Consider the following 144,179-nt stretch of genomic DNA (forward strand, 5'->3'; position numbering starts at 1 on the left):
AATGCAAAACTTAATGATGTGTTTACTTAAAAAGGCCTTTTCTCTGTATGTTTGCTGACAAAAATTACAAGATTACAAAAACGTAAGAAAACTTAGATAAAGAATAACTAAAGATTAAAAGAATAAGATAAGGTGATTAAGGTAAGAATGTGTGAGGTGAAGAAAAGAAAAGATGGACAGAGCAAAACCTGAAACAACGCAAAGCCGAGTCAAGCAAAGCCGGTGCAGCTGTTTTTTCTGCCTCGGGAGGGCATGTTAGTGAGCCAATCAGATTCATCACAGCTACTTTGAGGATCTAATTTCCAGCTTTTTACCGCAAAACTTTTCATCATCATCATTCATTCAGTATTTAATCCTGATTATAAAATTCATACTATAACCTATTAATACAGAACACAGGATGTATCATTCTGGCATTAATATGACATCAGCTTCATTCATTAAAACCTGAAAAGGATTAATATGATCAAGCATGATCACATTGTTATTCTACTTATTCCATGATAGATAATTGATTATCACCATAATGTAAGCATAACATCAATGTAACACTTTCTCACATTAAGTAAACATTCTCATACCAACATTTGTGTTTATGAAAGAAGAAAGTATAATGACAGTTCTTCAAATACCCATTTATCGGTGATCGCTGTAAAAACTGTTACAATGGAGGTTTCTTTAGATAATTGATACTGATATAAGTAATTGGTTTTGTTTAAACCATACTATTTACTAAGATGTTCTTGTTTAAGTTATTAACACTAATTTTCTCACTTTCATGCTCTGTGTGGTTTCAGGAGACACAGAGGGGAAGTCAGGAATGTGCAGTGTCTTTTAATTTATGACGGTCAATGTGATGGTAGAAAGGGGGGAGTGAAGTCTCTGATAAGTTATGACATACAAAGTAGACACCAAAATCTGTCTTTCATTACTTTTATATAGTTCTTGTCACTTTGGGTTGCTCCATGAAATGTTAATGGATCTTTGTTTGTCCAAGAGAGAGACCATATCAGTCTCTATATCAAACCTGGTCCAATTTACTCATCTCAGGGTCAAAGGTGACTGACCAGATGATGTTCTGAGCCGTACTGATGCTGTGTCCGCTACAGTATATTCATTTATTATTTATTTACTCATGAATTCGTCCACTATTTTTTTTAAATGATTTTATTTATCTATATATATATCCATCGGTTTAAGTTTTTTGCAGGGAATATACTGATTACAATAATACAAATAAAATGATTTAGTTATTTTTATTGAATTGGTGCACAGTATTGCATTTTTCATTTAATCGTGAATGTACACTGAAAAATTTGCATTCACTTGTTTTTATTTTTATGTTGCAGAAGAACTACTCTACAGGAAAAAAGGTGACCAAGTTGTTCTCACACCAGACTCTGTGGAGAATCCCATCACCAACATAAGGTGGAAACATGGTGATAATATTGCCATGGAGTGGAGAGGAGACGAGATTATCTCCTACCGACAATTCAAAGGTACAAATTTAATCTAAATCAAGATGTTTGATAGCCAGAGATCAAAGATTGTATACATTAGTTTCTGATACAGAGATTTTGATTTAAATTAGAGGTCAAAATATTTTAAGCCGTAAATTAATATTTCAAGGGATTCTTTACAGTATTTAAAGTAAACGATTGTATTATAATACAGGGATTTTAATTGTGTTTTCTGAATGATTTGAGTCGGCCATCTTGGACAGCTACTTATGGCAACACCACTTGGACAAACTACTGTTATAGGTTGGATAGATGTATTTCATAACATGTTTCATATATATATATATGTGTACCAAATTTTTCTTCATGTATTTCCATCTGGGAAGAGGGGCTCAATTTTCTTAACTTTCTAAGGGGTGCATTGGCAACATTTGGCCAGCAATTCCTGCTTTATGGCGAAACATTGAAAATTTGCCACAGCACAGCAACCAGGTATAAAGGCGGAAAAAGATTTTGATAACTTTTCATCTCCAATGTCTTAAGATGATTCGTAGTGAATTTGAAGTCGGTCAGATTAATCCCTAGGAGGAGTTTCTTAGAGTGCGATGCGTGGAAATTGGCTCCTGTTGGAGTTAGGGCATGGGTCCAAGAGGCTTTTTTGTGCGTACCAAATTTGTGTTTTATCTATGACAATCTCGAGTAAGGGGCTCAATTTTTTTTTTTTTTTCTAAGGAGCACTATTGAGCCATTTTGCCACTGCCATTTCTGCGATCTCTAAAACATAAAAAATGTTGCCAGGCAGTGGCGGCTGCTGAAAAATATTCTAGGTGGGGCTGTGCTTTATGAACTTTATGCACAGCTCCACTACTTCCTGTACTCAATACAGCTCCTTTATTTCCTGTCTTACATTATTGGACAAACTGATTAATCCAGGTGTGTTTGACCATTGTTGTTGTCACTAGTGAGGTCAGACACACCTGGATTAATCAGTTTGTCCAATAATGTAAGATAGGAAAATAAAGGAGCTGTATTGAGTACAGGAAGTAGTGGAGCTGTGCATACAGCCTATTAACTCAGTTTCAATAACCATCCCAAAACAATTGAACATAAACGGCTGGATACCAGTGCTCTGTGAAATAGTAATTATTTAATGCCAATATTAATAACTTGAGGCATTCTTATACAAAACATAAATAGCATATTTCACAAACACAAGTTTAGAACCAAATTGGCAACAAATAACTTTTTACATTTTTACACACAAAGCTGTTGACTGTTACAGCAGTTCCCCCTTGTGGCAGAAACATCACATCACAGCAGCAATGTCACCAGAAATCCCACTCTCTCACCCGCGGCCGCAAACTTGCCTTGGAGCGATAAAGATACCTTAAGGCATCAGAATCGACGACGCTGATTGGATAAATTCCTGTTGCTATGTGCGAATCTCTTGTCAGTAATTGGCTGGCTGCTGCACTGACTGGGTAATTTTTCTGTCGCACCAGCCACTCAGCAGGGAGCTTTTTTCTCCAAAAATTATGATTTATATTTTATATATGATATGTTGTTGCGAATTTAAACACACAATTTACTTAAAATAAGTGATTATTTTTCATTTTCATTTTTTTAATTTTTAAAATAAAAATCTAAAACACTAGGGAGGGCAGCTCCCTATCGCCTATTGTATGTGCAAATATTTATTAGGTTGATGGAAAAGTAATTCACTTGATTTTTTAGTGGGAAAACAAAACTAGCTTTTTATTTGAAAATCAGCATTTCTACAAACATTTTTTGTGTTTAAAGTGCATATTTCTCCAGCTGCCCACTCTTAAATTACCAACACTGGACATAAGTGTCTCTAGCTGACAACATATACTGTATAATGACTAAAAATCCTCATTTAGAAGATAAACTTTTTTACAGATCGTGGTTCGCTGAACATTTCAACTGGAATGATGACGATCACAGGACTGACTCCAGACCTCAGCGGCATCTACACACCAGAGATCAACGGCAAAGTCACCAACAAGACTAAACTCCAGGTTATCTGTAAGTGGAGGAAATGTGTCTGAAGTTTGGTTTAAATGATTAAAACAGCCTTAAATTGAAAGAAAGTGGTTTTTTTTGTTCCGTTTTCTATCAGCTCCTGTCCCTAAACCCAACATCTCCAGATCATGTGATCCTGAGATGACCTCCTGTGTCTTCACCTGTAGTGGCAACATCACAGATGCTGCACCAGTCACCTACAGGTGGACAGCAAGTGAAAAGAGGTGGAATTCAACCAACCAGCACAAAATAACAAAGGTATCACATGATAATGATGTTAGTGAGTCTCATCACTAACACATAAATCCTGTTGCAACAATAAAGCAGAATCTAGTCTTTAAATTGATTCACATATGCAGACATCAGTTGGTGACCAGCTGAGACAGAATCCAGACTGAGCTGTTTAGTTTATTTACACAGTTTAGCTTTACAGTAACTATATCTGCTAATAAATGTATTGTACATTGATCCTGGTAAATAAACAATTAGTAATTCAATAAACTGAACAACAAATGAACAAACAAACCTGCACAAAATAAAAAATAAGATGATGGAAATTCAATTTCTTTATGAATTGATTATTATTAATTATTCATGTATTTATTTTAAAATTAGATTTAATTTCTTACAATTTCTGTGACACTTTTGGTCCTTTACGCACCAGATGTGGCAGTTAGCTGCCATTAACAACTCAGTCTCACATCAAAGTGTGTAATAGTTATGGTGGTCCTCAGTACAAAATGTTTAAGTTTCACAATAACAGCTGTAAAATATTTTTTTTGTATCTTGGTAGCAATTTTATGACTGCAAAAATAAACAAAATGGCTGGAATGCAATATGTTAAGATAATAGGCACTGTATGGTTTTTTATAACATTTCTATTGTGGGAACTATGCATTTTAAGAAAATTTGCCAAATTTTTCATGCGTACAACCCACATACTCAGCTCTGCTGCTCATCCCACAAACGCATGTTCCTTACAAATGTGGCTCCATTTAAAAAGGAAATAAACCGTCTTTCCAACCGAATAAGATTTATTGCCAAAAAGGATTGTTACAACAAAGAAATAATCTACCAAACACAAATTTCCTTACTTTTTGTGCTATGTTTATATTGAAAAGCTGATGACTGACTAAGTAGCCACAGTACTGTTGTTAATCTGGACATACTTTAAATAAACAAAGGCTCCATGAAAGTGAACTCCTCAAAAAAATCTGTATGTTTGGTTTATGAGCTTTCAGCTAATATGGTTTTTCTCCTTTCTAGGAGAATAAGGAGGAGTGGTTCAGCTGTACACTTGAAAACAAAGTCAGCTCCAACAGCAGTGAAAAAGTCTTCAACCCCTTAATTAAAAGTGAGTTATTAAACCAACAAATATCTGCTGTAACACATTTAATGTAGTAATGCATCTTAATGTTTTTCCTAAACATGACAATGTCCTCAATGTCCTCATAGGAGTTACACAACATGTTCTAACAGACATTAAATGACTACATGATGAACTTTGAGTTCATTATTTTTCTGTATTGGGGCTCCTCAGAGTGTATTATCAAAGATCAGCTAAAGACATTAGAATACAATACAGTGTCCTTATAAACTATTTGATGTTTTAATTATTTATTCATTCTTTTTTTTGTAGGTGATCAGACATGGAGGCTCGCCAAAATAGCAGGAAGTACATCGGTGCTGGTTGTGTTCATCTTGATCATCATCATCATCTGTTTAATATGCAAAAAAAGAAAAAGTAAGAAGTTACGAAATATTGTATTTATTTTGATGCACTAAATGTTCTGTATGTTGGTGGTCTGATATACAGTATGTCACCAAGGAGGAAACGCAAACCAAACACAGAGATCACAAACAGGGCTGAAGAATTAGTCTTTAAGGTTTGGGTGCAGGCAAAGTAAAACTGAGCAAAAAATACAAAATTAACAAACTGAACAAAACAGGCAAAAGTTAAACAGGACCAGAATCAAACAGCGACAGAACAGAAAACCAAGACTCAAATACACAGGGGGCAGGGAATACAGGAAGTAAAAATAACAAAAAAAACCCACACAAGGAAAAAATCTTATAAAATAAAACAAGAACTAACACACAACAGAAACTAAAGACAGGATGTGACAATATAAATCAAATCTCTAACTTGAAATAACATGTTTTATATGTTTTCCAGCTGTGGTGTTTTAATAATTCTGTAAATTTGACTGATAATCTAGTCGTGCTTCAAACATAATCAGGTTCTTTCAGGAGTGCAACTCTGTCAACAAAAAAAATCCTGATGATGTATATTTATGGTAAGAGACACAAAGTTTCTATCCTCATGCAAACATCTACAACCAGAACACATATCAAAATATTTTTTTATGCAGATTTCATGAATCTCAAAGAAAATGTGAACCATCAAAATGTCCTGTCATGATGATTCAGCACAAATATTCACAACAGTGTGTTTGAGATCATGACGTTCATAGTTGACTAACACACAGTCTGTTTACTGGAAAATAAAATAAAATAATAAAACAAGACACGATTAATGGAGAATGCCAGTGAATTAACACACAATTACTCATCTTTAATACAGGACCTGATGTCAGGACAGAGCAAGATAGTACATTTTCACTTTGGTCACCTATTTGTCTTTAATAATTTTAGTATTGGAGTATTTAACATGAACATATTGGTAATGTTCTGTTTTCATGCACACATCTAGCACTTAAAAGCAATTCATATATAAACTTTTAAAAGTAAAAACCAGTGTCTCAGATGCATTCAATGTACTTTTTAGAAGATATAAAAAATGAACTGGTCATCATTTTAATCAGTTATTTTTTCAAACTTTCTTGACTAAACAAAACAACCAAATAAAAGAGCATTTACAAATGTTAGAAATTATAAAACAAAACATGATTAATGAAGAATTCCAGTAAGTTAACACACAATTATTCATCTTTAATACAGGAGATGGTGTCGATGGGACAGAGCAAGGTAAGACACATTTTCACATTAATCACTTATTTGTGTTTAATTATTAATCTAAACTTTTACAAGCAAAAATCTGAGTTTCAAATGCCTTCAGTGTACTTTTCAAACAATTTGCTGAATTTGTTGTTAAAGATTTTTTTTACTGGTCATATAATTTGGTCAACATTATTTACAAATGTCTGTCTGGTTTTATGGAGCTACTTTCTCCACAGCTTTGACCATTTCATTTGTGTGTCCACATGCAGTTTTACTGTATGTTATTATAATATCAGTGAACTAGAGAGAAACAACAACACACAACAATACTAGATAGATAAATAAAAGAACAAAATTTGAGCTGATTAAGCACAAATACAAGTGTGTTTGAGATCATGATGTTGTTCATGGGACAGATCAAGGTAAGATAGTACATTTTCATATTAATCAACTATTTGTCTAATTAGCATGACAATATTTTAAATGTTACATTTTCATGTATTCATCCAGTACTTTAAAAATTCAATGTGCTTAAAAAAAGTAAATAGCTGGATTTGTAGCTTCAAAGAATTTTTTTTACTGGTCATCAGTTTAACCAGTTATAGCAGTTATATAACTTTTTTACATACCAGGTTAATTATAGAGATGTTAAAACTACACTCATGTTGAAAAATAATCTTTAGTTTAACCAAATTATATGTACAACTTCATTTAACATGAACATTATTTACAAATGTCTGTCTGGTTTTATGGAGCTACTTATTCCTCAGCTTTGACCTGCAGTACATTACATGTGTGTGTGTCCACATGCAGTTTTACTGTATGTGATTATAATATCAGTGAACTAGAACTTTCACTGTGTGACAGATTGATATTTTATTAATAAATCAGAGCAGAGGAATGACACTCATTTTTACACATACATACCAGTTCCACAGGGACAATATAAAAATGTAGATCACGTCACTAATAATACCAGTAAGTAAATTAAGTTTGACAATTTTTCTAGAAGAGTATTTTTGTTGTCCTTTTTATAAGATTGATTGTATAAAATAAATGATTAACACAAATACACACGACACAGGACAAGACAAGAGGGATAAGCAACAAAACAAGACAACAACAAAACACTTGATTACAATTTTTGTATTTTCTTACTGTAATATGCACGTGTGCCTTTTTTGTGCTTTTTCAGTTTCACATATCACAAAGGAGGCTTAAGGTTTTGCACATCAACTGAAAAAAAGTAGTTCTTGATTTAGTAAAGTGATGTTTCCCTTGTATCTTCACACAGTCATCAATCATACTGTTGTTAGTTTAACAGATAAAAATAAAACAGATTTATTTGCAACAAAGACATATCTGACCTACATATTATAGTAGCAGTTGAAAAACATGTCATATGGATTTACTGTGATAACTGCATTATGGTTGTGACTGTTGTTCATTCATTTGAAGTAATGCTTCCGGCTCTCCAGTGGAGCTGGTGAGTGAAATATTATCATATATAAGTATAGCCAAAACCCTGAGAGAGAAAAACTGATTTCTTTGTTGTTGTTTTTTTAAACTACAAGTTTCATCGATCGGAACCTTGCAGACTCTAATTTTATAAAACATGTGATCATCATATAAAATATTTGTTATAAATATTTGAAATTAGCAGCAATTTGATTTACCTTTGATAGTTTAAATATATTATTCTGCTGACATGTTTGTAATTTTACTGCAGATTTTGACTTTTATTTACTGGACTAATGGAGAACTTTTAAAGTGTGATATTACCACCACTACTAAAAAAGACTGAATGTTACAATGTTGACTCCAGTGGCGGCTGGTGACAAAAATGTTTGGGGGGGCGCAGTTTGATGGTTGGTGGTCCTAGGGTTAGTGTCAAATAAGCCGTAGCACCACTTCATACCGCAGCAAAAAAATAAAAATAAGAAAGAAAAACGAATCTAAAAACAACACAACACACTATAATGTCCCCTGGTTTGTCCCAGTATAGTATCTCTGACCCACAGAGAGAGGAATAAAAAATTATAACCAGATATGATAAAATGCACATTTCACTCACATCACTTAAAGATACCAGCAGTTAAAGCAGAGTTACCAATAAGGTAATATGCTTAAAAAGAGACACCACCTATATTTTAGTTATTGTGTCTTCAGTTCTGATTTCACAGTAATCTGTTAGTTGTTGCAATACCTAAACATGACAATAGATGGCGCATTAAGCACTATACACTGCTGTGATTAGGCATAATTTATTTAACTTTAATAATGAAATGTACCCAAATCAACTGTAATAGTCAAAATTACTTCCATCACTTCTTATCCTGCATTTATGCATTTTAGTTTTTTACACTTCATAGTTATGTCTTTTATAAAGTATTTTTTAACACTTTACAATATTAATAACAGCAATGCAGCTACTACCTGATCTTTTATATGTCCTGTTGGAGCTGCTGGATGCAGCCACTGACTGAATCTATGTTCCTCTTCTGGAGCTTGGCATAGCGGAGGTCCACATGTGGCCAGATGTGGTGAAACAGCTGCAGAAAGAGCTCAGCAATGCTAAGTCTGCTAAAAACAACTTAGCTCCATGCTATTGTCTCGATGGCTGCAGCTTTCTGTTTGATTTTTTTCAGAGAGATGTTTTAGGTCTCGTTCCCCTGTCGTTGTCCACAACGCTTCGGTGCTGACACTTTGAAACAGCAAACAGATAAAGCAATAAAAGGAATAACTCACACTGCATCCAGCTAGCCAGCTCCGTTTATCATAACAGCAGCAGGAGAAACTCTCAGCTCCTCCATCACCTGCTGCTGCTTTATCCTCTTTCTCTCTTCTAGTTAAAGTCTTGTGAAATTATGTTTTTGTAGAGAAATTACAAAATAATCTTCTTTAATTTCCGCGGCTCCACTTTAACGTCATCTCCTGAACCTACCGTCAGCAGGAGTTTGGGTGACAGCAGCTGACGGGAGGGCGTGAATGACAGCCGGAACTGTCCAATCACAGTAGATTAAAAAACATGAAACAACAACAATTCGCTGCCAATAAAAGTGGGCGTGTCCGGGGCGCACTGAGCTGCGCCCCGTGGGAAACGTGACGCAGGCCAATGAGAGAGCAGATTCAGGTCACATGCTTGTCAAAAGTTTGAGGGCTTGCATTGACTTCCATTAGTCCGGCGCCCCACGTACAGGAAGTACATATAGAAATTAATAAAATACCATTTGGAATCGATTTATAATGAATGATGATAGGTGCTTAGAGGCTAACAGGACCATCTTGCAAACAAATACTATTTATTTCATAATTATTTAGCATTTTCTAATTCATTTATGTTTAATATGTTTAAGTAGATTTTGGCCAGATATTTGATGGGGGCGGCGCCCCAGCGCCCCGCATTGACCGGCCGCCACTGGTTGACTCTCTATTTAACTGTTTTGTTGGGTTTCCACCAACTTCTGAGAAAAATATTCAGAACTTTGGCTACTAAATGTTCCACTTTATTTATTGAGTCATCATTAACTTTGTCTGCTGTTAAAGTATGTTCTGGCCGGGTAGATCGCGTACAGAAGGTTTATCTGAGCTTTTTTATTTAAAAAAACAACAACACATTTATCATATTATACACAATCATTTGATATATTGTTCATATAAAAATATAGATTAGAGCAGCTTTAATGCTCATTAAAATAAAAAATAATATTAAATGTTTTAACATGCTCAGTTTGCTCAAGCAGCACCAACTTTACAGAGCAATCACTTGGGCACAGTGATGATGATTAGGGGTTACACTTCTTACCACAAGGTGTTGGTCATGTGACCTGAAGACATGTATTTGTATTTCTGTAACCTGCCAGAAGTTTAAAAAGGTGAGGGGGGAAAGTTTGGAGTCAATCAAACTGACACAGCTTCTTCTTTTTCTTGTAGTGAACAACAGAGGTCTCAAACCACAATGGCAGTATCAGAGATGGAATGGAGAATGGTGTGATTTCAAAAAAATGGTAAGTTAGCTTCAGAGTGGAGTTTATATTTCATTGAGAAACTTTATTTTTGTTTCTGAATAATAAATACATTTCAACAATATTATGATTTGAATGGCCTTTTTTCCACAGAAGGGCCCTCTAAATAAATACTCAATAACCAACGATGAGATTGAGAAGCGGTACCAGGAAAAACCCCACAGCAAAATGTCCTTCACAGTGAAAGAACGCCGATACGAGCTGGACTTTGATGGTTGAGTTATGTTTTAAATATTGTGATTTAAAAAAATGGCAGTTTAAGTTTAATTTCTTTAAAATTGTCCTGAAATATCTGTGAAATTTGGAACTAACTGAATGTAAAATAGAGACCGCTTTTAGAGTTTAGTTAGTTGTGGTGAGTAACTGTTCATGCTCAGTTCTTTCTTGAAAGAACTGCTCCATTAAAACTAAACTAAATATTCATGAATGATTCATTTATTACTGGAAATGTTATTGTTCCAAGATGTTGAATTGTATGCTAACCTGTAGAGAAATGTCCTTTTCTTTGCATCTTCATTTGTTTTGTTTTTTTGCCAAGAGTTAGATAAGAAGATTGATATACTACTCTCATATTAGTCAGGTAAATATGTTCAGCAAGTGGCCAGTTATCTTATCTTAGCTTAGCATAACGACTGGAAGCAGGAAAAAGCATAATACAACCACCCCTAACACCACAACTTGATGTTTTTACACTTTGAAAGACTTTTTATGTACAGATTAAACAAATGAGATATAACAGTTTAATTAGTGAGCTTTAGAGGTTCAAGTAGACAGATGTTATCTTCAGACAGAGTCAGGCTAGCTTATGCTAAGCTAAGCTAACTGTCTGCTGACTGTAGCTTCATATTTAGGATACAGACGAGAGTGATATCAAGCTTCTCATTTATCTTTCTCAAGGAAAGTGAAAAAGAACATTTCCTAAAATGTTGAATTATTCCTTTAAATTAAATCACTCAGTTTGAATGGTTACAACAAACACTTTCTCTACTCCAGTTATTATTAGAGTAAATTTATCCAGTTCTTTCCATGCTCCTCCTGGGAAATTTATAGACAGAGAAAATACAAAGAACAAATAATAAATAATCTTAGCTTTAATATACTGTAATTTCCTTAAAGACTCAATGAAACAACACATGGAAAATTCAGTTTTTTTCTTTTCTTGTTGTTTTCCACAGAGATGATCCTAACCAACCGGGAGACTGGCAATAAACGCAACATTAGATTTGTGTTGCTGCCCCCTCCACGCTTCCGTAAAGCAGTCTCCACATTTCAACGGAACAACACCTCTGAAAGTAAGTTTTAATGCACATCATGTCACTGAGGTCATGCTCACAGGCAACCCAGTCTCACATCAAAATGTATCGTAGCTACGTTGGTCCACAGCCCAAAACGTAGTTCAATCAGGAGAGACAAGTGAATAGAAAGATATTTATTGTAAATATGTAATGAACTAAATCTTAGTAATGACAAAGTCTTTGGCGCTTGAACTCCATGAGGAATCATCTCTGAACGGCTGCATATATATATATGTAGATCCCCCATGAAGTCCAGACACTGGTGGTGGTGATTGCTAATGAGACTGAAGAGAAGATGGCAGATCGGAATACACTGCAGATCCTGTAGAGAATGACGGAGATGGGGAGGTGGTGGGGCGCAGGAACAGCTGTATGACAGGACTGAAGCAAAGGGAGAGAGGTATATTTAAACGGACCGCTACAGGATGATAGGCTAAGGCTGAAGTGTGGCGTTTTGCTATTGGTTGCTGAGATTGGCAGGTGACTGGCAACAATTGAGATAACGCCCTAGACATAGAAATCTAGGTAATAGATGAGCATGCTTGAAGGAAGCAGAAGTTACCAGTTATGCCTGTATGTTTTAGAGTCTTCTGACTGAACTGAAGATATGTACATCTTTATATAGAATTTATATAATACATATTTGTCTCCTAAGAGAACATAACAGCAGTGCAGGAAACACAGACTAAATCCATGTGAGGTGTATCAAAAGGAACTGCATGCGTGGCTTGGTGTGGAGCTGTCCATGCTCTTCTGAAGTTTGATTCCTCTTTCTGGTTTTGTCTGTTGTTTTCCAATGCTGAGCTGCCATTTGTCGTTGACATTAAATCTCAGAATGTTGTCTGAAATTAGTTATACATAACCAGGGGCCACATGTTGGTTACGGGCAAATGTCTGAGAGGGTTAATTGGAAAGTATGAGTACCTGTAGCTCCAAAGATCTCTTCAGTCTCATTTGTTGACTGTCCTCACGGCACTCAGCTGAAAAGTAAATATTTCAAATGTGGCTTTTATGCAGTTGACTAAATGATAATACATGAGTGTGGTTACGTCAGATAGTTGTTTGAAATTAGATCCACATAACCAAGGACATATTAGGCCATGTGTCAATAAGATGGTATATGTAAATGAGAATTGTTATTGAGTTGCTGTGGGAAGAATTAGTTTGATAGGTAATTATTTTGTTAGCATGGTAATGCTAGCAGGTAGGTAAGAAAGTGAAGCAGCAATATGTTTATGTTTATTTGTACATTAATTGAAATATATGCATATATAGGCATGAAAGGGTTAATCATCAAGGTATGAGTACCTGTAGCCTCAGGCGGCTCCAATGACCTCTGCTGTCTCAGTCTGTGGCAGTTGTCCTCACAGCGCACTGCTGAAAAGTCAAGACAGTTTTTTAAAATGAGATAATGCATGATGACTCACCACTGGTTAACAAAGTCAATATATATTGATAATGGGATTTCTGAAAAATGTTTATATAGGCTATGGCACACAGACTATAGTGATATAGTGGACACAATGCCTGAAAAGGTTAGGCTTTACATGCATAATCACATTGTATGATCTAGTTGCTAATGAAAACAGTCATATGTTAAAAACTAAAATATAAGTAATACTTTCTAGATCTTGGAAAGGATGGGTGATGATAGAGGAAAATGTGAATACTCATTACCTCAGAAAAATTGAATAGTTTATGCAAGTATTGTCTGAAAGTATATATTTTCCCTTGTTTTAACCGGTGTTCAGCTTTCTGCTGAAGAAGTTGTTTATAAACCTAAACTTCACCTTAACCTCAGTGGAGACTTCCCGTCCCACCCTAATCTAATAGACAGTTGAAAAGGAAATGTGTTGATTGTCGATATATATACTTTATAGATATAGTAATTGTTTACTTTGCAGCTGGGCTGTTTAGTGGTAACCATCATGAATGCAGCCTCTCGTAAAAAATGAAGATCAACAATTATTGTACTATCAGCATCATCCAACTACCAAAAAAATACTACCGCCAGAAGTGTGTGTGAGTGTGTTTGTTTATGTTTGTGTGTATGTGAGTGTGTGTGTGTGTCAATTTGATTTGATTTAATAAATCAAAGTTTTTGTTAGGCAAGTTATTATCTAACTCTGGAGCAAAAAGGATCTTAACCCTGAGACCAAGAGGAACATAATGCGTGAATTCATGTCACGGAAGGATCTACATTTTCCTCCTACTGAGGTTCTTATTTCTAACCACAGATTTACTCTCATCATCACTGCTGACTGACTGATCAGTGCCAAACACCAGACTGTCACGTGACTTCCCTTTTAACTTGTGGTGCAGCTACACAAAGTGACATCATTTGCTGCCAGAAAGCGTCATGCACATGTTGAAGTGTGGCAGCTCAGAGACGACTAAAGATACAAACTGCATTTGGAAATATGATTTGCTCTCTTAATCTGTACTCCTCTATGAGAGTTTTAAAATGTGTGAGTGAGAGAGACTTTATGTATAAATTCCTGCTAAACTGTTTGTTCTCAATGTTTAAAACATGCACCAAAAATTATAAACATTAATTGGTCTCACAGATAACGTTCCAATAACCCAGAAGGAGTAGGACCCTCATTGTTTTACTCTCAGTTTATTATCACTAGAAAAATGCGCGCATTGGGTGCTGCAGCATGTTTACTTGCCAGAAGACACACGCTCATAGATTAAAGCAGTGAGAAGAACGTATATTTGTATATGAAGGTCACAGTAAGTGAACCTGCTTGCAGGTTCCTAATCAGCATGACTGGAGCGCCTAATTTCAGTTTCATTTTATGGTCAGGCATCCCAGAGGGGGTCAATGAGTTTAGAAACTCAACAGGCAGTGCATCTTTGTGATTGTCCTCAAAGACTTAATCAGCTGAAAAGTAAACTATCTCTTCTCCAGGGAACACAGACAAACACATGTCATTGATGGCTCTGATATCCTTGTTCAGAGGAGTGTATAGAGTGCCTTTAAGAAGGTTGTCTTTGTTACCACATCTATTCTGGAGGTTAGGGAAGGTCTCAGAAATGAGAGTGTTGAGATCTTGCACTGTGGCGGAAACTGTAGCTGAACTCCAGAGAAGTCAGGTAAGAAACCACTAACTGCTTCAAAACACAATCCACACAGTAGCTAATGCTAATACTTGGCTGTTTAGTGGTAACCAACATGAATGCATCCTCTTGTAAAAAAGGAATATCAACAATAATTGTACTTCCAGCATTATCCAACAACCAAAATAAATGTTTTCAGGTGTCATCCTCTCACATTTATCTGCACAAAGGCATTTTGGTGTAAAACAGGCAACTGGTAGTAAGGCGCTACTACCGCCAGAAGTGTGAGTGTGTGGGTGTGAGTGTGTGTGAGTGAGGGAGTGAGGATCTTAACACTGAGACAAAGAGGAACATAATGCTGAATTCATGTCGCAAAAGGATATTTACATGGTTGGAAACTGTAGCATTAGCTACTGTGTGGATTGTGTTTTGAAGCAGTTAGTGGTTTCTTACCTGACTTCTCTGGAGTTTCGCCACATTGCGTTAATGTCATGCAGCGTTTGGCGGCATCGCAAGTATTTTCCAGTGACTTGCTCTTGTTAGGCATGTTGAAAATGTTGGTGACCGTGGATAAATGTCATTGTGGTCTTTTCCTCCCGTCGTTCACGCCCCTACGTACGGCGTCTCTACACCTTTACGTTATAGGCTGAAACAATAGTCCCAGTAGCTCCGGAGTCCCAAATAAAAAGTATAACTGCAGACTATCTATTTAACATTGAAATAGAAATTGAAGTTGACATGAAATGAAATGCGAAGAAAATGCCATATGCAATGACTGGTTCCCTAAACCTTGGAGGGGATGGAGGGGGTTGGAGAAAGGTGAACTCACAGACTCACAGACGCACAGACGTACAGACGGACGGACAGACCAACATCCCGCTCTCCAATTATAGTAGTAGGATAAGGGCTCAAATAAGCAATGCATCACTCACTCCCAAAAAAATTTTAAATGTTATTTTTTTCTCTTTGCTTCATATTTCCTCTTTTAGACAATCAACTTGCCAAAGTGAGGGCTAAGTTTGTGGTGGGGGTGAACAGTACAGTTATTAAGCAGCTCCTGGATGATCTTATACATGATGGCATCGTGAATGAGGGAGAGAAAGGCTCAATACTTGAGGAGAACAGTACCAGGGCAGACAGAGCACGCTCCCTCATTGACACAGTGAGGAGGAAAGGAGGTGAAGCCAGCAGGAAGTTCATTGCTCATCTTCATGTCAGAGACCCTATACTTTACAAAGACCTGGGTCTGTCTTCTGGTCAACCTGGTCAGTCAGGTGAGTTGACATATTTCACAGGTGTAGTTCACAAGTAGAAGAACTTCATTCTGAACAGTGATGTTGTGTTTTACATTCACAGCTGCAGAGCCCCTGATGGAGGAGGAACGGTCAACCACATTCATCCCAACAATGGCTGCATTCTGGAGGGAGAAACAGAAGGATAAAAGTGTTAGTCATTCATTAAAGCTTTATCAAATATGTCACATGGTTTTAATTAATAGATTTACCTTCAGCAATTTACAGGAAATATGAGGGAAATGTATTTTTGATACACGAACACACATTAAGTACATTTCTTGTGCATTTTTCAACACATTTTTCCTGTAAATGATCACAATACATTCATTTCATTTAAGTTTCCATTTTTCAGGTTTACACTGTGACCAAGGATTCAATCAGGAGTCGTGTGGCCTTACTAATCACTAACATAGAGTTTACTGATGAGGAAATGAACAGAAAAGGAGCAGAGAAAGACGAGCAGAACATGGAGAAACTGCTCACAGCACTGGGATACGAGGTGGTGAAATACAGGAACCTCACTGGAAAGGTACTTTGGATTTTTTTTTTTTTTAAATAAATCACATTTTCTCAAGTTAATATAAATGTAAAATGTTACCTTTGTGTTGTCTGGTTGATTGAGCGATACAGTAACTGACATCTGACTTGTTTGTGTTCGCACAGAAGATTAAAAAAGCTGTAATTAAGTTCTCCGAGCATCCAAAACTGAAAGAGACGGACAGTGTGTTTGTGGTTATCATGTCTCACGGGGAACGGGGAGCTGTTCTCGGTGTCGACTATAAAAAGGATCAACCAGTCAAAGAACAGGACAAGTTCCCCATTGATAACATTTACACACACTTGGACGCAGAGCATTGTCCAGAGCTGCTGAACAAACCCAAGATCATCATCATCCAGGCCGAAAGAGGAGGTGACTCTCATCCGTTCTCACAGATGTAACAAACATCAACATAGTTCTTGTAGGACCTACTGTATATTTAATAGATTTATTTTTTGTATAATAATATAGCATTGTATAAGTCTGTTAATATCTTTGTATTTTTATGGTGACATTAGCAGAATTAAGTGACGAGGCCCCTGTGATCTGTATTTAAAGTATGTCACATGTATTGCAGAGAAAGGAGGAGCTGTGCTTGTTAGTGATTATCCAAACGCAGCTGTGGTCAGTGACCAATCACTGTCTGCTGGTGAAGAAGACATTGAGGATTATTGTTTGCGACGTGCACACATAGAAAAAGACTTCATATGTTTTCTTTCTTGCACCCCTGGTGAGTCTGAAATACGATCAGATCTTATTTTAAAGCTCAGGAACATAAACATAATAATTTACATTGATATGATTCATTGATTGATGCAATAAAAACAGTTTCTCCTACAGATACTCTCTCATACAGACATCGAGAGGATGGGTCTCTTCTTATCCAGTATATTGTTGAGGTACTGAACACCTTCGCACATCAGGATCACATTGAGGAACTTTTCAGAAGAGTAAGTTTGAGTCTGGGTGTAAAGTTTTCATGTATAATAGAATACAATTTATATAATGGAAAGTAACACCAGCTGTCAGGCAACAAGACCAGAAAGCAATCAGTAGTTATTGTTTAATTTGCTTTGCTTCATGTCACACTGTTTCAACCTCACAGGTCATGCAACGCTTTGATGAGGCTTTCCCCTCTCTGTCCGAAGGGCAGATGCCAACCAAGGACAGATGCACTCTCCATAAGAACTTCTACCTCTTTCCTGACCTTTGAGACAGGATCCAGAGTTGTAACAGATTTTGTTGCCATGTTTCATTCACTCAAATGTAGTCCTTCATTCAAATATTCTAGTAATGCTTTCTGAGGTGCCACTTTGTGATTAGATAAAATATGTATTCTATATTTTTATATATCGAACATTGTTTAAGACTTTGAGCACAAAGGTGTTTTAACCATTTTTTACTTTTCATCATTTAAATGAGTGTTGGTTTAGACATTTATCAAACAGGGACCATAATGGAAATCCATTCCAGCATATAGCATATTTAAGGTATAACTGTTGTCATTCCTCTTCTCAGATCTTTTAATTATGTAACAAATGTGACATGAATGTGACATTTTGACTATGAATGAACTTTTGTTCTTGTTTGTTATCCATTACTACTTAAGTTTTATAACCACAAATTAAAACTTCATTAGACCAACATTTATGAGAGGTTTTGAGAATGTTTGGTGATGCGATGTGCCTTTTGAAAGTTTCATCTACATCCTCTAATGACACTCAACTAAACTTCTGTTACTAGGATAATTTAAATGTTATGTGGTTTTATTAAACCTTCAGAAACATAAGTGTTGCTTTAACTGTATTTTAAATTGAGAAGGTCAGATGGTTTGAGAAAGTTGACTCAATGATGTCTGGATGTCAAGGTATCATGAGAAGTGTTACTAATGTATATTTTATATGATGTTTATTTTATATGCGATTGCTTTTGAATCTTGTTAATTGAATTGTTTGTATTATCCTGTATTGTTTTTTTAATATCTTCCAGCCCAAGGTATTTTATTTTTGACGTTTACACCACTAAAGATTTGAGTGTAGTCAGATTAAACTTTATTCTCCATTCAGGCTGAAGTGTTGCATAAAAGCAGACAGGAAGACTCATGCTTGGTCACAACACATCAATGTTTAATTGTAGTTTGACTGAACCAACATAAACTTCGACCTGCTGAACAACAAACGTTATCAACATTAAAGCATAAACTGGCTTTGTGATCAAGGATTGATGTTGAAAAATGTTAAAATTGAGTTACACGATATGAGCCTTTACAAACATTTTATTTTATATGTTTATTTTTATTTATCATTCGAATGCCTTATTATTCTTGTTACTTATTGTGTTTTATCGAGTATCCTTAAGATGATTTCTTTGAGCTCAGTAAACTGAGGTCACTGCTTGGAGAAGAGTTAAGGTTATTCAAGCCTTAAGTTTCCTCCAGACATTAAAGCTCATGTGTACAAGGTGTATAGATGAAGGATTGTACAGCGTAAATTAAATGTGTAGTAATTGTATTCAGACTTGGGCAATAAAGACATTTAAACTTGAGTATATGTGTAATATCCCTCACAATCCCCCTTTTAATCATTCTTAATCAGTCTTAAAATGTAACACTCAAAGAATAAGGGAATTAAGCTGTGTCAAGTTCATCATGGTTATATTGAAACTGGCACAGTCTTCACTGCTTAGAAAATCAAAACCAGTCAGACTAAATGTACACAGAACATAAACTCTTTAATGACTGTATAATTTCAGAAAGAGTAGCAAAAAGTCAGTATTTATAGCATTGCAAGTATTTTAAATGTGAGAGAAAAGGGAATTCAAAATAAAGTTATGAATGGCAAAACATGCAGTGGCACTATTAGGAAACCTTTTAAAGTTAAAATGTATTTCAGATACTTAATCATTTATCATCTTATCTTTTCAACACTTGATGGGATATAATACCTTGATGTGACAGTAGGTGCTATGTATAATCTATAATACCAGAATATGAACGTGATTATTAGGCTTGGATGCTCTAAGAGAAGACGGAACAAAGAAGTCTTGAAAGAAGACCACAAGCTGTGAACTATATGTATGATATTGTAAAAATATCATACATATACATTTAAAATAACATATACATGTAAAATAAAGTCTCATTCATGCAGCACAAACAGGAAAAAATAAATAAACTAAGAGTCATAAAACATATTTTACACCCACATGTATTCACTCTTGTAAAGATATTTTCCTCTGTTGTCTTTTCCTTTGGCGCCATCTGGTGGACACACTCCCTACTTGCACTTTCTGTCTGACAGTACACAGTGCTGCAGTGTAATAAACATATTTTATTCTCATGTCCTGCCCTTAGTGAGCATGGACCTCTCAACAATGCATCACATTTTCTGTTAAAGAGCAGAACAGGTGATGATTAACGAGAGAAATGGAGGCTGAAAAGTGACAAATACTCAGATAAAAGACTTTAAATGTGCTGAAATGTCTCCTTGAATTCACATTTATTCCAGTTATGGTTTGAATTCATGATGATAGCAGCATCAAAATACATGTTCAGGTATTTTCACTGTAAAATAACATGTTTGTTTGAGGTTAAAGTTAAATCTTGTTAATATGTTGCTTTTTGTTTGATGTGTTTTTCTACTTTACATAAGGTTAAAAATGAGAATAATGATCATAAACTCACAATAATTCAGCTGTAAAGATCAAAATATTTAATTCTCTTGAAGGAGTTTTAAAACAAAGTATGTTTGTCACAGTTTGGTCTTCACCTGCTGACTAGAGTTCAGGTTAATCATTATAAAATACAACTTGGTGCCATATAACCAGCAGGGATTGTTACAATTCCTCTTTTGACACCAGGATCAAATTTATACTGTTTTTAAAGTGCTCATATTCTATATATATTTATATCAAATGTGATGATATACTTCCACCTGTGGCAATGATCACTTACAGTATGCAACTCTTAAGTGAGCTAGATAAAGTAATAGATGCGTGTTCGTTTCAGTTGTGCAGATCCCACTAGGTCAGAGGTGCACAGCTTCAACAGTTGATCAAGTCAGAGTCAAGCAGCAGCATGAGACAGGAAATCATCTGATGTTGCATTACAAATAAAATAAACACATTTTTACTGCAGTGTGTGCTTAAATTGATATATACTTAAATGAAAAATAATTTACAACCCTTTAATATCCTGAAATACCACACAAACACTATTTGTATGTTTATGTAATTAAAATTAAACATTACTTCCTCAACATCTCTGAAGTATCAAACATGATGTGTTGATTTCCAATTATTGACGATATTGACTGATTAACATTTAGCCTAATTACTGTTTTAGTGTGTGTGTGATGCAGGTGATTATGTGTCAAATATTCATCTGAAAAGTAACAAAATGTGATGTCAAATAAATGTAGTGGAGTAGAAAGTACAACATTACTGGCTGAAATGTATTGGAGTGGAAGTATAAAGTAAAATCACATGGAAATATTCAAGTCAAGTACAAGTACCTCAAAACTGCACTGAAGTAAAATATTTGAGTAAATGTGCTTAGTCACCTTCCACCACTGCAATGTTCAATATTAATATAATTATAATACATTTGATTTGTAAAGCTCTTTACATTTGAAGCAAAGAAAACACATACACACTGAGCTACATGTCATTGCTGCTGTAATGCCTCTCTGTATGTGAAGATTTCTGACTCGTGTGTATATGCATATATGTGTATGTGTATATATATAATTGCTATATTGGTATATTAATGTGTGTGTGTATATATTGATGTATATTTAATTCACAGGGACCTTATTTTGCTCTTTCATGTATCTACATGGCTGAATGACAAGTAAAATCCTTGAATCCTTGGAAGTGCTACAAGGTAAAAGCATCTATATAAAAGACAGATTAAAAAAAACTAAGTTCTGCTAAAAGTCCTTTTTAAAACTCTTTTATTGTGAAAGTCTTAACAGCTGGTAGTGCCGTAGATTCAGTTTTCCTGTCTTTTATTTTGACAGTCTGATCAGCAGGAAGCGTTGTAGATCCAGAGCAGCTTGACTCTCATTACTTCAGATGGACTCTGGTTGACTCAGGCTGCTGTTGGTAAACTCGCTTCTTGCACAATAAAGATGTCTTCAGGAAAAGAAGAAAACACTTTGACCTTGTTTGTTAACGGGAAAAAGGTCAGTTGAGGTTTTTACTTCATGCAGTTCAAAAAAAAGTTAAAGTAGTGTCAAATAACGTTCTGGTGTTACGCAGAAAACGGTCACCCGTCAAATTCAGTGACAGGAAGAAGAAGCTTTCAGCCTGTCAGAGGAAAACAACTAAAGATATATTTATGATTACATCCAGGGTAGAAAATTAGCACCAGCCACCACTCAAATGCACCAAAGTGTCTGGTAATAATAAATAATGATTTACTATTGAGAAGCTGCTGAAACATTTAACATTAATATGTCAGTGCCTGGTAGATGTTTACATTTTAAAAAGTTAATTTCCCACCTTTTTATCTCGTTTAAATATGATGATCACAGCTGAAAACCCTTAATAGGTGTCCAAACTGTCAAAAACTTTCCCTTTTTTAACCTTAATTCTACTAAAACAACCTTTAAATAGTTGTAGTTTAGGTAGTTTGTCATTCAGAGGGTATTTTGCCAATGTATGTAGCAGTTTTGGCATTATATGTATTATAAAAGAGTAACAAAACACCTGATTAAACCAATGTGTGGGGAAAAACCATCAGTAGACTATCCTACAGATAGATGATCTGCTACAGTATGAAGGGAATTACTTTTATATTATTGTCATTTATCAGATTCACATTTGCTCACTGTAAGAAATGACCAGGCTTGTATTTCTTAACCATTTGTGCTATGAAAATTATGAAAATGAATACTATAAAAGACTGTATCATCACCTCAAAGTGTATTTTACTGCAAAACCCTCAGCACGACCGTTTTTCTTTCTGTCTTTTTAGGTAACAGAGACTCATGCGGACCCTGAAACGATGCTGCTGTCCTTCCTCAGAGAGAAGCGTATCCTTTAAATCTGCTACAAACCAGTTTAGGATCAGTTTGCATGATTTCATCTTTTATACACCACAAATTATCATGTGAGCTTCACATACAGGTTGCTTTTTTTATCAGTTTGAGGAAATGAGGCTGGTTTCTCTTTCCTTGACTGCTCCGACCTCAGTGAGGTTAACTGGGACCAAATATGGCTGCGGTGGAGGAGGCTGCGGAGCGTGCACCGTCATGGTGTCACACTACCAACCCGCCACCAAAACCATCACGTATCCTTCATGATAGACCACATCACCTGGCACTTCAATGCAATAGCTATTATTTGATTTTAAACTAAATGTGTAACCAATAAGTAATGATGTGGGTAATAACTCTGAATCAATGTGATGATTTGGCTGATTTTTAATGACTGGATTTGCAAAGAAATGACGTTCCTGTCTGGTTATTTTATCCATTAACAGTTTCACATTTGAGTCAACATGAAATAATATACATTTCACTACTATATATATATATTGAGATAGAGATACAGAATTACATTTACAGTGAGAAAAGATTGAATCCATATCATTCACAATCAGCTGCAACAAACAGTACAGTTTTATTCATATTGAGTGAGTTTAACATCCTGTTTATCAAACTGTATTAAATTTGAGTGGAAGACCAAAACCCTGACAAGCAAAACACCCCAAATAAGATCAGTGTTTGTTAGAATTAGATGCAACATTGACCTGAAAATCAATTTAACCAGCAGTGGCGGTTAGTTAAATTCCAAAATACATTTTATTTACTAAATTAGATTATGAGAAAACAACAAGAGGAGGTCTGAATGAGCGTTTGTTATCTGTGGTTTGGACGTTTCCCCTCCTGGCACTAAACCACATAACATCTGTTTCACACACACACACACACACACACACACACACACACACACACACACACACACACACATCAGAAAAATAATTTAATGCCTCACGACACAAAAGAGGTCATTTTATAAAATCTTTTTAAAATAGTCTGATCATAAGTTGTTTTTCTTTGTGGTTTTATCAAATGACATTTGGACACCTGGAGCAGTAACAGTGAGAGTTTAACTGGCAGATGTAATCAATATAATAAAAAATAATCAATATAATAAAACCCCCGTCCTGTGTGAGGAGTCTATGTGGCTGACACAAAAGTAGCCCCAACCAGACACATATATTGTTTATTTTTCCTCAGCTGACCACACACTGCTTAACCTTATTCTGTCTTAACTTAATATAACTGACATAATGAAATGATATGAAACAGTATATTATTGATGGTTATTATCAAAGTCAAACTCAGCACTTATACTAACACAGCTGATTGAGGTACACCGACATGTTTTCTGTTGTTTTACCTTCACTGCTCCATCAGTCATTACTCAGCCAACGCCTGCCTGCTGCCGCTCTGCCAGCTTCACGGAGCCGCCGTCACCACCGTGGAGGGCATCGGCAGCACCAAGACCAGGATCCACCCAGTACAGGTCAGTTTAGGGCTGGACTGCCTCGCTCATTCGTCAGCATCTTGGCGTTAATAGTTGTGGGATAATGTGTTTGTTTGCAGGAGCGAATAGCGAAGGCTCACGGCTCGCAGTGCGGCTTCTGCACTCCAGGGATGGTGATGTCCATGTACGCTCTGCTGAGGAACAAGCCTCATCCTGCCATGGACGACATCACCCAGGCGCTGGCTGGTAACACACATTCATATTTATGTCCTGATGTTTGTCATAATTCAGTGGAAAGTGACGTTTATATAGTTATAAAACAGCCAAGAAGCTGTGGCAGGTGTTTGAATATCTGGAAAAACAACAGCATCCATCAGCCGATTTTTTCAAAGGCCGCAACTAACAATTACTTTCATTATAGATACATTTCTCTATTAGTTGATGAAATGTTTAGTGTATGATATGTAAAATATTGGTGAAATAATGGCAACAGTGATGTGAGTTAGTATAAAATGTGAAGATATTCAATGAACTGCTGTATAGGACGAAGAAAAACAGCAAATGTTCACATTTGAGAAGCTGAAACCATCAAAGTTTTGACATTTTTGCTTGAAAAATTGCTGAAACTATGAATGTTCAAAAATAGCTGCTGAGTAATCGACTGATTGTTGCTGTTCTCATCGTCTGCTGTTGTTTTCCAGGTAATCTGTGTCGCTGCACTGGTTATCGACCTATTGTTGACGGCTGCAGGACTTTTTGTCAGGTACATGCAAAGCTCGACTCTACATAATGCAAAAAAATCAGCACTCAGACTGATGATGATGTCACCACTTTATCTATCAGTAGGGCTGGTTATTGTTTACATAGGGACACACACACATGCAGCATAAAGCTTGTAACTGTAATGAATCCTTTTAATATGCAGATAATATTAAAAAGCCGTAACGTGGTGAGAAAATGTGATAAGTGTAACGTTACCGACAGGAAGCCAACTGCTGCCAAGCAAACGGAGACGGAAACTGTTGCCTCAATGAGAAGGAAAGTGGAGATGAACCTGATCATGTGAGTTCAGCTGCTTTTAAGATATTTTCTGCCTCTTTTAATGTCGTTTTTTTTGTTATTTTTTTTTCTATTTCTGTGCTTTTTTTCATCCTTTATCTTAGTTGTTTATCTCTTTATTTTTCTATTATTGATCTTTTATCACTGGTAATTTTCATTTTTACTTTTAACTTCCTTTTAGTTAGTTTTGATCCTTCTGTTAACATTTTTTTTCTTATTTTCTTCTGTTTTCTTTTCTTATTTATTTGTAGAGCACATTTCTAAGGCACTCAAAGACATTTACACAGAAGACTATATACAAAGTGAACTAAAAGTACATTTTTAGTCTTTTTGCTTCTTTTCTTTGCCTCTCCTTGTCGTCTTACTTGTAACTAATACCACTCGCACCCTCCTCCAACTGTCTGGGGTCAAGCGAGGAGAAATCTCAACTTCATTCCTGTAACCAGGCCATGATAAATGCTAAATAAATATCGCTGCTTGTTTCTGCTCCAGGGAAAGCCGCAGCTGTTCGACAAGAGCCAGTTTCTGCCGTTGGACCCGACACAGGAGCTGATCTTCCCTCCAGAACTGATTGTAAGTCGTTGCACAGGACAAGAAGTTAATTTATTTGGTGGTAGAGGTTAAAAAGTTGGTGGCAGTATGTTTTATACCCATATGCTGTATGTATGAAAATGAATTTGAATGCATTTTAACATAGATAGAAAACAGTATAAACTCCAACTACTATTTAAAAGAACAGCTCTTACATTTTAATAGTAATTGCAATGTGAAGAAAATTTCACTTTTCTCCCCCAGCTGATGGCGGAGAAGGCGAGCCCACAGACTCTCTCCTTCCGTGGGGAAAGGATGACCTGGGTGTCCCCTGTCTCGCTGGAGGAGCTGGTCCAGCTGAAGACAAGCAACCCTAAAGCTCCGCTGGTCCTGGGCAACACTAACATAGGTAAGTAGGTGAAAAAATAGATATAAAGATGTAGAAACAACAAATTTACACAACTTTTCTAGAGATATTACCTTAATGGAGCTGGAACAATAAGTCGATCTACACAAAATTAAACTGTAACCATTTTTAACAGTCGTCGAGAAACGTGGTTATAACATTTGTTGGTTGCAGCTTTTCAATTGTGAAGATTTAAAGGTTTTCTGTGTCATACATGATGGTCAACTGATCATATATTCAGATTTTGGATTGTTGATCAGACAAAAAGAAATATAGTAGTTTTTCACTCTTTCCTGACAATTTATATATAAAACAGTGATGAAAATAGCCCTACTGCATAATAACAAATGCATGATAAAAGCTTATAGCCTATTCTCAACTTTAGTGGCTGAACATAAATGACTAAAGTACCTCATTATTACTGTTATAAATATATAGATGATAATTTATTGTCACAGATTCAGCTTCAGGAGAAAAGATCCGGTTAAACTAAACTCTGGTGTCTCTGCTTTGTGTCAAAGGTCCTGATATTAAGTTCAAAGGCGTCATGCATCCTCTGATAATATCTCCAACCAGAGTGACGGAGCTGTTCGAGGTCGCTCAGATGCCAGAAGGTGGGTAACCTCCACCTTTAACAGCAGTACCAGGGAGATTTCTTCCTTTTGTTATCTCCATTTTGATGTGATCTTGTTGGATAGATGGTAATTCTGCCTGCCTGATTTCAGTTTTTTGACAAATTGGGATTTTTAGAACTTGATGAAAGTTTTAAGGTCATGTGATGTGGTTAACATGCTTGTTTCTCTGCAGGTGTTTCTGTGGGAGCGGGATGCAGTCTCTCTGAGGTTCTGTCTCTTTTGGAGAAGCTGGTCCACCAGTTTCCGGAGGAGAAGACCGAGCTGTTCAGAGCCCTGATCCAGCAGCTGGAAAACCTGGGAAGCCAGCAGATCCGCAATGTCGCCGTGAGTAGACTTCATTCTGACGTCACTGATGGAAATTCAATGTACATAGGAAATTTGAAATGCAGATCTTTCCTTTTCTACCTGCTTCCATATATTCTTTCTTCATTTATGTCTTTCTCTTCTTCTGTAGTTTAAAAATGAAGTACAATGAAGACTTCACATCATTGTTTTAGGGTAAAATGAAGAATCGCTGTACCACTAGCAGCTGGCTATGAAAAACATGCACATTTATACCAATATAATAAAGTAAATTTACACTTTTTATCTCATATGTTTTGTATGTTAGTCTCTTGGAGGCCACATCATGAGTGTTTACCCAAACTCAGATCTGAACCCTCTTCTGGCTGCCGGAAACTGCAAAGTCATTGTTATTTCAAGCGGTGAGTCTCCAGCAGTGATTTGTTTTAGAGATTTAGTTGAGAGATGAGAAACCTGAGGTAGCTGTGCTGATAAGACCAAAATATAAGAAATGTTTAATCAAGTCGAGTTTGTTTTTGGATCCATCAGGAGGAAGACGAGATGTTCCTCTGAACCAAGACTTCTTTGTGAGCTTTGGAAAAACCATCCTGAAACCAGATGAGATCGTCGTGTCTGTTTTTATTCCTTTTTCCAGAAAGGTACAAACCTGTTGTTCATTACAAAGTCCTGCACTTGTTCTTTTGTCAGTGTGTTGTTTCTAATCGTCACAAATTCAAGCTTTCAAGTTTTACATATTTAATAAGATTTAAAATATTATTAGTACAGTAGATTTTTAAGTGAGAAAACCCAGAAATGAATGCAGCCAAAACAAGTATAACCAGCAGTTCTTTTTCTTTTATTACAAACATAGCAAAAAGGTTAAACATAGAGTTAGCATGTGAGTCAGTTCCTCGTTCATCCTGCAGGGGGAGTTTGTCCGAGCTTTCCGTCAGGCTCCGAGGAAGGAGAGCGCCTTCGCCACGGTGACGACGGGGATGAGGGTGTTTTTCTCAGCGGGATCCAGACTTGTGGAGGACGTCAGTATTTACTACGGAGGACTGGGAGCGACCACCGTCAGCGCTGCCAAAACCTGCACAGCCATCGTCACCCGGTCCGAGTCATGATTAGTGTTACGATCATTTAATCTGTGTTCTCTTCTTTATTCTCCTCATTTTCTTCCTTGTTTCTGGCTCCTTCCTTTCTTTCTCATTTGTTTCCTCTATTTCTGTTTTTCTTCCTCATGTATGATTTTTGTCTTGACTTCCTGTTTCTCTCCACTTTCCTTTCGTTCGTGCTTTTTTGTCTGCTTCCCTTTTTACCACTCTTTAAGTTGCCTTTGTCCTTTTTTACATTACTTCTGTTTCCTTTTGCATCTTCATTTTTAACCCAGGTGAAAAATTGTAAGAACCTTGTATAATCTGAAACCCCTCTCTGCTTTACTCCCATGTTTCCCCCTTTAGACCGTGGGATGATGAGACCCTCAGTCGGGCCTATGACGTCCTCCTGGATGAGCTGGTCCTCCCTCCGTCCGCTCCTGGAGGAAAAGTGGAGTTTCGTCGCTCCCTGGCTCTCAGCTTCCTCTTCAAATTCAACCTGGAGGTCCTGCAGAAGCTCAGAGAACTGGTACGGCTGTGCATTTTATCATCAACATTTAATTTCTCAAATATTTAAAATGTTGTTTGTTTAGCCACGAGGAACTTTTTATTTTTGTCTTCAGAATGTGATCACAGATGAACTTCCAGAGAAGATTCAGCCTTTACCGAGAGAGATCCGACCCAGCCTGCAGGAGTTCCAGGTCAGGAAATATCACTCAGGTTGTGAGTGAGTCCAGAAATAAGTCAAATCAAATATTTAAAGCTTTTAACTTGTGGGCACAGAAATGAATTTCACAACCTAATAAAATCTTTAACTTTACAAAAAGTAAAGTTTTGAAGAGGAAAAACATTTAGCTACCCAGCCTTCAACAGCTATTTATTCATTTTAACAATAACTCTTCTTCTTCAGCATGTATCTGAGGGCCAGAATGAGCAGGACCCAGTGGGCCGTCCCATCATGCACCGCTCCGCCATCAGCCAGGCCACAGGTGAGGCCGTATACTGCGATGACCTGCCCAAAACAGACGGGGAGCTTTTCCTAACTCTGGTCACCAGCTCTCGAGCACATGCTACGATCATGTAAGTGTGTCGACCTCTGAGCCACTTTCTCATTTAAATCCACAGTTCGTGTTTTAATTTGTGCGTTTTGACAAACAGACGTGTGGATGTGAGCGAGGCTCTGCAGCTTCCTGGTGTTGTTGACGTCATCACGGCCAAAGATATTCCTGGAAAGAAAGTCCGAGCAATGTTTGGTTACGATGAGGAGCTGCTCGCCCAGACAGAGGTGGGCTCTGTGTGTGTGTGTGTGTGTGTATGTGTGTGTGTGTGTGTGTGTGTGTGTTTGCATTTATACTGTATTCTTGGTGGACCCCATGTATATAAATCCTTAAATTAACTGCTCTTATTGGCAAAAACGATGATAAATAATAAGTAATAAGTATATTTTTGCGAATAAAAGACTTCTTTAACACAGTTCCCACTGCTAATAAAACTGCCTGAAAGGTGAAATTTGGAAGGTGTATTGCAAACAGGGAAAGGCATCAGATTCTGCAGTGGTCATAAAATATCCAGAAAAGGAACATTACGTCTCTCATTGCTAACATGATTATAAAGGATCTGCTCAGGGTTGTTTAGGACAAATAGAAAAAAATAAATCTCCATCTTAGCTCATTTTCAGCTGCTGTTAACATCATATGTAGTATCTGCAGTGTTTTTATCTTACGTAATGTTTGTCCACAGGTGTCGTGCATCGGTCAGATGATATGTGCTGTAGTCGCCGACACGAGGGCGCACGCCAAGCGAGGCGCCGCAGCCGTGAAGATCACCTACGAAGACCTGCCAGAGCCAGTTTTCACCATAGAGGTCTGCGGAGTTCAGCTCGCTCGGTGCTGTCATTAACGAACAAGTGAAATGTGGTTGACAGTTTTTATCTCCATTACAGGAGGCCATCGAGAAGTCGTCTTTCTTTGAGCCTCTGAGGACGATAAAGAAAGGAAACGTGACGGACGCCTTCAAAACTGTCGATCGGGTTTACGAAGGTGAAAATCTGTTTGTGTCAGAGGAAGAAAATGCATTCTTGTGTTTTGTTTGTGACAGTTTAGGTGACAGTTCGTCAGGTGTAATTTTTAAAGGTGATAGAGTCATATTTATTTTTTGTCCATATTTTGTCTAAATAGTGGTGACATCATTCAGATCAACATTTTCCATCATGATGAATCACCAAACTGTTACTCATCCAATATAAAACAGAGCCAACCTCTTTATTGATCCATCTCACTGTATTTATAATGGTTTTCCTCAGGAGAGATACGTTTGGGAGGCCAGGAGCATTTCTACATGGAGACGCAGAGCATGCTGGTTGTTCCTGTCGGCGAGGAGACAGAGTTCAACGTTTACGTCTCCACTCAGTGGCCGACATTAGCTCAGGTGCACAGAGACGCCTGCAAACCAGCTGTCATGTTTCTTCACAATTCATCCACTGTTTGATTTTCACGTGTGTCTTTTATTTTTTCTGGCTGTAGGACGCAGTTGCGGAGACGTTGGGCATCCCATCCAACAGAGTCACATGTCACGTGAAAAGGATCGGTGGAGCTTTTGGAGGGAAAGTCACCAAAACCTCCATACTGGCTTCTATCACCTCTGTAGCTGCGTGGAAGTGAGTCACAACCAACACAGCGTAATAATAATTAAGGGTCTGCTAAAAAAACAAACAGTAAATGACAAGAAAAATGAGGCTTTAGAAGAATTTCAATGTTGTTTTTTTAGTCATTTACTTTTATTGTTTATTATTTATTTATTCAGGACTAACCGGGCGGTCCGCTGCATCCTGGAGCGAGGTGACGACATGCTGATTACAGGAGCGCGTCACCCTGTTCTGGGAAAATACAAGGTACAGTCACAAGGTTATCAAAGGGATAAAAGGGGGAAAAACATATTCCACAATTTTATTTTTTTACCTTCGCTTTTTGTTTTGCTTTTTTCTTGTGAAATACTGCGTACTTAAACCTCTGAGGGCCCCTTAAATGTTCTTTAAATGAAACAGCTGAAGTAGCATCCCATCATATTATGACAAAGAGTCAATCAACCTCATTCAGCTGTGATACATATCATTAATAAAGGTGCTGTTCATAATGATCAAACTTGGCAGGCTTAAATCAGTTACTACTGTTGTCAAGACGTCATCTATAAAGGAGGCATGGCGCTCCTGATCTCTGATAAACATTATAAGTAACAAAAGGAAATTACAGGTTGATTATCTTGTTTTCTTTGCATTTGTCAGCAAAGATGTGAAAAAGCTGCCTGATAATTGTTAGCTGTTTGTTCCAGGTCGGTTTCATGAATGACGGCAGGATCGTGGCTGCCGATATGCAGTACTACGCCAACGCTGGCAACACTGTAGATGAATCAGTCCTGGTGGGTAAAACCTGTCGTGTTCAGTATTTAGTAGTAGAAAGTGTGGTGCTCTTTCTTTCTTCTGACTCGTTCTTACACTATCTATTGTTGGTGTGAATGTGGTGTAATCGTCAAATTCCTCTTTCTTGCAGGTAGTAGAGAAAATCCTGCTTCACATGGACAACGCCTACAACATCCCCAACCTGCGAGGCCGTGCTGCCGCCTGCAGGACCAACCTGCCCTCCAACACCGCCTTCAGGGGCTTCGGTGTTCCCCAGACCGGCATGGTCGTCGAGAACATGGTCAATGATGTTGCCATGGTGCTGGAGCGCCCGGCAGACCAGGTCACACGCCATATGCTTGATCTTTATTCTTGTAGACACCTTGTGAAATCGTGTCTAATAATAAAACAATAAACAGGAAGACATTGGTCAATATCACATTTTTCATCCCGTTAATTTTTAAATTCGTCGACAGATTCGGGAGATCAACATGTACAAAGGGCCGTCGGTCACCCACTACAAGTTTGAGTTCAGCCCGGAGAACATGCACCGCTGCTGGGAGGAATGCAAAGCCAAGTCCGACTACGATGCCCGACGGACAGCCATCGACCAGTTTAACCAGCAGAACCGCTGGAAGAAGAGGGGCATGTCCATCATCCCCATTAAATACGGCATCGCATTTGCAGAGAGCTTCTTAAATCAGGTTTTGTGGCCATTACCACCATATTAATCACATGCATGTCCAGCTTTTCAGACATTCCTACATTAAAAGAGTTAAAGAATTTAATCAATTAAGTTGTTTGTTTTTTTTTACAAACTAACATTTATGAACCAAAACTTAATGCATGGGCACTTGCTTACTAAACCTATTTAACACTTTGTCATTTTTTTCTCATCATTTGTACCACCTTCACTGTAACATGTCCAAAAAATTGCCATTAAAAACCTGCAAATTACTAAAAAATGTCAAGAAATCAATATAAAATTAAAGGACCTGTTTTATTTACTATTATATTTTATATTTGTCTGAAAAAAAATGCAACTTTAAATTATTATCATTTTAATCTGGCTTTTAATTAGTGTCATTTTAACTCATTCTTACTAAATGTCTAATTTTTAATTAAATAATTAATTTTTTCACTTGCTGTGGTTTATTTTATTATTATTATTATTTTTATTAATTAATTTCTAACATTTATTTTCTTCTGACATTGGCCTTAATACTGTGTTGCATTTCTCCTGTTAGTCATGTGATTAATGTCTGTGTGTCTTTGTGTAAAAAGGCTGCAGCTCTGGTCCACATCTATAAAGACGGCTCTGTTCTGGTCACTCACGGCGGCACGGAGATGGGTCAAGGCATCCACACCAAAATGCAACAAGTACGTGTGTCAAAGTCGGAACAAGTGTCCAGTAGTCTTTTTACTAAATTCACGATAGATATAAAGATGCAATTCTGTAATATAATTCATGTATTGATAGATTGGTCTCTCATGTTTCTGTTCATGGTGGATAAAAACTAGTCCTGGTAAAATAAGCTGCAAATTATAGAAATGAAACCTTAAAAACTAAAATGTTTAAATTATATCGGCAGGATTTTATGTATATTTTATTATTTTTCTTTATTAAAGTTTAATATGTTTAATAGTTACTTATAGTTATTTAAAATGATTGAATTCCCAGTGAAGGTTACTGACATTACATTTCATACAATAAAGTTAATCGTTAAACTGTAAAATATGAGGCCTCCACTACATATCTTTATGACAAGTGCTGTTAAAAAAAAAAGTGTTAAATGTTTATATTCTGTATATAGATTCATTGCAAGTCTGTAACAATCAAGCATGGTCTGCCTCAATTTGTTTTAAGCCAAACAGCAAGTCATTTTTTTACATGTATTCTCTTGTTTTGTTGTTTTTAGGTGGCGAGCCGTGAGCTTCACATCCCTCCCTCTAAGATCTACATCAGTGAAACCAGCACCAACACTGTTCCCAACACCTGCCCCTCTGCTGCGTCCTTCGGCACCGACGCCAACGGCATGGCGGTCAAGGTAGAGTCTTATTCATATATCTATTGTTGTAACTAGTATCAAATATAAACTGACAGTAAAGATATTAACATGGATCATTTGGGGGTTTTTTGTCTCTTTTCTTCAGAACGCCTGCCAGACTTTGTACCAGCGGCTGGAGCCAATCAGGCAGAAAGACCCCAAAGGATCATGGGAGAGTTGGGTATGATCTGATAAGAGAAGTTATAATGGACACCAGCTAACAGACGCACATTAAATATGTTTCTCTTTTTTTATTGTACTCAGGTGAGAGCAGCGTTTTTTGAGAAAATCAGTTTATCAGCTACTGGATTCTACAGGTAAGCCTGATATAAACTCAATTTAGGGTCTATTGTTTGTTGGTTTATTTGCACAACCAGAAGATAACATAGCCAAAAGGTTGACCTCATAGTTCAGGGGTAAAATATGAAAATAAAATCAACATTAATGTGCTCATCTATATAAACCAGAATCTACAGTGTTGTTCAAACTAGAAAGCTACTAAAAAGTTAACATGTTATAAATACCTGTGGAGATAAGTGTACACATTTACTGGGAATTGAGTTCTAGTTTTGAGAAGTTTAAAGGGACATATTGTCAAAAAGAGAACATCAAAACGCTCAGTACAGGAACAAATTGATGCAGCCCATATTCAGAAACTGTGCCCAATTAAACAAGCTCTGTACAGCTGTAACTAGGTGCTTTTTTGACCATACAAAATGTTTGTAAATAGTACACAAAAAATGAAAATATGAAACCTTTAAAGGGACATAATATTACCTCTTTTAGTTCTTTAAAATGCAGCCGAAGCCGATGACTTTTCCTGGTTTAATAAAAATCATAAAAAGTGCTAAATATACTGAAATGATCATTAAAGACAGAAGTCAGACCTGTTCTCTGTTTCCTAAACACAATACAGTCTGTGTATCTTAATCCATGTTGCAGTCATTTATATACAGGTGAATAACGGAGCAATATAAATGTAATATTCTGCTGAAATTAAACGTGCATCTTGAATTGAATTTGAAAGCTAAAAGATGTAACAGCAGCCTCCTGTGTGTCTTCAGAGGTCCAGATCTTTACATGGACTGGGAGAAGATGGAGGGTCAGCCTTACGCTTACTTCACATATGGAGTCTGCTGCTGCGAGGTGGAGCTGGACTGCCTCACAGGAGACTACAGGGTCCGAACATCATTCAGACTCATTTTAACAGTGAAAACATAAAAAATGTGGGGGTAATAATGTTGTTTTTTGGTCCTCGTAGACGGTGAGGACGGACATTGTGGTCGACATCGGCAAAAGTGTGAATCCATCAGTGGACATCGGCCAGGTGAGACTCTCTCTTCTTATCGCACGTTGAAAGGAAATGATTTAGTAGTGTGTGATTTAGTACAAGAAAGTATTCAATTAATTCAAAAACTACTTTTACTTAGTGTACAGAAGTTTAGGTTAGAGTTAAAGTCAAGCATGCAACTCAACAAATATTAAATTGCAATATAAATGAAAATGTATGCGGTCTAAAAACAAAGATTTTATAGTTCTTTTTAAGCTCATTCATCTGGAAATCAACAATTACTGCTACAATACAACATTATTTACTTTCTTAACAGCTCATACAAAGATGTGGTGCTGCTGTATGTCTAATATTTCAGATTAATTACCCAGAAACTTCCTCAGAAAGTGTTAAGAAATTGAACAGTAATCAGGAAATTATGTGTTACCCAAAATCCAAAAGGAATCTGACGCACACTCCTGCATATTTTCTTTGCTTGCTTCTCTTTTTTGTGTAAAATTAAGCAATAGTTTGTAGTTCTGTAGCGAAAGATGCCAAATATTTGCTTTTTTCTCCACCCTTCCTCTTATTTCTCCTCCCATCTTTGTGTCCTCCCTCCCTCTCAGATTGAAGGAGCGTTCATGCAGGGTTTGGGTCTCTTCACTCTGGAGGAGTTGAAGTTTTCTCCTTCGGGGCTCCTGTACACTCGAGGTCCGTCTCAGTACAAGATCCCCGCCGTCTGCGATGTGCCGCTTCGCTTCAACGTCTACCTGCTGTCAGACTCCCACAACCCCCACGCCATCTACTCCTCAAAGGTCAGAGGTCACCATGTCACAGATACACGCCTTTAATTTTTTCCAACAGAGCTTTTACTCACTTTTACACATATCAATATAAAGATTAACTCATTTGTACATGTTCAAATGATAAAAGTCTTCAAAGAGCATTGCTTAGAGTCCCTCTGATTTTAGTCAGTAAGTAATATTACCCATGATGCTTTGTCTCTGCAGGGTATTGGAGAGCCCATCCTCTTCTTGGGCAGTTCGGTGTTCTTCGCCATCAAAGACGCGGCGGCGGCGGCTCGCTCAGAGTCCGGTCTAGTCGGTCCGTTTTCTCTGGACAGCCCTGCAACAGCAGAGAGAGCCTGCCTGGCCTGTGCATCCCCGTTCACTAAGAAGGTAAAAACACTGGTGTACTGTGTTTCTTTCTGGATGTTGTTTTAAAGGTGGAGTTTTTAAGGCAAAGCGACAGGAGAAACCCACTGATGTTCAATTCTAGCATTTTTTTAATGAGGATTATTAATTGCAAGTGTCCATAAAAATACAAATTCAATGTTTTTTTAAAACTCAAAAACATGCAGATAAGTTGCATAGCAGTCGGGATCTGAATCACAGTGAAATGCAATCCAGTCAGTTCCTTCCTATTGTGCAGTAAAGATAGATTATATTGTTGTTGGCATGACTTTCTGAGTGATAGTCTGACTGAAGTCTCCGGCTACAGTGAGCGCGGCATCAGACTGAACTCTGTACTCATCTGCAGTGCAAAATTTCTCCATAAATTCTTCCTTATTCAATTCAGTGCTTTTATGGTCCCAGTGGCATATAAAACACATAAAAACAGCAACAGACAATGAGACACATAAAAGACACAATGGATATAAAAGAGAATGATGATCAGCATAAATGTGTGAACTTCTGTTAATGTTTCTATTTGTTGTTGTTTTATTTTGTTTCCAGATTCCAGCCAGCAAACCAGGATCTTTCAAACCTTGGGCCTTAAACATCTGAAACACTGACACTCACACTATAAAATTACTTTATGTGTCACATTTTAAAGTCCTATATTGCACATTTATTCTGCTTTTCATCTATGCATCATGTGAAATGTATACCTTTATGAAATCACAGAACTTTTAAATGTATTTTTGTCTGTTTTACAAATCACAGTTTCAACAAGGGAAGAATAAATAATGAAACTGTTTTTGAATATGTTAAATAAAGCTTTTTTAAATCAGCGGTTAAGAAGTGAGGAATCATATCTGATCATATCTTCTAAACAAGGACCAGCGGGCGAGTGGTCCAGTGTGTGTAAACTAATGCAGATCTTCTCGCGGGCCGAGGTTGATCAGACATCGATGCAACGCTGCGTTGTACGCCTGAGGCCTGCGAGAGCGACAGGAAGTGCTGTTAAATCAGGTGTTTCACAAGAAGAGGCCAGGTGATGCTGGGTTAAAGAATAAGAGACAGTTTCTTAAAGGTGTTGGCTTGTTGTACGACCATTTTATATTTTTATTAATGTTTAAATTTGATCAGAAGGAGAAACTGATGAAACGTGTAGAAGCAGGTCAGCTGTCTAAACAAAGCTGTACATACAATTTATGGATAATTATTGAAATTTCTGTCTGATTTGATTGATTTTCAGCTTTTTATACTTCAATTTAATGTATCTTTAAAGTATCTAGAGGCTCCAGCTCATCCTATTTGGGAAATAGAAATTTGGGCTAAAGAAAAAAACATTTCATTTCTTCTCCTCATCTTGTTGTTGGACCTGTTATCAGTATTAAAAGTTTCCCAATAGATGTTAAAGTATTTGTGACGCTGTGAACAGCCTGTGAAAACATGCCAAATCTGCCTTTGTTTGAGATATACGACTAAACATGGATTGCAGGCCTCGTATCGTCTGGGTTAACTGGTCCTGACGGGCCGTGTGGATCCTCTCAGCTGTAGCTCAGAGAGAAACAAGCTTCCCCCGATGGACGCCTTAATGGTAAAGAAGACCGGAGGCTCCTCAAAACCCTGGAACATCAAGACATTTAACAGAGGAAGTCATGATTTTTCAGGACCTTTTGAATCAAGTAGAATAATAGAACAATAACTTGGAGAGGTTGAAGACGTGGGAAGGTTTCATCAGCTTCTCACAAACATCCTGAGAAGAGAAATAAATCAATCGATCAATCACACTTTATTATATTGCACCTTTCATACAAGTCGAATGAGAATCAAAGTGCTTTACAAGTGATTGACAAACGCACAGGAAGGTAATATGGATCGGAGACTAATAAATAAACAGAATAAACTAATAAATAATAAAGGATGAGTCAAAATGAAAAATCAGACTTGTACAATAAATACAACACAACACAATTAGTTCTAGTGTCACTGTTAGTGAAGTTAGTGTCATTTTTATGAGATTCATTGACAATTGAATGGGTTAAATCAATTATTTAGTGATATAAAACAGCAAACTGAGCTTATGAGGAGAGACATGTGACAGTGATAATATTTCAGGTTGAATAAATGACCTAACAGAATCATTTTTGTCCCACACAGAGAAGTTAATTAATGATTAGTTGGTGGCTGCTGTTCCTCCATACCTGCAATCCTCTATTATGGCCAGCAGGGGGTGGTATATCACCTTTTTTTAAATCGGAGCATTAAAACTTCAGTGAACTGTCACTTACATGATTTTTGCATGAGCTCTGGAAGGCAGATTGATATACATGCTGGGACAGCTGACTTCTGATATGAGCTGTAGATGCTGACACAAAGTGTGACAGCTGATTTGTTTGATCAGATAAATAAATGCCACAGAGACAGCAGTGATACGTGGAGCTAATGAGGCACAGGAGAGTCTTTGTCAGAGTCTGTTCGTTATCTGTTTTCTGGATGTGAGGACAGAGAAAGTGTGAAAATAGATCAGTATCACGCCTAATGTAGGTTACCATCCAAGCTGAGACAAATCTAAACCCTGCTGGGATGATGATAAGCATGCTGACTTATACTCAGATTCAAGATAAAAGTTTTAGTTTTAGTTTTAGACAGTTTTAAATCATTTACCATTAAAAAAGGATGTTAAAAACAAGATCATATTTTAAGATATAGACCCAGTTTCAGCTGAAAAGTAAAGTATTTTTCAGTCTGTTGAGAAGACAAAAATTCATATAATTGAATTAATTATTGAAGTAATTGTTAAAGGATGCATGTTTAACAAATATTAGAAACTGTAGGAGATCAACATGATGTTTTGACACACAGTCCTTTCCTCGCTGATGTTCATTTTGTTGCTGTTTTTAAATGAAAAGGTTTATATTAAACTAACATCCATATTGAGATAGAGCCGATGTTACACTGTATTTGGTGACCCATCAGGTTCTGTGACAAGAAGAAGTAGTCAGGTCTTTTACTTGGGTAAAAAGTATCAATACTACAATGTAAAATACTCCATTACAAGTCATTTAAAACCCTACTTAAAGTTTATTGAAGTAAAAGTATCAATACAATTTAAAATACTCCATTACAAGTAAAAAACATCCATTTAAAATCCTACTTAAAGTACTAAAGTTAAAGTACAAACGTGTACTTTTAAGTCAATTTAGCTGTTAAAACTAATATATTTTTACTTCAGTATGATTTTAAATGCAAGCAAAATACATTTTCTATCATGTTTTTGAGGAACATTTTATCATCATAATTGTCAAAAACACAAAATTCATCATGTGGCTTAAGATTTTACATATTGAGATAAAACTTTTTACTACTTTACTTAATATTTTCATTTACTATTGTTGAAGATATTTAAGCTTAAAGTGTCCGCGTGTTATTTTATGATATTTATAAGTTGTGATATTACAGTAGTATTCCTACAGTACAGCTTACAGTCTATTGTCCAACAAACAGTCCCAAAAGTCAAAGGTCACAAAACCCAAAGTTTACAATCATATCAAGCAGAGAAAAGAAGCAAGCCGTCATATTGAAGAGCTGGAAACAGAGAGTAGTTTGACTTTGGAGCATGACAAATCACTTCATGTTGCAGAGTTTCTTTCCATCAGCAAATCAATTAACTGTTTCGTCTCTTAGCATTTGTATCGCAATTTTTTAATGACATTGATTGATTGAAAATGCAATTATTGTATTTTACAAGCAGTTCATACTGTCCATTAGAACATCCCTTCATAATGCACTTACACGAAATCACACGATAAACAAAGATGACATTGTAAGTGCATTATGAAGGGATCGTCTAATGGTCAGTATGAACAGGAAGAATGATTACAAGGTGATTATAAAATGCACAGAAAGAACGAGAATGATGCACAAAGTAATGAGACTGTAAAAAGCTCTGGAAGAAGAGCCTGTTGGGATGGAAACAGTAAGATGACTTAGGAAATATCCTCATAATTGACTTACTTAGTGTCTAAAATGACTGAATCATACGCATTTATTTAATATGAATACAGCATCCATCCATCCATCCATCCATCCAATGATGTAATAAAGTGTAAAAATTAGCTGATACACATATATATCATACAAATAATTAATGAACCCTGAGGAAAATATTATATATTAATGTATCCAAAGTACATTAAAGCTGTTAAAATAAAACCATTTGAACCTTTAGCATAAGTGTTTGTTCCATCGCTAACAGCCAGGCTCACAAAATAATTTTTAGGGGAAAAAAACAATTATTTATTTATTTTTAGTGGTGCTGAGATCAAATGTAGGGTCTAAAATCGCTCCTGATATTAAATAAGTAATTGTAATTTTTTTTTTTAAATCAAGTGGAAAGAAAAACTAAGACTAAAACTAAATAAAAACTAAACTAAAACTTGTCAATTCCTCAAAATTAAAACAAAAAACCCCGAAAAACTAAATAAAAATATAAACTAATGAAAATTTCAAAACTATAATAATAACCCTGTGTAGGATTATGTATTAAACTGAAATAAAAATAAATCATTGTAGATATGAATAATAACGATAATGAGTTTTTTTGTTGAACAGCAATCACTAAATCACATATAAAATGATGTAATAAAGTGTACAATTAGCTGATACACATATATATATATATCATACAAATATTTGACTATAGTTATAAAATACTGTAAGTAAAAAATATTGATTGTAGATATAAATAATGATAATAATATTAAAATAATTCAGTGTAATTTAATGTCTTTTATTTTTTTAATCGAGCGGAAAGCCCCTTTAAATCGCGCATGCGCAGCGGGCGGAGCCTGCGGAAGTCCTGACGGTGAGGTCTTTTTGTTTGGGCCGTTGACAGACTACACTCTGAGTTTCATTCCCCTGGTTAACAACCGTTTTTTATCTGCATTAATTTCGGTGAGTATTTCTCCTTTACGCCTTCTCCTTCACTCTTGTTACACTTAGCTTGTATTAAATAAGCTATTTTATTTGGTTTGAGGATGTTTAAAACGTGTATTTTATTCACCGGGAATGCTGCCATCATGGGCGCAGCTGCAGGGCCAAATTTTAGCTAAACTAAACTTCACTTTTTGCACGACTTTCACGCTATTTTAGCTCTATTTTAAACACGTCTATCATGACATCTCGACAGTAGGTGTAGTGTATTTCTATATTAGCTCAGTGTGTTGTTAATTTAAGTGTGATTTGTAGCATTAAACATGGCGAGGCAGCTAGCAGGCCCTAGCTAAGCAGCGCATGGTGAGGCCCCAGGTTTAACCAGAGCTGACCTACAATCAGCCACATCAAGTTTTTAGGATGGATTAATCGTTATATCTGAGCATGCATCTTATATGCAGGACATTTAAATATCTTATTAAACATGCTCTGCTTCTAGGCGAGATTTGTTTAATCAGATTGCACCTCCCAGCTGCATTGAACATCCTCTTTTATTGTCTTTTGTTTGATTTTTGTGTGTCTTTTTCTTCTTTTTTTTTGTGTGGTGACTTATTAAAACAATTTTTTTTCTGTCATGTGTCTCACTGTTCAGATGTTGAAATGACTTTAAATGTTGTAAATAAATAAATAAATTCTGATTTAAGGGTTAAATTGACTTTTATATAATTATAATAAAAATAATTTTATATAGCACATTTAAAAACAAAGTTTACAAAGTGCTTTGACAAACAATGCAAAAGCAGTACAATAAATGTGACAGTGTAAAATAAAATGAAATAAAAGACATTAGCAATAAACAAACAGACTAACGGCATCACATAAAAGAGTCTGTAGAAGTGATTTAAAAGAAGTTACTGACTCTTCGAAATTAAAGTAATTCTCCAGTTTTTAATTATCAGCAAACTTACCTTGTGTGTAGGTTAAATGCATGTGGTGATATATTACTCTAATCTTTAACAAATCACAATCTTTAACAAATCACAATATTAAAAACAGCATGTTAGTATCAAGGCTGCAAACACTTATTTTATCATCAATTAATGCACTTTTATTAGTTAGAGTAGTTTGGTTTATAAGCCCGAAAGCGACGTCCTCAAAATCTCTTCTTGTACACATAACCTCTAAATATATTAATTTACCATCATAGAAGACTGAATAAAAATGAAAATATTCACAATTGGAGAATTTGGAACATTTTCGCTTGAAGAATGACCCAAAAATGATGAATCAGCTATTTAAAATAGTTGCAGATTAATTGAATTTATAAGTTTTCTACGTCGTCTTTCAGAAAGACAGTTTTGTAAAAAAGTTATGCAGATTCCCAAAATATCTGCACAACTTAGTTTGTTTTGCAAATTTGACTAAAACACATAAATCGTGATATTCTTGGACTGCTTTTCGCTGATGATGAATCCACATTTGGTGTCCTAGTGAGTGGTTGTTGTAGCAGGAAGGTAAACGAGAGATTGAGTCAAAATAAACTACATTATATGTAGTTACTAGATTAATTCCTGGTTACTTTTTGGTCCTTTTTCATGGGATTTGTTTACAGTAAGTAAAATAAGTAGTTGTGCCGGCTGTATCAAAGGAGCATATTTAGTAGCAGACCTTAAACTTTATTGTTAGACTGATTTATTGTTGAACTGTAAAGCCAACAAAGGTTTGAGGTGGAGCTAAAACAAGTTACACCCAAACGTTGGCAAGACGAAACATAATTAAAGGGAACATTGAGTACTGCCTGCTCGTGTTTTAACATGTAGTGAGCTCAACCCGAGTAAACATTAACTCTTGTTTTATTTTTCTCCTTTTTTTCAGGGTGTCTTTTATGAATAATCAAAAGCAGCAAAAGCCAACGCTAACCGGCCAGCGTTTCAAAACGAGGAAAAGAGGTCAGTCCTCATCATCGTGTTTTCCTCTGATGCACAAATTATACTTTCTTATATTTTTCTAAATCTGACACATGCATCCTTTTTATTCTCCCTCCCTCCACAGATGAAAAGGAGAGGTTTGACCCTACTCAGTTTCAAGAAAGTATCGTACAAGGCTTGAATCAAACTGGCACTGACTTGGAAGCGGTCGCAAAGTTTCTTGATGCCTCTGGCGCCAAGCTTGACTACCGCCGGTATGCAGAGACACTCTTTGACATCCTGGTGGCTGGCGGGATGCTGGGTGAGTGGTTCAAAAAGAGACTCAACAGAGACTTAAGATACATTTATATACTTATACATGAGTTTCTAGTAGATTTAAGTTGGTTATTAAAGATGACTTTGTTAGTTTATCTTAATATGAAGTAAAGGTCCAGTTTTATCAGACAGAGATTAAAGGGTAGTCCTTAATTTAAGACAAGATTCAGAGAAAATATCCTGTGAGAATCAAGTTTAACCTTTGACTAGACTTAATCCCTGCTCAGGAAATCTCCCCAAAACAGTTTTAACATTAAAATGAATAAATATTGGCACAATTTAGCTTATTTATTGGTATCGCACAGAAATAATTTGATCTGGCACGAGAATATGAGCCAATAGAAGCTTTTGCAAACTATACATCATATAATAATGTGAAGTAAGCAGGAAAATAATCTATAAAACATCATTAAAAAGCTCAATTTCTGACTCTTCTGTGTTTATTTCCTCTCCTGCAGCCCCAGGAGGGACTCTGTCTGACGACATGACCCGTACGGAGTTCTGCCTCTTCACGGCACAAGAAGACCTGGAGACAATGCAAGCATATGCTCAGGTACGCAAACATGTTAAATATCACCCGTCACTGATCCACATCTGATTTGACGTTCTGTTCTGAAAAGAGCAAAACCGTGAAAGGACATTTCTTACGTGTGTTAAAGCCCTCTGAGTTAAGACTGTCTTTTCTTTTTCTTTATTTTAAACAAATAGGTTTTTAACAAGCTGATCAGGCGTTACAAGTACCTGGAGAAGGGTTTCGAGGAGGAGATCAAGAAGGTGAGGGTTTTTTTTTAATGATGTTTAAATAATCAGACGTTGTATTGAGCTCTCTGGTGTCATGTTATTAAACTGTGAGGTTAAAACTCGTCATTCTGGTTAGACGAGTGTCTGAGATGATGATGAGGTGTCGTTACAACGTGCAGCTTGTTGTTTACCCGAAGTGAAGTACAAATTATTGCTTTGTTAGTGCTGAAAGCTTTACAGTAATTCAGCTGATGTTTTTAACTGTGAGCGCTTAATTATAGTTCAGTGTTTCTGGTTTATATCTGAAAACACTGCAAATTTACAGCTGATTTTCTTCTATTTTAATTATTTGGTCAAAAAATGCACATCACAGCTTTCTAGAGCTCAACATTTAAATTGCAGGTTTTTGTCCAGAAGAGAAAATCAGCATTTCATTTCTTCACATTTCAGAAACTGGAACAGAATACTTTTTGGGCATTTTTGTGATTTATAATCTATCAGTTATTGAAAATAGTTGATTCACTGTTTAAAACTGATAAACTCTTAACTTTAAATCTGAGTTTCAACTCATGTAGGGAAACATAACAAGTGTGGCAAATTTCTTATCTTTTTGTTGTTTGTTTTTATCTCTGGTATTGTGGGAAAGTGATGATAACGTGCATCATAAAGCACTGTAAAGTGAAATTTGAGCCACACCTGCAGGCTTGTAAACGTTTTTTTTATTTGGGTCAGATTGACCTCGTGGGATAAACTGACCTGTGTGACAAACGTGTTGTTTTCTTCTCCGTCCGCTGTAGTTGCTGCTGTTTCTGAAGGGGTTCACTGAGTCTGAGCGCAACAAACTGGCCATGCTGACCGGCATCCTGCTGGCCAATGGCAACATATCAGCCTCCATCCTGAACAGTCTCTACAATGAGAACCTCGTCAAAGAGGGTGAGGATAAAATATCACAGGAAAGACTAAAAATGAGTCCGAGAGTTTCCCAAAAATGTCAATTCTGGATTATTTTTCACATTTTGTTTTCATCCTGTCTTCTCTGTTCAGGCGTATCTGCAGCCTTCGCTGTCAAGCTGTTCAAGTCATGGATCAATGAGAAGGATATCAACTCTGTTGCCAGCATGCTCCGCAAAGTCGGCATGGACAACAGACTGATGGTAAACAAACGGTTTGATCTGTGTAGAGAGTAATCTGACTCTTCCTTCAGAGTTTAACCTCAGTGTTTTCACCCTCAGGAACTCTTTCCTGCCAACAAACGGAGCTACGAGCATTTTTCTAAGTACTTCACCGACGCCGGGCTAAAGGAGCTGTCCGACTTCGCCCGCAACCAGCAGTCCATCGGCGCCCGCAAAGAGCTGCAGAAGGAGCTCCAGGAGCAGATGAACCGCGGCGACCCACAAAAGGAGGTGAGAGGCGGCTCGTAGGGTAGAGTTTAACCACTTCCTGTTTCCTCCTGGATCACAAAGCAGGGCTGCAGCTGAAGCGCTACTGACGATAAGAAGTCAAATGCTGCTAACAATAAACCTTTTTAATAGCTGTCTAAAATCGAATTGGAACTTATTAGTTAATGCTGCATTTATACAGTACAGGTGATGTATTAAATTATATTTCTTCTTCTTTACAAACGGATTTTCATTAATGAAACTTCCCCTCTTTGCACCGCGGCATCGTTTTTTGATTTGTGACTCACCAGCAGCTTAAACAGCAGCTACTGATCAGAGCAATAACAAAGGCTGACTCATAACCATTTTTATGAGCAGCTATGAAGAAGCCAGAAAGTTGCTGCTAAAATGGGAGCTGGGCAGTTTTTAAATGGCCTCATATTTCAGTCCAAATCCCTCGAGCTGCTGCTCCTCATCGTCGGTGTCGCTCAGCTGACCGAGCTTTGTTTAACATTCACACAACTGCAGACCTGATGTTTCTTGACGTATGTGTAACTGTGATGTGTTCGTCCTCAGATTATCGCCTACACCAAGGAGGAGATGAAGAAGGGCAACCTATCAGAGCAGGCCATGATCAGCATCATCTGGACCAGCGTGATGAGCTGCGTGGAGTGGAACAAGAAGGAAGAGCTGGTGACCGAACAAGCCATCAAACACTTGAAGGTATGTGGGCGTCAAAAAAGCATAAAATAAAAGCCCTTAAATGTTCTTAGGGGGTTTAAACTTGAGGATGTACAGTAGAAACACATGTTTGTTGTTACCAAAAGACTGATTCAAGCCTCAGGTGTTCAGAATAGCTTGTTTTTTTTTTTATCAGTCGAGGGTTTTAAATCTTCTATTTGAAGTTCATTTTCTTTAAAAAAAAAAAAAAAAAAAAGGTTAAAATTGAGTCCTTCTCTATAAATAACAACAAATGTCAGCATATCAACAGCAGGATTTATCTTCTATGTATAAAAGTCTACTTTCGCTGTAATGAAACAGTCCTTTTAACATGCTAAAAAAACGACATAAATGACCGTTATAAATTATGGACTCAATAAAAACATATTGCAAAATTCAGGTTTTAATAAATCAAATGGCTTATCTTGATCATTCCTTGTGGGAGGGTATTTTTCTTTTACTTTTTGTTTTTTCATTATTGGCATAAATGCTGCTTGAAACACAGCTGCTCATTCAACCCTTTTTTTAATGATCTTGGAGCCATTCAGTGCCTGTTTACTGTGCACATATTGCACATCTGACCGCTCAGCATCTGCATATTAATGATGCAGAGCTCAGTGCTGAAGACTTCCTCATAATATGTGAAACTCAGCTTGAAATAGGAACTAAAATAAAACTTGATGTGCCATTAAAAACTGAAGATTACAGTAAATCAATGCGCTTTAATGCACCAACAAGCTCTTATATACGTACATTATAACTCCCCGAAGAGGACGAGCTGAGAGTTGCTTCATGCCTCGTCTCGTGTTCCCACAGCTATACAGCCCTCTGCTGAAAGCCTTCACCTCCCAGGGTCTGTCCGAGCTCAGCCTGCTGCTGAAGATTCAGGAGTACTGCTACGACAACATCCACTTCATGAAGGCCTTTCAGAAGATCGTGGTGCTCCTCTACAAAGGTTTGGAACAGTCGGCTTTTAAAGAAATGGTTTATAAAGGTATGTCAGACTTTTTTGATGTATGTGTTGACTGTTTCTGCTTCTCTTCTTTCCCTCAGCGGACGTTCTGAGCGAAGAGGCCATACTGAAGTGGTACACTGAAGCCCACGTCGCTAAGGGGAAGAGCGTTTTCCTCGAGCAGATGAAAAAATTTGTCGAGTGGCTGAAGAATGCGGAGGAAGGTAATTTAAAAAAAAAACCCTCACGGGGCAAGTTCTCACACAGATATTTCAGACTTGTCATGGCAGGAAAAGCAGAACTGGAGCTGATATCAACGACTGCTCCCTTCCCTTCAGGTTGTCCAGCGAGTCAGTTATTAGAGCTAAATGTTATTAAAAATGTTACATAAGCTCACAATAAGATGTAGGGCGGCATTTAAATCATTTTATTGATTTTAATCTGCTTATTTCTGAAAGTGTTTTCTATAAAATGTCAGAAAATGGCTTAAAAATGCATCTAAAACACCAATATATTGACAAATTGTTGATCAGTTTTGCTCTAATAAGATGGAATATGAGTTTATAAGTATCTTTTTAAACAAGAATTCAACCTGATGTTTTCAAAGCACCAGCACAAAATGAAAAGCAACTGAATTTATCTAGAAAGTAATAATTGCTTCGACATTTCCAAAGTTAATATATTCACATTAGGCAAATATTAAATGCATCAAAATCTGCATTTCGACCACAGGAAGTTTCCCTCAAGTGTCTAACTTAGTTTTAACCCCAAAAACGTCCCTGCTGTCGTTTTACTATCCAAAAAGTACAAGACTCATAAAAGAACGAAGTACTGCCGTGTCAGTTTGGGGTTAGAGGTTAATGTTAAAAGTTAAATTTTTGAAAAGAGAGTGAATGAAGAGAGGGAGCTGCAGTAGTGAAAACAAAGCTGCTCAAGTTATTTTGTGCTGATAATTCATCTCTGAACTACGGTGGTAGCTAATAATTATCTGCCAATTATTGATGATTTTGTTAGAGCTGCAATGACTAGTCGATTGACAGTTAATCTTGCAACTATTTCGTGGTTGAATATTTATATTAGACTGTTTTTTGATGCAGAAATGCCAAATATTTACTAGTTGCAGCTTCTCAAATCGGAGCGTTTGATTCTTTTCTGTCTCGCATGTGACAGAAAACTAATTATCTTTGAATTTTGAACCATTGATCAGACAAAACCAGACATTTGAAGACATCACCTTGAGTTTACATTATAATTACCACTTTCACTGTTTTCTGGTGTTTTTTCAAGCAAAAAAGAAAAACAACTATTTAAATAATTGTAATGTATTAGTGCCCATGGCAGTGTCTTCAAATGTCTTATTTTGTCTGATTTAAGAGTAAAAACAAAACCAAATTCATTCATTGTCATGTATGACAGTGAAACATCAAATCCTCAATTTAGAAGATGAAACTAGGAAATATTTGGCATTTTTGCTTTTAAAAAATGACTATTTGATGATAAAATATCTACTCTGAAGCCTGAATAAATCATAATAATACAAGGCTCCTTCTAAATGTGATATTTGTAGACGTAAACCATTAAACGTTTCCTCCTCCTTCTCTCCTCAGAGTCTGAATCGGACGAAGAGGAGGCGGATTAAAGACCTCCATCGCCAATGAGCTTTTTTCCTTTTTTTCTTCTTTTTTTTTTTTTTCTTTTTCAAGTAGCAGCAGGAGCAGTAGAATGTGTTTCCCCTTCTTTATCTTCTACCTCCTGTTACTTTACTCCCAAATACACACACGCATACACACGCACACCCTTCCACCACCACTCCAAAACATTTAAATGTTATTTAAATAAGATTTTTAAGAAAGGGCATCAGTCCTTACTCGTAACTTTGTGTTGCGGCTCACAGTGGAAGCGGAAAATGACTATTACCCCCCCTCTTCTTTTCTTTATTATTTTGTTATTATTGGTATTATCGTTGTAATGCCTTCTGTAATTGGATACAAACATTCCATGTGATCTCGACAGCCGCTGCTTGTATGAATCTAAATCCGAGATTTGGTGAAAATATTCGAGTTCGCCTTTATGCCATGCGACTACGAAGCCGACAAAAGAAAAAACTAATACGATTTTTGCCAACATTTATTATCATCATTATTATTCTTATCATTATTATTCTTATTTTTCTCCCCTTTAAGTTTTCGTTTCGCCCAGCTCATGTTTTGGCTCCTGTTCGGTCTTCAACTTCGCCTTCGTTCTTGACTTTTTGGGTAAAACTGTAACTGCGTGTCGAGGTCGCTCTGGTCAGTCCGTCAGAAGACACGCCCCCCCCTCCCCCTGCCCTGCCCCCCCACCCCGCCCCCCTGTAAGATGCCTCGCCAGCTAACTGATTATTATTGGTTTCTACTTTCTTTAATCTGATATAAACCGATTGACTTTTTTATGAAATAAAGATTATTGAAATGGTTCTTGTTGTGTTCTGTGGCTTTTTATTTTAGTTTTTGGAATAAAGAAACCAATCACTCTTTACAACCTAATATTGCTGAAAATCTAAGTATACCTCTTATCAGATTGCCACTTATGCCAGATTTTCTAACCAACATCAGTCACAAAAACACCGTAATTTCAAACAAAGATTCAATGTTAATTTATATTTTGGCTTAACGTGACATAAAATTGTCCAAACCTACAAAAAATTCTTCCATCCTAATGAAATAAATGGCATAAAACTGTCTATATAACTCTAAATGACCTGTGAAAGTTGTTTTTATTAACTTCAGGTGTCAAACAGAAATATATAATGGGATAAAAAGGCTGATATTCTGTCAGAAATGTGTATGGAAGCTTATTGTAGACTGAAAAATTAGGAAAAAAATACTCCATGACAAGTCGAAATTATGATAGTTTTAATTCAGCATCATACATTTGACTTGACATTAGTGTTGCTTTCGTCAACGAAAAATTATGACTAAATATCGTCGTCAACGAACCTTTATCACGTGACGAAAACGAGAAGCAACGTAAATGCTGGTCATGTGACGATAACTATAATTAAATATATAATGCTATATTGTTGACGATTAAAAACTGGACTAAATGTGGTTTACAAAATAAAAACTCTGCTAAAATGTCTCTTCATTTTCGGTGACTAAAACGAGACGAGACGAAATGTTATAACGTTATTTCGTCTCGTTTAGTCGCGTTGTTACTATTATTTTTGCAGTATTTCTGTTTCCTGTGTTTCACTTCGACGTCACTTCCTCAATCCGCGCTCGCGGCGTTATTCAGAAGATGCAGCTGCGGTAGGTTAACGTTAACGACAAACAACTGACACAGAGAACGGGACCGATGGTCGGCCAGCCCCGGTTATTCTTGAGTCTATAAGGTAACAATAATATAATAATAAGACAACCTTGTTTGAATTGTGAAATGGGTTTGGCTAAAAAAAATAATTGGTTTTGTCTATACTATACTAGGTACTTATACTATATTGACTGGGTTAAATAGAATTGCATTACTAAAAAGAGACTAAAATACAATTTTCATTGACTAAAACTAGACTAAAATGTCATCAGTTTTTGTCAACTAAAACTAGAATAAAATACTCACAGATAATTTTGACTAAAATAAGACTAAAATGCTCAGACTTTTAGTCGACTGAAACTTGACTAGACTAAAAAGAGTATGAACGTGACTAAAACTCATAAAAACTAAAACGACAGCTTGACACAAAGACTAAAATTAAAACAGGCCGCCAAAAACAACACTACTTGAAATGAGTTTTAATTATTTTCAGATGCAGTAATATTGGTTTACTTCAACCTGATATATCTTTACTGATGCATTTTTATAGTCATGAATGTCTTGTATGTATAAGCTTTCCTGTAGCGCCACCATGAGGTCAAAACGTAATTTGACTAAATTCCTGCTGAACTCAAGACATTCCCATCAGATGTAATGTCGTCTGTTCTCTTTTAGAAATGTTAACATGCTGATATGAGCGTTTAGTTAAAAGTAGAACGTTACAGAGCTGCTAACTTGGCTCTAGACTTGTCAGTATTGAGACATAATACTAAACTTATGATTGTATTAATAATTTTACCAGGATTTAAAGACATGACGGGACAATTTTCACTAAACGAGGACCCGTCTACGTTTTCTACACCTTGAAAGTCATTAAATTTGACAAACTGAAGCAAGTTTCCCGCATTTAAAGATCCACCAAACCAAAGTTCTTTTCACCAAACCTGTTCCTTCTTTCCACCAGTAAAGAGGAACAGGATAACCCCAAAATTAGCCTTTATTACAGGTTTTAGCGTCTGAACTTGCAGGAAAATAGTATTTCTTCAACACTTGAAATCCCTGCTGAATAAAGAGAAGACACCCTGATATTATACTTGTTTTTTATTGTACAAAAATACATTTATTGTCAAGCAGCTTGTCAGTATTTGCGATGTGCAAAGGACACAGTTATCAGGTATTCAAGTACATTATACAGTCATGTTACACATTGGATTTAGAGGTAGGCCTTTTATATTTAAAACAGGTTTGAGGTAGTGTGCAACATTTCCCAGTTGATTGTAAAAGGATTATTATCTAAATATAGATTTTTTTTTTTTTTTTTCCAGATTAGTGCAAAAGGCGATCTTTTGCACTGTGCATGTATGGGTTTCCCACATTCATGCCCACACAAAACGTCAAAGTTTTGTGTTTTTCTTTTTTAAAGTGATACAGAGATTGTGCAACAATGCAAAAGTAAACATTTCACCACACTGCAAGTATATTTATCTTGACTTCAGGCCAAAAATCTAAAACAACAACTTGGCAAAACGGGCAGAGCTGCATCAGTGGAGCCTCAGATTTTCCTTCAACAGCTCTCGGACTGAAGTGCGGTAGCCTCGTCACGCTTGAGGATACGTACTAAAATAATCTAGTTTGTCTAATGAGGAAAGTCTCAGCTCCAAACTGCAATCACCTTTATCAGATTAAACTGTTGATTTATCTCCAAAAACCAAATCTGGTGGAAAAATATCAAGTGTTAATCTTTTCGAGGTCCAAAATACTAAACAAATAAAGTAAAAGTTCTTCTTCCTGTGCCCTTTGCAGGTTGTGATTTAAACTCAATGGTTGAAAAGTGACGTCAAGCCACCAAAACTAAAGCTGTTATAGATTTAACTGAGCCTAATCTCACCAAACTACCATTTTGACATAGTTATCAGTTATGGAAAATCATTTTTATGTTGTTTTTTTCCCTTCAAACTAAGTGAAATACTTTCTAGACATACACCAAAATTAATTGATAGGTATTGTATTAAATTAAAGTTGCAACCAATTTCCTTTAAATCTCAACTGTGAGTTTTTCTTTGTTTCAGATTGTGGACATTTTCGGTTTTATATATACTAAAATAGAAAAAAAAACGCCCAAAAATGCAAGGTTATTGTAGTGATGAAAGAATTTTTTTTCCTAGTATGGCGAAGTCACAACTTGCTCTCTACTCTGCTTCCATATAGCGTACCCTGATATTCTTACCCGAACCCTAACCAATCTCACCTCTCATACCTAAACCTAACCAACTATGGCAACATGCATGAGCCAATCAGAGGCAGAGTAAGGTGGATCCACGACTTCGCCATCCTGGGGAAAAAAAACAAAATTGGGGGCCACTAAAAGCTAACATTATGTGTCAATATTTGTATCGGAAGTTTATCGTTAAAGGGGCCATATCATGCTTTTTTGTGTTTCATATCAGACTCTGATTTGAACGTGTGCGGATGTATTTTAGAAGTAAATTGAAGAAAAATAAATAAAATCCTTCTACTAATGTTTGTTTTGTAGCTTCTGGAGCCGCCAGGCGCCTATCAGAACGGAGCGGACTCCTCTTAAAGAGACAGGAGCTAAAACAGCCTTAACGGCAGGTATAAGATAACGTTTTTTAACTAGAAATCATGAAAATATATTACAGTAGAGCCCCAGAATATAAATATAGAGCTGGACACGTCCCCTTTCAAACACTGTTGAATGTCCTGCTCAATACATATCTTCATCAACATGTTCACAATATACAACAAATATCAGCTTATATATCATTACCAGATATTTTAAACTCAAATATCAATCTTGGTATGAGTCAGGCTTTAATACAAACTACCTTAAAGCTGTAAACACAACTGGGACTTTTCTGATTCCTGAGATGATATGTGACGTTTTAACAAGGCGGAGAGCAAATGTAGAGAAAGTGAAAAGTGTCACTACAGTTACCCGCTGATCTCCACTGGTGGTAATTGATCAGTAAATGCCCCCGTAGCCATATTTCCTACGGCACTTGAAGGCAGCGTTAACGCCACTCAACTGACAGCAACCGCTGCTGCTGTAGCTGCTCTACAGTTTCCTTCATGTGACTGAAGGTGACCAGGCTTTTTTTTTTTAGGAGTCAGACATAGAGTGGGGGGGATTGGGAGGGGGTAGTTGTACTATTTGTGGGACTAAAATAGCCCCCCGTCAGGTGCAACTTTACACATCGGCTCAGGTTACAACTCAACCAAAACACAGAGGTTCAGAAGCACACGAACGTGGACAGAAAGTGCTTTTCAGTGTTGATTCTTTCTTTGGTTTTGTTCCTAAACTAATCCAAAAATAAATACATTTATTTATATATGTACAAAACGTTTTTTTGTTTTCTTTTTTTTGTTTTCTTTTTACACCACGTGTCTACATGTAAACGACATAAAAGTGGACTCGTCGTCTTCACTTCACATAGCAGCTGAGTGCTTCCCTCCATCTCTGAGCTGTGGAGGCAAAAAAAGGTCATTTTTCTTTAACACCACAAACACGACTCAGTGAAAGCACCATGATACATGAATCCTGAAAACACTAATCCTCCAGAAATGTCCATTTTGTAACAAGTCAGTGTCATTTTCAGCCTCCAAATCACAGTTTTTAATTAGTTAGTTTCATAAATACACATATTTCTTCCTATAATCCTTTTATTGATCATTTAAAGATGTTTACAACTAATTATCAATTGTTTCAGATAGAAAATTGCTAAATTTAACCTCATCCAACTACCCAATTCTTATCTTTTACTTAATATTTGCAGGCTTTATGAGAGTAATACATATCTGCATAACGACCCTAAATTTAGGTTGCTGTGACAGTGAAACGTGAAATACGTTTGAAAGGTAATCGTGACATAATATTACTGATCTTGTGCCAGATTCTCGTCTCTATTTATAACTGAAAGGTGTCCAGCCAGGCACAAGTATTGTAAACACTTCTCTACTACACACGTGTATTTAGGATAAAAATCTTCTTTAACTTTAAACAACTTAATCTACAGTATACAACATTTTATAGATACATAATTTAATCCACAATGGATGAAAACTCTACATTTTGTAGTTGAATTCTGTATCTGTACGTCTCACACATTTGTACCCTACGTGGTGAAAATGGGTCACATAGGCCACACACACACACACACACACACGCACACACACACACACACACAGGCGATCTATAGTCTGAACCTCAGGGCTTAAAAGGCACCAGCTTCCTTTTGTGGTGTCAATCACTTTGGGGAAACAGGTGCAACTTTGACCTCCACAAATCATCTTCAAAACATTGCTCAACATGCGTTTTGAAAGTCAGCACCTGAAATGTATTATATAAATGATGCAGTTTGCAGAAGTAACATTATCTGATCTATTTTTTTTTTTAAGTAGACCATGACTTTTACTAGACGGAGAGATATTTTGTTCAGATAAATTAAAGTGTAAATGAGCACATGTGTAGAACAGATAGGGCTCATTTCTGCCTGTGTTTTTGTAGGTGTAAACCAGGGTTATTATAGTTAACTAAGACTAAGACTAGCAGTGAAAAAATAATTAAGTTAACTGAAATAAAAGAAAAGAGTTTTGTAAAAAAAACAAACAACAACAATAAGAACTGCAATGAACAACGTTTTAGTTTTCTTAGTAAACTATGACTTTTACTGGATGGAGAGATATTTTATTCAGATAAATGAGCACACCTGCAAATTCTTGGTGAACAGATTGGGCTCATTTTTTCAGCATGTGTAATAAACTCACCAGCTTCCTCTGATTGCTGAGGCAGAAGGTGCAGATGGGCCGCAGGCAGGGAGTGCTGAGCGCAGAGGAGCCGTGCAGGATGCTTTGGTAGCGGACGCAGGGCTGTCCATCCCTGCAGTCCTCCCCCAGCAGCAGCACATTGGCCAGGTGGGAGATGTAGCTGGAGGCCAGACGCAGCGTCTCTATCTTGGAGAGCTTTCTGTCGGCGGGCTCGGTGGGAATAAGCGTGCGTAAAGCCGTGAAGGCTGTGTTCACGCTGTGCGTCCTGTCCCTCTCCCGCGCATTGGCCGCCTGCCTCTGCTTGCTGACTCCGGGTACATGCACCTCTCCACCGGCTCTTCTCCCTGCGCTGCTGCTGCGTCTGCGCCTTCTCCTGCGTCTGGAGTCACCTCCAGTAGCCTCCTCCTCCTCCTCCTCTTCTTCCTCCTCCTCTTCTTCTTCGTCCCCCGGTTCTCTGCACGGGCTGCAGCCGCCGATGGAGCTGTCGGTGCCTGTGTCTAGGTCGTCCAGGTCGGAGGTGAATCCGTCGGGCTTGGACTTCATCCTGGCGCAGTTCGGGTGTGACTGGGAGCTGCTGGGGCCGTGCGGGCGGGCGGAGGTTGCACATCACTTTATCCTGAGGGTGAAAATAGCACCGGGGGGCCGAGCAGCTGCCGCCGATCCGGTGACGGAGGGGGTTTGCGCCGGCCGGCCCCCACAGCGGATCGGCATACCATTTCTAATGAATGACGGCTGCTTTCTGGGTCGCCAGCAACGCCGCGGAAAAGGGAAGACAGGTGGAGCCTAAAAGGGAGGGGAGGAGGGGGCACCTGTTGTGGTCTGCAGGATACAGGTTTAAATTAGGCTCGACCGATATGGAGCCTCCTTTAAGGCCGATAAATATTGATATTTTGACTGATATGTGCAGTGTTAATAAGAAATATTCAGATTTTAAACTGGTGAGGATTAAAAGAGTGTTTATGCTCAGCTGTTCTGGATCATACTGATATTTACTTATCATATTACAGTTACATTTATACAAACATTTTCATTAACAGTAATGAATTTCTGTCTAAATAATACTTTATAGGATGAAAAGTTAAAAAAAAAACATTTCCAATCACATAACCTGATCTCTGTGATACACTATACTCTGGGTTCTTAATTGAACAATTAACCTACAAAAATTACACTTAAATGGTGTTGAAATAGCCTAAAACTCTCCCTCATGTAATGGTTTAATGGATTAACTGGTTGCAATACTGTGTATGTGTGAGTTGGAGATGATATTTTTGTAGTTTTCTGAAATATATTAATTTTTAACATCAAAATCAAATCACAAAAGCTGGTTTGCGCACCCATATATGTCAGATTGTTCCTTTTATTTAGTTTTCTACATCAAACTTTGTGCATAGGAGAAAAAAATGCAATAATATTACCCTGCATCATCAAAACGATATGCTAATGAGCAGCTGTGTCAATTGTTCTTTCATTGGGTTACACTCACATTTTCCTAAAAATAGCTGCAAGTTAAGGCCTTGATATACTCCAGAACAGATGTGAACAGCAGGGTGTGGTTATATTTGGACTACAAATTCAGGTTATGATCAAGTTTGCAATAACTCTCTGGGACGTGACGACACAAACATAGATTAAGGCTAAAATTTCCACTTTTAGGCTAGATAAATGTCCAAAATCCAAACTTTTTATCCAATCTGGAAGCAAATCCAGCTGTGATGCGTTCACTGGAGCTATTAAAATCAGAAAATTTAAGGAAAAAGTGGTTAGAGGAAATGTTGACCTTCCTCAGCAGAGCTCCTTTAACCCATCAAATTGATATGATTCAGACTTTAGTGTTGATGATCTTAATGGTCAGTTTAGTCACTCTGGCTTACTCATAACTCGTGTTTGTGTTTGTGTTTGTGTTTGTGTGTCCTGTGTTGGCGTCCAGGGCGGAGGATAACTTTGCTGCCTTGGCCGGCGGCTCTGAGCCTCCACTGAGTGAACAGTCCAGGTGTACCCGTTCTGTCTGTGCCCACCATGATGGACACATGCACCCCCCTCCCCTCCTGCTCCACCTTGCCCAGTGCCATCTTTGGGAGGTGGATATAAATATCTGTGAACGGACGTTGCCTGTCGTGTGCTGCTGTAAAAGCTCGGAGCAACCTTCAAGGCAGGTTGTCGATTTCTTCTCCAATCACATCAGGAAAAGGAGCGGGGGGGATTCATTGTGACTGATTGATATTGTCATGTAAAGTAGTTCATAATTTAATTTCCCACTTAGCTGTTTTATTTTTTGAACTCTGCACCTTTAATTTGAGAGATTATCTTTATTTCTGTGCATTTTTATGTTCCTGACATTATTATTATAGCCACCAGAGGGCAGTAAACCCCTTTCTGCTGCAAAATATTAAGGATTTGTAGCCTCTAGTCTTTTCCCAATAAGTAAGCAACTAAAACATAAATTGTGCAGTAGCTGATTGAGGTCAAAGGTCACTGAATTGTGGGATTACGCCTGCAACAGGAGCGCAAAAGCAAGCAGAACAGCAGATTTAGCACCCTTCCCTCTTTGAGGTTAGATTATGAATACTGAACTACTGAATACCTTGAATGATAGAAACCAATATCAACAAAGGGTCAAGCTTGTTGCTCCGGTTGTGGCCTAACAAACGGTCCAGCTTCATCCTAATCTGCTGTAAGAGAGAGAGAGAAAGAAAAAGGAAAAGCAGAGCAGGAGTCAGGCCGAGGTTGGCAGAGTGGAATCCTAATTGGTGCGTAGGTAATGCGGCCTCATTAATCTTTTAATCCTCATTTCCTCAAGGGCCCCCGTGGCCCTGACCCGCTGGCTGTGAACTTGTCTGGCCCCTGCAGCAAAGTCAAATGCCTCTCTGCTGCTGCTGGTCACCAACTACCACCAGAAAAAAAACCAAAAAACCTTTAAACACCGGGTCATTAAAAGCAACATACGGCGTCGTAAACAAACTATAAACACTTCTCGTCATACAAATGTTTGAAAGGTGTTGTTTTTTAACACTGAGAAGTTGCCTCATCGTGTTTTACCAACTATTTTTTCAGGTGATGGAAAACATCTGGAGGACATGTTGAAGGCCTTGAGCTCCATCAACAGCTGGTAAAAAGGGGGACAATGAGGCAGATTTGTGGAGCTTCTTCTCTCAGAGATAATGTGATATACAAATAGGTAAAGTACAATAAATTGTGCATGTTTGTGATATCTTACATTAACCAAAAGGCAAAGCAAGTTTATATTCATATAGCACATTTCATACACCTTCAGTGGTTTACGTGATGCATGAAAGGCAAAATAAATTATAAAAAGGCACATTTAAAGTCCTAATTCACTCAAATATGTGTTTATTTATTAATTCATTGTCCTCAGTTAGATGTTGTTCTTTGAAAGTGGAAAGTTTTCTCTTTTCTTTCATCTTAAATCCCAGTTTAAGGTGGTATTTGTGACATCATAACCAGTTTGGAGCCAATCATGGTCCAGTATGTAACTTCACTTTTATTTTATTTTATGGTTTTTAAAGAGTTAATTGATCGAACATATTCGACACAAACTATTAGTCTTAGTAGAGTATTTTAGTTATGATATTATAGACTATAGTTATAAAGTGTAAAAAGACCTGCAGTTTTATTGGAGTTTGTTCAGGTATGTGGAGCATAAAAACTGAACGCTGCGTAACGTCTCTGTGTTTATTTCTGACTCAGATGGAGTCTGACAGAAAGCAGACGTGTCTGAGAGGTCTGAACGCTTCACAACGCAGCGGCAGATTCATCACTTTGTAAACCAGCAGCAGTATTTTTTTAAATCCAGCTCTTCGACAGACAGGAACCTGGTTTAAAGATGTGAGAGCTGGACTGACGTGATCCACTTTCTTGGCTTTTATTGAAGGATTTGAATCAGCTGCAGCCCAGTTTCTGATAGATCTGTAAAGACGCTGTTACAGGAGTCGAGACGGAAAAGCTTTTATTGTCCTTTAATTCTTGATATATTCTTAATGTAGGCTGAATTTGAATTGTCTTAATGTGGCTGGGCACTAACTTTTAACCATTCTTCATTCTTTAAAATCTTCAAAATCTGCGTCTAATTTGATTAATTTGACATTTCCTTATTCCTGATTGGCTAACTTGGCCCTTGTGATGTCAAAGAAACCACATTCAAAAACATCAAAATATAGTTTCACACCAAAAAAAAACCTTTAAAATTTCATCACCAACAAACGTGGCAGATAATCAGCATTTGAAGAGGAGCGTTCACTTCAGTAATGATACCTCAAAAAGGATCTTTATTACTTTTCTTACAAAACAACCATTAAACAAAAGCTTTAATAAGAAATAACATAGATTATACATTGACTAAGATATATACAACAAGAAATATGCGACAATATCTATGAGCTGAAATATGCGTCACTAGAAACCGAATTTAAATCACATTTAAACTTGTGTTATTTAACTCGAATAATTGCAGTTCAAATTCAAATATAAACGATTCAAATTCAGTTTCTAGTGACACATATTTCGGCTCATCAATATCAAAACAACCAAATAATAAATAAATACTCATACAGAGGTTTTTGGGGTTCGTAGTGTAAAACCTGAACATGAAAGCATTTACAGTAAATATTAAAAACAATGTGTCCATCTCTCAGATAAACATATATTTTATATTTCATGTTTGAAAGGTTTTGGATCATCTGTTGTTTTAAAAAGTACTTTGACGCAATGATTCAATACAGATAAAACTTTTAAGACTCTTTAAAAGAAGGGTGCGGTTGAGGAAATGGTGACCAAGTCTTTAAAAGTTGTGAGATTCATGTTAATATGTTTCTAGCTTAGAATAAAGACTGGAAACAAGAGAGGAAACAGTCGGCCTAGTGATGTGAAAAGTTGAGTTTCTATCAGCTCTATGAAGCTGCTTTATTTACACAGTTGATCGGTTTGGAAGTTTATGAGTTTGGTAAGTATTTCGGGATGAGTAACTGCTTCATTTCAGAGGTCTAATTTTCTAACAGTAGGATTATAATCACTAAGAGTTACTCAGAGAAATCAGCTGAAGCAGGTAAGAGAGATTTCCCGTTTCATATAACTAATTTCAATCAGCTTTAGGTGCATTTTTCCCCTTCTTCCAGTTTTTACGCTGAGCTACGACACACAGAGATGTAACTGATATCTACTCTCGTATCTCTGTGAGCGAGACGGCAACCTTTAACCTTTACAAGTCAGATGTTCTTGTTTTTTTACTTTGTTTCCAAAAAAAATGTGTACTTTGCAGCTGGACAAGTTTGGACGATGCTTTACTATCTGACGGCTCTGGATCTCGCAGGTTCTATCGGTGCTGATTGGCCCTCCAGCTGTTAGGTGGTGTCAGCCTTGAGCGATTGGAAGCTATAAAAAACAAAACAAAAACAAGAATCGGAGGTTTTTATAATGATGGACACAGATTCACACGAAAAGCATAATCAACATTTTAAGAGCAAACATCAGACTCTTCCATAAACTGCTCCTCATTTCCGATATCTTCTAGATTGGAAATAAAACTCTTAAGATTTGTCCTGTGAACATTAATGTAATTTAGGAAGTCTACATATATGTAAAGTTTTATATTATAACTTCTACTCCCAGTAACAGACTTTTTTTTTTTCTTTCAGGATTTTTTTTGTACCGCTGAAACAAAAGCTCTGGACCTGACAAAGTTAAACAGCTGGTAGGTGTTTTTTTTAAATGTTTAATCGCATAATTGATCAGTGTGAACTCTGAAGCACATAGAGGCCGAATTCTGGCACATGTGCACAGATATAAAGGGAGAAAAGTGCCGCATTTTTTTGCTTTGATCGCTTCAAACTGTCAATCCAAACATTTTGAGTTTTGTTGCACCGGCCTTTCATATACATCATCATCTGTAACTGTTCAGGTCATGTGATCTTCACATGTTTCCAGTTGTCTCACATATGTTGGAAAAATGTCGCAGTATTCCTTTTCCTGCATATTTCTCTGAGCTGCAGTTTAAAACCAGACAAGAAAACTTGAGTTTAAGTTATTGGGAAAAATTCTAGTTTTAGATGAGTGGTATGATGGTGTCTTCCTAATAACACTGCTCACATGTTAAGCTCACTTTTCCTTTTTAAAACAACTCCCCCATCTTCACCCTTTCTTACCCTCTTGGAGCAAAGAGAGCCTGAGTATCCACTGCGGCAGGCGCAGACGTTTGGTCGGATACAGCGACTGCCGTAGAGACATTTCTGTTGACAGTGAGCTGAAAGAAATAATACAGTCAGAAAAACACAATAAGAAGAAAAATGGACATTTAATGGTCCATATTATGTTGTATTCTCATTCTAAAACTGTCTGAATTGTGTTTCTAGCTAGATTCAAACTCTCATTCTTTAGTAAATATGTTTTATTTTAGTTTTCTGTATCATATTAAACTCCAAATTCATACAAACAAGTGTTTCTAAAATCTGCACTGTGCCTATTTGATATATCATATTTAGCTTCCATGTATACATAATGTTTTCTTCAATCTGTTCGTGCTTCTTTCAAGACACCCGTTCTGTTATTGTAAAGAAATTCCTGATCAGGATAAATGTCCGCCTGTCAGGTGTTGGGATACTCACGGATCTGACACAACATGCCCTGCCATCCGGCTGCACAGTGGCAGATGTTGGGACCCACACACTCGCCTCCGTTCAGACACTTCTGCAGGCAGCTGGCTGGAAGGCGATAAAGATGTTGTGTCATATTAATAATCAACATCGAGAGCTGACTGACTCGCATCTTGACTTTCATACGACAAATGATGAGACTAAAAACTATAGATAGATCTAAAAACTGTTTACTGTTTAATATAAAAATTATACAAGCTGCTTATGATGCAGTGAATTCATAAAGGGGAATCAACCCACAACCCACCCCTAAACCCACCAACATGATGCACATTTTTGTAGTTTCTGTGTGATCTTGACGGATCTTATTCTTCACTTACGTTTATCACATCTCTTTCCTCGCCAGCCTGACGGACAGTCGCAAACATCTGGGCCTACACACCTGCCGCCATTCATACACATGGGCTCACACACACCTGGAGAGAGACGAGGAGAGAGAGAAAAGTTAATTAAAGGTAAGAAAAAGAATAGATGAATAGCAATCTGACTCCTGTTTTGAATTGATTCGTTTTCCTCCCTTCCTGCAGAGTTTTATCTGTCCAGCTAATTAACCTTTTATGGCACCAAAATGTCTCCTTTCATGATAGAGTGAGACTTCTCATCAAAGATTGATTGTGTTGATGACAGAATCGTTTCTAATCTGGCTGAACAAGCTGACAACAGCAGGAGTGATTTATCTTGGCTGCTCACCTTTGCTGCTATGTTCTGCTGTGTTCATGTAATGTTGTGGTGTCCTATATTGCTGCACTGTAAAACCAAAGATAATTTTCCATAGTTGGGACAATACAATTCCTTCCTTTTGTCCATCCTCAATTTTTTCAGATGTGACTTGAGAAATTGTAGAAAATAATTTTATGTAAGAAAATTTAAGAAAACACGATGATAGATGATGAAGAAGAAGGACATCATGGTGGCAAAGTAAGAAAAGGATGAAGAGGATGATGGTTAAGGATGAAATGAGGGATAAAAAACTGAAAGAACAGAGCAGAGAAAAGGGTTAAAAGGTGATGCGTAATAGTGCAAAAAAACCAAAAGAAATGGAAATAAATTGAATAAATTGGACTGACTTTTCTCACAGCGCCTCCCGGTGTATCCCTGCATGCAGGAGCAGACGTTGTTCCTCATACACAAACCTCCGTTCTTACAGGGAGGACTGCAGAAGGCTGCAGAAAGACGAAGTGAAGATATTAGGATTAGTCTGCATGTATATAATCACTGCACCTTAATTGAGAATGACTCAACAAATGCTTGAATACAGATTGACTGATGTATGTTTACCGTTCTGACACTGTGCACCATAGAAACCATGAGGACAATCGCAGGCGTTTGGCCGAACACACGAACCTCCATTGAGACAGACTGGAGAGCAAAGAGCTGGAGAGGAGGGAGATGAACATTATCAGCACTGAGAGGTCAGAACACACACACACACACACACACACACACACACACACACACACACACGCACGTACGTATATACACTCACCTATCTCACAGGTTCGTCCAGTCCAGGCCGATGGACACATGCACTCGTCCGGTGACACACACTGGCCTCCGTTGTGACAGTGGTGGCTACACACCACTATGATAGTAATGTAAAGAGGTTTAGTCAGCTCAGTGGGAAACATTTTTAAAAAATATAAATCATTTACTCAAAAAACACCATTTACTAGTGACACTGATACTAATAAAGTATTTAATTCAATACCCATCATGTGAATGGAGGCAATCAGTAGAGTAAAATGCCTCCACTCCTTCCCATCCGAACATGAATATATTTATTAAGCAGCTGTACAAAACTGCACAATGAAGTATTATCACCATAGATTTTATGGTTTGTAGATATTGCATTAGTGGTCCGATCACTTGGACACAAACCTCTCTATACTTTCCTCCTCTTGAGTTTGAACTTGCATAAATACGTACAAAAAAGTGTGAACTCACTGGTTTCACATCGAGGTCCAACAAAACCATAAGGACAGGAACAAGTCTGCAGTCCAACGCAGGTGCCTCCGTTTTCACAGGGTAACCTGCACAGAGCTGCACGCATGGATTTCAATCAGTTATATCATTTATAATAGTTGATTTATAAGCATATGTGCCATCATAATTGTTGAATACCGCTATAATTTTGTTAAATGCGATGACCAATATTGAAAGATGCATGTATTTATTGTAATATCGTGGCAACATGCTGCTATGTTTACAGACTGATGGTAAAAACGAATAAAAAGTAGTAAGCTTTACCTTCCTGACAGTTTTCTCCATGAAATCCTTCGACACACCGACACACGCCTGGAGCAATGCAAGTTCCTCCGTTCATACACTCAGGCTCACAGATTGCTAAAACACGAACACAAAAATTCATTAACAAATGAAAACAAAAATTGAAAAGACATAATATAAATAAATACGCACGGAAGAATTCATGAAAGCTTTTTAAGCCATTTAATTCTTTACCTGTCTGACAGTCTAATCCAGTGTAGCCCGGTTTGCAGCGACACGTATTTGGCGCGGCACACTCCATGTTTCTTCCACATGTATGCCTGCAGACAGCTGGAGACACAGACAGGGGGCGCCAGTTAATCCACAATACACAAAGATCATGGCGATCGTTTTCACTTGCGTTTACTGCTTTTTTACCACTTGGTGGCAGCAGAAATAAGCTGTAAACACGATACTGACGGTTGTCACAAATAGTCAATAAGACAAATTATCTAAATGAATGAGTCTTTGGTTGCTATTGCTCGTCTTAACAAGTCAGTAGAGTCAACTTCTGTTCTTAAAACCTTTATGCGCAATAACACTAGTCTACATATGTCTCATTAATTTTAGTTAAAACCAAAGTAACTGATAAATATATAAAATCATCATTTATCAATCAACAATGCGTCAAGCTGCTGATTGCAGACAAGGAGCTATTACAGGATGTCGAGCAGCCTTGTTCAGTTTCCCCAAACATGACAAATATTCTGCACATTCCTCTGTATCTTTAAATATTTGTCATCCTCAATGGAGACATGGAGCTGTACCTCGACAGGCCCGTCCATCTCCGGTGTATCCAACAGGACACCTCCCACAGCGGAAACCTCCATCCATGGCCGGTTCACATTGGACGCCAGGAAAACATGGCCGGTCAGCGCATGACATCATATATTTCTCTGCTGTCGTGGCACTCCTAACCCCCGGTTGGATGGGAGTAGCTCTTTGGAGAGGGGAGCTGTAGATTGTCCTGCCTGGTGTTGTGAAGGGCAATGCCGGGATCACTGGCAGCAGCACCTCTGGACCTTGGGATCCAGGCTCTGCTTCGTCTCCGTCTGCAGAGAACTCAGACTCGGACAGCGAGTAAGACAGAGCGGTGAGGGCTGCTGTGAGTGGTCGGGCGGGTCTTGGAGGGGTCCAGGGTTTGGCATGGGTGGACGCCAAGTGGTTGAGCTGTGGCTGAGTTGTTTTTTTCGGCTGTGTCACTTCACCAGTGGAGAGATGAGGAGCTGGAGGAGTTACTCTGGACGTTATTGCACCTGACAATGCTCTTCCAGACTGTTGGGAGATAATCAAAGAGGGAAGGAAGGAAGGTGACCTCACACTGACGTCCACTTACATGTTTTCCTTTACATTACCGCTGTAATAATAACGATGACTCACCTTGGAGACGGTCACATGGGAAGCTGCGAACTCCCTGGAGGTAGTGATGCTAGATCTGCCATACGTCCTGGCGTCTGATCTGGGGTTTTGTCGGGTGATTGCGACAGCCTCTCTCCTCCCCGTCCCGCCTCCCCTCCTAGAGGGGGGAGCCTGGCGCGGAGCATTATCTCGGTTCGCTCTGGTGACAGACACGGACATGTGTTTGATACCGTGCCTGTTTGGCAAGGCAGGTAAGTGGAGCTGGGAAACCTTGCTGGTGCTTCCTTGCGGGGATCGGCTGGTCTTGCTTAGTGTCTGCTGCTGATGAAGATGATTGGACGCTGAGGAAACACAGGGGACGACGTCAGTGCATAAGACACATTTTGCTCTACAGTGAAGTAATTAGGTTTGACGACAAGTAAAATGATAAGAGATAAATAACATAAACACAGGAAAGCAAAGATGCTTCAAGTTATTATTGAGGTATTTGATAATTTTGTGCATCTGCTGCCTCTGTACTGTAAGTGACTAAATGTTTAAATTTAGTTTATAAAGACTCTGAGACAAAACTCCAAATAATAGAACAAGACCTATACGATTAATCAATTGGTTGATGGACAGAATGATCGATTAATTGTTCTAGTCATTTATCAAGCCAGAATATCAAACATAGACTGGTTCCATATTCTCAAATGCGACACTTTGCTGCTACTTCTTTACTCTACTCGATGACAGTAAACTGAAAATCTTTGAGGTTTGTATGATTTGAAGATGTTACCTTGGAGTTTGGAAAACAAATGTTCTGATGTGACTAAACAACTAATTGATAATGAGAATAATTGTAACTTGCAGGCCTGAAGAGAACAACAGACGAACAACAAAATACATAGTCCAGACTAAAACTACAGTGGATAAGAAGAAAAGGAAGAAGAGCAGCATTGCAAAGCGATTTAACTGATTCCTTTCTCATTGGAGGATGACTGACTCATCTGCATAAATGCTTTGTGACTTTCCAGACAAACATGATCCACAGTAAAGGGATTTGAGCTGGATTGAAACGGTCTCTTCTGAGCTGTTTGGACCCCCCACTCCCCTCATGAGAAAATAACACGAAGCACTCTTCTGTTGAAACTTTGCGGTCGAGCGTAGACAAAGTACCAAAAGGTGGTTATTACATCCAGGCCTGTGTCTAACCACTGTATCTGATTTATCGCTGCTATAAATGACATTCCTCCAAATCAAGACAAACACATAAAAGAACATCAGGGAAACTAGAGCATCATAACGATTAAAATAAAAGATCTTTAAACCAGCCCGCTGTGTGTCGAGAGATTTCACATTGCTAAGTGATGTTTTCATCAAATTTTGATATATTGAAAAACAAAAACAAGAAGAAGGAACAAAATGATATATTATTTAATTGCTTTTGGTGAACAAAATTGCCACTATTTCAAATGGTGGACTTTTCAATAATAGATCTGTAGTATGTAGCAGCTTGTGAATAACTATAAAATCAATGACATCCATCGATTACGGGAAATAAATTAACTACCATGGCCAATAATATGCTCCCATAAATTAAACAAACTGATTGGAGAAGTCAAAGAAGAAAAAATCCCTTACCTGCCTTGGCGTTCTTCATGCAAATGCGTCCGTTGCCATAAAGGCCAGGTGGGCAGCGGCCGCAGACATAGCCGACATGCGGAGGCCTGCGGTTGATGCATTGAACCCCGGGGAAGCAAGGCCTGCTGGCACACGTAGCTGAAACGCTGACAGCAGGAGACTGACCAGATCCTGAGAGAGACAAACTGTGGTCAGATGTCTGCAATGCCCAACCAGCTACCAGCTATCAGAACTGAGACATCGTACCTTCCCATTGGGAATCTCGTCAACAGTGATTCAAAATCTTACAGGGTTTTACAAAAAGAAAATCTTCAAGTTTGCAAATCTGTCTTCCAAAGATTTACAACTAACTGTTCATGGAGCAGCGTCTTTACTGAAGGAACAGACATATTGATCTTGCAAATCTCTGTTTGATTTGTGCTTCGTGCATTCTTGATTCTTTTGTGTGTGTGTGTGTATCAAATTCAACACAAGCCTGAAAAGTCTGAAAGTAATTTATTTTCATTATCATTAATTGCATGGTCCATAAAACATCTGAAAATGGGGAAAAATGTCAGTTACTGTTTCCCAAAGCCCGACATGATTCAAAATTTCACATTCAGAAGGAAATTGGACATTTTTTCTTTTAAAATGCACTCAAAACGATAAATTGATTGATAAAATAGTTAATCAGTTAATTGACTAATATTATGATGATGTGTTGCAAAGAAGATGTGTGATTATTTTTGGATAACTTTTGGATAACCAGATGCTGATACATAAAATAGAAAGTTCTCCTGTAGAGACTGTTTTTCTCACCTGCAGCTGGTCTTCCTGGTGGTTGGGCTACTGTGGATGTCGTAGCGATAGTATTGCTGATTTTGGACTGATCAGCTGGGTCTGCGTTAGCCGTGGAAGGATTAAGCTCAATTTTGTGAGTCTCAGTTTTGATGCTCTTGTTAGATTCTGCCTCAGTGAGGGATGGCTTTGGGCTAACTCCTTGAGTCCTCCTCCAAGTTGTGGTCTTAGTTTGTGATCGACCAGGGTCAATTCTTGGAACTGTCTTCCCCGCGTCGGCCCTCATCTGCGGGGAGCTACCACTCGAGGTCTTCTGGAAAGCGTCTGTCTTTATTTTGGGCCGAACATCTGGTATCTTGTAGACAGTTGTACGAGGAGCAGATGTGGAAGTGATGGTGGCTGCCCTCACGACTGCTGCATGAAGAAAGAGACATATTATATTTAGGATTGGCATTATCTGACGCTTTTACCCAGGATTACTTTCATTTCAATTCCTAGATCACACACATTTCAATGAACCAAAAGTCTGTATTACAATACAAAAGAAAATGGTAAAAAAAAAAAACCCTGGAAGGGTCAAATGTAAAAGAAACAGAAGCCCAGCAAGAGACGTTAGAACAAGTTTGCGTAAAGATGTCAACGAGGCGTGATAACCACTAGCAGGCGATTGACATATTTACGAACCACGAGGGTAGCAGGAAGCACTCTGTGATTGACGATGACAGACTGCTGACATGGCAGTAGCACGGCTAAAATACAGTACAGAAAAATGACCTCATCATGAAACTTTTGAGTCCAGTTTCCTCTTGATGACCTCTGACATCTTTCACCCGTCACTCAACTTTTCTTTCCTCCACCTGGTCCAGCTTTGTTCGTTTTATCCCCAACATAAAATACCTATTAAAAAGGATCATTTGCTTATGATTCAGGGCCCTACTGTAAATAAATCAACTTGTGTTGATCCCTCAGGGCATCGTCTTAACTTATAATTTGTTTAAACTTGACAAGACCTGAAGAGAGGATGACAGTAAATAGTGCAAATGAGAAACGTTCACTGCAGCTTGCTTTTGTATTTAGGACATATAAGATTTAGTAACTTCAATGCATGGCCCCTGATGGCCCCTGACACGCAAAATTCAAGAACAAGGAGGTCAGACAAGTCAAACCACAGTCTCTTGGCTCTTGGAAGATCACAGGACTTAAAAGTAAGCAGCCAAGTAAAGGTTGAAGATGAGGATATCCAACCAACTGTCCTCATGCGTCTCTGGTTACACAGCTCCATAAAAATGACTAACATTATATTACAGACAGTAATTGATGCTGTGTTCTTTGCTGTGAGCCAATTTTTCCATTAGGGGCGATAATGTCTTGAAACATACACCTTGGTTTGATTTTTAGCCAGCTTTGAAGCCAAGTTTTGAGGTCCTTTGTTTCCTCAAAGGACAAAAATGCAACTACAAGAAAAAGCTGCAAATCAGTTGACATCCAAATAGTCACACTCTAAAAGCAAACACTGAAGGTTATTTCAAATGCTTTAAAAAACACAATTACATCACACAGCTAAGCACAAAGTAATTTGTCTAAAATGAGTCAACATTTTCAGGCCTTTCTTAGGCTGTTGAAACTATTACTGTATTAACTTGGCAAACAACACAAAAGCAAGTTTAATGTAATTTGTTGGCTATGATTGGAGAAACGTGAAGACAATCATCATGTTTAGCTTTCATGTAAACTATACTATAATCTGTTTTTGTTTTAGGAGGATTTCTTTCGTCAGTTTGAAGCTCTTTTGAAGCTTTGGTGCATTATTGTCCTCAGTTTTAAAGTATGTGTATACACAAGTGTATGTTTGCAGTACTTACACATAAATATATGCTGTAGACATAAGAATAAAAAGAAACAAAAGACAAAAAGTGACCTAATGACTAGAGATTCAGGGGATCAACAAGAAAACTATTGAGCTATTGTTGAAGTTTACATTACCGTCATGGCAGAAGTTGTTTTAATGATATTCAAATCTTAATTTTTATGCACCATTATACTTGTCTGAGCCTTATAAAGTGGGTCTGTGACAGAGAGGATTCCCCACTAACCACAGATTGACGTCAGTTTATCAAACTACAAGTCAAACATCTTGTCTTTTTTTTTGCGGCTGATGGAAGATGTTTACAATGAAGCAGCTGCAGGTTATTAAATTCTTGAATATTTTCTGTTTTGATATTGAAATCTTTGGTGTTTATTGTGGAAATTCAGCCTTGAAAAAACATGCATGCACATAAGCACACAAGCGATAAGGTTAAGCCGAGAGCAGAAAAACACTCTTCTTTAGTTTTCCTTCCACGGCGGCAGTGTTTTCAAAGCTTTGACTCCAGTTAACAGTCGCCGAGATGCAAAGTGAGGACACTGAGAGAGGCGGTGGTATCAGCTCCCAGCAGCCATCTGGTTTCTATTCAATACAAGCGCTGTATCCCTGCTGAGTTGCATGACTGCAACGAATGAAGTCACCTTCACATTTTGGGTATTTAGCTGAAGTGATTTACTACAGCAGAATAAGCTTTGATTTCTGGGCTGCATGAAAATAATTACAAAGTATTTTGGAACAAACACCACAGCAGCCAACAAATGATCATGTATGACAGAGAAGTTTGAGGGAAATTTGATAAATACTTTTTTTTTTTTTTAAATTGCGTGACACAGTTTCAAAGAACAGCAGTGTTTTGGCTGGCAATGGAGTCCAGATTTGGGGGGTAGAAGCTTTGGCATCATGTGGGAGGGGTCTCAAATGTTGTCTAGTACTGTAAGAAGTTCCACCTTTAGTTATTTTACCATTTTACCAGTTTTAATTGTTTTGTCTTTGTGCATTTGGTTCCTGCCACTGCTATCCGTTACAGTTTTGACATCTATGTAACCAGCTAGCCTGCCCGTCCTGTCTCGCAATACCACTTTGTACCTCTAGAGGCGACAGTGAGTTCAGTTCTGGATGGGGCATCTTTATTGACGTGGTGATTATAATTCAGTAAAAGTGTTAACTTGTAAAGCTGTCAATCTAATTATACTTATAGTTATAAGTAACGTCATGAAAAAGTGAATAAAATAAAGATTTTACTCAATTAAAAACATTTCTTTCATCTCATGTGAAATCGTCCTAGCAGCCGTCCTGATAAAAATGGAATAATTAAGATGGAGACAGGCAAGTACAACACGCACAGTACGCCCACGCTTACCCACACATGTTGTCCCATTTCCCAGCATGCCTTTGGGACAGGGGCCGCAGCCGTAGGAGCCAAAGCTGTTGAAGCACTGCACTCCTGGAAAGCAGGGTTTCTTTTCACACTCGTTGATATCTTCCAGGCACGTTACACCTGCCAAAAACACACACAGGAAACTGATTCTGTAAACATAAACCAAAACTTCTATTGATCTTTTACAGCTGCAAACATGATGCCAAAACATCCCAAAATATGTAAACAGAACCTGTTTTTTATAGTTTTTTTGTGAATTGAGGCACCAATAGATTACAAGGAATGACTCTTAATCAGCTCTTACCTCTCAGCCCTGCAGGACATTCGCATCTGTACCCGCCAGCTGCATTGATGCACATGCCGACCGTGCACGGAGCAGACAAACATTCATCTATATCCTCTTCGCAGAGGTCGCCCTGCGTCCCCTCAGGACATACGCACAGGTATTTCCCACTGCCGGCGGGGAAATTGACATCCGTCACGCACGAGCCTCCGTTCTGACAGCCACACGGCACAACATCGATCTGTGTTGAAGGTGGAAAAAGACACACTGCTGTTTAAATTAACAGTTATGTCTGTGTTAATGTCTCTTAAGATTAAGACCACATGTCCCAGCAATCCTGTTGCTCTTTGTACCGTAACAGGTGAAGTTGAAACCAGGCAGTTTTTGTTGCTGCTGCTCCTTGACTGAATTACAGCTGCTCAATTCCAGGTGTGTTTCCATCCACCTTTTTTATTTTCAATTGGCACATTAAAAAAGAAATCTGAGTGGAAATGCAGAAAAATTGAAAATAAAAAGATTTTTTCGTTTAGCTGAGGCAGAAAAAAGTTTGTGCATCGATAAAAGCAAAATGGAAAAAGAATATGTGAATATATTATGACGCACATGAAGCAGGTGACTTGAATGCCACTCAAGCCTCCGCTAAAGAGATGAAAATATCAGATCTGTGTGGAGCAATGAGGTGACTGTAACGCTCCTCAAATTAACACATGAAGCAAACTTTTTAGACCATTTTTCACCGTTAAAGGGTTTTTATTGCATCATCTCTTTGCGCCAACTTCTAAATCAATGGTTCAATTATTCAATTCAAACAACAATGTGACAAACTATTTCACTTTTTTTGTCTCCTCTTTTTCTACATCTCTACCTGGACGGCGAAGCTGCTTTGGGCATTGCACTCGTCCGACAGCGTGAAGCGGACGGAGGGGCTCGACTGAGCTCCATCCTCCTTGGGAAGCGATGGGACCCCCCAGATGAGGAGGCCGGCCGGGGAGAGAATGGCCCCCTTTGGTCCATCCTCCAGCTGGAAGAGGAGCGCCGAACCCTCCGGATCTGATGCAGCGAACTGGAAGACAAAGTTCTCCCCGGCGAATGTCCGCAGGTCGGTCTGAGGTTGGTGGAAGGCTGGCAGCTCATTGACTGAATTCAAAGGGAAACATGAGAAATAGGCTTATAGAGAGTGTTGCCATCAACAAAAACCATTAACTGTTTTATCATAGTTATCCCCACTTTCTTATATACCAATACATGTCCATCTGCAAATGTTTGTTTTTAGATAACGGAGTCCATTTCCTGTCCTGAAATAAACTCTTTAGAAGTGAGCTTGGTTTGGAAATAAACAGTCCTCCAGGCTGTTCCTGGAAGAATCATTGTTAACACACATGTTCGTACTCGAGGGGGTTTATAAGCTTTTCTTTCCAGTTGGAGCTCTCAACGGCCATTTCAACAAGATCACGTCGCATCCACTTCTGAGATCACACTTTTCCAACAGATGTTCCAAAGCAGGACAGTCATAATCCCGGGAGACACCCTGCTTGGCATGATGACTGGAGCAAGAACTCACTTGTTGATTAACAAGATTATTACTGCACCGTTACTGATTTCCCAAAGCAAATATTTAGCAATACAGTGACATAATTTCACTCGCTTCCAAAATATAACACTTAGTTTTAAATAAGACAATTCCAGACTAATTCACTTATTACGATGGTTATTTATTGCAGGGATCAGTGTTGGTCTGTCTCACTGTGGAGATCAACCATGTGATTTGCCCCCTCTTCTGCCATCCCCTCTACTTTAGAGTGGTTAAGCGACAGGTCAGGGCATGCTGGGAAACTGAAACCTCCACTCCTTTGATCTGCTAATGGAGACAAACAGGACCGCAGTAGGACAGCTACCACAGCTACCACAGCGACTATGACTGCCACTGCACTGACACAGTAAGACAAATTCCCAGAGTACAAAACACCGCCAATCTCGCAGTTTGCAAATAAATGAACACAAACAAGAGAAAATTGAAGCACCTGTTGTTAACAAATCAGTGACAGCACCAGGTTTAGGCCCTGATGTCATAAAACAATTCAAGCAGCTAATATTATTAAGAGCTGCAAGTTGATTAATTATTTAGAAATGGAAAGAATATTATTCTATGCTGTTCTATGTTGATGATATACTAATCTTTTTAGTCATTTTAAAGCAAAAATTGCAAAAAATGCTGATTCCATCTCTTCAAATGTAAGAATTTGTATGGCATACATAATGATGGGGAAAGTGATTTTATTTTAATTTCCATGATCATAATATTTTTGAAGTTTGAAGCTCTAAGAACTTAAAACATGGCATTTTTCACTGGTTTCCAACATTTTTTTGCTTTCATTGTAAAGCTTCCTTGATTGTAACCTTACAGGCCTTAATAAGATCATTTTAATTACGGTTATTAGAGCTACAGTTAGTAAATATTTTATCAATTAAATGATTAGTTGCTTTGCAGAAAGTGGGGATAAATGTTGATCACTGTTTCCTAAATTCCAAACAGTCTACAATCAAAATATATTCAGTTTCTATCACAGAGGACTACAGATACCAGAAAATATTCATATTTAAGATGCTTGAACCACAATTTAATCAAAACCAACAGGTAGATAAAAGGTTATTCTCTATTTTGTTTACAGTTAATAATAATAATTGGTTGTTTGTACCTTGGTTCACAGACCAGGTGACTTTGGAGGTGTCAGGATCACACAGGAGGCAAGGGCTGCTGGGATTGGCGTCTCCCTCTGCAAAACACATCCCATCGATGTTACACGTCCGGTCCTGGCCACCGGAGACGGAGCAAAAAAGAAAAAAGAAAAAAAGGTTTGCTTGCACAATCATATTTACAGTGTTGTTTTAAAATGTTGACATGTTGAAGCAGCTTCCAGAAATCACATTATAAAACATTATTTTTCAAGCAGTTTGTTATCCTTACATGTTTTTCTCTAGAGATGCCAGGTAAGGAAGAGGAAATAAGCTCTAAATACAAATCATCTGTTCCATCTCTACTTGAGTTAATTCAATTTGGTCCGGCTTTTGGCAAGCACAGGCAAAACTTTTGGTGTCTCTTGTATGTGTGTGTTCACTGAGGTTACATGTTTTACTGCCTACACTCCCATAAAATCTGTTCCAGTAACAACAGGACCCCCCTCTATACCTCTCTTTTTATGAATGTTAGCTTTTAAAATAGTCAGCTGCTGCATGTTGGGAGGACGGGAAACCGCACTTCCTCTGCTTTAGTCATTCAAGCGGCCATCAGTTATTGAGAGCAATGCTTCTACACCCCAACATGCTAAATGTTTTGCCATACTTTTCCACTAAATACCCACTGACTCACATCTGTCTTCCAAATCTGTTTCCTACATTCAAATAAACAAACACTAGAGAATCCAAGTTTTCTTAACAAATTATGTGTTGCAGTCATCTGATGTTTACTCAAAGTGGTTAAATGATTTATTTTCAATGCAAAATAAGGGCTGATGATGTTGCTTGCCTCAACCAAAAACATTTTGTCATCTAAATTTGAAAAAGTGGCACAGGTGTGATTTCGTCCTATCTATGACTTTACTTAGCTATGCAGAGTTGTTTCACTAACATCTGCATTCATGCTTTAATGTTATTTTATTTTAGCTTATGTTTTGAAATCAGTGTTAATTGAGTAAGATCATAGGAGCATTATAATTTCCATGATTTTATGGATTTGCTATGTCAGGCACACCCTGGAAAAATATAATTATTTGGTGCTTATGACCCTGAACCTTGATAATGAGCCTGACATGGTGAACACTAAGTGTAGACTATAACATACATTCTTTATCTTTGTTTCATTTCCTTGCAGTCTTGTAATAATCACAAACCCCATTGCTAGGTGGTAGAAATGATTTGCATTTTTGTGAGCTTCATCTACTCAGATCGGAAAAGTCAAGAGAGGATTTGTTTATTAAAAAATATCGGTGAGATGAATCAGTTGTGAAATTATCAGTTTTTGGTGAATGTAAAAGGAGAAAAACGCTGTTCACTTTTGTATGTGAGTTACCTTTAACTTACAGAGTCCTGAGCGTGACGCCTCACAGACCTGACAAACACCATCATAGATTGTCAGCACCTTCGCTTGGCTGTACTGGGAACCATCATTGGTCACCTGAGTCAGGAAGGGAAAGGGTTAACAGTGTATACAACTCCCAACAAAACGGCCACTCGCCAACAAAAAACAAAAGAGCATTTTAAATCCAGAGGCAATACCTTAATCTCCCAGCGCGCGTATGGTTTGTCATCCATCATGAAGTCTTCTGTATTGATGGCCGTGTTGCTCAGGGATGGGACAGCGCAGTCTAAAGCCTTGGAGCTGAGGAACGTGGCTTTTGTTCTCTGTTTTTCACCTGGAACCCAAACTCCGTTCATGTACTGTGGAGACAGATCATGGCAATTTAGAGGGAATTAAAAGTTTACAACCACACTGATCTTTAATCTTGCCATACCTCACCTTCAGTCTGATGGCATGACAGCTCAGGTCAGGAGAGTCGATGAAGCCGAGGCCGAAGACCCGAACGTTGCGACAGTCGAATGATCGGATATCACACAGGCCACTGTTCTCCAAATCTGTTATTTCAATTGGCTGGCCTATTAGAGGGTGGATTATTATTAGTTTATGCATATTACAACATAATTAAAAGATATATAAAAGCACAAATGTTCATAATTTTACTAGCCAGTTAGAGTTTTAAAAAACATCTTAGTTAATACACTCAACAGTAGCAGTTTTTGCCTACTGGCCAAGTAAAAAAAAATCCAGCCACTGATTATAAATGATGCTGCTAAATACTACCTAAAATTTTCTTCCAAAAGTGATTGGTGCATTTTCATTGTAGAGCTTTTCGAATCTAATTTCATGAAAGCATAATGTTGTTGGAGCACAGTAAAATCACACTAATTAATTTAGTTTTTAGCAACTATCCAGATACTCACTTATGGCCAGGCTGCAGTCGTAGAAGCTGTAGCTGCGATGGCACTGGCAGCCCCACTCAGTACACTCTCCATTTCCATTGCAGAAGTTGGGGCAGCGTAGCGCTGTCACCACTCCTGATGTTCCCGGTGAACTACTCAGCTCCAGTGCTCTCTGGGTCCGGTTTTCCAACAACCTTCTCTCGCACTCGTTCTCCAGGTATGGCAACAGTGCCTCCTCCCAGCCCAGGTCATCTTTCAGCTGCAGGTCCAGGATGCAGAGATCCACAGCCTCGTCCAGGCGGCGTCCCAGTAGCTCCCGACACATTGCACCAACAGTGGAGTTGGCCAAAGCCATCTGGCACACTTCCAGAGCTTTGGCCGAGGTCAGGCCACTTGGCGTTGGCCACTGAGGGTCCACCTCCGGTCGGGCTTCCGCCAGGTGATCCTCAGGGAAGAAGTAGGCCAGGCTTTCCAGATCAACCTGGCTGAGGCTTTGAGTGGTGAAGACAGGCTGGAATTCAAACATTGCCTGTCTCCTTGGTCTGTCAACGGAAAGAAGAAGATCCTCCCTGAACTCAAAATCTAGTTTATCATCACTGTCACTGTGTTGCCTCTTCTCACTGTGAAACTTAAGGTTCTCCCTCTCAAGAGGATGACTGTTAAAGGAAGACATATTCAGGATGCTTTCCTCTCTTTCTGCACTCTTGATATATTCCAGTGTTGTGTCCATAGAGGGGAACACAGATGTGTAATCCACATTATCATAAGCGATGCAGTCAGAGTGAGCGGAAGGATTGTAGAGGTTCCCCATCCCTCTGCCAGCATGATGAGAAGTGCTGTATCCTTTTTGGCACTGACAGAAAGGGCGTCTGACCTCTTGACTTGTCCCAGGAGGCGTCTTGTCAAATAAACTCTCACCCGGAGCTATCCTAACACATAAACAAAAGAAGGTGAAAGCATTGACACAGATAGCTTTGTCAGAACTAACCCATAGGGCAAAAACACGTCTCAACAAGTAAAACAACACTTATTTTAGCCAATATTGGTTTAAGAAATCACTGAATGACCTCCAGTCCTCTATGAAGTGATCCAGGTCATCAGGGCCATAGGAGCCACCGTCAGAGCCGTGGAAGTCGTTGTTGCCATTGTGGTCAAAGGTGCCGCAGAGGCCTTGTGTATTTCCGTAGTCAATGCTTGGCGCCCGGATGGACAGGCTCATCCCCCAATCGTCCACGTCGGCCCTGACAAAGGCCCCGGAGGGAAAGATCAACTACAAGAGGAGAGTCACATCCAGCAGCTTATTAACATAATATCCTCCTGCAGAGGAAGTAAAAATTTAGAACCTGTTAGACTTGGATATTGTCAAAATCATTGGATACCTACGGTGACCTTCTTTCCCTGGTAGGTTTCGAGCACCCTGACCTGGCTGCCCTTGCTATCATCATCATCACCCAGTTTCTTCAGGGTGAGCCGAGGCCTCGTTTCCTGTGGTTGGCCATCGCACATGTCGAAGACGGCTACCTCATTACCCTCTCGCACCGCCATGCCGCAGTTGCAGGCGACTGCATAGTGTCGACTGCCACAGTCCCACTGGCGAGAGTGGACCTCGAACTCCCTGGCGAGGCTCCGGTAAAGTACAAAGGTGCCAGTCTGGTGGTTTTCATAACGTCTGCACATAACATCCAACAGTTAATCTGTTTTTTACGCATTCAAACTGAATGATTAATGGATTCAAATGACCATTTAACATCTGCTGACAACTAATAAGTAGGACAATTACCTGCCGTCCAGTGTAATGACATGTGGGTCAGTCAGGGAGTAGCAGATGGAAGTGGGAACGTCCTGAACCGTGACCTGGAGGCACAGGTCAGGAGAACAAAGATTAAGGGGGCTCCACCCTCTGACCCTGTGACCCTAGGCTTTGATGTTTTCACTAAATACAGATGGGAAAACTCCTCTGCAATAAGCTACAGCGAGACACAATGTCTGCAGGGCTGATGTCATGTCTTACATAACGTAACTGCGTGTGTGGACATAACTAATGGCCACTTTGAACAACGTTCCTCAAACATTATGTCAAACCATCACCAAACAGGCACACTTTGGGCCTGAAACACACACCCACTCCTTTAATTCCATAAAGCACTGTGTGTATATATAAACAGAATGACAGCGAAACCTCTAATTATAATCATCTTTTTAATACTCTCTAAAGAAAGTATATTATTATATCAAATTGCAGAAAATGTATTCTACATTTAGCTCTAAATCCCTTGTAGACTTTAAAAAATATTCTGCATACCCCTCCAGGACTTCTGGAGTCCCCGAAGGGCACTGGAACTTTCCAAAGACCCCTCGGACACCTTAAGGGAAGGAGCCTCTTTATGGGCCATGTGCATGCCACAAGATAACATCAAGAACCTTTCCTGGATCCTCTAAGACTACTTTTATTACCTTAGTAACCCTGAAGAAATTATGAAAGCTTCTGAAGGACCCTTGAAATGTCTTTGGTGGCAACTTATATATATCCTTTCATAAGAAGCTCAACAGAGGAGCATTTAACTTTCTACTCAAGTAGTGAAGTATTCATCATACCTACCTATTGTCCTCCAAAACCTGTTCAGGGATACTTTAATGACCACTAAATACTCCGTAAAGATCCCTCATACTCCCTTTCAAGGATCCCTTGAAACCACTCACCAAAGTTCACTACAGTTTACAAGTCTTCATATCATGAAGAGTCCCGGTGAACTGCTCAGTTTTTGCTTTTCAGGTGACTATGAATCCATTTTTCACCAATTAACTGACCTGTGATCTTACATACACTTATTACAAACATCAAATATATTGTTTAGCATTTAGAGTTTACGCACTTTCAGTGAGATTGGAACGTAGGTCCTCCAGAGTCGCGGAGCACCGGGTCCGGGCAGAGCACCAATCAGACTCGGCCTGTTGCCATCACGTGTAAAATCGGTAACGGCAGTGACGAAAAATGTCGCCTGGCCGCAGCTGCCATCACTGCAGGCGGTTGGCTGGAGCTCCACCTGGCAGGCAGACAGCACCACATTGGAGGCCTCGTGTCTGAGACTGTCTGTAGATGTCAACACAGCAGTGAGGTAGTGTTAACGGATGGCATACAGCTGCTTGCAGAGCTGTAATAACGTCTTCCTGTGTTTGCTTTGATGTGATGATATACAGAACAAGTCAGAGCACAAGAACCCAAGAAGGAGAGAAGATTGTATGATAACAGGGACAAGGAAATGAGCAAAGCAACATGACCCTTTAATCATCTTGAATAACTGAACATGCTACTATTTCAGTGCATCTTTGTTTTAAATGAAGAGCTTGTATTGCACTCTTTGTTTATGTTAGGTCTCACCTGTAATGTGCTGGCAGCTAATCCAGAACCATTATTTTTCTTAAATTTCATTCACTGAGACAGGTTTCTGCACCAACTTTTCTGATCCAATAGAGGAAGCTTTGGACATTGCTTGGATGACAGCTGCTTAAAATCTTATTTTAAAGTATATCTTGTTTGTGTTGATAAGACGTCCGAGTCTTAATTGCTCATTTGAGTTCCTTTTTAATTTGTTTTTTGGTCAAAATTTAGAAAATTATCGTCCAATTAAAGTAATATTATGGCTTAAAGAAGGTTATGTTTCGTCAGCTGTGGTGGTTGCTGCAGGCTCATCACACCCTTCCCTTTGCCAAAATCAGGATTTTCTGTCTCCAAACAACTTAACAAGATGATTAAATTGCAAGCATCATTACAGTATCTCCCTGCTGATAATTAAGAGTGATGACGCATGCATCATCCTGTTTTTCTACAGGCCCAACCTGGATCGTTGACACTCAGAGCCAGAGGGACTCCACACTGGTGGCCATGGTTGAGGCCGTAGCAAGGGATAGGTACAGTGCTGTGGACGGTCACTTCATGCTCCTTACTGTTCTCCGCTATGTACAGCAAATCTGGAGAAAACTGAAGAGAAATAGGAGAGGTTTGTTAGTTTTCCCATATAATAAAAAACAGGTGTGGTTTAGATTTAAGATATAAAACATTAATGTTTACCTTTAGTCCAGCATAGAAACTCTCACTTTCTTTTGGAGTGGATCTACTGTGGCTGGAGTTGGCTCTTAAAGTCGACACACTGCAGGAGAACTGCAAGAAAAATATTGTTTAAAATGATGTGTGAATAAGTTAAAGTGAAACATATTACAGAGTTTGTATCGTTCAATCTTTTTATTTCCAACAAACCTGCCTTAAATAAGTCAGCTCTGGTTGTGATTTTGAAGTCTAAATTGATAATTAAGCAAAACCTGACATTAAGATATAAAACCGACTGAAATGGTACAATAAATGTCTGTTGAGCTGTGCCAATTTGTCCCTGATTTGGCATTATAGAGCAGGACTATTTTTACACATTTGTGGTACTAAATCATTTTTAAACACTCACATGTTTTTGACTATAGCTCCTTAAATTTCTAAAATATGCGGTTGTTAGTCATGAAAAAAACGAACAATGTACCACTGACACTGTATTTGTGATTCATCAAAACATTTCCCTGTTTAGCTCACAGCACTGACTGATCCGCGGCACTAAGAGCACTAACATTTAACTCACTGATGACCTTTGACCCAGCCCAGCTGCAGCATCAACATATGTTAAGACGGGGCCCCGTGAGCGAGCCCAGCTCACTGTAGCGCGTTCCAGACACTACTAATGCAACTCTGGTGTCCAAATATGGCAGCGCAATACTTCACAGCTGTACACGCGTGACCACTGAGAGTAACATCACATCAGTTTCACATAGGATCATGTTGAAAATCTAATATCTTAATATTTCCTGGCAGCTAATAATTTGTACGGGAAATGAAAGGTGCCAGCAGCCTCTGTGTTCTGGCTGTGCAGAAAGTTTAATCTGAACAGTTGTCGCTCCCAATGCAGAAGAGCAATCAGCATTTTAAGTCAACTTCAGATGCAAACAAGCAACTTAATCAATGTGCAACCAGGAGTCCCCAGCAGAAGAGGAAACTTTAACATTCAACAAGCTTTTCACCGCTGTCATTTTCAATCAACGGTCTGATTTCTGTGATTTCTCCAGATTTCTTCCATGTGTTTCTACCGATCATTTTTACAATAGTTTCATGAACCATAATTCAGCCCGACATCCACAAACGTATTCAATTTTGCTACTCACTGTAGTCAGGAGTACAAGACTATTGTATTTAATGTTTTACAGAGGTTGACATGTATGCTGGAAAGGTTTCTGGCCCAATCCAAACAGCAACCACAACAAACTGTTTAAGCCAAAGTAGAAGCACTCTACAGATGCAGCTCCTAGATCCTGGATCCAAAAGAGACACAAAGCTGACGTCATATTACTGTACTACAGCTGACAGAAGCCGAAAAATTGAATGCTTTGTTTCATCTTGTGTCTTCTGGTAAAACAGCCAGCATACAATCTACCGCCGTATGAGAAGAAATAATCAGAATTCTAATAAGATTATTCAAACCACAGAAAATAGAGGGGAAAAAGGCATTACTATTCATCCTATGAATCCGAATGGGCAAGAGATACTTTATACAGACTGTCAAATAGTTGTTCCTCTAATCAACTGCCTTCAACACTGCTTCAACATGATCATTTGACTAATTGGATACAAGTGAGGGCTGATAAGAGACTTGTTTTGTATCTCTGGTAGTTTATAAGTTATTTTTTTCCATGAAGATGAAGATTTAAAGTTATTTTACAGTTGCTGTTATTGGAAGGTGTTGGGAAAATTATGTGTAGATGCTCTTTACTATAGATCTATGTAGGTTGTAGAGGTTTGCATAGGAGTACATGTGCACGACTCCCAAATCTTAATAACTCTGTGCATGTTAAACAAGCAGATTAGTTCATCCAACTTCCTCCCCGTGAGGCAAGCTCGAAAGAGACCACTGGAATTGAAATGGACATATTCACTTTATACATCCAACATCTGTTTAGTTTAAAAGAAAACACGAATGTGAACACCTCTGAATGAAACCTGTGCAGTCACAAAGTCTTGGTAAAATTCTGGCTCCAAACAACCGACAAGAAGATCAGAAACTTGCTGATGTGTGTAATGGTTATATTTTCTATATTTCCCTTTCCATGCTGTCTTTCAGCAAGTGCAGCTAATCCTACTGTGCAAGTGTAAAACAACACAAGAAACAGCTGTTTGTACATGTGTGCATCTGTCTATATAAAAAGGACTTGCATAAGATTCAATGTTGAAGATTTGAATAGAGAGATTTAAATAAGAAGCATGTGGATTTTGCAAACCTGCAACTGATTTAACTTCCCCCCCCTCCTCTTGCCTTCTCTTAATGGGATCTGACACACTTCGCCTCTCTCTGCCTTTGCTTTGTGAGCCCGGGCAGAGAAGGGTCGGCGTGATCCATGGCTTACGTTGCCCGCTGAAGGGGTCAAACCCTCCACATGTGCTTCCCAAAACTTTCAGCACAGTCTGGCAGGAATTACCATTTCCCCCAGCCTGAAATGAACACCATCCATCTCCACCAGCGAGAAGGGCTTCAGCGTGGATTCCTGCCTGATCTCAGCCTTCATGCTGTGGCCGATATGTCTGGCCCAAACCACGTGGAAGCCCAGAGGCTGGCTCCACGGCGGCGGGATGAAGGAGCATCTTAAGTGGACGCTGTGGCCGATCAGCTCTGGGGTGATCACCGGTCGGGACGGCAAGGGTGGCACGGCAGCTGAAAATAGAAACAGACAAATGAAGATGGGCTGCATGCAACAATTGTGATAAGAATTTTGGTTTCCAGGCTAAATTAAACTTCATGTTTGCAGATGTTTATTCTGCAGTGAAACAGAATAATACTTATGTTGTATCATGCAGCAGTAGTTTCTGTTATGGGTCCATTATTAGAGTCTCTTACCTTTGCATCGACCGTTGACTTCCACCTCACCTGGTGGGCAGAGTCTGGGTCCCAAATCTGGAGCATCTGAAACATGACATGGATCAGATTGTCTTATTGTAACCTAACAACAGTCCAAAACCTGAAGATATTTAATTCACCTTCATGTATGAATCCAGCAAATGTTTGGCATATTTGCTTAAAAATGTCTCAAAATGATAGCTGCAGATTAATTTTGTTTAAATTAGCTAATCGAACCTTTAGCACAGTATCCCATGCACCCTTGCGTGGGCTGCAGATAGTAGACCAGGAACTCGCCACAGTTTCGCACAGTGACCGGAATACTGAAGAGGCAGCAGTCTTTGGCACTGCCGTGGAAAAACTGCCAGGTGGCACAGGCGGAGAGCTGGCGGACCTCACCGGGCCGAGGCAGGGAGGTATCCTTCAGTGACAGCCACACCGGCGCCTGCGTCCCACAACGGTTCATCTGCAAGAGGCCATCAATAGAAACAGTCATTACAAGCAGCGAGGGGGTTATTATACCCTCCACCTATGCTGAAGGTGCTGATTATACCAATCTACTGGATGAGTTTGCACTGGTAGATGATGCTGGATGGTTTTTGGTAGAGATTTGACACATGTTTAAATGATTTTTGACAATCTGATAATCAAAGCAGAGAGACAGGGTCATAGAACAAAAGTCTCTGATACATATTTCATGAAAGACACAAGTTTTTTGACAATCTGGACAAAGCAGACCACGTGCCACGATGCTGACAAGACCCTCAAGTATTTACCTCGACACAGCTGGTAGGCATCTCCGCCGGCTTGTTGTTGATCTTGAATCGGTACCAGCCCGCCGACAGCGAGTGGTCACAGATCAGGTCCTGGATCGCCGTGTTCTGGATCTCTGTGGAGTCAAAGTCAATGCTGCGGTAGGGATTACGCAAAGTCCGATGGCCTCCCGGGAAACACTCTGGAGCTGAAGGGATGAGAAGAATAATGACAAGGACGCTGTTTAACTGTGATGTTTAACTCCAAACTGAACTCCAGTGCAGCTGAAAGGAGAGAGCAATAACACCAAGACAATGTGAAAAAGCCTCTACTGTTCAATACTCTGACCTCACTATTAAATAACGGTCCACTACTGGAGGCTTTAATCTATCTGGATGCTTGCCTTTGCTGGAAAATCAATGTTTTCCAGCTTAAAATCTCTTCCTCTCACTTTGTCTTTTGGAGTTCCAGATCTGTCAGTTTAATCAAGAGGAAATTAAAACCGAAGAATCTCAGGCTGTGATCGGATGATCAGCTCCAGCCTGCAGACATTTCTTTATCTTTCTTTCTTTCCTGCAGTTTGGTCTGTAAAGACAGACATGACTGAGATAGACGAAACAAAGTGTGCAGTCGTGGGAAACAACTGAAAAAAGTCAGTCTGTCCTTGGCCTGGGTGAGAGATTTTCTTTCTCTCAGTACAAGTAGAAAGTTTAATTTAAACCTGCAATAAAAGATCTTTTGTCCCCTTGGCAGCAGTGGAAGATGTAAACACATCACTGACATATTATCACCTTATAAAGTTGATATTAATTCACAGCCCTTTTACTGTCCACCTGCTGAATATAAGTCCAATATTCACTCTCTCACAGCTCTGTTTTTACTCTATACCAACTCCTGAGGGAAATATCTGGATCTTTAGCTGCTAAATGCTCCACTACGTTCACCAGCTGGTCTATAGCTAACTGTTCCTGCCATTTGTTGCAGGACATGTAGTGTAAAGTGGCTTTGTGTGACCACAAAAAGGGGGAAAAATACCTTTTTATAACCAAAAATAAAACTTAAGTTGTGGGCCAGAAACTATGGGCTGAAAAATGCTAAAACACTTGAAAGAGCTGACAGAAAATGTAGAATTTAGGAAACATTTTATCCATTGTTAATATAAAACAATTCATTACAGACACTATAAGGTTTAACATAGTTTTGTTGACCTTAACTTATCTTCATATAAGAAATAAAATGTAAATGTAAAATCAGAAACTGGAGTAAAACTCACTTTAAACAAGACAAAAAGCCTAAACATTGACAGGAAAATATGCCCTGAATAGTTTATTTTAATCTCGATCAAGATGGAAGTCAACACAGATTTAAAGAAAAGTTTATTTTGAGTTAAATTATGAGGTCTCAATGTCACGTCTGGTTGGTGCTACCTACCCGAACCTCTCAAAACATGAACATAATAAGGTCAAACACATTTTACTTCTTGACTGGGATCAAAGTCTTAGTTTAAAGAGTTGAATAAATGATGTAATTGAGCATATTTTAACAATCTAACCCTTTAAGTAGAGGCAGAACCTCTATGTAACAATCGGCAAACAAACATCTGATTTGATTTTTGGTCTTGTTCGTGAAATATTTCCTTTTGCTGTACATTTGCCTTTTTGTTATATGGTATCCAGATGCATTTTTAACATAGCTGCTTTTTTTTGGATTAAATTAAAAGAAGATAAACTGAAGAGTGAACCATCTGCACAAAATCAAAAGAGGAAGAATACATCTCAATGTGGCTGTTTGATCTTTAAAAACCTCAAGATTGCTTAAATTATCTCAAATCTCTTAAGAAATGTGTTTATGTAACTATAACTCCTCCAAAATTCAACAAGTTCAATATCACCATAGATGATCAGAAATGGAAGCAAGGCAAAGGTGACCAAATTAAGCATACAATTGGCTCTTTAAAGTGTCAGTAGACGTCGAGAAGGAAGGATCATATCACCCCCAGAGGTTATCTAAATTGCTAAGAATAACAGACATTCCTGTTAGCCTCTCGCCTCTCTAAAATCTCCCCAGGAAAGGACACTAAAGCCAATGGCGCATGACAGGCCTCTGAACACCGCCTGCAGCTGGAGGCTGAAACAACCGGGGAAACTTATTTGAGCAGAACATGCAGTTTTCCACACAAGCACACTCTCAAAAGCTCTCCATGTGTGAAGTGAAATGGGTCAAAGCTGTCAACGGAGGCCTTCCCTAACAAACCCAAACAAAAAAGACTCCCAGAGGACAAAACGTGTTCTCTTTCTTGTTGTTTGAGTTTGATTGTGGCGGCTGAGTAAAGTCACGTAAGGAAAGACAAACACTGAGGGTATTTAGGATGTATTGAGACCGTCAAAACTTTGAATGGACAGGGCGAAGTTACAGCCAGTGATCCGAAGCCTAAACAAGGTCTTACAGGCTGGTCTTCACGTTGACAGCCCCTTGAAAGCAAATGCTCTTGTTTACATCACCGCCTGTCTGCGTGTACACCTCGTCTGGAAGCTCCTCCAACAAGACCTGAGGTCACAGGTTGTTCAAACAACCAGGTTTTCAGGCAGGAGGACAATCGACTAGACTCTGTCTGCCGGCTAAACTGCTCCAATTGGCGGCTTAATGAGTTTACAGAGCCGGAGGGAAGGCGGTGAGCTAATGAAGCGGCCCCCCGTGGAGAAGGGAGATCCCACTGGGAGGGAGGCCCTCAGCAGCCCAGATGTGCAGGAACCCCTCCTGTTTCTCAGGAAAGAAGATTAATTTGGGAGAGCGTGGTGTTAACACAACTGAGGTTACAGGTCTTTTTCCCAGAGGGCCTGTCACTCACTGCCGACAGAAACTACAGTCAGACTGGGATCACGAAGGGTCAGGGGTCTGAATGAGACGCTTAAATGATGCACTCTTTACCGCTAATGGTGGCAGCTTTATGGATAACACTTAGCGTCAGCTGCATTTAAGGGCAAGCTATAAACAAAGTGGGGTGTTTTAAAGCCCAATAATGATAGACGTATTTTTGGGCTGAAGCTGTTGATGGCCGAGTGACTTTAGTTTGTGTGACAATATCAGAAATGTCCTCTACATTTAAGGAAATAATGCAGCATGTAGATCAGAAGCCAAAAACTTTGGTGCAGATATTGATGGTCATCTCAGGATCCCTTCATGTTTCATCTAGCACTGTCATCAGCTCAAAATTTAAATGAGTCTTTTATGGACAAATAGCTCCAAAACTTATGGCACTCCCATCAACTATAGCTTTACTTTGTGTTAAGTGCTTGTTAGCATTGTCATTGTTTTTGTAAACCTCAGTTCACCTTTTTTAAGGGTTTTTAAATCAAGATTTTGAATCAAGTCAACTTAAAAAAACAAAACAAAAAAAAAAACCAAACAAATGGCACGTTAACCATTTGCTTCAAGTTCAAAACCACCTCACCTTAGGTACCAAATAATTGAAGAAGATTCAGCAATGTGTATTTTTGACTCACATTTGAAGTTTAATTCTCACAATATCCTTCTTAAACTTCCCTTTTATGTACTTTTCCACACAGCTGGACAACTTTACAAAGATATTTGCTAATCCCAACCAATCATTAAAACTTACATTGAGAGAAACATTTCAGAAGATGTCCTGTGCATCATCTTATTCACTTTCATCCTTGATTATATGTGGCATCTCTAGAAACGTTGGGATATTGTCTAGAATTTAGTGAAGTCAAATGTGTCTGAACGGTGTTTGTCTACACAGCGTGACTTTTTATTGACGGCACCACTGAATGTCAGCAGGGTTAAAGATTTGTTATAAGTACCTGAGGAAGAATTCAGAAGATTTGCGACTGTTAAACATGATCTCTATCGGCAAGTTAAATTTAAAAAATCCTTGCATGTGTCCCTTTGAGTCAGAAGAGGTTGTAATATAGACTTTGTTTTGGTGCAGACATGCCTGGTATTCTTGTGGCAGAGCTGTGTGAGGACCCACAGCTTCTAGTTTTACGATGGTCTGCCTCAAAGTTTACGACTGCATACTTTGATCTGCCGTTAGACGACCTGGAGACGAAGATACGAGCAAGATGGAGGACAGGGACTTGCTAACACAACAGATATATGTTTGAGTGAAAGAAGAGCAGCTACTACAGATGCATTTTAAAGTATTTGGCAAAAGTTACATTCTTTGTGCAGAGAGGTCAAAACTCCAGCAGCCCTTTTATTATATAGAACAACGCGTTTCAGCTTGTGTCCGTCATCAGGGTCATCCATGCTAGGGTTTTGACCTCTTGGAAGTAGACTCTGCCTCTGTAATGTTATGAATGCAGGACTTCAGGCTCCAGTCTAAATTAATGCTCTTTTTTAAGTGCGTTCTTGATCATATTACATATTTGTGACTTTTTTTGCAGGTGAGAAAACATCAGAGTATCAAGTTTGACCAAAGCCTCATTAAGAGAACAAACATGTTCTCAATATGTGACTTTTTGTGCTGAAATAATAAACATTTTGTGCACATTTTTTACAATTCTCTATTTAATTTATGAGTGCATGTGTCATGGCAACACTGGAAGAAAGAGATGAGCAGAATGGAAGAAGAAGAAGAGTAAATCCTTCACAGCAGGATGATGCAGTTTACTGGATTATAATGAGCAACAAGTGTGTTATGTTGTGTAATGAGATGTCACCATAAATGTTGTAAGCTTGTTTCAATTACAGCTGCATTTTTATGAGGACTGCTCTCTTGATACAAGTCTGTGGTTTCTTTTACTTCTTGATCTCTTTGGTTTTAAAGCATTTGCCATTTTTTAAAACTAGTTCTGACACCCTGTGACTTGTTTGTTGATGTGAAAATTTGTGAACATTTTCCAAATCCTCCCTAATCCAGAGGGCTTAACACAAAAACTGCTGCATTAATTCAGACAATCTTACACAGATTAAGATGCCTCAGCTGTAGACAAACTCAAATGCTTCTGAAATAACTTTGTTTTTCTTTTAAGTGTCTCAGTCTTGCCTCCTCTCCTGTGTCTGACTCTCTTTGCTCTTGTCTGTGCTTTTTCTTCTGTCTCTAAAGGTCCATCTAACCTCTGGACCTGCTGAGTGATGGGAATGCAGCCACACAGGCCAAGTCACGCAGCTCTGCACAATCTTAAGGAGGCAAGACCCTAAATTTACTCGCTGTTTGCATTTATGCGCAAAGAGATAATGGTTATAGACTGTGGGACACGTTAGACATCTGCTCTCTATTTTAAATGAGCACGAGGGTTTTATTCATCTCAGAAAAAGAAAAAAAAAATCCACATGGCAGCTGGAGCCTATTTGGCGTGTTTTTGCACTACTCGACGGATACGAAAGGATTCAGGCTTATATGTTGTGTTTAAATAAACCATAACTTGGCAACATGCACATTATTTCACATCCACTCACCATTCTGCGCAAACGCTCCTAACTGCAAAACACACAGCAGCAAGATGCGTAAATATCCAGGGAGCAAAAAGCGCACCGAAGCCAATGCGCACCAGTCCATGGCTGCAGCTGCGGGTTAAAAAAACATGCAACAGGCTGACCTCAGTCGTCTGGTCCCATTGGAAGTGTGGAGAAAACGGTGCGAAAGCGGCCCGAGAGGTGGTTACCTCCTCGCTCTGTTTGGTAATTAGAGAAAAGAGGGTTAAATTTGCGCTGCCTTTGGCTGGAGACTACTGCTTTCCTCTGTGGAGCAGGCAAGATGACAAAGAAGAGAGGATGGGGGGGTGGAGGAAGGAACAGCCCACCGAGGAGTCTGTGCGTGTAGGTGGGTCCTCGGTCATCTCCATCATCTTCACATGGAAATAAATCAACGATCCACAACAACTGAGCTGAGGTCTCCAAAGCTTTATCGCGGTTTATTACAATGTAAACTGAACTTCAAGGACTGTTTAGACTCACTGCTAGGAAAACCAAAAGACGCGCAGTTCCTGATCCTGTCCGTGAATATGAGCAAAATACCATCAGATCTAAAGCATCACATTCACTCAGAAAACAGTCACTGGGAGAACATGTTTCAAGCTAAATTACCGACTCATTTTTGCAATATTGAATGTGTTTTTACTGCAATTCTGCAAATTATTGAATCATTTTAAACAGAAAAAAATTCTTGTGTAAAAACATCATTGTTAATGTGCAGCAGACTGTAAGTATAACAACATTGTATATACAGTACATACAGCACACTGTGCTGCAGCTGTATCTACTCAGTGTAGTTGTATAAACTCGCAGCATGTCAGCAGAGGAAGTGAATTCCCGCTCAGGCTTTATTTCGACAAAAAATAATTATTAACAGAGAAGGATATGTATATGAAATACTTTAATCCAAAATAATAAATTAAATCAAAAGTGCCATTAAAATTGGGTTTTTGTAGACTTTCACCCCCAAATATTAACAAAAAAGTCAAAATCAAACATTGGATTATTTAACAAAAAACTAATAAAATTGCAGATTTTCCTTTCAAAGATGTATATATTGTTTTCTCCACCAAACTATACAAAAAGCTCTCCTGAATGCTGACCAATGAAAAAGCCTCATCTGTTCTCACAGTTCATTCATTATCTGTTCATGTGACTGAAAACAGTTTGTGACTGAGATCATTGCTCTGTGGGGGGAAGTGGGAACCTGCAGAGTTGAAACGGAGAAGGTCGGCCTCTGGAGTGTAAAGTAAATATCAGGTGCTGGAGGCTTGGGAGACAAATAGACATACCTTTCCACTAAATAAAAGACCTGTGAGGAGCAGCAGGTGTTCAAACGTTCGCCTTCTCATCCAGACCTCACTGTGAGAACGTCTCAGACCTTCAGTTTCCAGACTTTTTTTTCCTTCTGTCTTTGCACCAAAGCAACATTGAAACACCCATGTTTTTCTTTCAATGCAGCGAAGAAACTGTTAGTTTAATGCCTTGCTCAAGGATATTGCAATAATCAAGGGTGGATTTCACTACCAGACTCACCAACTTTCCTGCAGCTGAAAGCCTGACAGACACTCTAAAAGTTACGAATTTGAGGCATCCTCGTGGTTAAGACTCATTTAACCTCATTTACTATTGCTTTCCGACTGTCTCTACACCTTTAAATGTTAAAGGCAAGTGGAGAAGCGGCTGAGGTCTCAGGTGGGAGCAGCCAAATCTGCAGCAGAGTTTTGAGGACATATTCTTTAACCTGACGCAAATGCAGCACAGGTCACATCCATCAACCTTTCTCACTGCTGAATCAGATAGTTTGAAAGCCCCCTTTAGGCAGATGACGCAGCCTTCCAGTTTCACAGACTTAAATGTGTTGTGAGAGAAGGACCCACATAGTTTTGGAAAATGGTGCCCACAGACAGATATCCCCAATGCCAAACAGGCTGCGCTCAAGATAATGTTAATGTTTGGATCCTCTTACGTCTGTGAATCAGTTTTTTCCCCGCACTGAAACAAGTGAAGTCAAAATATTGCTCTTTTCTTACAGACACACATGATAGAGTTGCTTCGAGTGGCCAGACCTAAACACAAGCCAGACCTGGAAATCACTGTAGAAAACAAGCAGTCCCATTGAATAAATTGAGGTAAGAGGAGATCATTAGTCCTTTAAGGCACTGTTGGGTTATGTGCAACTCTTTGCAGTAATGTGGGTTTTTTTGGCTCTTTATGCTGGACTGATTGGCCACCCCTGATGAACCTGTCAGAACTAATGAATACATCGCTTTGTCAAAGCCTCACTTGTAGCTGCATTATATTTAGGGGGTCAGGTCCATAAAGTATGAGTATGTTAGATTGTAGTGTTGTATGGGGTTAGTTTATAGAGTCGGTCACTTTCCACTTAGACAGTGACAGGAATGAAACCAAATACATTTACTCAAGTACTGTTTTTAAGTACTTAAAGGACCAATGTGTAAGATTTAGTGGCATTTAGAGCAACTTACACTGGTCCTTTTAAAGACAAAAAAAATTACAAAGTGTCATCTAAACATGTCTTATGGCAAACATTGTAATAGTTGTTGTTGCAAAAAGACACACTCAAAGGTTAATTTTGTCTTTAATCTAAAAAAAAACAAGATGATTCCCTGAGGAACTCCTTGAAACCTAAAACATTTGAGGAAGACTTAAAGGATATTTCTGCACACAAGGAACCCTGGGGTGTTTATTACCTCCAGCTGGATATTAGAAACTCCTGCGATATGTTCTGAAAGCATGTTTCATTATGGTTTTATACTTATTGTAACTACTGTTCCTCTACAGTTCTTGCTGATAAATCCACTCCTAAAGCCTCATGTGTGTTGTAGAAAAACAACTACTCACCTCAGTCATGACCTTCTGAAACAATTAAAAAGAAGAAGTGTTCTCCGGGTCAAGCTGATTGACATTCGACCCCATCCGCTCCGCCCCATGAGTTTTTCAGATGTTGAACGATTATTTAAAGGTCACGGTTGTTTTTCCCAAAACAAAAAGACGTTGCTCCTCGTGATTTCCACAGAGAGCTGCAATCAATAATCGCAAATTAGCTTTGTTGTAAAGTCTCTCAGACAAACTGACATAAACAAGGAGGGTTAATATGTAACACAAGGCAACCAATAAATGTTTTTTTCTTCCATTGCATTCTTAAAAATGACGTGTTACTTTAAACACATCCGGAAAACACACATTTTAGCCATTTTCTGATTGGTCAATAAAACATATCTACAGTGCACGTGTAGCTAAAAACATGCCATGTTTGGGAGAAACACATGTGAAGCCAGGCATGCAGACGTGTAAAAATGACTCGTGGTTTATTAAGAGTGCAAAAACAATATGGTCGCAAGATGTTTGGGGGGTATTGTAGCTGTTGAGATGCCTCTTGTATGTTCTTCTCTTGTTTTTCTCACAGTAAAAGAGGATGTGTGACATCTGGAAGCGTTCAGGAAGCAGGACTGAAACTTTCCAACGACCCCCCTCTTGTCGTTTCTCAGGGCACCAACATCAAAGGATGGAGCAGATAGTGTTTTCTCTGCCCTAAAGACGCTTTGCTGAGATGCCACCACTGCAGCCTGAAACCCAGGAGGTTCTCGAGAGTCTAAATGTTTGATGATACAGCACTTCTGAACTCACACAGGACAGGTCTGAAGACGCTGACAGCTACATGACAAATTGAGGTTTTAGTACAGAAGCAGCAGGACAGGATGAAAGGGGATTGTGAGCCAATTTATTTATTTTTTCTTCTGTCATCAATGTTTGGTTTGAGTTACTTTTGCCACCAAGTACTTTTGAGAAATATGATATATACCATAGGCTTGTTTGTTTATTGATTTAAATCCCCTTTAGCTGCTTTATCTTTAAACAAAGTGCTTGTCGGATTGTCGAACAGCATCTGGAATTGAGTCTGACAATTTTCGTTGTTGTTTCATAGCTGGGGGTTTTTCTGAATGGCCACACTCAAATGTGGAGCAAAGATGCAACAGTTTTGAAAGTAAAAAAAAAAATCCAACATCAGAATTATGCAGGGGTGGTTGTTTCAGAAGCTGTTCAAAGATCGGACAATGATCGTTTGATGCATACTGATGCATTAATTGTAGTGTAAACTTAGCACCAATATATATGGACGCTGACAGGTTTTGTAAAGATACTACACTTCAATTACATCATTTTGAAGGACATTAGATGCCAAATCACAAATAGAAGAACAAAGAAAATGAGAGGGGTGTTAAAGATGTCAAAATAAGCCAACATGTAGCTGTCAGGGACCATTAATTCATTTTTAAGGAGTTCCTCAAGGTACCTTTTCATGCATCCATTTAGTCGTGGAGCTTTTCCAGAGATGCTGTATTGTCAGAAGGTGCTGGCTTCACCTTGAGTCAAAGCACAAGCTGCTGGGCTTCACTGCAGGACGGTTAAATCTCCATACTGTAAATCAGAGTACTGTACAACCTCTAAACCCTCAGCGTTGGCTTTCCTCACTCTGTCAGGTTGGATTACGGGACATTTCCTAGCGGGGTGTCAGTGATTTAGTGTCAGTTTGCTGTGGTGGACAAATTATATTTTATGTAAGATGGGTAATTATAAACACCACTCATCACTGCTGTACTTGGTCCTTATTGGCTGATAGCCTCCCAGTCATTTCCATATGTACCTCTATAATCTTAAAGTTGTTTCAAAACATAATTATTTCAACTATCTGACAAAGAAGATAACATAAGACCCAGAAGAGCTAAAAGTAATAAAGTAAAAATGTCAAGCATTAAAAGGTTATTATATATGAAATATTACTACTTAAACATAAAAAGAGTTTCCTTCCTTTACAGTAGTTATAATATATTTATGTCCTGAGGAACTTAGAATACTTAGAATTCCAGTTTTATTTAGTTTTACAGAAGAAAAATACACTAAAACAGTTCAGTCACACTGTGTGTTTAACCTATGGTATCTATGTGTTTTTGCAGGTTTCGGCACAGTTTGATCCAGTGTGGACTGAAAATATTGCGTTCAGCAGGAGTGGGAGCCGCAGCTAATGTGATGAAATGAAAGCTGACAGCTTAGTGAGCTGTGAAGAGGTGAAAGAGAAGATGAATAATGAGGCAGAGAAGAAAAGAAGGTAAAGAAGAAGATGAACATTAACCACTTTCGACTGACTTTTACCTCTTTGTATCACCATATGTTGCTTATATAACAATCCTGTACAGATTAGAGAGATTGTACTTTATTATAGCTACAAAAACATGGTGAATATTTTGTGTCCTATATAGGAATATGAATCATGTACAAGCTCTATAATATAAAACAGACAGACCTTAAAGTCATATTATAGGAATATTATAAGTGAATTTTTGATGAGGTTTTATTAATTTTTACTCATTGTTTATTTCTGTTCAGCAAAATATACAGGTAATATAACATATACAGATTATATAATAACACATTCAAAATCAGCCCAGTAGTTCATATTGTCCAATTATTTAAATGTCATAGTTTGAGCCACATACTGAAACACACCTACGTTAACTTAGTCTACATGTGTTAATTTAAAAAAAATTACCCTCTGCAAGTTTTCAGGCAATCATCTTGTTTTTGGCTCTGAAAATGGATTAAATTCAACTAAATATTTTTGTTTTTCTACATGTGAGTTGATTAACAGCCTTATAGATTAACACAAATTACTTCTCTATACTATGTAAAGTAGATTTATACATTTATTGCGCCACACTTAAAAAAAATGACAATACTTTGCTGCCATCTAGTGGAAACAAAGAGGAAAAACATGGAATACAAAAACTGCTTATTTGCTCTGACCCAATCAACTTCCCACTCTAAACTATTGTCTTAATAATCTAACATAATTTCTAGTGAATATAATTTTAAATGCAAATTAACTCATTTGAGCACTTAAAGTTGTTATTGTGTATTCCTCTGATGTAATCCATAAGAGGGCCAGATTTGACAACATTATGCTTCTTTACCTTTATGGCAAATATCCCTTTCCTGTTTCAACATGACACTGCCCCCATGCACAAAACCAGATGCATGAAGTTTTTTTTTCCCAGTTTGGTTGGGAAGAACTTTACTGACCTGCACAGAGCCCTGAATTTAACCCAATCCAACACATTTGGGTTTGAACTGGAACACAGACTGCTTCAGCTTTCCACATACTTTAGTCCATATAGCATGAGTGAATGTGTTATTTGTGTTCAGCATGTGGAACTTCACACTGTATGTTTGGATTTTCACACCCGAAAGTGAAACTTCACAACAAAGAGGAACTCACTGTAACAGACAAATGTTAAATAATAGGAATTAGTCTGATCTGTGAGTAGTTAGGTACAGCATGTTAAACGACATGTTCAGCTCTGGTTAGATCTGAAGCTTGAAGTCGGTTCAATAGAACAATGATTAACTTAAGAGTACGTACACTGAGGTTAAAGAGCATTTCCAGGGCAGAGGATTCACTCAGAGTGACGGCTGTCAGCGGAGAGGAAGCTCATCTGCAAACCAACTGATTCAACTGTAAGTTACAGCTCTCAGTTCACTTCATTGAGTATTGGATAACAAATGAATTGGATGGCTTTTCATGTTATATCTAATTTAATCAACATCATATATATTTAGAGGTGAACGTGACATGTTTAAAGGTGACAGTAGATTGCTGTGATTCATGTTTTTAAGTATTCAGAGGTAAAAACAGACACATTTCCTCTTTTGATTAGAAAGATTACAAATTTAAAATTGTCATAATTTGATACATATTTCGCCTGTTTTTCCACTAATTTTCACCAAAATAATACATGGAAAGAGGTGGAACTTAAGATTTTTCATTGTAATAGTAATGCTAAAAAAAAAATACTAAGAGTGCAGCATAAAATATTACATATATAATAAATGAATATTATGGATTTTGACACATTATTGTTTCTTTGTTACTCGTCTTAGTTTAATTTAGGGGATAAACAGGCTCCCAGTTTTGGAACTACAGCTCCCATAATGCTTTGGGGGGGTATTCACAGAAAGTGGCCATGTGGGTAACAATTTAAGCCGGTGTTTTGAGCATATATTATGCTGAGTATGCCGAATTGCCTGTTAGTAGAAGTAGTTTGTGTTTGCATTGTGCTTGCGGATGTGCAGACAGCTGTCAATGGATTACTGATATACTGAAGAAAACATAAAAACATGCCGTTAACCAGGCAAGTTCTGCAAGGCAAGTCTGTTTAAAAAAAAAAAAAAGATTATTAAGCAGTTTAAAATAAGTTTAAACGCGATGCACATCAGAGGAAATGATATAATTGGGAAGTGTATTATGAATTAAGAAAAAATATGAGTGTGATATTTAACTGAGTTATTGCTCAAAGAAGTTGTTCGAGGCTCGTGACTCTCCACTCGTGGTAAATGGAAGTGAACATTTGAAATAGATGCTTTCTAGGGACCATTTAAACTAATATTGTACATTACATTTGTGTATTTACCTGAACACAAATGCACGGTTGATGTAGAATATGCTGTACATTATGTTTATAGAGACATGTTTCTAGATACATGTGTTATTAAACACACAGGTAACACTCTGAATAATGTATTTTGGCACATTTTCCTCTTGTATGCTCTGTTAACAGCATGTGCAGGTTTATGTCCTATGTTGTAGCTCCAATATATGGTGAATTTCAGTCCAATAATTTAAATGGTCACAGTGGGAAAAAAATCAGTTTTTCTTATGAATGAAGTAGCTGAGAAGATTATACACATTTTTCACAAGAGAGAGACAACTTCTAAAATGCTTTGAGACCATTTTTAGTTTTGAATGGATGTGATTGGCATTGATATATTTTCAAAAGCAAGTCAGAGTTGTTGTTTTTTTTTATTACTAACATTGGGGTCCTTTGATATGCAGATTTCAAAGAATAAATGGGGATTTACTAATACTTATTAATAGAACATTTACACACAAATGAAAATTTAAATCTCTGATATGAGAAGTTGGACTGAAAAGGTTAAGAACCCTTAAACAAAGATATAAATAAAATTGATTTGTGCATTAAATAAACCCTCACAATTGATACATCAGAGATACATCTCTCTTCTCTCTGCAGGTCAGCAACTCACCAGTCTCACAGTAATGAACCCGTTCACCGGCTCTTGTCCGAGGGAAACTCTGGAGCGAGTTTTGGCCTCGCTGGGCTGCAGTCCCACCTCTGCAGAAGTGGCGGCTTACCTCGACAAACATGACACCCTGCAACATCTCAGGGGGGAATTTCTGGTGCCCAAAATTGCAGAATTGCCTCCATGTGAGTAGATATGACATTAAAGATGGTGGAGATGAATACTACGCAGTCATTCATGTATTTGTTATTTAATTATGTTTATGTCTTTCTCTTTATTTTCTCTTTAGCTGATCTCTCGCTTGTCGATGGCACCAAAGAATGCATCTACATGGTGGGAAACTCGTTGGGGCTTCAGCCTAAAAGAACCAAGAAGTACCTTGAAGAGGAGCTGGAGAAGTGGGCCAAAACGTACGCTAACTCTTTATCTCCATGTTTACCTAAAGGACTGAGGATGAGAGTGTTTTTTTGTTTGCATTTCATGAAATAAACTCTTTTTACAGGGGTGTCCACGGTCACATAGAAGGCTCTCGACCATGGGCGTGGGCTGAAAACAACTTAGAGGAGCTCATGGCTAATGTTGTTGGTAAGAAACACCAGGAAGCTTCCCAGCTCTGGCTTCTACTTAAATATTTCTTTTAAGGAGCACCTCAAGTTTTTGGGAGTTTAACTTTCCTATTAAAGTACTGTAAAAGGAAAGCTGAAAATATGAACACGTCAAGCCACAGTGTTCATATTTGTATCAAGAAACAGAAACCCAGCCTTTGACGTATTTGAGATACAAATATGAACTTTTAGGGGTCCAGATTTGTACCAATTAGGGCTAATAATCAGTTCCTTTCACTTGATTCCTGGTCATACCACACATACTAACACAATACACATGAATCAGACTACTATAAGCTTAAAGAGGAGGAAGGATTGGAGGATGGAGATGAAAAGAAAAGAGGAAAAATAGGAAGATTTAGAAGTTTCTTATTAAACAGAAAAGTAGGGGAAAACACTATTTGTATGCCTTGTTTTTTTGGGTATAGGCAGAGTACAGAACAGGATATTTCAATAACTTACGTAAGCAACTTGTGTGGAAAGTATCTAAGTACATTTACACAATTATTTTGGTATACTTGTACTGTACCTACTCTCTATTGTACTGAATACTAAACTACTACTTCTGCTCTATTGACAGCTTGAGGTACTTTTCAGATGAACTTTTTTAATTTAATACAGTATGTATAGAGCCTTCTTCTCAATAGCTTTCCCCTTCCTCAATGTGTGATTAATGTTGTGTTTTATGTGTTTTCAGTGTGTTGTTTTCTATCATTATTTTTAAAGTGTCTTTTAAATCATTTTTCTGTGAGGCTGCTTGTTCAGGTCACTGCACTTTTCTATTATGCAGAGTTCAAAGTGCACGTGAAGGCCCTTTAAACAAGCCTGCAGTTACATGCACAGAGTTTGTGTAGGTTTAGAGGCTGAAGTCTGCTTTATTTAACTTCCTGAAAAGATCATTTGAACACAGGTTGATTATAAAATTAACACTTTAACAGTTGATTTTAATTTCTTACTGATGATGACAGACTAATGACTCAAAGCAATAAGACACATGTTCACACAACTAGCAATGATGAGCCTTGGTTGTACTTTTTAGGCTTTGAATTAACAAGTATTTCCATCACAGACTAATCTATTGATTATTTTAATGATTCATTGATTCATAGTTTAGTCTAAAAAAAAAGGTCGAAGTTGTGGAAAAATACCCACCCCAGTTTTCAGTTTCAAGAACCAAAAATCCAAAAATATTCTATTTCCAAATATGTAAAAATGAGTAAATCTTCACATTTTGAAAAGCAGGAAACAGTGAATACATCATTACCTTTCATTTCAACTTGAATATCACATTTTTGCCTAATGAAAAAATAACAAATGACTTAAAAGATTAATCAAATAATGAACTAAAAAAGTCTGGTGTCAGAATAACCAATATAGATATAGATAAATAAATAGTAAGTGTGTAAAATCTTTTGTATGATCTGTACCACATACTGTATATCAGTATTAACTGTGTTTAAAGGCAGAGTTACAACGAAAAAGGTCTATTTGCTGTTTCAGGCTTTCAGTGCATCTCCTGATTTTTTGAATATACCCTTAAAAAATAAGATGAAACTAAATTGTTGATAAGGTTGATTTAATTTAGCTTTATCTCTTACAGGAGCTAAACCTGAGGAGGTGGCGATCATGAACGGCCTGACAGTTAATTTACACCTTCTAATGGTGAGATTCAGTCATTTTCTGCAGTATTTTGGTGCCATAAGTCATGGAGAACGTTCACCACATGCACACCTTTAATTATCAAACTCCAATCTCCTGATGTTAATGTTTTGGTGTCTCATTTTTCAATAATATACCTGCCATCCAATTTGCAATAAGTTTAGTTTATTGATTTATTAACAGTTCAAATTATGTCCAAAGAACACCTGTGACGAAATCTATGCAAACGTACTGATTGTAACTGCAAAGAACAAGCTGGAACAAGAAAAAACCCTTTTGTGTAAATGTTGGAGGTCATTTCAATTCAAGTGAAAGCAGCCGCAGCACTAACAGTCATTTCATGTCTTTATTCTGCAGCTTTCCTTTTACAAACCCACAGCGGCTCGTCACAAAATCCTTCTAGAGGACAAAGCCTTCCCCTCAGATCATGTAAGCAAATACACATGAACACAAATAACACTTTTTAAAATCTATTCATTTCCTTTTTTTCTGTTTAAAGACCCTAACTGACCCTCAAAGTCCTTTTTTTACCACATGTTTGTTGAGCTATTGCTGCACTTTGACTCAGCTTGAAAGAAATCCATCTCACAAACAAAGTTCAGTCAATGTTATATCACAAGAATCACAAAGAACAGGTTTTCCTGCAGTGAAAATGTTATGGCCAGTAAGTCTACAATGTTTATCAATTAGTCCGGTACAAATTTAGATAAGGTAACTACTGTATGAAGGGACTCTAGCTGATAAAAGTAGACTGTAAGTGAATGTTTTGTCTAAATTATCCATTAGAGTGGTGACAATTTGACTTGAATCTGGATTTTTTTGGTCCTTCAAAGCTATTTTAAATTTAATCTGGAGCTGTGTTAGTAAATCTGTTGTCTGGAGGTTTTAAGAGTCCACGTTATGAACCTGTCTCTTCTGTCCTCAGTACGCTGTTGATTCTCAGATCCGACTGCGAGGATTCGACCCTGAGCAGAGCATGCTGCTGCTGGCTCCCCGACCGGTACGAACAAAGTCTAAGTATTATTATTTAACTATTCTGTATACTGTCAGACAGCTTAATCTGTGAAAGCCCCAATCTCATGAAGGCTTTTCTGTATATAATAATCATAATAATGTCCTAAAACATGCTGGATTCAACCAGTTAGTATTTTAAATCCATTAATGTCAATCATAATCAATTTACAAGATTGTTTAATCTTAATATTATCTGGTAGGTTGGATACAGCACCATCTAGTGACTGTTTGGGGGTAATGCAAAGTTACAAAACTGTGGCACAAGTTGGAACAAACTTGTGAATATTGAATTCAATATAAAAAATCAGATCAAACTGCTGAAGTTTCTGGTTGCTGTCCTGTCAGGGAGAAGATACTCTTAGGACGGAGGACATCCGCGAGGTGATCGAGAAGGAGGGCGACTCCATCGCTGTGGTCATGTTAAGTGGAGTCCAGTATTACACCGGACAGTTGTTCAACATGGCCGTTATCACCGAGGCCGGCCAGAGGAAGGTAACACACAAAACGCTGCCTGATCAGTCCTGGAAATATCAGTCCTGTAGACACTTAAACCACAAAATGATGATTCAGAGTACAAAAATATAGACAAAAAAATAATATATAAGAGGGAATTTAATAAAATGTTCAAATAATTTCCCTCTCTTTGTTGTATCTTGTAGTGTTTTATGATTTCATGAACACATTAGTAGTAAATATGTTCACAAGACAGTAAAACCATAAGATAAATGAGCATTTTCGTGATTGCATTTAGTTTTTAGTTGCAGTTTTTCCATCTTTTGTCTTCCATACTGTGTGTTTTATTAAAGAAAGGTCAGAATTTATAAGAAATGAGACATGTGACAAACTTAAACCTGCAATAACCAACTTTTGTGATTATTATAACTTCTTTAAGTGGGATTTTCAGAGCTCTTTTATATCTGAAAACTATGCTGATGAGAGCTTTGGTGCTGAATTAAAACCATAAAGTAGAGTTAAAAAACAACAACAAAGGTGTCAAAGTTTTTGACGGTTTATCAGTTCAACATTGATAGCTGCTTCAAGTTCAATGTGATATTTCAGCCTCATTTTCTCTCCAGCACATGAAACATAAAATGCCCTAATGCCTAACTGTAACTAATAATACTTTTAATAATTATAACTAACAGTCCATGTCTGTCTGTCAGGGCTGTTATGTTGGTTTTGACTGTGCTCATGCGGCGGGCAATGCTGAGCTGAAGCTGCACGACTGGGGGGTCGACTTCGCCTGCTGGTGCTCCTACAAGGTCAGCTGCAAATTTTTCAAATATATTTATATAAACACTGAATATAAAACTGAGTATACTGTATTTATGAGGACTGAATGTCTTTGCACAGTATTTAAATTCAGGTGCCGGTGGTCTCGGTGCAGCGTTTGTCCACGAGAAACATAAACACACCATCAAACCAGCGTGAGTGCTCACACACTTCACACACTGTCACTAATTAACTTTGATTTTGGAGCTTTAATTTTAGTTCCTGAAAATGTATCTAATTTCAGCATTTTTGGTTCAGTTATTTCAGTTTTTACAGCAACGTTTGTATCAAGCAACTTGAGGCAAAAGCATTAAAAGTTAATGATGTATTTAATAGTAACATCATCCACATGACAGCACAACTCATCCTTAAGTTGCAGCATTATGGGACTTTGTTGTCTTTGGTTTGGTATAAAAATTAAATGAAACGTTTAGTGATGCTGCATCAGTCGCTATCTTTGTTGTTTCCTGTTGTAAGTTGTAGTTGTTGTGTGCAGAGACTATATAATAACATAAATCTGTTATGATCATATTATTTTTTTATCTTTCTTCTTCATTCCAACTTATCTCCCTACATTCTACAAATCAATAAATATATAAAAAGTAAAAAACAATCATTAAAAATCAATTCCATAGACCAGGATTTTCTATATTAATCATTTGGTCAATTAAAACATTTTGCATCCAGAGCTGCAAACAACAGACTGCTTTTGTCCAACCCACAGTCCAAAGATAATCATTTTACTATCATAGACAGCTATGAAAAAGAGGCTTTTTTTTTCTTCTTAAAAATGACTTAAAAACAACAAATCAGTTTATCAAAGCAGCTGCTGATTGATTTAAACATCTCCTGCAGGTTGTTGGGATGGTGGGGACACGACCTGAAGACTCGCTTCGTGATGAATAACGGTAAAGGAAGTCATTATTTATATAACAGTCTCTACTGTCTACATATGAACTTATTCCTAGTTTGTCTTTTTAGTTGTAAAAAGAAAGTCATGCTTCACTTCCTCTCTGAAGACTGGTCAGATTTTAAAGTAGCTCTGTGCTTCCATCTGGTGGCCTCAGTATGGATTACATAAAGTATGTCAAATATGCTTTTTTTGTTTTGTATATCGTAATTTCATGCCCTGAATGTGCCTTCTATGTGTATTATAATGCCCCAGCTAGCGGTGTCTGAGACAACATGAAAACCCCCATCGTCCCCAAGTCTCAAACAACACAAATCAGGTTCAGTGCAAGAAAAGGTGAATTTATTTACAAAAAAGTACATATATAATATACACAACTAAGGTTACCTTCAGGGTGGACAAGGGCCAAAATAACAAACAAAACAAACCTAACTAGGAATTAATCAATATAACCTATCTGAAACAAAAGAAACCAAACAACAAACTCTAACCTCCCTGACTAACATAAACAGGAGAAAGCAGGATTACAAAGATTGGCACTCCACCCCTACAAAAACAACACAACTAATAAACTAAAGATAAGCACCTCAGCAGCCAATCCCGCAGTCAACCAATCACTCCGGCTCTGGCACAAAGTCATTTGCATATCGGACGACAACAACAACAAAAAGAACCTTTAAAACAAATTATGACTACAGTCATATCAGTATATAACTATGAAAAGACCCACATACCCACATTTGTCCTTTTTTTTGGTCAAACATTGTGTCTTTAGCTTTAAATGTGTTTATATGTCCAGTTGTTGTGTTTTCTTCTCAGTGTTGGAGCTGCAGCCTGGAGTGAGTGGTTTCAGGCTGTCCAACCAGCCCATCCTGCTGGTCTGTCCACTGCAGGCCAGTTTAGAGGTACTGCTGTCCACTGGTTTTACTGGGTTAGCGACAAAGAGTCTCTCAACATCCCCCAAAATTAACCACAGTGTTTGTTTTTGGACTGAAATATTCTCCTGACACCATGTTACTTCTTTAGTGCATTTTTATTATTTAATTCTTATTTTATTTATTTAAGAGTTTTAATTAAAAAGTCTGTAATCCATTTCTTGTTAAAGAAATCTCTCATCATTTCATAATCCGTGGTACAAAAGTGCCTGAAGAAGTGATTTCCAGGTCATCATTTTGCCCTTTTTTCCTCCCCAGGTGTTTAACATGACCACCATGCAGGCATTACGCAGGAAGTCTCTGCTGCTGACGGCCTACCTGGAGTATCTGATCCAGCACTACTACTCCAAGGACCCCTCCCGCCCCGATAAACCTCACGTCCACATCATCACGCCCTCTGACCCCCAGCAGAGAGGCTGCCAGCTCTCGCTCTCCTTCTCTGTCCCCATCCGGAGAGTCTTCCAGGAGCTGGAGAAGAGGGGAGTCGCTGTGAGTATAAAAGGCGCCTTTTAACTCTTAAATAGTCTTAAATATCTCTGAATTGAAAAACACTGACAGAAACATAAGGTTTAGAAGCAGTACTTGGTTTTTTCGACAGTTTATATAAAGCAAAACAGAAAGTGAAAGAAGTGGAAAAAAAGTAGAGATACTTAGTGTTTGCTCTGTAAATGGTGCATTTACTATTTAATCTAATTACTTAAATATTCACAACATAACCTGATGCACCCAAACTCCTCCCTCAGCCTGAAGAGTAGATGAAAAGGCTAATATCGATAACAAACATATTGATAACAGAGAGACGTTGTCCTTCAGAAAACATGAAATTTACAACCTTGTAGCTCCATATTTTGTCCCTTTCTTCAATTTATTTCAAATTCTGTTAATCGCAGCAAAATAACCATAACTTTAAATGACAAACAGGATCAGAAAAGTATCACGATTACCCTGGTTTGTAGAAAACATTCAGACGTTCATTTTTTCATCCTTTCATCAACCTGATTAACTCATCCTTCACCTCTCCAGTGTGACATGAGGGAGCCCAGCGTGCTGCGCATCGCTCCGGTGCCGCTCTACAACTCCTTCAGCGACGTCCACCGCTTCGTAGAATCTCTCGGATCATCTCTCGCTGCCAGCAACCAACCAATGAATGAATGAATTAATGAATGAATGAAGAGTAGACTGTGGTTTTGCTGCAGAGTCGAACGCATCACAGCACATTCGGCTGAAGGGCTCAGTCTGCGAGTGAAGGGTGATTACGTCACCATGAGTCTGAAAACGAAAGTTAAGTATGTAACTACGGTTCTATGAATCCTGGATGACCGCCAGAGGTCTCCATCTCGCGCATGTGCAGGTCGAGTGTTTATACCAACAAAGTCACCTGTGACACCTGATGACACCGGCTAACCTATGTCAGTGTGATCATTAAAATCAATAAATACATTTCAATTAAAGTGACTTGATATTTGTCTGAGTGTTAATGATATTCAGGAGCATATATATATATATATATATATATATATATATATATATATATGTGTATATGTATATATATGTATATATATATATAGACTCCTCCACTCAACCACCTAGATGTGAGTCTGGATGTTGGTCCATCTGGATCATCTCCAGCAGAGAAGACTTCTAAAAATCATGTCTTGGCATATCATTTTTAAATGTCTCTTTACATGTGACTATCTGTATCTGTTGAAACCAGAATAACTGTTCATTTACAGGATTTGTAACAACTCAATTTACTTTAGTACTAGTACTTTACTGCTTTAAAAGTATTAACACTAAAAGTACTCAGCTTGGAGAAAATCAGCCGCTGTGTGTCAGTGTAATTAATTTGATTACTGTCGCATCCATGTTACAGTTGTAGCTGCAGCAGGTGGAGCTAGTTTAACTACTTTGTCAGTGACAAAAAAGGGTTGGCAAGATGAGAAATTCAAAAATGTCTTAAAAAATGTTTTAAAAGTAACATCAGGTTTATTAATATATTTATTTTGTGTTTTTGTGGGTTTTATGTCATTTGAAATTATAATTTATAAAAAGAATACTTCATTTTAAAATGAATGAAGTATTCCTTCATTTAAATGTTCATGCATTTTGTCAATATTGAGCAGGACATATCCTTTTTTCTAAACACACAGTCAATTGACTCTTTTAAGGGCATTAAACAATATGTAACAGAGAAGTTTGAAGATTATTATTTTTTTATTAATTCTTTGGAAAGTTGCAAATGATTTTAAATGTGTCATGTAATGTTTTAAATCAATTTATTAAAAAAAAAAAACAATTTATTAAACAATGTGACTTCCTGTTAATTGCGGAGGCAGAGGTCAAGATGTCCGTTATTTTATCTGCAATGGCATCGTCCTTCTCCAGACTGTCGCTATAGTACTGCTCATTTAGGCAAAACAAACCAAAAATAAATCTTAATTTACCTATATTTATATTAATAATTATGAATGAATAAATATTAATTATTCATATCTATTAATTGATTCATCATCACACTGACAGCTTCACAGGGTCAAAAATCCCCCAAATTCAAGCTTTTTAATTAACATTAAGTTTTTAAATAGAATATAATAAACTTGATTAAATAATTAGTGCTTAGTTTATTTAAGACATTTATCAAAATTAAAAATAAATGCAGGTTATTACATCTTCACATTTTGAAGAGCAACAAACAAGTCAAACCATTAAAGAGAAGCTTCAGCAGCAGGACCAGTCTAATGACCAGTAACACCAGCAGCAGTTTTACCTGGAGAGGGATGTTACCTAAAGTCATGTGATGCTGGTCACATGACTACCATGTAGTCACGTGACTGTCATCACTGATTAAAGCAGCTGTTTGGACTCTTCACGGTAAGTTTGCTTTCTTTCATACTTATTTTACCTTCATCTACAGTAACTTTACACTTAGTTTCTTGCTCTTTTATGATTGTAGTTCATCTTTTTATTTATTTATCATAAACTTTGGAGAACTCTGTTCATGTTCACATATGAAAACTAGCTATTTTAGCAAATTCCGGTGCATTTACATTTTAATTTGAAATGTTCATGAATGTACACTGTCCCTTTTTAAAATTAATACATAATGTTACAACATAAATCTAAAATCTGGTTAATTATTGATCAACTTGCCGGTGGAATCAAACTATATCAATCAGCTGATCAATATTTCCTTTCTTCAGCTCTTAGAAATCAACCTGTTTTATATGTTTGAATATTAAATGTGTTGTATTCACTGATGTGGAGGAACAGTCAGTCAGTGTTGCTACAATACATCACTTTTTTGTCATAAAGCTACATCAGGGATTTTTGTGTAATTTATTGGTCACAGTTGGTTTATCTTATTTTAACCAAAAACATGAAAAACCCAACATCCTTAAACAGCACTTTTTTATTTAGTTGGAATGAATAAAAACAAGTCGAAATAAATGACATAACTTACTTGTACATACACCCTGTAAATATTTCCTCCTGCTGCTTCACCAAGCACACATCCATCCACCCAGTGAGTCCAGCACACACCTCATCTGTATTAAATGAAACCATCACTCTCATGTCCATAAATCCATATGTGTCTGTATATGTGTGTGCAGTATTTTTAAAGGACCCTCTGATGCTCCATGTGTGCCTCCTGCAGGTGACACTTCATCTTTTGCTGCTCCCCAGAGAAGTTTCATCCAATGCTGGAGATGTGAAAAAAGGGGTAAAATAACTGTCAGTGGTTAATATGATCTTAAGCTTCAGACTCTTCAGTGTTATTAGTTATTTTTTAATTATTATTCAAGCTTCTGAATATTGTATTATGTAGTGAAGGCAAGGTTTTAGTCTGTAATATACAATGTTTATATTTGTGAGAGCTGCAAAACCACCAGAAAATCTTCCCAGGTAAAAGAAAATCCAAGTTTTTCTTTTTATGCAAATGTATTACAGCATATAAACAAACACAATAAGTTGTTGATGCCTGTCTAACTCTACAGGATCCTTTCCCATAGCACACCTCCTTCCTTGCTCCTCCTTCAGCATCATCAGTGTAACAACCAGCACCTCCTCAACCTGTGGCAGCACCTCCTGCTGTTGTGAGTAAGTTGGTAAAAATGAAAGTTTAACTTGAAACATTGTTAATATAATTTTCTGTTTCTATTGAGCTGTAGATCTCTGCTGCTGCTGCTGCTGCTGCTGCTGCCGAAGAGGATCATCAGGACCACAGGTAGGTATCTGCAGCTGTATTCAAGGCCCCTCCCCTCACAGCTGAAGGTTGTCACGCAGCTTCAATTGAATTCAAATAAAGTTTGAATTGAATTGAAGCTGCGTGACAACCTTCAGCTGTGGGGGGAGGGGCAGGCAGGGGAGGGGGGAGGGGCAGGCAGGGGAGGGGGGAGGGGCAGGCAGGGGAGAGAGGAGGAGGTAAAAGGGGAGGCTGTTTATTGTTTTTATTTAAATTTTTTTTTTTAATAAAAAAAAAGTTTCCATAACCCCTTACTTCCACGTCTGGGAAACTCCGGGGGTCAGTGCCCCCAGGTTGTCCCTCCCTGTCTTGCCCTGCCCTCCTACCTCTACACAAACCACTTTAGACAATCCATGTGCTGCCAACGGGCGGATTCGAACCAGCCGTTGCAGCACTCACACCTTATGATCACAGACAAACCCACTACACCACTGAGCCTGTCTACATAGAGACCTTTTCTCCGGGCGCATTTATCCTCTCACTTTTGGATGTTGGACTTTAAAAGTGTCCAAGATTTGAACCAACAACCTCAATCTTCCCAAGCAGTCTTCTAACAGCCTGAGCTACCTGGACTGACTCTCTTTTCTTGTTTTTTTTTTTAGAGGTTTTCAGTCTTTATTTGGGATTTCTGAACTTAAAAGGAGCAACCCGGTATTGTACTCACAACCTCTGACTGAGAGGGAAGATGTCCTAACCACTGAGCCACTGGATCTTCAGGGGAACAGAGGTTTTCTCACACTTTTCTCTCTGTCCTCTTGATGTTGGACTTTAAAAGTGTGCACGATTTGAACCAACAACCTGAAGCTTCCCAAGCAGTCTTCTAACAGCCTGAGTTACCTGGACTGACTCTCTTACTCACTTTTTTAAGAGGTTTTTACTCTTTATTTGGCCTTTCTGACTTTAAAAGTAGAGACCTGAGATTGAACTCACAACCTCTGAGCCAGTGAGATGATGTCTTACCCACTGAGCCATTGGATCTTCATTGAGGTCTGTTGTTTTCTCACAGTTTTCATTCTGTCCTACACATTGCTTTAGTTGTGTCAATAACATTAGTCCTCAGCCTGGACGTGAACCAAACAGACTGTGTTTCAGTAAGCGTTGGAGCTCATCCTGCTGAGCTGTACCTCTCCACAAGCTACTGAGTGCTGGATCTCTTATTTGTGTTTCCTGTGAGAAGATCAACAGTAAAGAAGTTGATGAGTACCTGAAGGAGGATTTGAACCAGGACTTGTTAGTGTAGATAGTTTCTAACTCTTATCCTGCTGAGCTGTATGCAGCTACAGGTAGCTCTGTGCTCGTTCTCCTATTTGTGCTTTTATCTGAGACGCAGCTGAACAGTAAAGAGTGAGATGAGCATGTGAAGTCACTGGATCTTCACTGGGTTTTCTCACACTTTTCAGTCTGTCCTCTTGATGTTAGACTGCAAAAGTGTCCCAGGATCAAAGCCACTACTTCTACATTTGCAGCGCAGTCTTCTAATCTCTTTTATTGTCTACAGATTCTCTTTAACTCCTCGGAGGAACTTCCTCTTATGTATTTTAAAATATATTAGGTTGTTGTTAGTATCACACAGAGTTTATCATCGTGTCTGATTGGCTCATCATCTGTGAGCTTACATGTGATTAATCACATGAACATTTAGAGTTGAAGGTTTATATCAACACTTTGACTCATCTCATACATCTGACTTATTATTTTACTGGACTATTTACTGCTAAATCGGCTCTTAAGGCTGTTTTTACATACAACTCATAGTAAAGTGCTTCAAACAGGCCCAGCTGGATCTAACAGGTGTGTTAACGAGAGCAATCAGAGACAACATGGAGGTCTCTTTGTCTCTTCGGCACATCCAGATTCAGGGTAAGAAATGTTTCAAACTTTTAAGTGAAGACAAATCTTTGTGTTTCTTCTCAGAACGTTGGTTTAATAAGTTCCCCACATACACAGTTAATAGTAATTAAAAGTACAAGAGTTAAGTGATTGTTTTATGAAGGTTAATGTCTCAATATTTACAAAGACTGACTGAAGAAAAGGATAAATCAAATTGTTTAGATTGAAAACGGTTGCTGAGAAACTTTAGCTTTAATGAAACATGTCAACACCAGAGAGCATCTAAAACTTAATATTTTACATATATTATATACTTAAATCTAAACATCACTTTTTTTTTCTTATTTTCAGTCAAGTTCTGATCATTATAAACTAGTCTTTGTTTGTTAATCTCACTGTAAATCACCATAATTACATCTGGGAACCGTGTTAAACCATCTTTCCTGGAAGAAATACAAACATTCAGCTTCACTCTCACCCTCACTCTCACACAACAGCAGCAGCACCACCAGCTGGGGTGGTGCTGCTGCTGCTGCTGTTGTGTGAGAGTGAAGCTGAATGTCAGGTGACCTAAAGTCACCTGATGCAGGTCACATGACTGCCACCATTGAGTAAAGCAGCTGTTTGGACTGTTCACAGTAAGTTTGCTTTCTTTCATACATATTTTACCTTTATCTACAGTAACTTTACACTTTGTTTCTTGCTCTTTGATGTTTGTGGTTCATCTTTTTATTTATTTATCACAAACTTTGGAGAACATTAGAAATAATGTCTAACAACGTTAGAAATATTGAGCTCTAAAGTATCAACATGTCATTCAGTGTAACTGTCTAATGACAACAATGGTTTTACAATGTAGATTATATTTTAATACATTTCTTGTTGTGCATCATGTGAAATATTAATATCACTAAAGAGAACTAATAGATACCTGAATCTCTTTAAATGTTGTTTTATTGGCGTTGAATTGTTAATGATTCAGTCAGTGAATGAAAGTAAATCCTCCTCTGAGCATCATGCTGCTGCTTCATGTCGCCATCTAGTGGATTGATGGTGGAACTGCAGCGACTTTCTCTGACTCAGTTTTATTACATTATCTCTCAAGTTATAGCCAAAAAATCATGTTTGCGTGCAAAACTCAGCTTTAAAAAAATATTTGTTATGACAGTTAATTATAACAGAAGACCTGCAACATCTGCTAGGCTGTCAGTATTATGCATAATAAATAATATATTATATTAATCCAAATAGTGGATCTGTTACAGGAAATCCACTTAATTTTTAAAGGCTATTTGTGAGTTATAGGCCAGATTTACTCTTGTTAAACTAATTGCTTAAGGCCCCTTGTAGGTGTAGAAATTGTTGCAAAAAGAATTTAACAGCATCTAAAAATAGAAAAATCCTTAAACAGCACTTTTCTATTTAGTTGGAATGAATAAAAACAAGTCAAAATTAATAACATAACTTACTTGTACATACACCCTTTTGCTGCTCCCCAGAGAAGTTTCATCCAATGCTGGAGATGTGAAAAAAGGGGTAAAATAACTGTCAGTGGTTAATATGATCTTAAGCTTCAGACTCATCAGTGTTATTAGTTATTCTTTAATTATTATTCAAGCTTCTGAATATTGTATTATGTAGTGAAGGCAAGGTTTTAGTCTGTAATCTACGATGTTTATATTTGTGAGAGCTGCAAAACCACCAGAAAATCTTCCCAGGTAAAAGAAAATCCAAGTTTTTCTTTTTATGCAAATGTATTACAGCATATAAACAAACACAATAAGTTGTCGATGCCTGTCTAACTCTACAGGATCCTTTCCCATAGCACACCTCCTTCCTTGCTCCTCCTTCAGCATCATCAGTGTAACAACCAGCACCTCCTCAACCTGTGGCAGCACCTCCTGCTGTTGTGAGTAAGTTGGTAAAAATGAAAGTTTAACTTGAAACATTGTTAATATAATTTTCTGTTTCTATTGAGCTGTAGATCTCTGCTGCTGCTGCTGCTGCTGCTGCTGCTGCCGAAGAGGATCATCAGGACCACAGGTAGGTATCTGCAGCTGTATTCAAGGCCCCTCCCCTCACAGCTGAAGGTTGTCACGCAGCTTCAATTGAATTCAAATAAAGTTTGAATTGAATTGAAGCTGCGGGACAACCTTCAGCTGTGAGGGGAGGGGCAGGCACGGGGGAGAGAGGAGGAGGTAAAAGGGGAGGCTTTTTTATTATTTTTATTTAAATTTTTTTTAATAAAAAAAATGGTTCCATAACCCCTTACTTCCACCTCTGGGAAACTCCGGGGGTCAGTGCCCCCAGGTTGTCCCTCCCTGTCTTGCCCTGCCCTCCTACCTCTACACAAACCACTTTAGACAATCCATGTGCTGCCAACGGGCGGATTCGAACCAGCCGTTGCAGCACTCACACCTTATGATCACAGACAAACCCACTACACCACTGAGCCTGTCTACATAGAGACCTTTTCTCCGGGCGCATTTATCCTCTCACTTTTGGATGTTGGACTTTAAAAGTGTCCAAGATTTGAACCAACAACCTCAATCTTCCCAAGCAGTCTTCTAACAGCCTGAGCTACCTGGACTGACTCTCTTTTGTTGGGTTTTTTTTTTAGAGGTTTTCAGTCTTTATTTGGGATTTCTGAACTTAAAAGGAGCAACCTGGTATTGTACTCACAACCTCTGACTGAGAGGGAAGATGTCCTAACCACTGAGCCACTGGATCTTCAGGGGAACAGAGGTTTTCTCACACTTTTCAGTCTCTCCTCTTGATGTTGGACTTTAAAAGTGTGCACGATTTGAACCAACAACCTGAAGCTTCCCAAGCAGTCTTCTAACAGCCTGAGTTACCTGGACTGACTCTCTTACTCACTTTTTTAAGAGGTTTTTACTCTTTATTTGGCCTTTCTGACTTTAAAAGTAGAGACCTGAGATTGAACTCACAACCTCTGAGCCAGTGAGATGATGTCTTACCCACTGAGCCATTGGATCTTCATTGAGGTCTGTTGTTTTCTCACAGTTTTCATTCTGTCCTACACATTGCTTTAGTTGTGTCAATAACATTAGTCCTCAGCCTGGAAGTGAACCAAACAGACTGTGTTTCAGTAAGCGTTGGAGCTCATCCTGCTGAGCTGTACCTCTCCACAAGCTACTGAGTGCTGGATCTCTTATTTGTGTTTCCTGTGAGAAGATCAACAGTAAAGAAGTTGATGAGTACCTGAAGGAGGATTTGAACCAGGACTTGTTAGTGTAGATAGTTTCTAACTCTTATCCTGCTGAGCTGTATGCAGCTACAGGTAGCTCTGTGCTCGTTCTCCTATTTGTGCTTTTATCTGAGACGCAGCTGAACAGTAAAGAATGAGATGAGCATGTGAAGTCACTGGATCTTCACTGGGTTTTCTCACACTTTTCACTCTGTCCTCTTGATGTTAGACTGCAAAAGTGTCCCAGGATCAAAGCCACTACTTCTACATTTGCAGCGCAGTCTTTTAATCTCTTTTATTGTCTACAGATTCTCTTTAACTCCTCGGATGAACTTCCTCTTATGTTTTTTTTAAAATATATTAGGTTGTTGTTAGTATCACACAGAGTTTATCATCGTGTCTGATTAGCTCATCATCTGTGAGCTTACATGTGATTAATCACATGAACATTTAGAGTTGAAGGTTTATATCAACACTTTGACTCATCTCATACATCTGACTTATTATTTCACTGGACTTTTTACTCCCAAGTCGGCTCTTAAGGCTGCTTTTACATACAGCTCATAGTGCTTCAAACAGGCCCAGCTGGATCTAACAGGTGTGTTAACGAGAGCAATCAGAGACAACATGGAGGTCTCTTTGTCTCTTCGGCACACCCAGATTCAGGGTAAGAAATGTTTCAAACTTTTAAATGAAGACAAATCTTTGTGTTTCTTCTCAGAAAGTTGGTTTAATAAGTTCCCCACATACACTGTTAATGGTAATTAAAAGTACAAGAGTTAAGTGATTGTTTTATGAAGGTTAATGTCTCAATATTTACAAAGACTGACTGAAGAAAAGGATAAATCAAACTGTCTAGATTGAAAACAGTTGCTGAGAAACTTTAGCTTTAATGAAACATGTCAACACCAGAGAGCATCTAAAACTTAATATTTTACATATATTATATACTTAAACCTAAACATCGCTTTTCTTATTTTCAGTCAAGTTCTGATTATTATAAACTAGTCTTTGTTTGTTAATCTCACTTTAAATCACCATAATTACACCTGGGAACCGTGTTAAACCATCTTTCCTGGAAGAAATACAAACATGCAGCTTCACTCTCACCCTCAATCTCACACAACAGGAGCACCAGCTGTGCTGCACCTCCCTTTATTAATGAAGCACCTCCCACCAACACGCCTGCTCCTCCAGCTCATCTCCTGGATCCCACACCCTACATTAAAACCACACTTTAACAACATTACTGAAGATACTGATTGTAGAGAACGTGGCAGACAGATAAATATATAACATCTGCAGCTCCAAAGAAAGACAAAGAGTAACATTTAAACATTAGCAGGTGGATTGTGTCACTTGTGTTTCACTCTCATTGTTCCTTTCCTGTGGCACTTTAGTAAAGCAACATTACAGATGAAATAAGATCAATGACCCCAAGTGGAGATTGAACCAATAACCTCACACTCAGGTACACTCATGTAATGTTTTAAATCAATTTATTTAAAAAAACAATTTATTAAACAACGTGACTTCCTGTCAATTGCGGAGGCAGAGGTCAAGATGTCCGTCATTTGTCGCTATAGTACTGCTCATTTAGGCAAAACAAACCCAAAAAACCCTCTTAATTTACCTATATTTATATAAATAATGAATAATTATGAATTATTCATATCTATTAATTGATTCATCATCACACTGACAGCCTCACAGGGTCAAAAATCCCCCAAATTCAAGCTTTTTAATTAACATTAAGTTCTTAAATAGAATATAATAAAGTTGATCCTTGTTCCTTTCCTTTCCTGTGGCACTTTAGTAAAGCAACATTACAGATCTACTAAGATCAATGAGCCCAAGTGGGGATTGAACCAATAACTTTACACTCAGGTAATTAATGGCCAACACTTATATGACAGAGCTATCCTGCAGGCTGACTTCTGAAATGTTTATGTTATACAAATCTTCTTCTTTCACCTTTTATACTTAGTAATATATCGTAAGTAATATGAATGAAAATGATGTAGTTGTGATAGGGGAGATTCCCGGTTGTTTTTGACAGTGAGCCCGTGGAGTAGTGGGTTAGTTTGCTGTCATAAGCCGTCATGGATTCAATATCGGCTGGTTCGACTCCGCCCGTGGACAGGATCTGGATCATCAGAAGACACGTTTGTCAGTGGGTGAGTACATTCTAATCTGATTATCACAATTATGGAATTGGTGGTTGTACTGGGGAGAGGTGGAGGGAGGAGTACCAGGTAGGAAGATGGGGAGGGGAGGCAGGAGGGGACGGGTGAGACAGGAAAGGTTTTTTTTTTTTTTTTTGCCTATCTACCTTAGCTTGTACTTTGTACTTTGTCAAGTACAGAAAAAATGTCAAATTGTCATAACCCCTCCGAGTCACCTCTCAGAAACATCGGGGACCAATAGCCCCTTCTCACACCCTTCCTGTTCTGTTCCTAGCTCTGACCTGGCTTCGAACCTATCGTTACTTCACTATCGCCTTATGATCTCGGACAAACCCACTACGCTACAGAGCCTGTCTACATAGGGACCTTTTCTCCGGGCGGATTTATCCTCTCACTTTTGGATGTTGGACTTTAAAAGTGTCCAAGATTTGAACCAACAACCTCAATCTTCCCAAGCAGTCTTCTAACAGCCTGAGCTACCTGGACTGACACTCTTACTCACTTTTCTAAGAGGTTTTCAGTCTTTATTTGACCTTTCTGACTTTAAAAGTAGCAATCTGGTATTGAACTCACAACCTCTGACTGACTGAGAGAGAATGTCTTAACCACTGAGCCACTGGATCTTCACTGGGAACAGAGGTTTTCTCACACTTTTCACTCTGTCCTCTTGATGTTGGACTTTAAAACTGTGCAAGAATTGAACCAACAACCTCAATATTCCCAAGCAGTCTTCTAACAGCCTGAGCTACCTGCACTAACACTTTTACTCACTTTTGTAAGAGCTTTTTACTCTTTATCTGGCCTTTCTGACTTTAAAAGTAGCAATCTGGTATTGAACTCACAACCTCTGACTGACTGAGAGAGAATGTCTTAACCACTGAGCCACCGGATCTTCACTGGGAACAGAGGTTTTCTCACACTTTTCACTCACTCCTCTTGATGTTAGACTGCTAAAAGTGTCCCAGGATCAAAGCCACAACTTCTACATTTGCGGCGCAGTCTTCTAATCTTTTTTATTGTCTACAGATTCTCTTTAACTCCTCGGATGAACTTCCTCTTATGTATTTTAAAATATATTAGGTTGTTGTTAGTATCACACAGAGTTTATCATCGTGTCTGATTGGCTCATCATCTGTGAGCTTACATGTGATTAATCACATGAACATTTAGAGTTGAAGGTTTATATCAACACTGTGACTCATCTCATACATCTGACTTATTATTTCACTGGACTTTTTACTCCCAAGTCGGCTCTTAAGGCTGTTTTTACATACAGCTCATAGTAAAGTGCTTCAAACAGGCCCAGCTGGATCTAACAGGTGTGTTAACGAGAGCAATCAGAGACAACATGGAGGTCTCTTTGTCTCTTCGGCACACCCAGATTCAGGGTAAGAAATGTTTCAAACTTTTAAGTGAAGACAAATCTTTGTGTTTCTTCTCAGAAAGTTGGTTTAATAAGTTCCCCACATACACAGTTAATAGTAATTAAAAGTACAAGAGTTAAGTGATTGTTTTATGAAGGTTAATGTCTCAATATTTACAAAGACTGACTGAAGAAAAGGATAAATCAAATTGTTTAGATTGAAAACGGTTGCTGAGAAACTTTAGCTTTAATGAAACATGTCAACACCAGAGAGCATCTAAAACTTAATATTTTACATATATTATATACTTAAATCTAAACATCACTTTTTTTTCTTATTTTCAGTCAAGTTCTGATCATTATAAACTAGTCTTTGTTTGTTAATCTCACTGTAAATCACCATAATTACATCTGGGAACCGTGTTAAACCATCTTTCCTGGAAGAAATACAAACATTCAGCTTCACTCTCACCCTCAATCTCACACAACAGCAGCAGCACCACCAGCTGGGGTGGTGCTGCTGCTGCTGTTGTGTGAGAGTGAGGGTGAGAGTGAAGCTGAATGTCAGGTGACCTAAAGTCACCTGATGCAGGTCACATGACTGCCACCATTGAGTAAAGCAGCTGTTTGGACTGTTCACAGTAAGTTTGCTTTCTTTCATACATATTTTACCTTTATCTACAGTAACTTTACACTTTGTTTCTTGCTCTTTGATGTTTGTGGTTCATCTTTTTATTTATTTATCACAAACTTTGGAGAACATTAGAAATAATGTCTAACAACGTTAGAAATATTGAGCTCTAAAGTATCAACATGTCATTCAGTGTAACTGTCTAATGACAACAATGGTTTTACAATGTAGATTATAATTTAATACATTTCTTGTTGTGCATCATGTGAAATATTAATATCACTAAAGAGAACTAATAGATACCTGAATCTCTTTAAATGTTGTTTTATTGGCGTTGAATTGTTAATGATTCAGTCAGTGAATGAAAGTAAATCCTCCTCTGAGCATCATGCTGCTGCTTCATGTCGCCATCTAGTGGATTGATGGTGGAACTGCAGCGACTTTCTCTGACTCAGTTTTATTACATTATCTCTCAAGTTATAGCCAAAAAATCATGTTTGCGTGCAAAACTCAGCTTTAAAAAAATATTTTTTATGACAGTTAATTATAACAGAAGACCTGCAACATCTGCTAGGCTGTCAGTATTATGCATAATAAATAATATATTATATTAATCCAAATAGTGGATCTGTTACAGGAAATCCACTTCATTTTTAAAGGCTATTTGTGAGTTATAGGCCAGATTTACTCTTGTTAAACTAATTGCTTAAGGCCCCTTGTAGGTGTAGAAATTGTTGCAAAAAGAATTTAACAGCATCTAAAAATAGAAAAATCCTTAAACAGCACTTTTCTATTTAGTCGGAATGAATAAAAACAAGTCAAAATTAATAACATAACTTACTTGTACATACACCCTTTTGCTGCTCCCCAGAGAAGTTTCATCCAATGCTGGAGATGTGAAAAAAAGGGGTAAAATAACTGTCAGTGGTTAATATGATCTTAAGCTTCAGACTCATCAGTGTTATTAGTTATTCTTTAATTATTATTCAAGCTTCTGAATATTGTATTATGTAGTGAAGGCAAGGTTTTAGTCTGTAATCTACGATGTTTATATATGTGAGAGCTGCAAAACCACCAGAAAATCTTCCCAGGTAAAAGAAAATCCAAGTTTTTCTTTTTATGCAAATGTATTACAGCATATAAACAAACACAATAAGTTGTCGATGCCTGTTTAACTCTACAGGATCCTTTCCCATAGCACACCTCCTTCCTTGCTCCTCCTTCAGCATCATCAGTGTAACAACCAGCACCTCCTCAACCTGTGGCAGCACCTCCTGCTGTTGTGAGTAAGTTGGTAAAAATGAAAGTTTAACTTGAAACATTGTTAATATAATTTTCTGTTTCTATTGAGCTGTAGATCTCTGCTGCTGCTGCTGCTGCTGCTGCCGAAGAGGATCATCAGGACCACAGGTAGGTATCTGCAGCTGTATTCAAGGCCCCTCCCCTCGCAGCTGAAGGTTGTCACGCAGCTTCAATTGAATTCAAATAAAGTTTGAATTGAATTGAAGCTGCGTGACAACCTTCAGCTGTGAGGGGAGGGGCAGGCAGGGGGGAGAGAGGAGGAGGTAAAAGGGGAGGCTTTTTTATTATTTTTATTTAAATTTTTTTTAATAAAAAAATGGTTCCATAACCCCTTACTTCCACCTCTGGGAAACTCCGGGGGTCAGTGCCCCCAGGTTGTCCCTCCCTGTCTTGCCCTGCCCTCCTACCTCTACACAAACCACTTTAGACAATCCATGTGCTGCCAACGGGCAGATTCGAACCAGCCGTTGCAGCACTCACACCTTATGATCACAGACAAACCCACTACACCACTGAGCCTGTCTACATAGAGACCTTTTCTCCGGGCGCATTTATCCTCTCACTTTTGGATGTTGGACTTTAAAAGTGTCCAAGATTTGAACCAACAACCTGAAGCTTCCCAAGCAGTCTTCTAACAGCCTGAGCTACCTGGACTGACTCTCTTTTGTTGGTTTTTTTAAAGGTTTTCACTCTTTATTTGGGATTTCTGAACTTAAAAGGAGCAACCCGGTATTGTACTCACAACCTCTGACTGAGAGGGAAGATGTCCTAACCACTGAGCCACTGGATCTTCAGGGGAACAGAGGTTTTCTCACACTTTTCAGTCTCTCCTCTTGATGTTGGACTTTAAAAGTGTGCACGATTTGAACCAACAACCTGAAGCTTCCCAAGCAGTCTTCTAACAGCCTGAGCTACCTGGACTGACTCTCTTTTGTTGGTTTTTTTAAAGGTTTTCACTCTTTATTTGGGATTTCTGAACTTAAAAGGAGCAACCCGGTATTGTACTCACAACCTCTGACTGAGAGGGAAGATGTCCTAACCACTGAGCCACTGGATCTTCAGGGGAACAGAGGTTTTCTCACACTTTTCAGTCTGTCCTCTTGATGTTGGACTTTAAAAGTGTGCACGATTTGAACCAACAACCTGAAGCTTCCCAAGCAGTCTTCTAACAGCCTGAGCTACCTGGACTGACTCTCTTTTGTTGGTTTTTTTAAAGGTTTTCACTCTTTATTTGGGATTTCTGAACTTAAAAGGAGCAACCCGGTATTGTACTCACAACCTCTGACTGAGAGGGAAGATGTCCTAACCACTGAGCCACTGGATCTTCAGGGGAACAGAGGTTTTCTCACACTTTTCAGTCTCTCCTCTTGATGTTGGACTTTAAAAGTGTGCACGATTTGAACCAACAACCTGAAGCTTCCCAAGCAGTCTTCTAACAGCCTGAGTTACCTGGACTGACTCTCTTACTCACTTTTTTAAGAGGTTTTTACTCTTTATTTGGCCTTTCTGACTTTAAAAGTAGAGACCTGAGATTGAACTCACAACCTCTGAGCCAGTGAGATGATGTCTTACCCACTGAGCCATTGGATCTTCATTGAGGTCTGTTGTTTTCTCACAGTTTTCATTCTGTCCTACACATTGCTTTAGTTGTGTCAATAACATTAGTCCTCAGCCTGGACGTGAACCAAACAGACTGTGTTTCAGTAAGCGTTGGAGCTCATCCTGCTGAGCTGTACCTCTCCACAAGCTACTGAGTGCTGGATCTCTTATTTGTGTTTCCTGTGAGAAGATCAACAGTAAAGAAGTTGATGAGTACCTGAAGGAGGATTTGAACCAGGACTTGTTAGTGTAGATAGTTTCTAACTCTTATCCTGCTGAGCTGTATGCAGCTACAGGTAGCTCTGTGCTCGTTCTCCTATTTGTGCTTTTATCTGAGACGCAGCTGAACAGTAAAGAGTGAGATGAGCATGTGAAGTCACTGGATCTTCACTGGGTTTTCTCACACTTTTCAGTCTGTCCTCTTGATGTTAGACTGCAAAAGTGTCCCAGGATCAAAGCCACTACTTCTACATTTGCAGCGCAGTCTTCTAATCTCTTTTATTGTCTACAGATTCTCTTTAACTCCTCGGAGGAACTTCCTCTTATGTATTTTAAAATATATTAGGTTGTTGTTAGTATCACACAGAGTTTATCATCGTGTCTGATTGGCTCATCATCTGTGAGCTTACATGTGATTAATCACATGAACATTTAGAGTTGAAGGTTTATATCAACACTTTGACTCATCTCATACATCTGACTTATTATTTTACTGGACTATTTACTGCTAAATCGGCTCTTAAGGCTGTTTTTACATACAACTCATAGTAAAGTGCTTCAAACAGGCCCAGCTGGATCTAACAGGTGTGTTAACGAGAGCAATCAGAGACAACATGGAGGTCTCTTTGTCTCTTCGGCACATCCAGATTCAGGGTAAGAAATGTTTCAAACTTTTAAGTGAAGACAAATCTTTGTGTTTCTTCTCAGAACGTTGGTTTAATAAGTTCCTCACATACACAGTTAATAGTAATTAAAAGTACAAGAGTTAAGTGATTGTTTTATGAAGGTTAATGTCTCAATATTTACAAAGACTGACTGAAGAAAAGGATAAATCAAATTGTTTAGATTGAAAACGGTTGCTGAGAAACTTTAGCTTTAATGAAACATGTCAACACCAGAGAGCATCTAAAACTTAATATTTTACATATATTATATACTTAAATCTAAACATCACTTTTTTTTTCTTATTTTCAGTCAAGTTCTGATCATTATAAACTAGTCTTTGTTTGTTAATCTCACTGTAAATCACCATAATTACATCTGGGAACCGTGTTAAACCATCTTTCCTGGAAGAAATACAAACATTCAGCTTCACTCTCACCCTCACTCTCACACAACAGCAGCAGCACCACCAGCTGGGGTGGTGCTGCTGCTGCTGCTGTTGTGTGAGAGTGAAGCTGAATGTCAGGTGACCTAAAGTCACCTGATGCAGGTCACATGACTGCCACCATTGAGTAAAGCAGCTGTTTGGACTGTTCACAGTAAGTTTGCTTTCTTTCATACATATTTTACCTTTATCTACAGTAACTTTACACTTTGTTTCTTGCTCTTTGATGTTTGTGGTTCATCTTTTTATTTATTTATCACAAACTTTGGAGAACATTAGAAATAATGTCTAACAACGTTAGAAATATTGAGCTCTAAAGTATCAACATGTCATTCAGTGTAACTGTCTAATGACAACAATGGTTTTACAATGTAGATTATATTTTAATACATTTCTTGTTGTGCATCATGTGAAATATTAATATCACTAAAGAGAACTAATAGATACCTGAATCTCTTTAAATGTTGTTTTATTGGCGTTGAATTGTTAATGATTCAGTCAGTGAATGAAAGTAAATCCTCCTCTGAGCATCATGCTGCTGCTTCATGTCGCCATCTAGTGGATTGATGGTGGAACTGCAGCGACTTTCTCTGACTCAGTTTTATTACATTATCTCTCAAGTTATAGCCAAAAAATCATGTTTGCGTGCAAAACTCAGCTTTAAAAAAATATTTGTTATGACAGTTAATTATAACAGAAGACCTGCAACATCTGCTAGGCTGTCAGTATTATGCATAATAAATAATATATTATATTAATCCAAATAGTGGATCTGTTACAGGAAATCCACTTAATTTTTAAAGGCTATTTGTGAGTTATAGGCCAGATTTACTCTTGTTAAACTAATTGCTTAAGGCCCCTTGTAGGTGTAGAAATTGTTGCAAAAAGAATTTAACAGCATCTAAAAATAGAAAAATCCTTAAACAGCACTTTTCTATTTAGTTGGAATGAATAAAAACAAGTCAAAATTAATAACATAACTTACTTGTACATACACCCTTTTGCTGCTCCCCAGAGAAGTTTCATCCAATGCTGGAGATGTGAAAAAAGGGGTAAAATAACTGTCAGTGGTTAATATGATCTTAAGCTTCAGACTCATCAGTGTTATTAGTTATTCTTTAATTATTATTCAAGCTTCTGAATATTGTATTATGTAGTGAAGGCAAGGTTTTAGTCTGTAATCTACGATGTTTATATTTGTGAGAGCTGCAAAACCACCAGAAAATCTTCCCAGGTAAAAGAAAATCCAAGTTTTTCTTTTTATGCAAATGTATTACAGCATATAAACAAACACAATAAGTTGTCGATGCCTGTCTAACTCTACAGGATCCTTTCCCATAGCACACCTCCTTCCTTGCTCCTCCTTCAGCATCATCAGTGTAACAACCAGCACCTCCTCAACCTGTGGCAGCACCTCCTGCTGTTGTGAGTAAGTTGGTAAAAATGAAAGTTTAACTTGAAACATTGTTAATATAATTTTCTGTTTCTATTGAGCTGTAGATCTCTGCTGCTGCTGCTGCTGCTGCTGCTGCTGCTGCCGAAGAGGATCATCAGGACCACAGGTAGGTATCTGCAGCTGTATTCAAGGCCCCTCCCCTCACAGCTGAAGGTTGTCACGCAGCTTCAATTGAATTCAAATAAAGTTTGAATTGAATTGAAGCTGCGTGACAACCTTCAGCTGTGAGGGGAGGGGCAGGCACGGGGGAGAGAGGAGGAGGTAAAAGGGGAGGCTTTTTTATTATTTTTATTTAAATTTTTTTTAATAAAAAAAATGGTTCCATAACCCCTTACTTCCACCTCTGGGAAACTCCGGGGGTCAGTGCCCCCAGGTTGTCCCTCCCTGTCTTGCCCTGCCCTCCTACCTCTACACAAACCACTTTAGACAATCCATGTGCTGCCAACGGGCAGATTCGAACCAGCCGTTGCAGCACTCACACCTTATGATCACAGACAAACCCACTACACCACTGAGCCTGTCTACATAGAGACCTTTTCTCCGGGCGCATTTATCCTCTCACTTTTGGATGTTGGACTTTAAAAGTGTCCAAGATTTGAACCAACAACCTGAAGCTTCCCAAGCAGTCTTCTAACAGCCTGAGCTACCTGGACTGACTCTCTTTTGTTGGTTTTTTTAAAGGTTTTCACTCTTTATTTGGGATTTCTGAACTTAAAAGGAGCAACCCGGTATTGTACTCACAACCTCTGACTGAGAGGGAAGATGTCCTAACCACTGAGCCACTGGATCTTCAGGGGAACAGAGGTTTTCTCACACTTTTCAGTCTCTCCTCTTGATGTTGGACTTTAAAAGTGTGCACGATTTGAACCAACAACCTGAAGCTTCCCAAGCAGTCTTCTAACAGCCTGAGCTACCTGGACTGACTCTCTTTTGTTGGTTTTTTTAAAGGTTTTCACTCTTTATTTGGGATTTCTGAACTTAAAAGGAGCAACCCGGTATTGTACTCACAACCTCTGACTGAGAGGGAAGATGTCCTAACCACTGAGCCACTGGATCTTCAGGGGAACAGAGGTTTTCTCACACTTTTCAGTCTGTCCTCTTGATGTTGGACTTTAAAAGTGTGCACGATTTGAACCAACAACCTGAAGCTTCCCAAGCAGTCTTCTAACAGCCTGAGCTACCTGGACTGACTCTCTTTTGTTGGTTTTTTTAAAGGTTTTCACTCTTTATTTGGGATTTCTGAACTTAAAAGGAGCAACCCGGTATTGTACTCACAACCTCTGACTGAGAGGGAAGATGTCCTAACCACTGAGCCACTGGATCTTCAGGGGAACAGAGGTTTTCTCACACTTTTCAGTCTCTCCTCTTGATGTTGGACTTTAAAAGTGTGCACGATTTGAACCAACAACCTGAAGCTTCCCAAGCAGTCTTCTAACAGCCTGAGTTACCTGGACTGACTCTCTTACTCACTTTTTTAAGAGGTTTTTACTCTTTATTTGGCCTTTCTGACTTTAAAAGTAGAGACCTGAGATTGAACTCACAACCTCTGAGCCAGTGAGATGATGTCTTACCCACTGAGCCATTGGATCTTCATTGAGGTCTGTTGTTTTCTCACAGTTTTCATTCTGTCCTACACATTGCTTTAGTTGTGTCAATAACATTAGTCCTCAGCCTGGACGTGAACCAAACAGACTGTGTTTCAGTAAGCGTTGGAGCTCATCCTGCTGAGCTGTACCTCTCCACAAGCTACTGAGTGCTGGATCTCTTATTTGTGTTTCCTGTGAGAAGATCAACAGTAAAGAAGTTGATGAGTACCTGAAGGAGGATTTGAACCAGGACTTGTTAGTGTAGATAGTTTCTAACTCTTATCCTGCTGAGCTGTATGCAGCTACAGGTAGCTCTGTGCTCGTTCTCCTATTTGTGCTTTTATCTGAGACGCAGCTGAACAGTAAAGAGTGAGATGAGCATGTGAAGTCACTGGATCTTCACTGGGTTTTCTCACACTTTTCAGTCTGTCCTCTTGATGTTAGACTGCAAAAGTGTCCCAGGATCAAAGCCACTACTTCTACATTTGCAGCGCAGTCTTCTAATCTCTTTTATTGTCTACAGATTCTCTTTAACTCCTCGGAGGAACTTCCTCTTATGTATTTTAAAATATATTAGGTTGTTGTTAGTATCACACAGAGTTTATCATCGTGTCTGATTGGCTCATCATCTGTGAGCTTACATGTGATTAATCACATGAACATTTAGAGTTGAAGGTTTATATCAACACTTTGACTCATCTCATACATCTGACTTATTATTTTACTGGACTATTTACTGCTAAATCGGCTCTTAAGGCTGTTTTTACATACAACTCATAGTAAAGTGCTTCAAACAGGCCCAGCTGGATCTAACAGGTGTGTTAACGAGAGCAATCAGAGACAACATGGAGGTCTCTTTGTCTCTTCGGCACATCCAGATTCAGGGTAAGAAATGTTTCAAACTTTTAAGTGAAGACAAATCTTTGTGTTTCTTCTCAGAACGTTGGTTTAATAAGTTCCTCACATACACAGTTAATAGTAATTAAAAGTACAAGAGTTAAGTGATTGTTTTATGAAGGTTAATGTCTCAATATTTACAAAGACTGACTGAAGAAAAGGATAAATCAAATTGTTTAGATTGAAAACGGTTGCTGAGAAACTTTAGCTTTAATGAAACATGTCAACACCAGAGAGCATCTAAAACTTAATATTTTACATATATTATATACTTAAATCTAAACATCACTTTTTTTTTCTTATTTTCAGTCAAGTTCTGATCATTATAAACTAGTCTTTGTTTGTTAATCTCACTGTAAATCACCATAATTACATCTGGGAACCGTGTTAAACCATCTTTCCTGGAAGAAATACAAACATTCAGCTTCACTCTCACCCTCACTCTCACACAACAGCAGCAGCACCACCAGCTGGGGTGGTGCTGCTGCTGCTGCTGTTGTGTGAGAGTGAAGCTGAATGTCAGGTGACCTAAAGTCACCTGATGCAGGTCACATGACTGCCACCATTGAGTAAAGCAGCTGTTTGGACTGTTCACAGTAAGTTTGCTTTCTTTCATACATATTTTACCTTTATCTACAGTAACTTTACACTTTGTTTCTTGCTCTTTGATGTTTGTGGTTCATCTTTTTATTTATTTATCACAAACTTTGGAGAACATTAGAAATAATGTCTAACAACGTTAGAAATATTGAGCTCTAAAGTATCAACATGTCATTCAGTGTAACTGTCTAATGACAACAATGGTTTTACAATGTAGATTATATTTTAATACATTTCTTGTTGTGCATCATGTGAAATATTAATATCACTAAAGAGAACTAATAGATACCTGAATCTCTTTAAATGTTGTTTTATTGGCGTTGAATTGTTAATGATTCAGTCAGTGAATGAAAGTAAATCCTCCTCTGAGCATCATGCTGCTGCTTCATGTCGCCATCTAGTGGATTGATGGTGGAACTGCAGCGACTTTCTCTGACTCAGTTTTATTACATTATCTCTCAAGTTATAGCCAAAAAATCATGTTTGCGTGCAAAACTCAGCTTTAAAAAAATATTTGTTATGACAGTTAATTATAACAGAAGACCTGCAACATCTGCTAGGCTGTCAGTATTATGCATAATAAATAATATATTATATTAATCCAAATAGTGGATCTGTTACAGGAAATCCACTTAATTTTTAAAGGCTATTTGTGAGTTATAGGCCAGATTTACTCTTGTTAAACTAATTGCTTAAGGCCCCTTGTAGGTGTAGAAATTGTTGCAAAAAGAATTTAACAGCATCTAAAAATAGAAAAATCCTTAAACAGCACTTTTCTATTTAGTTGGAATGAATAAAAACAAGTCAAAATTAATAACATAACTTACTTGTACATACACCCTTTTGCTGCTCCCCAGAGAAGTTTCATCCAATGCTGGAGATGTGAAAAAAGGGGTAAAATAACTGTCAGTGGTTAATATGATCTTAAGCTTCAGACTCATCAGTGTTATTAGTTATTCTTTAATTATTATTCAAGCTTCTGAATATTGTATTATGTAGTGAAGGCAAGGTTTTAGTCTGTAATCTACGATGTTTATATTTGTGAGAGCTGCAAAACCACCAGAAAATCTTCCCAGGTAAAAGAAAATCCAAGTTTTTCTTTTTATGCAAATGTATTACAGCATATAAACAAACACAATAAGTTGTCGATGCCTGTCTAACTCTACAGGATCCTTTCCCATAGCACACCTCCTTCCTTGCTCCTCCTTCAGCATCATCAGTGTAACAACCAGCACCTCCTCAACCTGTGGCAGCACCTCCTGCTGTTGTGAGTAAGTTGGTAAAAATGAAAGTTTAACTTGAAACATTGTTAATATAATTTTCTGTTTCTATTGAGCTGTAGATCTCTGCTGCTGCTGCTGCTGCTGCTGCTGCTGCTGCCGAAGAGGATCATCAGGACCACAGGTAGGTATCTGCAGCTGTATTCAAGGCCCCTCCCCTCACAGCTGAAGGTTGTCACGCAGCTTCAATTGAATTCAAATAAAGTTTGAATTGAATTGAAGCTGCGTGACAACCTTCAGCTGTGAGGGGAGGGGCAGGCACGGGGGAGAGAGGAGGAGGTAAAAGGGGAGGCTTTTTTATTATTTTTATTTAAATTTTTTTTAATAAAAAAAATGGTTCCATAACCCCTTACTTCCACCTCTGGGAAACTCCGGGGGTCAGTGCCCCCAGGTTGTCCCTCCCTGTCTTGCCCTGCCCTCCTACCTCTACACAAACCACTTTAGACAATCCATGTGCTGCCAACGGGCGGATTCGAACCAGCCGTTGCAGCACTCACACCTTATGATCACAGACAAACCCACTACACCACTGAGCCTGTCTACATGGAGACCTTTTCTCCGGGCGCATTTATCCTCTCACTTTTGGATGTTGGACTTTAAAAGTGTCCAAGATTTGAACCAACAACCTCAATCTTCCCAAGCAGTCTTCTAACAGCCTGAGCTACCTGGACTGACTCTCTTTTGTTGGGTTTTTTTTTTAGAGGTTTTCAGTCTTTATTTGGGATTTCTGAACTTAAAAGGAGCAACCTGGTATTGTACTCACAACCTCTGACTGAGAGGGAAGATGTCCTAACCACTGAGCCACTGGATCTTCAGGGGAACAGAGGTTTTCTCACACTTTTCAGTCTCTCCTCTTGATGTTGGACTTTAAAAGTGTGCACGATTTGAACCAACAACCTGAAGCTTCCCAAGCAGTCTTCTAACAGCCTGAGTTACCTGGACTGACTCTCTTACTCACTTTTTTAAGAGGTTTTTACTCTTTATTTGGCCTTTCTGACTTTAAAAGTAGAGACCTGAGATTGAACTCACAACCTCTGAGCCAGTGAGATGATGTCTTACCCACTGAGCCATTGGATCTTCATTGAGGTCTGTTGTTTTCTCACAGTTTTCATTCTGTCCTACACATTGCTTTAGTTGTGTCAATAACATTAGTCCTCAGCCTGGAAGTGAACCAAACAGACTGTGTTTCAGTAAGCGTTGGAGCTCATCCTGCTGAGCTGTACCTCTCCACAAGCTACTGAGTGCTGGATCTCTTATTTGTGTTTCCTGTGAGAAGATCAACAGTAAAGAAGTTGATGAGTACCTGAAGGAGGATTTGAACCAGGACTTGTTAGTGTAGATAGTTTCTAACTCTTATCCTGCTGAGCTGTATGCAGCTACAGGTAGCTCTGTGCTCGTTCTCCTATTTGTGCTTTTATCTGAGACGCAGCTGAACAGTAAAGAATGAGATGAGCATGTGAAGTCACTGGATCTTCACTGGGTTTTCTCACACTTTTCACTCTGTCCTCTTGATGTTAGACTGCAAAAGTGTCCCAGGATCAAAGCCACTACTTCTACATTTGCAGCGCAGTCTTTTAATCTCTTTTATTGTCTACAGATTCTCTTTAACTCCTCGGATGAACTTCCTCTTATGTTTTTTTTAAAATATATTAGGTTGTTGTTAGTATCACACAGAGTTTATCATCGTGTCTGATTAGCTCATCATCTGTGAGCTTACATGTGATTAATCACATGAACATTTAGAGTTGAAGGTTTATATCAACACTTTGACTCATCTCATACATCTGACTTATTATTTCACTGGACTTTTTACTCCCAAGTCGGCTCTTAAGGCTGCTTTTACATACAGCTCATAGTGCTTCAAACAGGCCCAGCTGGATCTAACAGGTGTGTTAACGAGAGCAATCAGAGACAACATGGAGGTCTCTTTGTCTCTTCGGCACACCCAGATTCAGGGTAAGAAATGTTTCAAACTTTTAAATGAAGACAAATCTTTGTGTTTCTTCTCAGAAAGTTGGTTTAATAAGTTCCCCACATACACTGTTAATGGTAATTAAAAGTACAAGAGTTAAGTGATTGTTTTATGAAGGTTAATGTCTCAATATTTACAAAGACTGACTGAAGAAAAGGATAAATCAAACTGTCTAGATTGAAAACAGTTGCTGAGAAACTTTAGCTTTAATGAAACATGTCAACACCAGAGAGCATCTAAAACTTAATATTTTACATATATTATATACTTAAACCTAAACATCGCTTTTCTTATTTTCAGTCAAGTTCTGATTATTATAAACTAGTCTTTGTTTGTTAATCTCACTTTAAATCACCATAATTACACCTGGGAACCGTGTTAAACCATCTTTCCTGGAAGAAATACAAACATGCAGCTTCACTCTCACCCTCAATCTCACACAACAGGAGCACCAGCTGTGCTGCACCTCCCTTTATTAATGAAGCACCTCCCACCAACACGCCTGCTCCTCCAGCTCATCTCCTGGATCCCACACCCTACATTAAAACCACACTTTAACAACATTACTGAAGATACTGATTGTAGAGAACGTGGCAGACAGATAAATATATAACATCTGCAGCTCCAAAGAAAGACAAAGAGTAACATTTAAACATTAGCAGGTGGATTGTGTCACTTGTGTTTCACTCTCATTGTTCCTTTCCTGTGGCACTTTAGTAAAGCAACATTACAGATGAAATAAGATCAATGACCCCAAGTGGAGATTGAACCAATAACCTCACACTCAGGTACACTCATGTAATGTTTTAAATCAATTTATTTAAAAAAACAATTTATTAAACAACGTGACTTCCTGTCAATTGCGGAGGCAGAGGTCAAGATGTCCGTCATTTGTCGCTATAGTACTGCTCATTTAGGCAAAACAAACCCAAAAAACCCTCTTAATTTACCTATATTTATATAAATAATGAATAATTATGAATTATTCATATCTATTAATTGATTCATCATCACACTGACAGCCTCACAGGGTCAAAAATCCCCCAAATTCAAGCTTTTTAATTAACATTAAGTTCTTAAATAGAATATAATAAAGTTGATCCTTGTTCCTTTCCTTTCCTGTGGCACTTTAGTAAAGCAACATTACAGATCTACTAAGATCAATGAGCCCAAGTGGGGATTGAACCAATAACTTTACACTCAGGTAATTAATGGCCAACACTTATATGACAGAGCTATCCTGCAGGCTGACTTCTGAAATGTTTATGTTATACAAATCTTCTTCTTTCACCTTTTATACTTAGTAATATATCGTAAGTAATATGAATGAAAATGATGTAGTTGTGATAGGGGAGATTCCCGGTTGTTTTTGACAGTGAGCCCGTGGAGTAGTGGGTTAGTTTGCTGTCATAAGCCGTCATGGATTCAATATCGGCTGGTTCGACTCCGCCCGTGGACAGGATCTGGATCATCAGAAGACACGTTTGTCAGTGGGTGAGTACATTCTAATCTGATTATCACAATTATGGAATTGGTGGTTGTACTGGGGAGAGGTGGAGGGAGGAGTACCAGGTAGGAAGATGGGGAGGGGAGGCAGGAGGGGACGGGTGAGACAGGAAAGGTTTTTTTTTTTTTTTTTGCCTATCTACCTTAGCTTGTACTTTGTACTTTGTCAAGTACAGAAAAAATGTCAAATTGTCATAACCCCTCCGAGTCACCTCTCAGAAACATCGGGGACCAATAGCCCCTTCTCACACCCTTCCTGTTCTGTTCCTAGCTCTGACCTGGCTTCGAACCTATCGTTACTTCACTATCGCCTTATGATCTCGGACAAACCCACTACGCTACAGAGCCTGTCTACATAGGGACCTTTTCTCCGGGCGGATTTATCCTCTCACTTTTGGATGTTGGACTTTAAAAGTGTCCAAGATTTGAACCAACAACCTCAATCTTCCCAAGCAGTCTTCTAACAGCCTGAGCTACCTGGACTGACACTCTTACTCACTTTTCTAAGAGGTTTTCAGTCTTTATTTGACCTTTCTGACTTTAAAAGTAGCAATCTGGTATTGAACTCACAACCTCTGACTGACTGAGAGAGAATGTCTTAACCACTGAGCCACTGGATCTTCACTGGGAACAGAGGTTTTCTCACACTTTTCACTCTGTCCTCTTGATGTTGGACTTTAAAACTGTGCAAGAATTGAACCAACAACCTCAATATTCCCAAGCAGTCTTCTAACAGCCTGAGCTACCTGCACTAACACTTTTACTCACTTTTGTAAGAGCTTTTTACTCTTTATCTGGCCTTTCTGACTTTAAAAGTAGCAATCTGGTATTGAACTCACAACCTCTGACTGACTGAGAGAGAATGTCTTAACCACTGAGCCACCGGATCTTCACTGGGAACAGAGGTTTTCTCACACTTTTCACTCACTCCTCTTGATGTTAGACTGCTAAAAGTGTCCCAGGATCAAAGCCACAACTTCTACATTTGCGGCGCAGTCTTCTAATCTTTTTTATTGTCTACAGATTCTCTTTAACTCCTCGGATGAACTTCCTCTTATGTATTTTAAAATATATTAGGTTGTTGTTAGTATCACACAGAGTTTATCATCGTGTCTGATTGGCTCATCATCTGTGAGCTTACATGTGATTAATCACATGAACATTTAGAGTTGAAGGTTTATATCAACACTGTGACTCATCTCATACATCTGACTTATTATTTCACTGGACTTTTTACTCCCAAGTCGGCTCTTAAGGCTGTTTTTACATACAGCTCATAGTAAAGTGCTTCAAACAGGCCCAGCTGGATCTAACAGGTGTGTTAACGAGAGCAATCAGAGACAACATGGAGGTCTCTTTGTCTCTTCGGCACACCCAGATTCAGGGTAAGAAATGTTTCAAACTTTTAAGTGAAGACAAATCTTTGTGTTTCTTCTCAGAAAGTTGGTTTAATAAGTTCCCCACATACACAGTTAATAGTAATTAAAAGTACAAGAGTTAAGTGATTGTTTTATGAAGGTTAATGTCTCAATATTTACAAAGACTGACTGAAGAAAAGGATAAATCAAATTGTTTAGATTGAAAACGGTTGCTGAGAAACTTTAGCTTTAATGAAACATGTCAACACCAGAGAGCATCTAAAACTTAATATTTTACATATATTATATACTTAAATCTAAACATCACTTTTTTTTCTTATTTTCAGTCAAGTTCTGATCATTATAAACTAGTCTTTGTTTGTTAATCTCACTGTAAATCACCATAATTACATCTGGGAACCGTGTTAAACCATCTTTCCTGGAAGAAATACAAACATTCAGCTTCACTCTCACCCTCAATCTCACACAACAGCAGCAGCACCACCAGCTGGGGTGGTGCTGCTGCTGCTGTTGTGTGAGAGTGAGGGTGAGAGTGAAGCTGAATGTCAGGTGACCTAAAGTCACCTGATGCAGGTCACATGACTGCCACCATTGAGTAAAGCAGCTGTTTGGACTGTTCACAGTAAGTTTGCTTTCTTTCATACATATTTTACCTTTATCTACAGTAACTTTACACTTTGTTTCTTGCTCTTTGATGTTTGTGGTTCATCTTTTTATTTATTTATCACAAACTTTGGAGAACATTAGAAATAATGTCTAACAACGTTAGAAATATTGAGCTCTAAAGTATCAACATGTCATTCAGTGTAACTGTCTAATGACAACAATGGTTTTACAATGTAGATTATAATTTAATACATTTCTTGTTGTGCATCATGTGAAATATTAATATCACTAAAGAGAACTAATAGATACCTGAATCTCTTTAAATGTTGTTTTATTGGCGTTGAATTGTTAATGATTCAGTCAGTGAATGAAAGTAAATCCTCCTCTGAGCATCATGCTGCTGCTTCATGTCGCCATCTAGTGGATTGATGGTGGAACTGCAGCGACTTTCTCTGACTCAGTTTTATTACATTATCTCTCAAGTTATAGCCAAAAAATCATGTTTGCGTGCAAAACTCAGCTTTAAAAAAATATTTTTTATGACAGTTAATTATAACAGAAGACCTGCAACATCTGCTAGGCTGTCAGTATTATGCATAATAAATAATATATTATATTAATCCAAATAGTGGATCTGTTACAGGAAATCCACTTCATTTTTAAAGGCTATTTGTGAGTTATAGGCCAGATTTACTCTTGTTAAACTAATTGCTTAAGGCCCCTTGTAGGTGTAGAAATTGTTGCAAAAAGAATTTAACAGCATCTAAAAATAGAAAAATCCTTAAACAGCACTTTTCTATTTAGTCGGAATGAATAAAAACAAGTCAAAATTAATAACATAACTTACTTGTACATACACCCTTTTGCTGCTCCCCAGAGAAGTTTCATCCAATGCTGGAGATGTGAAAAAAAGGGGTAAAATAACTGTCAGTGGTTAATATGATCTTAAGCTTCAGACTCATCAGTGTTATTAGTTATTCTTTAATTATTATTCAAGCTTCTGAATATTGTATTATGTAGTGAAGGCAAGGTTTTAGTCTGTAATCTACGATGTTTATATATGTGAGAGCTGCAAAACCACCAGAAAATCTTCCCAGGTAAAAGAAAATCCAAGTTTTTCTTTTTATGCAAATGTATTACAGCATATAAACAAACACAATAAGTTGTCGATGCCTGTTTAACTCTACAGGATCCTTTCCCATAGCACACCTCCTTCCTTGCTCCTCCTTCAGCATCATCAGTGTAACAACCAGCACCTCCTCAACCTGTGGCAGCACCTCCTGCTGTTGTGAGTAAGTTGGTAAAAATGAAAGTTTAACTTGAAACATTGTTAATATAATTTTCTGTTTCTATTGAGCTGTAGATCTCTGCTGCTGCTGCTGCTGCTGCTGCCGAAGAGGATCATCAGGACCACAGGTAGGTATCTGCAGCTGTATTCAAGGCCCCTCCCCTCGCAGCTGAAGGTTGTCACGCAGCTTCAATTGAATTCAAATAAAGTTTGAATTGAATTGAAGCTGCGTGACAACCTTCAGCTGTGAGGGGAGGGGCAGGCAGGGGGGAGAGAGGAGGAGGTAAAAGGGGAGGCTTTTTTATTATTTTTATTTAAATTTTTTTTAATAAAAAAATGGTTCCATAACCCCTTACTTCCACCTCTGGGAAACTCCGGGGGTCAGTGCCCCCAGGTTGTCCCTCCCTGTCTTGCCCTGCCCTCCTACCTCTACACAAACCACTTTAGACAATCCATGTGCTGCCAACGGGCAGATTCGAACCAGCCGTTGCAGCACTCACACCTTATGATCACAGACAAACCCACTACACCACTGAGCCTGTCTACATAGAGACCTTTTCTCCGGGCGCATTTATCCTCTCACTTTTGGATGTTGGACTTTAAAAGTGTCCAAGATTTGAACCAACAACCTGAAGCTTCCCAAGCAGTCTTCTAACAGCCTGAGCTACCTGGACTGACTCTCTTTTGTTGGTTTTTTTAAAGGTTTTCACTCTTTATTTGGGATTTCTGAACTTAAAAGGAGCAACCCGGTATTGTACTCACAACCTCTGACTGAGAGGGAAGATGTCCTAACCACTGAGCCACTGGATCTTCAGGGGAACAGAGGTTTTCTCACACTTTTCAGTCTCTCCTCTTGATGTTGGACTTTAAAAGTGTGCACGATTTGAACCAACAACCTGAAGCTTCCCAAGCAGTCTTCTAACAGCCTGAGCTACCTGGACTGACTCTCTTTTGTTGGTTTTTTTAAAGGTTTTCACTCTTTATTTGGGATTTCTGAACTTAAAAGGAGCAACCCGGTATTGTACTCACAACCTCTGACTGAGAGGGAAGATGTCCTAACCACTGAGCCACTGGATCTTCAGGGGAACAGAGGTTTTCTCACACTTTTCAGTCTGTCCTCTTGATGTTGGACTTTAAAAGTGTGCACGATTTGAACCAACAACCTGAAGCTTCCCAAGCAGTCTTCTAACAGCCTGAGCTACCTGGACTGACTCTCTTTTGTTGGTTTTTTTAAAGGTTTTCAGTCTTTATTTGGGATTTCTGAACTTAAAAGGAGCAACCCGGTATTGTACTCACAACCTCTGACTGAGAGGGAAGATGTCCTAACCACTGAGCCACTGGATCTTCAGGGGAACAGAGGTTTTCTCACACTTTTCAGTCTCTCCTCTTGATGTTGGACTTTAAAAGTGTGCACGATTTGAACCAACAACCTGAAGCTTCCCAAGCAGTCTTCTAACAGCCTGAGTTACCTGGACTGACTCTCTTACTCACTTTTTTAAGAGGTTTTTACTCTTTATTTGGCCTTTCTGACTTTAAAAGTAGAGACCTGAGATTGAACTCACAACCTCTGAGCCAGTGAGATGATGTCTTACCCACTGAGCCATTGGATCTTCATTGAGGTCTGTTGTTTTCTCACAGTTTTCATTCTGTCCTACACATTGCTTTAGTTGTGTCAATAACATTAGTCCTCAGCCTGGACGTGAACCAAACAGACTGTGTTTCAGTAAGCGTTGGAGCTCATCCTGCTGAGCTGTACCTCTCCACAAGCTACTGAGTGCTGGATCTCTTATTTGTGTTTCCTGTGAGAAGATCAACAGTAAAGAAGTTGATGAGTACCTGAAGGAGGATTTGAACCAGGACTTGTTAGTGTAGATAGTTTCTAACTCTTATCCTGCTGAGCTGTATGCAGCTACAGGTAGCTCTGTGCTCGTTCTCCTATTTGTGCTTTTATCTGAGACGCAGCTGAACAGTAAAGAGTGAGATGAGCATGTGAAGTCACTGGATCTTCACTGGGTTTTCTCACACTTTTCAGTCTGTCCTCTTGATGTTAGACTGCAAAAGTGTCCCAGGATCAAAGCCACTACTTCTACATTTGCAGCGCAGTCTTCTAATCTCTTTTATTGTCTACAGATTCTCTTTAACTCCTCGGATGAACTTCCTCTTATGTATTTTAAAATATATTAGGTTGTTGTTAGTATCACACAGAGTTTATCATCGTGTCTGATTGGCTCATCATCTGTGAGCTTACATGTGATTAATCACATGAACATTTAGAGTTGAAGGTTTATATCAACACTTTGACTCATCTCATACATCTGACTTATTATTTTACTGGACTATTTACTGCTAAATCGGCTCTTAAGGCTGTTTTTACATACAACTCATAGTAAAGTGCTTCAAACAGGCCCAGCTGGATCTAACAGGTGTGTTAACGAGAGCAATCAGAGACAACATGGAGGTCTCTTTGTCTCTTCGGCACACCCAGATTCAGGGTAAGAAATGTTTCAAACTTTTAAGTGAAGACAAATCTTTGTGTTTCTTCTCAGAACGTTGGTTTAATAAGTTCCCCACATACACAGTTAATAGTAATTAAAAGTACAAGAGTTAAGTGATTGTTTTATGAAGGTTAATGTCTCAATATTTACAAAGACTGACTGAAGAAAAGGATAAATCAAATTGTTTAGATTGAAAACGGTTGCTGAGAAACTTTAGCTTTAATGAAACATGTCAACACCAGAGAGCATCTAAAACTTAATATTTTACATATATTATATACTTAAATCTAAACATCACTTTTTTTTTCTTATTTTCAGTCAAGTTCTGATCATTATAAACTAGTCTTTGTTTGTTAATCTCACTGTAAATCACCATAATTACATCTGGGAACCGTGTTAAACCATCTTTCCTGGAAGAAATACAAACATTCAGCTTCACTCTCACCCTCACTCTCACACAACAGCAGCAGCACCACCAGCTGGGGTGGTGCTGCTGCTGCTGCTGTTGTGTGAGAGTGAAGCTGAATGTCAGGTGACCTAAAGTCACCTGATGCAGGTCACATGACTGCCACCATTGAGTAAAGCAGCTGTTTGGACTGTTCACAGTAAGTTTGCTTTCTTTCATACATATTTTACCTTTATCTACAGTAACTTTACACTTTGTTTCTTGCTCTTTGATGTTTGTGGTTCATCTTTTTATTTATTTATCACAAACTTTGGAGAACATTAGAAATAATGTCTAACAACGTTAGAAATATTGAGCTCTAAAGTATCAACATGTCATTCAGTGTAACTGTCTAATGACAACAATGGTTTTACAATGTAGATTATATTTTAATACATTTCTTGTTGTGCATCATGTGAAATATTAATATCACTAAAGAGAACTAATAGATACCTGAATCTCTTTAAATGTTGTTTTATTGGCGTTGAATTGTTAATGATTCAGTCAGTGAATGAAAGTAAATCCTCCTCTGAGCATCATGCTGCTGCTTCATGTCGCCATCTAGTGGATTGATGGTGGAACTGCAGCGACTTTCTCTGACTCAGTTTTATTACATTATCTCTCAAGTTATAGCCAAAAAATCATGTTTGCGTGCAAAACTCAGCTTTAAAAAAATATTTTTTATGACAGTTAATTATAACAGAAGACCTGCAACATCTGCTAGGCTGTCAGTATTATGCATAATAAATAATATATTATATTAATCCAAATAGTGGATCTGTTACAGGAAATCCACTTAATTTTTAAAGGCTATTTGTGAGTTATAGGCCAGATTTACTCTTGTTAAACTAATTGCTTAAGGCCCCTTGTAGGTGTAGAAATTGTTGCAAAAAGAATTTAACAGCATCTAAAAATAGAAAAATCCTTAAACAGCACTTTTCTATTTAGTCGGAATGAATAAAAACAAGTCAAAATTAATAACATAACTTACTTGTACATACACCCTTTTGCTGCTCCCCAGAGAAGTTTCATCCAATGCTGGAGATGTGAAAAAAAGGGGTAAAATAACTGTCAGTGGTTAATATGATCTTAAGCTTCAGACTCATCAGTGTTATTAGTTATTCTTTAATTATTATTCAAGCTTCTGAATATTGTATTATGTAGTGAAGGCAAGGTTTTAGTCTGTAATCTACGATGTTTATATATGTGAGAGCTGCAAAACCACCAGAAAATCTTCCCAGGTAAAAGAAAATCCAAGTTTTTCTTTTTATGCAAATGTATTACAGCATATAAACAAACACAATAAGTTGTCGATGCCTGTCTAACTCTACAGGATCCTTTCCCATAGCACACCTCCTTCCTTGCTCCTCCTTCAGCATCATCAGTGTAACAACCAGCACCTCCTCAACCTGTGGCAGCACCTCCTGCTGTTGTGAGTAAGTTGGTAAAAATGAAAGTTTAACTTGAAACATTGTTAATATAATTTTCTGTTTCTATTGAGCTGTAGATCTCTGCTGCTGCTGCTGCTGCTGCCGCTGCCGCTGCTGCCGAAGACGATCATCAGGACCACAGGTAGGTATCTGCAGCTGTATTCAAGGCCCCTCCCCTCGCAGCTGAAGGTTGTCACGCAGCTTCAATTGAATTCAAATAAAGTTTGAATTGAATTGAAGCTGCGTGACAACCTTCAGCTGTGAGGGGAGGGGCAGGCAGGGGGGAGAGAGGAGGAGGTTAAAGGGGAGGCTTTTTTATTATTTTTATTTAAATTTTTTTTAATAAAAAAATGGTTCCATAACCCCTTACTTCCACCTCTGGGAAACTCCGGGGGTCAGTGCCCCCAGGTTGTCCCTCCCTGTCTTGCCCTGCCCTCCTACCTCTACACAAACCACTTTAGACAATCCATGTGCTGCCAACGGGCGGATTCGAACCAGCCGTTGCAGCACTCACACCTTATGATCACAGACAAACCCACTACACCACTGAGCCTGTCTACATAGAGACCTTTTCTCCGGGCGCATTTATCCTCTCACTTTTGGATGTTGGACTTTAAAAGTGTCCAAGATTTGAACCAACAACCTCAATCTTCCCAAGCAGTCTTCTAACAGCCTGAGCTACCTGGACTGACTCTCTTTTCTTGTTTTTTTTTAGTGGATTTCAGTCTTTATTTGGGATTTCTGAACTTAAAAGGAGCAACCCGGTATTGTACTCACAACCTCTGACTGAGAGGGAAGATGTCCTAACCACTGAGCCACTGGATCTTCAGGGGAACAGAGGTTTTCTCACAATTTTCAGTCTCTCCTCTTGATGTTGGACTTTAAAAGTGTGCACGATTTGAACCAACAACCTGAAGCTTCCCAAGCAGTCTTCTAACAGCCTGAGCTACCTGGACTGACTCTTTTTGTTGGTTTTTTTTAGAGGTTTTCAGTCTTTATTTGGGATTTCTGAACTTAAAAGGAGCAACCTGGTATTGTACTCACAACCTCTGACTGAGAGGGAAGATGTCCTAACCACTGAGCCACTGGATCTTCAGGGGAACAGAGGTTTTCTCACACTTTTCAGTCTCTCCTCTTGATGTTGGACTTTAAAAGTGTGCACGATTTGAACCAACAACCTGAAGCTTCCCAAGCAGTCTTCTAACAGCCTGAGTTACCTGGACTGACTCTCTTACTCACTTTTTTAAGAGGTTTTTACTCTTTATTTGGCCTTTCTGACTTTAAAAGTAGAGACCTGAGATTGAACTCACAACCTCTGAGCCAGTGAGATGATGTCTTACCCACTGAGCCATTGGATCTTCATTGAGGTCTGTTGTTTTCTCACAGTTTTCATTCTGTCCTACACATTGCTTTAGTTGTGTCAATAACATTAGTCCTCAGCCTGGAAGTGAACCAAACAGACTGTGTTTCAGTAAGCGTTGGAGCTCATCCTGCTGAGCTGTACCTCTCCACAAGCTACTGAGTGCTGGATCTCTTATTTGTGTTTCCTGTGAGAAGATCAACAGTAAAGAAGTTGATGAGTACCTGAAGGAGGATTTGAACCAGGACTTGTTAGTGTAGATAGTTTCTAACTCTTATCCTGCTGAGCTGTATGCAGCTACAGGTAGCTCTGTGCTCGTTCTCCTATTTGTGCTTTTATCTGAGACGCAGCTGAACAGTAAAGAATGAGATGAGCATGTGAAGTCACTGGATCTTCACTGGGTTTTCTCACACTTTTCACTCTGTCCTCTTGATGTTAGACTGCAAAAGTGTCCCAGGATCAAAGCCACTACTTCTACATTTGCAGCGCAGTCTTTTAATCTCTTTTATTGTCTACAGATTCTCTTTAACTCCTCGGATGAACTTCCTCTTATGTTTTTTTTAAAATATATTAGGTTGTTGTTAGTATCACACAGAGTTTATCATCGTGTCTGATTAGCTCATCATCTGTGAGCTTACATGTGATTAATCACATGAACATTTAGAGTTGAAGGTTTATATCAACACTTTGACTCATCTCATACATCTGACTTATTATTTCACTGGACTTTTTACTCCCAAGTCGGCTCTTAAGGCTGCTTTTACATACAGCTCATAGTGCTTCAAACAGGCCCAGCTGGATCTAACAGGTGTGTTAACGAGAGCAATCAGAGACAACATGGAGGTCTCTTTGTCTCTTCGGCACACCCAGATTCAGGGTAAGAAATGTTTCAAACTTTTAAATGAAGACAAATCTTTGTGTTTCTTCTCAGAAAGTTGGTTTAATAAGTTCCCCACATACACTGTTAATGGTAATTAAAAGTACAAGAGTTAAGTGATTGTTTTATGAAGGTTAATGTCTCAATATTTACAAAGACTGACTGAAGAAAAGGATAAATCAAACTGTCTAGATTGAAAACAGTTGCTGAGAAACTTTAGCTTTAATGAAACATGTCAACACCAGAGAGCATCTAAAACTTAATATTTTACATATATTATATACTTAAACCTAAACATCGCTTTTCTTATTTTCAGTCAAGTTCTGATTATTATAAACTAGTCTTTGTTTGTTAATCTCACTTTAAATCACCATAATTACACCTGGGAACCGTGTTAAACCATCTTTCCTGGAAGAAATACAAACATGCAGCTTCACTCTCACCCTCAATCTCACACAACAGGAGCACCAGCTGTGCTGCACCTCCCTTTATTAATGAAGCACCTCCCACCAACACGCCTGCTCCTCCAGCTCATCTCCTGGATCCCACACCCTACATTAAAACCACACTTTAACAACATTACTGAAGATACTGATTGTAGAGAACGTGGCAGACAGATAAATATATAACATCTGCAGCTCCAAAGAAAGACAAAGAGTAACATTTAAACATTAGCAGGTGGATTGTGTCACTTGTGTTTCACTCTCATTGTTCCTTTCCTGTGGCACTTTAGTAAAGCAACATTACAGATGAAATAAGATCAATGACCCCAAGTGGAGATTGAACCAATAACCTCACACTCAGGTACACTCATGTAATGTTTTAAATCAATTTATTTAAAAAAACAATTTATTAAACAACGTGACTTCCTGTCAATTGCGGAGGCAGAGGTCAAGATGTCCGTCATTTGTCGCTATAGTACTGCTCATTTAGGCAAAACAAACCCAAAAAACCCTCTTAATTTACCTATATTTATATAAATAATGAATAATTATGAATTATTCATATCTATTAATTGATTCATCATCACACTGACAGCTTCACAGGGTCAAAAATCCCCCAAATTCAAGCTTTTTAATTAACATTAAGTTCTTAAATAGAATATAATAAAGTTGATCCTTGTTCCTTTCCTTTCCTGTGGCACTTTAGTAAAGCAACATTACAGATCTACTAAGATCAATGAGCCCAAGTGGGGATTGAACCAATAACTTTACACTCAGGTAATTAATGGCCAACACTTATATGACAGAGCTATCCTGCAGGCTGACTTCTGAAATGTTTATGTTATACAAATCTTCTTCTTTCACCTTTTATACTTAGTAATATATCGTAAGTAATATGAATGAAAATGATGTAGTTGTGATAGGGGAGATTCCCGGTTGTTTTTGACAGTGAGCCCGTGGAGTAGTGGGTTAGTTTGCTGTCATAAGCCGTCATGGATTCAATATCGGCTGGTTCGACTCCGCCCGTGGACAGGATCTGGATCATCAGAAGACACGTTTGTCAGTGGGTGAGTACATTCTAATCTGATTATCACAATTATGGCATTGGTGGTTGTACTGGGGAGAGGTGGAGGGAGGAGTACCAGGTAGGAAGATGGGGAGGGGAGGCAGGAGGGGACGGGTGAGACAGGAAAGGTTTTTTTTTTTTTTTTTGCCTATCTACCTTAGCTTGTACTTTGTACTTTGTCAAGTACAGAAAAAATGTCAAATTGTCATAACCCCTCCGAGTCACCTCTCAGAAACATCGGGGACCAATAGCCCCTTCTCACACCCTTCCTGTTCTGTTCCTAGCTCTGACCTGGCTTCGAACCTATCGTTACTTCACTATCGCCTTATGATCTCGGACAAACCCACTACGCTACAGAGCCTGTCTACATAGGGACCTTTTCTCCGGGCGGATTTATCCTCTCACTTTTGGATGTTGGACTTTAAAAGTGTCCAAGATTTGAACCAACAACCTCAATCTTCCCAAGCAGTCTTCTAACAGCCTGAGCTACCTGGACTGACACTCTTACTCACTTTTCTAAGAGGTTTTCAGTCTTTATTTGACCTTTCTGACTTTAAAAGTAGCAATCTGGTATTGAACTCACAACCTCTGACTGACTGAGAGAGAATGTCTTAACCACTGAGCCACTGGATCTTCACTGGGAACAGAGGTTTTCTCACACTTTTCACTCTGTCCTCTTGATGTTGGACTTTAAAACTGTGCAAGAATTGAACCAACAACCTCAATATTCCCAAGCAGTCTTCTAACAGCCTGAGCTACCTGCACTAACACTTTTACTCACTTTTGTAAGAGCTTTTTACTCTTTATCTGGCCTTTCTGACTTTAAAAGTAGCAATCTGGTATTGAACTCACAACCTCTGACTGACTGAGAGAGAATGTCTTAACCACTGAGCCACCGGATCTTCACTGGGAACAGAGGTTTTCTCACACTTTTCACTCACTCCTCTTGATGTTAGACTGCTAAAAGTGTCCCAGGATCAAAGCCACAACTTCTACATTTGCGGCGCAGTCTTCTAATCTTTTTTATTGTCTACAGATTCTCTTTAACTCCTCGGATGAACTTCCTCTTATGTATTTTAAAATATATTAGGTTGTTGTTAGTATCACACAGAGTTTATCATCGTGTCTGATTGGCTCATCATCTGTGAGCTTACATGTGATTAATCACATGAACATTTAGAGTTGAAGGTTTATATCAACACTGTGACTCATCTCATACATCTGACTTATTATTTCACTGGACTTTTTACTCCCAAGTCGGCTCTTAAGGCTGTTTTTACATACAGCTCATAGTAAAGTGCTTCAAACAGGCCCAGCTGGATCTAACAGGTGTGTTAACGAGAGCAATCAGAGACAACATGGAGGTCTCTTTGTCTCTTCGGCACACCCAGATTCAGGGTAAGAAATGTTTCAAACTTTTAAGTGAAGACAAATCTTTGTGTTTCTTCTCAGAAAGTTGGTTTAATAAGTTCCCCACATACACAGTTAATAGTAATTAAAAGTACAAGAGTTAAGTGATTGTTTTATGAAGGTTAATGTCTCAATATTTACAAAGACTGACTGAAGAAAAGGATAAATCAAATTGTTTAGATTGAAAACGGTTGCTGAGAAACTTTAGCTTTAATGAAACATGTCAACACCAGAGAGCATCTAAAACTTAATATTTTACATATATTATATACTTAAATCTAAACATCACTTTTTTTTCTTATTTTCAGTCAAGTTCTGATCATTATAAACTAGTCTTTGTTTGTTAATCTCACTGTAAATCACCATAATTACATCTGGGAACCGTGTTAAACCATCTTTCCTGGAAGAAATACAAACATTCAGCTTCACTCTCACCCTCAATCTCACACAACAGCAGCAGCACCACCAGC

General features: G+C 38.3%; 7 protein-coding genes and 1 long non-coding RNA gene across 8 annotated transcripts in view; 6 read left to right on the forward strand and 2 right to left on the reverse strand.

Moving 5' to 3' along the window:
* The window catches only part of LOC133976668 (uncharacterized), a 36,139-nt gene extending 24,347 nt beyond the window's left edge, over positions 1-11,792 (forward strand). The window contains exons 6-10 of the mRNA XM_062414927.1: positions 1,353-1,499; positions 3,381-3,506; positions 3,601-3,761; positions 4,770-4,857; positions 11,665-11,792. Coding sequence (XP_062270911.1) covers positions 1,353-1,499; positions 3,381-3,506; positions 3,601-3,761; positions 4,770-4,857; positions 11,665-11,792 — 650 coding nt within the window. The remainder of the gene's footprint in view (positions 1-1,352; positions 1,500-3,380; positions 3,507-3,600; positions 3,762-4,769; positions 4,858-11,664) is intronic.
* Positions 11,793-15,796: 4,004 nt separating this feature from the next.
* On the forward strand, positions 15,797-18,238 carry LOC133976669 (caspase a-like). Its single transcript, XM_062414928.1, has 7 exons — positions 15,797-16,121; positions 16,204-16,292; positions 16,495-16,671; positions 16,806-17,052; positions 17,258-17,410; positions 17,521-17,630; positions 17,786-18,238. The coding sequence occupies exons 1-7, from the start codon at positions 15,797-15,799 to the stop codon at positions 17,891-17,893; spliced, it is 1,209 nt and encodes a 402-aa protein (XP_062270912.1). The 3' UTR covers positions 17,894-18,238.
* Positions 18,239-21,735: 3,497 nt separating this feature from the next.
* aox6 (aldehyde oxidase 6) lies at positions 21,736-36,907 on the forward strand. Its single transcript, XM_062414566.1, has 35 exons — positions 21,736-21,863; positions 22,658-22,715; positions 22,876-22,972; positions 24,105-24,213; positions 24,294-24,420; positions 24,876-24,937; positions 25,159-25,236; positions 25,726-25,806; positions 26,029-26,173; positions 26,692-26,784; positions 26,978-27,129; positions 27,416-27,509; positions 27,637-27,746; positions 28,014-28,198; positions 28,548-28,710; positions 28,805-28,882; positions 29,092-29,261; positions 29,340-29,466; positions 29,922-30,044; positions 30,124-30,220; positions 30,484-30,608; positions 30,704-30,837; positions 30,984-31,071; positions 31,509-31,595; positions 31,727-31,918; positions 32,052-32,279; positions 32,860-32,955; positions 33,495-33,623; positions 33,730-33,804; positions 33,888-33,940; positions 34,688-34,802; positions 34,885-34,950; positions 35,520-35,708; positions 35,904-36,071; positions 36,630-36,907. Exons 1-35 carry the CDS (start codon positions 21,810-21,812, stop codon positions 36,678-36,680), a joined length of 3,999 nt encoding a protein of 1,332 aa, XP_062270550.1. The 5' UTR covers positions 21,736-21,809; the 3' UTR covers positions 36,681-36,907.
* A 4,020-nt stretch (positions 36,908-40,927) lies between these two features.
* Positions 40,928-49,485, forward strand: bzw1a (basic leucine zipper and W2 domains 1a). Its single transcript, XM_062414763.1, has 12 exons — positions 40,928-41,018; positions 42,873-42,946; positions 43,050-43,226; positions 43,699-43,793; positions 43,949-44,014; positions 44,779-44,914; positions 45,026-45,135; positions 45,214-45,384; positions 45,937-46,083; positions 46,897-47,035; positions 47,134-47,256; positions 48,640-49,485. The coding sequence occupies exons 2-12, from the start codon at positions 42,883-42,885 to the stop codon at positions 48,669-48,671; spliced, it is 1,260 nt and encodes a 419-aa protein (XP_062270747.1). The 5' UTR covers positions 40,928-41,018; positions 42,873-42,882; the 3' UTR covers positions 48,672-49,485.
* Positions 49,486-50,297: 812 nt separating this feature from the next.
* LOC133976546 (uncharacterized) lies at positions 50,298-57,613 on the forward strand. The gene is made up of 3 exons (XR_009924841.1): positions 50,298-50,402; positions 52,854-52,933; positions 57,036-57,613. It is a non-coding gene; the product is annotated as an uncharacterized LOC133976546 (long non-coding RNA).
* si:ch211-246m6.4 (transcription factor 15) lies at positions 53,768-55,868 on the reverse strand. Its single transcript, XM_062414764.1, has 2 exons — positions 55,106-55,868; positions 53,768-53,803 (listed from the first exon to the last, which is right to left on the reverse strand). The coding sequence occupies exons 1-2, from the start codon at positions 55,646-55,648 to the stop codon at positions 53,768-53,770; spliced, it is 579 nt and encodes a 192-aa protein (XP_062270748.1). The 5' UTR covers positions 55,649-55,868.
* A 3,440-nt stretch (positions 57,614-61,053) lies between the features above and the next one.
* si:ch211-246m6.5 (von Willebrand factor D and EGF domain-containing protein) lies at positions 61,054-89,782 on the reverse strand. Its single transcript, XM_062414929.1, has 34 exons — positions 89,738-89,782; positions 89,534-89,608; positions 89,394-89,415; positions 83,993-84,177; positions 83,454-83,682; positions 83,217-83,282; positions 82,801-83,033; positions 80,363-80,452; positions 80,131-80,272; positions 79,167-79,384; positions 78,074-78,147; positions 77,677-77,962; positions 77,361-77,563; positions 76,315-77,222; positions 75,833-75,969; positions 75,592-75,753; positions 75,386-75,490; positions 74,016-74,130; positions 72,185-72,456; positions 71,341-71,560; positions 71,019-71,156; positions 67,816-68,208; positions 67,018-67,188; positions 65,416-65,735; positions 64,803-65,310; positions 64,231-64,326; positions 64,018-64,113; positions 63,715-63,810; positions 63,257-63,352; positions 63,049-63,144; positions 62,838-62,933; positions 62,091-62,186; positions 61,723-61,818; positions 61,054-61,361 (listed from the first exon to the last, which is right to left on the reverse strand). Exons 1-34 carry the CDS (start codon positions 89,780-89,782, stop codon positions 61,204-61,206), a joined length of 6,243 nt encoding a protein of 2,080 aa, XP_062270913.1. The 3' UTR covers positions 61,054-61,203.
* Positions 89,783-95,765: 5,983 nt separating this feature from the next.
* kynu (kynureninase) lies at positions 95,766-105,384 on the forward strand. The gene is made up of 14 exons (XM_062414765.1): positions 95,766-95,945; positions 97,520-97,714; positions 97,819-97,939; positions 98,032-98,114; positions 99,735-99,796; positions 100,151-100,222; positions 100,719-100,793; positions 101,153-101,299; positions 101,971-102,069; positions 102,161-102,234; positions 102,935-102,987; positions 103,809-103,894; positions 104,183-104,413; positions 104,948-105,384. The coding sequence occupies exons 2-14, from the start codon at positions 97,546-97,548 to the stop codon at positions 105,077-105,079; spliced, it is 1,404 nt and encodes a 467-aa protein (XP_062270749.1). The 5' UTR covers positions 95,766-95,945; positions 97,520-97,545; the 3' UTR covers positions 105,080-105,384.
* Positions 105,385-144,179: the final 38,795 nt, after the last annotated feature.

This window comes from Scomber scombrus, chromosome 24 (assembly GCF_963691925.1).
Source record: "Scomber scombrus chromosome 24, fScoSco1.1, whole genome shotgun sequence".
Classification (NCBI taxonomy): Eukaryota; Metazoa; Chordata; class Actinopteri; order Scombriformes; family Scombridae; genus Scomber; species Scomber scombrus.

What these genes read in the sequence shown, in the direction of transcription:
- LOC133976669 (XM_062414928.1), top strand. Translation starts at nt 15,797, where the DNA reads ATGTTATTTTTTTCTCTTTGCTTCATATTTCCTCTTTTAGACAATCAA. An exon ending in CATCCAGGCCGAAAGAGGAG is followed by an intron (nt 17,053 to 17,257) that starts GTGACTCTCATC and finishes CATGTATTGCAG; the next exon opens with AGAAAGGAGGAGCTGTGCTT. An exon ending in TTTTCTTTCTTGCACCCCTG is followed by an intron (nt 17,411 to 17,520) that starts GTGAGTCTGAAA and finishes TTTCTCCTACAG; the next exon opens with ATACTCTCTCATACAGACAT.
- aox6 (XM_062414566.1), top strand. Translation starts at nt 21,810, where the DNA reads ATGTCTTCAGGAAAAGAAGAAAACACTTTGACCTTGTTTGTTAACGGG. An exon ending in CTGTTCTGGGAAAATACAAG is followed by an intron (nt 31,072 to 31,508) that starts GTACAGTCACAA and finishes TGTTTGTTCCAG; the next exon opens with GTCGGTTTCATGAATGACGG. An exon ending in GCCTCACAGGAGACTACAGG is followed by an intron (nt 34,803 to 34,884) that starts GTCCGAACATCA and finishes TGGTCCTCGTAG; the next exon opens with ACGGTGAGGACGGACATTGT.
- bzw1a (XM_062414763.1), top strand. Translation starts at nt 42,883, where the DNA reads ATGAATAATCAAAAGCAGCAAAAGCCAACGCTAACCGGCCAGCGTTTC. An exon ending in GGTGGCTGGCGGGATGCTGG is followed by an intron (nt 43,227 to 43,698) that starts GTGAGTGGTTCA and finishes CCTCTCCTGCAG; the next exon opens with CCCCAGGAGGGACTCTGTCT. An exon ending in TCGAGGAGGAGATCAAGAAG is followed by an intron (nt 44,015 to 44,778) that starts GTGAGGGTTTTT and finishes CGTCCGCTGTAG; the next exon opens with TTGCTGCTGTTTCTGAAGGG.
- si:ch211-246m6.4 (XM_062414764.1), bottom strand. Translation starts at nt 55,648, where the DNA reads ATGAAGTCCAAGCCCGACGGATTCACCTCCGACCTGGACGACCTAGAC. An exon ending in TCAGCAATCAGAGGAAGCTG is followed by an intron (nt 53,804 to 55,105) that starts GTGAGTTTATTA and finishes TTGCCTCCACAG; the next exon opens with CTCAGAGATGGAGGGAAGCA.
- si:ch211-246m6.5 (XM_062414929.1), bottom strand. Translation starts at nt 89,782, where the DNA reads ATGATGGAGATGACCGAGGACCCACCTACACGCACAGACTCCTCG. An exon ending in CACTTCATAGAGGACTGGAG is followed by an intron (nt 77,223 to 77,360) that starts GTCATTCAGTGA and finishes TTTATGTGTTAG; the next exon opens with GATAGCTCCGGGTGAGAGTT. An exon ending in CGACTGCAGCCTGGCCATAA is followed by an intron (nt 75,970 to 76,314) that starts GTGAGTATCTGG and finishes ACCCTCTAATAG; the next exon opens with GCCAGCCAATTGAAATAACA.
- kynu (XM_062414765.1), top strand. Translation starts at nt 97,546, where the DNA reads ATGAACCCGTTCACCGGCTCTTGTCCGAGGGAAACTCTGGAGCGAGTT. An exon ending in CTGGAGAAGTGGGCCAAAAC is followed by an intron (nt 97,940 to 98,031) that starts GTACGCTAACTC and finishes CTCTTTTTACAG; the next exon opens with GGGTGTCCACGGTCACATAG. An exon ending in TCGCTTCGTGATGAATAACG is followed by an intron (nt 102,988 to 103,808) that starts GTAAAGGAAGTC and finishes TTTTCTTCTCAG; the next exon opens with TGTTGGAGCTGCAGCCTGGA.